This window comes from Mesoplodon mirus (genome assembly GCF_964341445.2).
Source record: "Mesoplodon mirus genome assembly, chromosome: 3".
NCBI lineage: Eukaryota > Metazoa > Chordata > Mammalia > Artiodactyla > Ziphiidae > Mesoplodon > Mesoplodon mirus.
The window spans coordinates 135,908,586-136,052,764 of NC_138978.1; the positions used below are offsets into that span (position 1 = coordinate 135,908,586).

Consider the following 144,179-nt stretch of genomic DNA (forward strand, 5'->3'; position numbering starts at 1 on the left):
AAAATACTTTTCAGTAACCATAGCCATTCTAGTGAAGAGTGGAAATTCTGGAAAACAGAAAGGACAAGATGGTGAAACCCAAAATACATCAAACTCTGATGATACTAACATCCATATTAGCAAATCAGTCCCTATAGAGTAATTTCAGATGCTTATCAAAGAATGGAGTTATTTAATATCACAAATTTTATTTAAAATAGGATATTAAATATTAGAATTGTTCAAATGAGCCTGTAATTATTGAATTAAAGTCTAACTTCAAAAGTCACAAGCAATCAGAGTATTTCTATAGCTAGTTCTCACATTTTTTTCTTTTTTCCCCGTTAATGGTAACTTTTACATTTTATTTTTCACTGAACTCTCTGTCTCCCCTGTTGGAAGCCACTGACTCTGTCCTATCTCTTCTCCTGCAAGTACAATTTGGTCTAAAAATGCCTCGAGTATTTGTTGATGTAAAGTCAACTTTACTGAAATTTCTTCTTAATATGAAGTAAATGAAATTTGGAAAAAAGTACCCTGGATTTAGGTTTTCTTTGTCTTCACACTGAGCTGTGTAATATTAATTGGGATGCCTTACCTGTCAAATTTTACTCCGTCATAAAATGGGAATTAAAACAGCCATTCCACAAGCTCACTGTAATATTAAATATATATGTCAAATGTTTTTGTACGATAAAACAATTTTTGCCTACAACAGACTCCTATTTGCCATTGTGTTATTTGATTTTAAATGACTTTGACTAACCGAGTGGACAGCAATTGCTTATTTAAACCTGAGTAATAATCCTAAGACTTAAATATTGTGCTTTCCTATTTAGGAGTGAATGATGAAGAACCACACTAGTTTATCAGGATTCAATTCACAGGGTTCATTTACCTTACAGTTTTAAAATTGCAGCCTTTTCGCCATACTGAACACCAAATAGGAAATGTTCTTAAATAAATTATTTAGATCTCTAAAGAAGTTTCATGTCAATTCTTAGAATATTTGTAAAAGAAAAGAACCGACTATCTGAACTGAATTGTTCACCTCCTGATATGTCTTTATGAATAGGTTAAATCTTCATTTTTAACCTTCTTAGAGATATCTTTACCTCCGTTTAATATTAAATAGATGTAAGATGTATTATTCCTACAATTTTAGCATGGTTACAGTTTTTAAAACAAAACTATAATTCTCTGGTCTGGAAACATGAATAAATTGTGAAAACACTTCTTTTACATGACCATAGTTACATTCAAGAAGTTAGCTTTATATATATATTTTTTAAATTTTTGCTTCATTCATCATAATTGTTTTAACAAATAATATTATTGACAAATATCTATTTCCTATAAGGTGACTACAGGTTGCAGTATTAGCTGACCTAATAGCATTTTGAACTCAGAGAGTTGTCCCATATTATTCTAGATCAAGTGAAATCATATTTCTAAGTATCCACACACCACTCCTAGATGAAAAGCACATTATCACAGTTCTATCTACGAGTGAACAGGATTCTGTTCCTACTGTTTGGAATAGACCTCCTGCAGTTAATGATTCTACACAGGCATTAATCACATCCTCTATCAAGTAGCCTAATGATGCTGAGGAGGTGGAATCATTATGATGCTAAATTATATTTTGCCTGACAGGGAATGAAAATTCTCTTTTAGTAATTATTAAAGACATTGGTAATAAGAACAAGAAAATGACATGTCAGAAGTATTATTTTAATTTTTCTTTAGAGAAAAAGAAATTATTTACAAAAAGCGAGCTGTCCTTTTCATCACTTTTCCCTTATTTCTTGTCAAGTTATTACATTGTCTATGTTACCAAAGTTACCTGTCCTGTTTGAAATATGTTGGAGTATTATACTTTTCTTACACTAAGCATCACTTGTAAAACTTAACTGGGTCATATCCTCGTAACAAAGGAATATTTTACTGTTTTATATATGTGAAAGGCTTTCAGAGCTACAAAGCCCTGTATAACTCGTCTGGAACTCACTGCCAATTTTAAATTTTACCTCACAAGTAACTGAAGGCTGGTTATAAAAAAAATAACAACCAAGAGAAATAAATTAACTAAAATAGTCTTCAGAAGAATGTTATTCAGAAGAGGATGAATACTGCAGATTAAGAGTTCTGGGAGATAATTATAAGTGGGAATTAGCAATAGGTTGTCTTTGCTTTAAAGTGAAAGAATAGTAAAGCTTCTATTTTAAAATCCAATTAATTATGGGAGGATGGTAGAGTTTTATGTCTTCCTTTTTTTCCCCTACATCCAATATACAATCATTTACCAACCCTTGTTAATCTTACTGCTTTTCATCCTTCAAATCATCCACATAGTCCTCTCCACCAAAACAAGAACAACGCAGTTTATCTCTATCATCTCTGATCTTTATTCATTCATCCTCCTCCTAGTGACATGTCCACCTTCATCCGTGCTCTCTTTCCGATGTCCTTCCATTCTCCAAAGATATCTTCTGAAACACAGGACTCATCTTGCCACTCTCCTGATTAGAAATTCAACATGACAGTTAATTTTATATGTCAGCCTTCTAGGATATAGTGCTCAACTGTTTAGTCAAACAATAATCTAGATCTTGCTGTGAATGTCTACTTAAAGATGTGTTTAACATCTAAATCAGGAGACTTTGAGTAAAGCAGTTTATCCTCCATAGCCTGGGTGGGATTCATCCCATCAGTTGAAGGCAAAGACAGATTTCCTGAAGAAAAGCAATTCTCAAGACTTTAATATAGAAAACTTGCCTGCAATCACAGGATTAAAAAGAACAACTTCTCTTTGAAAAAGAACTTTTCCAATTTCTTAAATCTATGTTTTAAATGGCAAAAGAACCACATGTTCATTGTAATAAGTCTGAAAATATAGACTATATATATATATATGTAAAATACAAATAGCATCCCCATCTCCTACAACAAAGTTATACATGTTAGTAATGTGTTCTGCAGGGTTCCATACCTTTCCTCTAGTATATTTTCAATGTTGCACTCTGTAATTAGATTTGTGATTGTCCAGATTGTGACTGGTAGATCATTTCCAGATCATTTGCTACATTTTTACAGCAATCAATACTCGCAGAATTAGTACTTGTACAGTAGTATTCGTGATAGTCGAAATATTTCTAAGATGATAATTTTCTAAGAGGATGGTGTTGATAAGTAGTAGCAATAATCACAGGTCCATAGGTCCTAGTGAGCAGAAATTTTCTGATGCCAACAGCAATCATCCAAGACTGTGGCTAAGTATGTCATGTGGTGCCTTTTTGCAACTAGAAACTGAACCGGCAGATGATCCAGAAGAATACTTGGAATCTTTTCTATATAATAAATGATAATTTCTTGAAAAGCCCTGTCATTCTCTTCTGAAATGGAGTAATACAATTTTTGAAAATTATTAACTCAAGAAAATACTTTGGACACTCAATAAATTATCCATTTAGCCAAGTGATTTTTGAAACTCTATCACAAATGAGAAGGTTTGGACTACTAGAGAAATCAAAGATGAGATTTAGAATAAAATATATATTAGATGCTCAATAAATGAATTTTGATGTCATGAATAAATGTATATGGACCAGAATAATGAGTAAAGACTTTAGCTATCATGTCATCAAAATCATAACTTTTATTTTGAAGGTATAAGCAAGAAACGAATACTTGCTAGCTTAAAAAAAATCAGAGATGGAGGCAAAATGGGAAACGCATTAGTTAGGGTTTAGTTTCGTGATATATATCAAAATAAAAATGACTGTTGGGTTGAATTTTTACCAAGTATATTAATTTCTAAGGTGGCTGTAACAAAATGCCACAAATGACAGAAATTGTATTCCCTCATGGTCTGGAGCCTAGAAGTCTGAAATCAAGGTGTCAGCAGAGCCATGCTTCTTCCGAAGGCTCTAGGGACAATCTGTTCTATGCCTCTCTCCCAGCTTCTGGTTGTTGCTGACAATTCTTGGCATTTCTATCTGTATCACTCCAGTCACTGCCTCTGACATCACACGGCCTATTTGCCTCTGTTTGTGTCTGTATCTCTGTGTTCGAATTTCCCTCTTCTTATAAAGACACCAGCCATTAGACTTAGGGCCCATGCTAATTCAGTATGACCTCATCTTAACTAATCACATCTGCAAAGACCCTTGCAAACAAGGTCACATTCACAGATCCTGCACGGACATGAATTTTGGGGGCACACTGTTCAGTGCAGCACCCCAAGTCTACCTTGTAAATAGACAGTGGTTTTCAACTGGACTCTATTACCAAAGTTCCTTTTAGGAGCATTTTGTTGTCAATAACGTTTCTTTACAACATAAACTAGGTATATTTTAAAACTGTTGAAACTCTTTTTCTGTTTCTTATGTTTAAATGCTTTCCTCTGTTAATTCAAGTGAGGTTTATTCATCACAAGTAAATCGAAGACATATTATTTGTTAATTTTAAGTTACTAGTTATATAAGGATTATGTGTGTGTGTGTGTGTGTGTGTGTGTGTGTGATTTCTTTTCTTTTTAGTGTCTTTATGGTAACTCTTAGACAATAACTCATGTCCTCCTTTCTTTGTAAGTAGATAATTTTGTTCAAATTGCAGCCTCATTTTCCCCCAAAGCTTTTTAATACTACATCATCTTCAGATGATTTGAGTATTTTTCTTCTTTTATATTGATCCATCTTTAAAATAATGTGCTTTTCAGAGTGCTGGAAACCATGACTTCTACCGCAGCCCTACATTTTCTATGACTGATAATGGATGTGCAGTTGGGAATAACTTTTTAAAAAGATTTGAAGCTACTGTCTCTTATTATTATTGCTTTTTTTCTCATTCTATTTCTAGAGAGAGGAAGCTGGAGTGTGTTAACGCAAACTTATTTTTACTGATTTTAGTAAGATGACAGAAGTAATACTTAGAGAGTCTCATAGTCTTGTCTGTGGCATTTTTAACAAAATGTTCAATAGTAATACATTAATTTCTTTTGGAAAATGTAAAGGCTTTTAAATGTCTAACTGATCTTAAACTAAAATTCTTACTTCATTATTACTGTATGAAAATAAAAGACCCTTTTTCATTTTAGGTATTTTTCTGTATACCCAGTAGTTATTTTAATTTTTTAAAATGTCTTAAAATGCATGTCTTTTTATGGCTTGATAGCTTATTTCCCTTTAGTGCTGAACAATATTCCATTGTTTAGATATACCACAGTTTATTTATCTAGTCACCTACTGAAGGACATCTTGGCTGCTTTCAAATTTTAGCTATTATGAATAAAGTTACTATAAACATCTGTGTGCAGGTTTTTGTGTGGACATACATTTTCATCTCTTTTGGATAAATACCAAGCAGTGCAATTGCAGGATTTAATGGTAAGAATATGTTTAGTGTTGTCAGAAACAACAATTTTGCAAAATTTTTAATTTTAATGAAGTCCATGGATTGTGCCTTTGGTGCTGTATCTAAAAAGTCATCGCCATAACCAAGGTCATCTTGGTTTTCTCCTATTCATATTCTAGAAGTTTAATGGTTTTGCATTTCATATTTAGGTCTATGATCTACTTTGGGTTGTTTCGTTAAGGGTGTAAGTTTTGTGTCTATATTCATTTTCTTGCATGAGAATGTCCAGTTGCTGCAATATCATTTGTTGAATAGATACACTACTGTTTCAAGTGGAGAGAAATTATTTTAGTTATAAATATAATTGTAAGCATTCACTGTTTATTTGTGATTTGGTAAAAATATTTCTCTTAACTAGTTGGGAAACACAGGGTCTAACTATGCCACTCATGGTGAAACCTTTCTACTTACCCTATTTTCCAGCTTCCGTGTTTATAATGAATTACATAATCTCCAATCTCCTAAGAATCTTTGTCTCTAAAATTCTTTGAACATGAAGTATCAGATTTGAATTGATTCATACAAGTACTTAGGAAGACTCAATTATTGGAAACTTAAAATATCCTTTAGCATAGTGTAGACACAACCTTAGAATCAGTGGGACATATTTTAGGGAAAAGTGAAGAAGCCCTCAGTGAAAAGATGGTTCATTTAGTTCTACTTCTGCCTTTTTCTTGCATTTTCCTATTGTATTTCGGTTTATTCCCCTCTGTCAATATTCTAATTTGAAAATTATCTTAGCAATGGTGAAATACAAATCACCACTGTTTTTATTACTTACAAGGACTATTTGAGACATCTATGTAAAATATTCAGGTAATTAACATAGAATTTTGAGGCTCATAAAAAATCACTACACTCAACAGAACTTCCTGACATCACATAATAGATTGATTTTTAATGTAGTGTAATGTTTAGTCTCAGTGAGTGAGATTTCTGACTATAATTAGCTTTGATGGCTCAGAAAAAATATTATCTATGGTGATTGATGATACTCTAGCTATGTATGTGAGAGTCAATAATTAAATTACATTCAGAACATAGAGGTATTTATGTCATTTTATTTGTGCTTCATGAATTTACTGTCCTTATCTCAGAATTCTTCAGTAATGTTTTGGCCACTCCAATTTTATTTCCATGGATTTATATAAAATTTTTACTTGCTATTAATTATTTGGAAAATTTCAAGTCTGAGGTGCAGTGCTGCTTTACATATACGTTTTTTGCTAGAATATTTCCAAATGACTATTCTGATTAAGGGCTATTTTACAAAACGTTTTCTATTGCAAACAATCTTGTTATTTTTTTTCCTCTGAGACCGTGATAATGTCAGTGCTAATTTAATAAACTAGTAACTTGATCCTTCTAATTTCCTTGATTCATGCTGTAGAAGCCTCTGCCTAATAGAGAAATCATACAATTTGTTATCTTGGTTGACTCTACATTCCAGATGCTGAAATAATGAGCTCAGGATATTTCAAATTTATCTGAAAACAGTTTATATAATCTCCCTTAGTTAAAGAAGCTACGAGCAGGATAGAATGATTAAATTATGATATTCCAAAATATAGATATGCTCCTGTCTTCTCCTTCCCAGATTTCTTTTCCTATGTCTCCTTTTCAATTCTAAGAAAAGGACACCACACAAATTTTGCATGACATGTAGAGTCCTCACTGAGCTGACCTCACAGGTGTTTCCATCGAATCCTAGAATATGTGTCAAGCTCATCTCACACTAGATCAACAACCTCCAACAGTCTATGTACTTTCACATTCTAATGCCCTTACTTATGCTTTGCTTTGTAGTCATAACAGGGTAATATGTGTTCTAGTTCCCCTTCTTCTCCAAGAAAATGGTAACACTGTACTTTTCTGCTCCATTTGAAGAGTGATGTGGAAATAGGATATAGCTTGACCAGTTAAACATGAGCAGAAGTCAATTGCAGGAAGGAGATGTAAGACCTAGTGAATTAATATTTATACCCTCTCCCTGTGCCATAAGGATCTTAGATGCATGGGTGTGAAGATGAGTCTCCATCAGCGTAAATCCTAAGTGTCTACAACGGGCAGAGCTTCTGCATCAGTCAGCCTTCTGGCAGGAAAGAAAATTCAACTCACTGGGTTCAAAGAAGATAATGTAATGAAGGTACGACTTGGAGAAGCGGGGCCAGGGTTAAGGGGAATCACCATAGATGTCAAGGCCCCCAGAGGTAAGGGGGGGAAAAGAACATTCCAAGTAGAGGAGGTAGCAGGTACAAATGAAAGGGAGAGGGGGCACTGAGCATGGGTTTTCAGCACTAAAGCAAATTAAAAAACTACAGAGATTGAGCGTGAGATAATCATGAAATGAGAAAGAAAAGTAATACTAATACTATGGTAAATTCATGTCTAATTGAGTGAAAGCCACTGCTCAAAGTATTTGATCTGTGTTAGCTTATTCGAGTTTTTAAATGATTATATGAAGTAGGTACAAGTAATAACTTCTCTGAGAACTGAGGCTCAGAGAAGGAAACATCTTGTATAGTTCAGCCGGTTAAAGTGTGAAGGTGTTTAGGTTTGAACCCAGGCAGTGTAGCTCCACAACTCTTGTCTATAACAACTACACTACACCCGCTCACACAGCTGGGTGAAAGATCGTGCAAGACTTGTGTGGCAAATGAAGGATTTCTTTTTCCCTTCCTCCTAAGAGAAATAGGAATCCACTGTAGGGTTTTAAAGGATAACCTGAACATATGTGATTTCTAAAATGGCTATTCTTTTTGTAGTGTGGAGAACTGGATGGAGAGCAAAAGGTACACGTTAGTGAAACTATTTAGATAGAATCAGTATTAGTCTAAGCAAGAAATGGTGGTTTTTGGCTTAGAGTGAAAGTGGTACTGATGTTGAAAAATATGAATGCCTTTGAGACAGATTTAGAGAGTAAACTTGAAAGATCCCAATGTGAATTATATACAGAAGAGAGGATTAAGGACAAGCATTAAGGACAATGCCTATGTTACTGTCTTATTCAACTGGATTTACTATGGGGTTGTTCATTAAAATGAAAATAGTGAAGAAAAAAAACAGCAAAAGAGAGAGATGAGTTTGGTTTAGGACTGGCTGACTTGGAGTTGGCTTTTATTTATCCATATGTAGATACTGATTAAGCAACTTTTGGTGATGTCTGATTCTCACTAGGGCTACTAATTTGGAGCCTATTTTTCTAGAGATGACATTCACAGCAATAAACGTGGATCAGATTACCAGGACAGAGAATGCAGAGTGAAAAAAAAATGGGGTCTCAGACCAGGTCTTAATTGCTCCGACATGTAACAGCTCAGGAGAAGAGGTAGGATTTTAGCGAAGAAGAGGTAGATCCCCAGCAAAGAAGAATATGAGAAAACACTATAAATAGTGCTGAGAAGAGTACAAAGATGAACATAACCAGATACTTAGGATAGAAAGCAGGATGAAGAGCTGTCAGTGAAACCAAGAAGAGATTGTTTGAAAAGAAAGGCCACAGTGTTGAAAGTTGCTAACAGTTCAAGCAGTTAGAAAAATAAACGAATGGCTCTTGGTGTCAGATATGACCTTAAAAACCAGTTATTCCAAATTTATTGTTGTTAGTGGGATCCAAAGAAATTGAGGAATATGAAATATGTATTTTATGCCATGTTATACATAGTGGCCATCATTATTTTCTCATTTAATTATCTAAAACAGTTAAAGTGCTTATATAATCACATCAGGAGGCATATATTGTCCTTTATTAGGAAAAATTATCCACAATTTGCAAATAAGACAAAGGGAATGTGGTATGTCCTTTCAATGTCATGCAGGGGCATTGCTTAAAAGAATCACCCAAAGATTATGTAATTCTCCAGGAAAATGTACTTGAGTTAGATTTAGCTCTTTACTATTTGATTAGTGCCCAGACACCACTGTAAAGCCACGTCTTAGTTTACAGGTTTCTCACCAGCAAAAAAGAAAAGAAAAAAAAAACAACATAAACCCAAATTTATGATTTTATTGCCCCAGAGAATTTTAATTAGTGTCATGTCTTTCATGGTATTATTTTTGTTATTTCTTATTCCACTATTTATAAATGCCTTAAAGTGTTCTTTGAACCAGCTCTACTATCTCTCTGCCCCCCCAATAATGAAATAATTTTTAGTTACATTTATATTTGTATAAGTAAGATAATTTTTAAATTATACTTTCGCATAATCAATTGGTTTACTAGATTAAATCACTGTTTTACTGTAGCAAATAGCCCAGTGGTAGCCTGAAAATTATTGGTTCACTACAGATTATGTGATGAAATATCAAAAAAAGCTTACCTGAGGGCTTCCCTGGTGGCGCAGTGGTTGGGAGTCCACCTGCCGATGCAGGGGACACGGGTTCGTGCCCCAGTCCGGGAAGATCCCACATGCCGCAGAGCGGCTGGTCCCGTGAGCCATGGCCGCTGAGCCTGTGCGTCCGGAGCCTGTGCTCCGCAACGGGAGAGGCCACAGCAGTGAGAGGCCCGCGTACAGCAAAAAAAATAAATAAAAAAATAAAACAACTTACCTGAAAATATTTTTCTAGAAGTTACACTTTATTATGCATAGTAGGATAACAAAATCGAACTATTTCCTTCTCAGACTGAGACGGCAGCACACTAAATGCCAGTTGTTCCCACATCCCAAGTTGAATTGTGATTCGACTATTTGAAACGGAGTAAAAAGCAAACTTTTTTTTTTAAATCTAAAGCTTCTCAACTACATAGAGACAACAAAAGTGTCAGGATTTAGAGATTAAGAGAAGATTTTAAGGGAGAGTTCTTGAAGTGCTGTGAGTCCCAATCGCAGTCCTCAAGGAAACAAAGTGGAAGGTACTTCCCTCTTCATATAATGTGAAAAAATAACAAGTTTAAGAAGACCACTCAGATAGCTTACTATGGCCCCCCCTTGAGCTTGAGGCGCACAGTGTATTCTTGTCTGACTCATATCCTCCTAAGGAACAAAAGACTGGATAGCTAGGTGGTATTAGGTCAGATCAAGGACAGAGGTGTCTGAGTTGAAATCAGCCTTCTGACAGTTTCTTCACGCTGCCACTCTGGAGGCTAGAGGCTTCCAATGATTAGAGCAACATGAGCGCTGTAAATATCCTCTCTCAAAATCGCACAACCAGGTGAGATGTTACAGTGAAAGCAAGGCTTAGACCAAATTCTATCACTCGTAGAAAAATGAATTGGCAAATAGACCCCAGACAGTCCTGAGCTGTACTGTTGCAGCCATATTCAGTCCTATATCCCATAAGTTCATCGCTATTCAGTTCTACATTTAGTACCTTTTCCTCTAGTACGATGACAGATTCCTTCATATCATGGTGGCACCGAAGGAATAAACACCTGGGCTAAAACCCCCACTTGGGAAAATGTTACACCTTGAGTTCTCTAGAACTTGTCCAAAGGCCAAGTATCTGTACAAATTTGCTAGTCAATAAACATATCTCAACCACTACCCGTTTAGCAAATACGTACATATTTGTAAATTCCCTTAGGCTGTTTAACAAGTCCTCTATTGCAGATTGAGGCAATGATAGTTCAATCGTTTTTAGTTGAAATCTACCTCTTTATGATTTTTCCAGGGGTTCCTTATTTCTCTCAGTAGAAATCGAAAGTTCCTAATTTTCAAATGCTGACTCGCTACCCTTAGGGTGAATATTCCTGATTAAAGTATTTCAAGTGTCAACCAAATACCTAGAGGGTATAATACAAATATGTATTCCCTAAATGTCACACATGTGATGATGAGTTATTTTTAAATAAATTACTGACATTATAAGACCTAAATTTCTATAGGGTTTCCTGGCAATGGATTGGGTAGGCTGTTTGCATAGGACAAGATATAGGCAATGGCTAAAACTAACCATCCGGAATAGAGTTGCTCTTGGTAACCCTAAAGGGAACCACGTGTGAGAAATTCCCAGTGATGGGGCAGTGGGCTCGGAAGAACCCACGCACCATAAGAGAAAGTGTCAGCTTTAAGCATCTACCAGGCACACACAACATTATTAATCTAGTAAGAGCTTTCATGCCACACTCCAACAACTAGTGTGGATTGAAAACTTCTCTCTTGATGGGGGATGGGTGGAATTTCAACTTTAAATGAAATTCATAATGTTGAAATTAATACAGTGGATTGAACAAAATAATTATTGAACTGAGACTGTGTGTGGAGCTGGAAGTTACTGGTGGATTCTTGTTACCTGAAAGTGACCATGGCAGGTATGGGATGTGCACTGCTTTTCACCCAAGGAAGCAAAGGCAAAACAAGTCTCACAGCACAGGGGGAATGGACAGTGGAGGATAAAAATAAGGCTCCTTTATATATCCTCTCAGTGAGTCCCATTCTTCAGTATAATGATCCCTGTCATTCAGATGATTCAGAGTGAGGCACCTTTGAAATAAACTTATTTTTTTATCACTCAGTCTTTTATAGCATAACCATAATGAGTTAAAGGGAGATTCTCTTCCTGTAAGAGTGAGAAAAGGAAAGAAAGATAAAGTAAGTGAGGGAAACTGAAGACACCATCCTGCCTCGTATGTTTTAGGACATTTTATCTGCAGTTGTTCAAAATTTCAGATTTAAGATGATGTATCAACTTGTTGGCTGAATAATGTCATTCAATAAGCCTGCCCCTAGCTACCTATTGCATGTAGGTTTTCTCTGGGCTATAATTCCTCTCTCATAATCTCTAAAATGACCATTCTAAGTGCTTTTGGCTTAAAAGACTATATTCCAGAAAAAATATAATTGGAGAAAGGATTGCAGATGGGGTAGGAATTTGAATAATGTTATAATTTCTATATATTTAATTACCTTTTCTTTTTGCATCAGCTCCAATCTTCCACTATTTAACATCATTATGTTCACTTATCATGTACATTTCTGTGCAAATTATCAAATGTGCCAATCAAATTATGGGGAAAAAATTGTCAACTAATTTTAGAGTAAAATAAATGATTTATAAAATATTATACTTAACGTATGATCCTTGATAAATTAACATTAGTTTTTACTATCCTCAGTGATTCTTTTGTTCACATAACATAGAACTACCTAGAGTGACCTGATTCTGCCATGGAACTAAGAGAATCATTAGATTTTAGAGGATGAATGATGGCTGTAGGGAGACACAGTTGACTGGCTAAGCTGCTCAGATGTTCACACTACCTCCCAATAGGTGAAAAATTGTGCCCTGGAGTTATCACGTCAGAGCTGCCTAATGCCATCCTGACGCTGTCATAAACCAGTGTCATCAATGATCAAGTTTCCCTCAGTTAAGTATAAAACCCCCAGCTCCCCTCCATAAGCTTACTGAGTCTCACTGTACTCTCTCGCTTTGATATCTGTGATGAATTTAAAACCTTATAATCAGTAGAAAAGTGTGGTTTTGGTTGAGTGAAACAAGTTATAACTAGAGCTGAGTATAAATGCTGTTATACTCAGGATAGCTATCAGTAATACATGAACTATAAATGCACACATGTTTCCTTTGAGATCAACTCAAGGAAGAAAGGAAAAATGTAAATAACCAGATGATGTAATCTCCAAACAGTGCATCCTCAATTAAAATGAATATAGTACATAGCTTACCTTCAGTATAAAAGGATAATCAAGTTCCCTTAAGGAAGACTGCATGTCAACAAAAGCAAAAATTAAAATTGCAAACAGAATGAGCTTTCTCATGAATTTGTAAGATATAAAGGGAATGTGTGTGTGAGTGTGTGGTTGAGAAATATTAAAGGAAAAAGAAGAATCTGTGACCTTCTTGTTTTCCTTTCTAAAAAGAATATATTCAGAAAGTTCTGAAGGTTCTGCACTTTAAAAATAGATTGATAGAAAGAACTAGTAATACTCCCAGTTATAGGAAATGTAATTTTTAGGAACTTCCCAGCAGGAACATAATAAGTAGGCGAAAACTTGCAAAAAATACAGAGAGTCAGTCTTGAGGATTAGTAATCATGTGATTTTTCCATGAAGACTTTGAGCTGCTGAAATGAGAAGGTTTGTATTTGTTGTAAATAAAACAAGTAAGTACTTATATTAAAACTTGAGAGAAAAATCACTTTTTCTTACAGCCTAGTAAGTTGCAATCAATAGTCTGCTTGCCTAATTGAAATATTTTTACCAATTTATCTGCAATTACCAAAGAAATATCATGTAGAGGTAATTACGTGCTGTTCTCACTTTTTGAAAAATATGTTTTATCAAATAGTGCTTGTATGTATCAATTGACCCTGCACAAATTCAAAGGGAATCTGGAGAAACTACTGAGGGAAATGCATTGTACTTTGCAGCTCCATTTCAAAGTTATAGAGAGTTAAGGATCCAGCTGCTAGTTATAAAACAGTTATGTGCATCTATTTGTCTGACATTTATTATTTTAGCAATATTTCTGTGTAGAAGCAATATCTCTATATTTAAAAGATACATTATTTTACTTTTATTAACTAAGGTCTTTACTCCTTTTTTTTGGTTAATTATAAGCCTTGTCCTTTAGATCCATATAGTTTCATAGTTTATTGGCAAGCACAGAAGACAACATTATTATGGGTAATATTTATTGAGCATTTGCCAGGTGCTATGTGAAGGACTTTACATGAACTAGCTTATTTAATCTACAAAACAAATCTTGGAAGTAGATATTTTGTTATCATCTTAGTTTTTCCAATGAAAAGAAATAAGGCACAGAGAGGTTAAGGCATGCTGTTGGTTGCAGAGCAGGCTGGGAGCAGAGCTAGACTTTGAAGTTAGTAGTTTTCTCTGAAGCCTGAGGCCTGACCACAGTGTCATGTTTCCTCTGTTACAAAATACTCAGCCAAATAAAAGGAGAAGAATGTTTCTTATCAACAGTCAGCCTTTCAGGCAAAATCACCAGCGGCTTACAAAAGATGATATTATTTAACATAAATATGTAAAAATTACTACAAAGCAAAATGTTTCAAGTACCTTAGGAAAAAAAAAAAGGACAAGAGTATAAATAAAAAATTTCTGTAGATGTACCATATACTGAGATAATGCCGAAAGCTCACTAATGGTGTGCTCATAAAGCATTGTTTTAAAACACAATGCATGGAGAACTTAACACATTAGGAGGTTATTGTTCCTTGGACTTGATGGCTGAGGGTAGGGCGGGAGGGTGACTTTATCCACAGGCAAACCATTGTTTTCCAAAGACTACAGAATTATTTGTTTCCATGTTATGGCATATAATTATTTTTAAACAAAAATACTCTATTTTTAATCCTGTGTTTGAAAAATGTTGGCACATTTTAGGACTTGAATGCTTTGCAAACATTGGAGAAGTAAGTGTGAGAGCACCTCTCTGTGGTGGGAAGTTATTACTGTTTTAAAAAGAGAAAAACGTTTTTAAAAAAGACTTTTTCAGGAGCTGACAATTATTTTGTGTCTTTTCCAAGCCGTTTGTCTTTCTCCTGACTGCAAAGTTATCCCTCTTTTTCTCTGTTAAGTATTGCTAGCAAATAAGTAACATTTAGGGTGTTATGCTACTTCTGACTTTCAAAGAAAAAGGCACAGCATAATTCTGGATCTTTAGGAAAGTTAAGGATAAGTTAATGACATCATATTTCTTTCTTCTATATTTCTAAGAAAGAATGTATTAATATTCATTTCCAGAATACAAAGGGAATATTTCAGTATAGGTCCCCCAGAAGAAGCAGAACTACTAAGAAATGAGGCCCATCTGTCTGTCTTCTCTCCCTGACTTCATGTCCTGTGGACTCCAAGCTCCAGGATCAGACACAGGCAACAGTCTGACCTAGACAATTGTGTAAGGCTGAATTCTTAGGACTGTGTCTGATCCTGGAGCTTGGGGGTCACAAAGTAGGCCGCGAGGGAGAGAATATGGATGTAAAGTAAAGTAGCAACAGTCCGGAACCCATACACCAAAAAAAAAAAAAAAAAAAAAAAAGCTAGAGGCCACGAAAACAGAATGAAACCTATGTGAGCCCTTATTGCCTCTGACCTTGACTGTGTAGTTTTCCTGCAGAAGTCAAGCCCCTTCCTCATGGAACTAAATACCCACACTGGTCCCAGAGTAGAAGAAGCTGAAGGAAGGCCCAGTGGAAGGTGGGCAATGGCAGACCTGGCCACTGTCTCTCACCAATGAGATGAGCCAGCAGACCAGTGAGGACATAAGATGACTGCTGCTTCATTTCCCCTCCAGTCCCCTGTAGGAAACTCTGCTATATCCCACCCTAACCAGAGACATACAGAAAAGGAATGCTGGAAAGTGTGGTAAGGCCTAGCCAAGTGGCCACATCAAAAGGCCACCATAGCTCACCCCTTGTCAACCCATGCAAATCTCCTTAAACTGTATTGCTCTCCAAATATTGAAAACAGCCAAGTCGTGCTTCCACCTAACATGGTACAAATATCCCAGGTCCAACTGAAAACAGATGAATCCCTTCCTCAGAAGGGATACAAAGTCCCTTTTTTGTCTTTGCATGCTAGTCATTTTCTATTAATTCGTTCATACTCTCTCATTGATATCCTGCAGCTTAAATACAGAGATATAGTTATGTGGCAGTGGGTCCATTCTCATGGAATTAATTAGTCTAACCATGGTTTTCCTTACAGAGCCACAGATGTAATGGTGGAATGGTCTAAGGGAGACTCAGTTATGGTGCCAGCTAGATGGCAATACCTTTCAGGGCTGAGGTGATATCTCCAGAGTGTTCTGTATGATCACCATTCCTTCACATATAGTGCTATATCTCCCAGAGTCAGAGTTCCTGGGTCAGGGAATCAAGGGAGGAAAATGGGAGAGGCTCCTCCACTATCACTGCAAGTGATCCACTAGCAAAATATTTGCTTCTCATCTCCATGATGTTAAGTCCAGTGAGATCTTAGTACCAAGGAAAATAATGCTTCTGCCAGGGAACCTGACAGTACTTTCATTGAAATAGAAGTTGAGAGTTTGACCTAGCCAGATGGGACTTCTGAATTAACAGGCAAAGACTGGGGTTTCTGCACTAGTTGGAGAGATCCTTCTATCAAGATGAAATTGGGTTGCTACCAAATAATGTGGGTAAAGGAGGGTCTGTATGGAATGCAGAAGATCCTCCAGGGTGCCTTTTAATACTTTCATTTCCTATGATTAAAGTCAGTGGAAAACTATCATAATTCAGGTTGGGCTGCTATGGTCCAGTTCCTTCAGGAATAAAGGTTTGGGTAAGTTTAGCAGGCAAGAATCTATGACCAACAGGAGTGCTTGCTGAGGGTATAGGGTGTACAGGATGGTAGTGGAAGAAGCTTGTTATACATACCAGCTATGATCATGTGATCAGCTGGAGAAACACAGGCTGTAATAGTTATGAGTACTTCTTCCTTATTTTGATATGAATATGTTTGTGTGTATGTGTGTGTGATAAATCTCCCCCCTCCCACATACACACATCACATCACACATTTTTTTTCTTTTTGTTCTCCTCTTTCTCATACTCTAATCATGTAAAATAAGATATGTTAATAATATCTAACTCTATATAACACAAAGAGCTATAAATGAGAATCCATAAAAAGTAGTATTTTATTGGCAAATATAAATGATGAAGAAAATTGAATGTTGACGATTTAGCCTATAAAAGAGAAAGCTAAAGGAACTATGTTTTGAAGAAGATGTAAAATTTCTTCTAAAGTGAATCTAAAAGAAAAAAAAGGAAATAGAAAGGAGGAAGGAAACTCGGTCCAAGCGGGGGAGGGGAGGACAAGGGGCGAGGGGGACGCCACCCAAGTGGTCTGGGGTTCGAACCCAGATAGGCGAAACGCGCCGGGAATCGGCTGGGGAAACTCGGGCAAACCTTTTTGGGGAATCACCGCTCCGACACCCCACCGCCCAGGCGCTGCAACGGAGGGTGAGCGGAGGCTGGGGGAGCTCAAACTTGCGAGAGCTGGAGGCGGCGGCGGGCGGGCGGCTGGCTGTCGCCCGAGCGCTGCGCCTGCGGGGGGAGGGGAGGCGGCTGCTGGGAGGGAGGGAGGGAGGCCGGGCGGGCGGGCGGGCGAGAGGGCGGAGGGAGGGGGAGGAGGAAGAGGAGGGAACCAGGGAGGGGGGACGCGTTGGGATCGCGGCGTGCGGCGGCAGACGGAGCCTGGGCTCCCAGCGGCGAGGGGAGGCAGGGCTACGCTCCTTGCTGAACGCGGACCGAACTCGGCGGCAGCGGGGAAGACGCGCCGGAGCCCAGACCGCGACCGAGAGCGGGAGCGAGGCGGCAGCGGCGGCGGAGGGGGAGCCCGCGAGCTGCCGGGCGGGGAGCCCAAGCCGCGCTGTCGCCGCGCAGGGAAGACTTGGCCAACACACTCACACACACATACACACCCAGCCCGAGCGGGCGCTCGCGGCTAATCGTCAGCATGGCGCTGGGGGAGGATCGCGCGGGGCTGTCGCCACCTGCCCGGAGGCTTTGAGCCCGCCCCCGCCCCCACCCGGCCCAGAGCCCACCCCTCGGCGTGGCCGACCCCGAGGGCAGCCGGCTGGCAGCAGACGGCGAGGGAGGCGAGCGAGCGCGGCGCCGCGAGCGGGTTGCGGGCAGCGGGGGACGGCAAACTTTGCTGTTCGCCGCGCTTCCCCGGCCCGGCCCCTTCTCCCATCGCCAACGTCGCCACCCCACTTTCCTCCAACCCCGCACACCTCTCCCCACCCACCCCACCACCCGTCGCTCCTCCTCGCCGCCTCGACTCTGCTCCGGGGAAAACTTCAAAGCGCCGGATCGCAGGCTCCCTGCTTACTCCCCGGCTGGGGATTTCAGGTCAGTGTCCGGAACACCTTTCCCCGCGGAGGCCGCGCGGGCTGGCGGGCGTGCGTGCGGCGGGCTGCAGTCGGCCCCCTCCCTCGGGGCCCAGACTAGCGGCGGGTGGCTCCTCTGACTCTCTGGCGTACCCCTCGAAGCTTGTGCCTCGCGCTTCACTTTGGCTGCTTTGCTCGCTTTCGTTTTTATTTCCTAGCTGTAAGTTATTAAAAATGCAGCCAACCTAAGCGGCCCGGCGTGGGCTTCGGGGAGGGAGGGGCGCGGCGGGGGTGGGGGGCTGCCGCCCCCCTGGGGGCTGAGAGGAGAGCAGGGAGTTCGCGGATTGGAAGTTTGCAGGCAGTGTGTGTCTGTGTGCGCGGGAGCGCGGTCGTCGCTGAGTGCCGCGAGTCGGGCGGGGGGGGGGCGGGGGGGTGAGCTGGGCTGGAAGCTGGGAAGCTCGGCTCGGCATTAGCTTGCTAGCAGGAAGGGGAGGGCGGCGGGTTCCCGTCTGCTTTCTTTTTCGACTCGGGAAAGAACTGTAAAAACCTCCAGCCGCCGCTGCCTCGTCTCACCTCTCCGGGGGCAGCTCGTTCTTGCTCGTGGAACGACGGCGTGTGCGTGCGCGAGGGTGTGTGTGGCGGGCGCCCCGGGCCGAGCCGAGCTCGAGCTGCCGCCGCTGCCGCGCGACTCGGGAGGGGAGTCCCGGTTTTCTGGGTTTTTTTTGGCTTTTTTTGGATTGCTCCAAAGCGTGAATCACATGGATTTAAAAAAAATACTAGGAAATCGAGCAGAGCGAGGGGTTCCGACTCGGCCCGCCCGCCAGCCAGCCAGTCAGGTCAGACGCTTTGTTTTGTAAATGTTCTTTAAAAATTTTAATGTGCCACCCTGGTCCACCCGCACCGTCCCCGCGACGTCGTGGGGTTGGTTTTAAGTTTAAGATCTACCCCCAGGGGTGGGGGTAGATCGTGCGGGGGCGGGGGCGGGGGCGGCGGCGGGCGGGGGGGCGAGACCTGGGTCCTCCTCTGGGTAGCGTGGAGTCTGGTGGAAAGCCCTGTAGGGCGTGTGCGAGTCTGCGGCCGGAGGAAGTTGGTCCCACTCGGAGGGCGTGCGGCGCAGAGGCTGAGGGCGAAGAGGAACTTGCGCACCCGGGCGCGATCCTCGGCCGAGGCGGGGAGAGCGAGGCGCCGCTGCGCCGCGGGGCCCGCGCTCGGAGCAGGCGGGCGGCTGCGCTGCAGAGCCTCCGCCAACTAGGGGGCTCGGGGCGGCGGCGACGTGCTCCTGCTGTTGACCAAGCAAGCCCCGGGGCGCCGTGTGCGGAGTAGGCTTCCCTACTTCCCGAGTAGGCTTCCCGACGGGCTTCCCGCCGCCTGCACTCTCGAGTGGGCACGTCCCCGGGTCCCTGAGACGGCTGAGCCTGGCCGCGTGTAGGCCGAAGCCGGGGCGAGGCTTAATTTGCAGTTAATGAATCTTTTCCAGAAAGTCCGCGATCTCCAGCTAGAGGCTGTGAGTGCCCGCGCGCGAGGGCGCGCGCCGCCGGCGTCTAAAGGGTTGGGGGGTTGCGGGGATGGAAGAGCGAAGGAGGGGGGACGGTTATGTGTATTTAAAAACAAACCTTAAAAAAAGAAACCAGCGCGCTTCAAATAGGTATTCGTACAGCCTCTTGTGTCTAGAGTAGACAGCTCAGGGTTTTAGCTGGGTTTTTTTGTTTGTTTGTTTCTTTTTTGAGAGAAGGCCAGAGGAGGGGTAGTGGTATTTGATTCTAGGGGTAGTCTCTGGAGAAAAATCCTTAAAATGACTTGGGAATAAAAACGAGGAGGAAATGGCCCACCCCAGAAGGTGGTGGGTGGTGAACGCAGACAGACTTGGGTATTTGTAGCCATCTGACACTTCCTGTGGCACTGGAAACGGACACCGCGGGCCGAAATCAATCCTTACGAGGTGTTGGATTCGGTTTGGCCAACAAAATTGCTTGTGTGGAAGTCATTTTAATTGTCGGCCTCCGAGACTCCTGTACGTGGACACTTGGAAAATACATTTGCTTCTCGACCCTTCCCACTCCACCCCCGACCTGTTATCTGGTCTGGGCTTTGCAGTGTTGGTTCCCGTGTTTATTTTGGGCATGATTTCACCGCGAGGAGGAAGCGGGGAGATGGCGGTGATTAATATGCCGTCCAGGTTTAACCCGAGGCTGGCCTTTAGTGTGCGGGTTTACGCCGCCACTCACCGGGATTGCCTGGGGTAGTGGCGGGGGGCGCGCGGGGTTCGGGCGCCAGGCGCTCCGCGGGCAGGTCGGGGTTAGGGCTCGGACGGCCCCAGCGCTGTCCTTTGAGGCGCTGTCACCAGTAGGTGACTGAGAGTTAATTAGGAAGTGTTCTCCGGATCAATGGGCCGCACAGCTCATTAGCGATTCTCTCCAGCCCTTTGCAGGGCCGGCCGGGCCTGTGCCTCCCACAGAGGCCGGGGCCCCGCGGCCCGGGCTGCGGAGAGCGCCTCTGGGAAGTGGGGAGGGATGGGCGGCGAGGGGCGACCGGGAGGCGAGTGTAACTTGGCCGGGCGGCGCGTTGCGTGCGGCGCCTCGAGGCCCGCGCAGCCCGCTCTTTCTTCCTGCTCTCGGTCGCCTCGACTGTCTTTAACTCGCTCCCGCTCGCGTCGCTGCCTGGCTGCTCCTCCCCGCCTCCCTCGCCTATCTCTTGTTCTCTAAGCACGACGCCTGTGCTCCCCGCCCAGTTTGGGATTAGACAAGATAAAAATAGGACTGCCCAGCGCACAGAGCTGTGACTGTGCCCCGGCAGCCGGGCTGGCGGGAGCGCTGTGGGCCGGACCCGCTGTGCGCTCGGGGCAGCCCGAGCCCGTAGAGTCCCACCCCGACCCTGCAGGCGCGGTCACGCTCCAGCGTTCTGTCCACCGGGAACCGTGCGGGCAGGGGGACCTGGGTAGGGTCTCCGCGCTCTCGCGGGTGTTGTTGGTGTGCCTGTGATAGATGGGTCTAGACAGGCATGCAGGCTCCCTCCCGGCTGAAGGACGGGAAGGGGCGGGGCGGGCCGCGGAGGCGGCGGCAGACTCCCGTGAGCGAGCGAGCCTTCGGGCCCAGCGACCAGGGTGGAGGGAAGGCTGCGAGGGTTTCTCTTAACCCTTTAAAGACGATAGGGAGAGTGGGGGTGGGGAGTGTAGTAGAAATTCCTGGAGGCAAAGTAGCTCCCTGGGGAGAGGAGGCGGGAGTCTGGGCTTGGGGTTTTCCTTTCTCTTCTGTGTATGCAGTCTCACATCCTGGTACATTGGGCTCGATTCTTCGACGAACCAAACGCAGCTGCTAGGTGATCTAATTTGACCCGATACTTCTCAATGGGGAAGGTGTGAACACACACAGTGGGCACCCTCACTTAAGGAACTGAGTTGGGGAGATGCAGAGGTTAGACCTTACCGTTCCCAGCGGCCCAGTATGTGAAGGTCTGCTCAGAGCTTTAGTCAGTGGGGCCTCTGACCGAGAGTGTTGCCTACCAAAGACCCAAGCCTGAAATGCCTGGCCAGTGCGTACAGGTATGCGTCGGAGAGAGCAAAGGGGTCCTTGAGTTGTCTATGTAAATAAAAACACTTTTAACCATGAACTTGTGGAGAGTTCAAATAAGATATGTGCAGGGAGGCAGCCTCCAAACAGGAGTTGGACAGTGATGTGTACAAGATCGATCATTTGTATACACATCCGTGGGGTCAACATTGAATGGGTCTAAAAATTGAATACAACTCCGCAGGCATTGGTCTCGTTCTTTCCCTGAGGTAGAAGTTGTTGGGTGGGTTACCCTATAGAGAAATGAATCATTAGTCACACTCCTCTCTCCTTCCCCCTCCTCTTCCTTTTAGGGTTTGGAGTCTTAGGGGATCCTCTAGTTACATTAAACTGCAAACCCATATTGGTCTGGGAACGAGCCCCATTATAGACAAAGCAAGAATGTAAGTCGTGGGGAGGTGTACGTGTTAGACAGGAATGCACAGATTAAGATGTGCGCCTGAATGACATGTGCTGAGACAAATCAAGACACTTGGGCTCTGGTGCCCACATGGAACAAGAGATACAGAAGAGAGAAAGAACTGGCCGCGAGGAATGTAAACATGGGTATGCAAATACTGAGACCTAGAGCGAGATTCTAGGAGAAAATCCCAGACTTTGTTGAGCTGGAAACTGGAGCAGAATTTCTGTAAGTTCGTTCGAGAGACAAAAGCCCATTTAAAGGTGTGAAGAGGGTCACTTGGAAACACAAAAAGCATTCACGTGCATACATCCATGCTTAGATACACAGGCTGAATGACAAAAACCCCTCCATGCCTGATGAAGATTTTCCTGCCCGGTGAGACAGAGCAGGGCACGGAAGTGTGGGCCACACAACCACATTCGCACACTCATTCACTGGGAAATACTGTGTCTTCGGCTAGAGGGAAACTGAGGGCGACGGTGCCTAGCTAAGGGTGGATGGCCCTTGGTTACTAAGATTGCTTCTGGTTATAGTTTCTTCCCACCTAGAGTGGGGAAGAGAGTATGTCTTGAGCAGGTAGGAGGATTTCTGAAAGATTTTTGAGTTCTGGACCCTGAGAGGATGGATGGTGGAGGAAAAAGAGGAGTAGCTTTGCATTCTGGGTCGGAAGCAAGGGATGTTGCGCTCCTCTAAGCCCTGTTTGCTAAGGTGGCGCAGGGCCTAGTGAACTGAGAGAGACTGAACCGAAAGAAGTGCGAAGCTCGGCCTCTGGGCGGAATCAAGGGGAGGTATGCTTTCTTTCCCTTTTTTTCCCCCTTGAGGAGACCGCGCGGGGACGGCCAGCGTAGGGAGGATTAGCAGGCGCCTCTGTGACCCCAGACGCGGGCGTAAACTCGGCTTGGGTTTGGTTTGCCCGCGGCGTCGATTTGCCGCGGCCCCTCTTTGTCTGAGCCCAGCCGGGAATTCCAGCTTTTATTGGGAAGACCGCACTCGGCTGGAGCCCGCGCTGGGTCGGGCACGACAGCCGGGCCCGCGGGGCTGGGCAGGAGGCTCGCCGGCCTCCGAGCCGCCCAAACCCCAGGATGGTCCTCGGGAGTGCCCAGCAGCCCCGGCAATGCCACCTCGGTGGTTTCCTCGAGGGCGGCGGGCCCGGCAGACCCAGCCCGGCGGGGCGGGGGGCCTCACTTGGGCCGCCGTACCGCCCCTCTCCCCCTGGCCCCACCGCTCCCCCCGCCAGCCCGAGGCCCAAAGGAGCTCTGAAGGCCCTTTGTTAAGCTCCAGGGTCACACCCGTGCCCCGGGGGCCGCGCGGGGGCGGGAGGACCTTCTCCTGGCTGGAGGCCTCCAGCCCTCGGCTCACACGGTTCGGGCCTGGAGGGGCCTCGCCCAGTCAGGAGGCCCGGCCCGACCGGGCTGCCTCGCCCGAGTGTACGGCCGGCAGGATTCCGTCTGTTTGCAAGGCTGGCTGCGCTGCCGGGGCCTAGATGGTGGCGCTGGCTTGAGAAGCAGCCGGGGCAGGAGTGGAAGGTCTTCTCAGGCCACCCCCGTGGCAGCCAAGCCGCCTGTGCCCCGAGCACTTGGCCGTGGACGTCTCCCAACCTCCAGCCCGGCCCGACGGCTTTCGCTGGTTGCCCCCCATGTGTTCCTCCGGAAGGGATAGCTGACTTTCTGTTGGATGGGAATTAACCAACGAACTTTTCCCCCCGCAACGTTTCTGTAGAAGGCCCCCTTTCCCAGCGCAGGCTCATTTCCGCCGGCCCCTAGTCGAGGGTGTTGGAAATGGGGGGGGGGGCGTCCCCGCACTTTGTTATTTCTTAGAACCATGTCTCCCCGGCCAGCCATCGCCCCTCAGCACCCATGGGCTCCGGCGCCCCGTGATTAGACTAGCGGGGAAGTCCGCTAGGAGAAGATCCTCACAGCATAAAATAGAATTTGATCTAAAAGACAGTTTCCAGTATAATCTCATTATGCATCACAGACTCCCGGTGTTATTTTGTGGAAGGCGGACAATGATCAATTTATATTGACCCGGGGCTGGGTGAGCTTTTAGATGGTAATTGCCAAATTGATGTGCATGCAAAAAGGAGACCTGCTAAAATTAAAGACCGGAAGCTAAATGAAACTAAATTTCTTGTCTAGGTGCAAACCAGAGGAACTACTCGGGGGAAGAGGGTGAGTCAGGTCAGGGTGCCAGGGGCAAGAGCAGGTGAGAGGCCCAAGAGCTCCGGGAGGTCACAGATTTGGGAGCGATCTTTGCCCTGGTGATTTCAAAACGTGAGGAGGGGGCTTGTATAGGGTATGGGGACCCAGCAGGGAAAAGTTATAAACAGGCACTATTGCATTGAAGGCACTGGGATCTTTTAATGCTAGTAGTAACTGCGAGGGGGGAGGAGAGGTTTATAGGGTTATAGGGGTCTTCCTGCACCATTTCCGGCACCCCCCATTTCTATTGTTCTACCCGAGCGCTCATAACCGTGCCAAGGGCACCCAAATTCTTGCATCTGAAGAGTTAAATTTTTTTTTTAAAGACAGGTCTTAAACTTCCCCCGCCCCCCCTGCCCCCGCGTCTGGTCTTTCGAAGAGAGCGAGAGTAGGGGGCGGTTCTGCATGCCGCTGCGGGCAGGCCTGGACCTTTGGAGGCTGCGGGAGTTCCTCCCCGGACGCAGCAGCAGCCCCGGACTCGGCCGGACGCCGATCGCTTTGGGAAGCGGCTCGCTCCAGGTGGCCCAAGTGGCGGGGGCGGGGGAGGGTCTGCCGGGGCCAGGGACTCACGGTGCCCGGGGGCGGGGGTCACCTCCCTGGAGGTTGGAAGGGCCTGCACGGAGGGTGTGGAGGCGGGAAGGCGGGGGCTGGAAATCCTGTCCCAATCGGCGGTGATGGCCAAGGCCGGAAAGTTTAAAAAAGAGAGAAAGCCACTGGCTGCGAGCCAGGGGCTGCCGGGCTGCCGGGCCGCCGGGGCGTGTTTGGCTGACTAGAGGGGTGAGGACCCGGCTCCGCCATCGCCTCGGTCCCTCCCGCTGCGGAGGCCCTGGCCTGCCCCAGGCGCTCCTGGAGCCATTTCACACATCCGGAGCCTCGGCCACTGGAGGAGCCACCCGCCCGGGGCCGGGAAGCCGCAGGGGCGGCTGAGTGTCCGGCGCTCCTGCCCGTTCCCCTTCCCCTTCCCACCGAGCTGAGCTGGAGACGGCCCTCGGTCGTGGAGCCTGTGGCGTCTGTGGCATCGGGTGTGGATGGTTCCCGGAGCTTCTGAAAGCCCGGGGCAGAGCAGGAAATTGAAGATGGGGTGGGGAGGGGATGTTGAGCGCTGACCCTGCGCTGCTGGGATGAGAAGTTGGGGAGAGGAGAGATAACCCCAACCTCCGGCTTGTCTCGGGACTTGGCTTTTTGTGGGGACCCCCAGGAGTCCAGGAGGGTCCAGCATCTTGCAAGCCGCTTCCCCCTCAGTTGCCTCCCCAGCCCACTTTGGTTCCTGAGTTTTTCATTAAAGTCCTAGGAAAGGTAGATGTAGGCAGTCTTTCCAAAGGGCTTTTGCTCTGTCTAGATAATTTGATTTATTGCTTTATGTGGCAAGCCTTCTTCTAGTTCCAGGTGTCAGCACTTTTTATAGAGACCTAAGAGTAGCACCCACCTCCCACTGCCTGTTCTGGGCTCCTGGAGGAGGGGAAAGTGGAGCCTTGTTGGGAACCCCTGGCCTCACACCAGGGTGTTCCAGTGTAGGGAGATGGGTAGGATGTTGGCAGAAATTTCGAAAGCCTTCACATGGACCAAGAGATTTCTGGGTGTAGGAGAAACTAGGGTGCGGGCTCCTTGTGGACCGAATTTCATACGTGTTAAGTGCTATCCTTTTACTCTGTATTGGAGTACAAGGGCTAAGGAAGGCTTCCGAACTTCTTGGGGATTCTGGATGGCACAATTTGACCAATAATTGGCTCCTCTCCTCAACTCCAGGACTGAGTTTGACCGTGGCCCATTTTTACTAGCTGTGTGACCTTGGGGGCAGGTTATTTATGGCCTCTGAGCCTCAGTAAGTTTCTTCATTTGTAAGACTGGGAATAATTTTCCACCTTTAGGATCAAAGAATACTTGGCACATAGTAGGCCTGGAGGATTAGTAATTGCTTTGAATGACTGGTCAGATTCCTATAGGTTGCTTCTCCGTTCCCTGCTGCCCCTGAGATGCCAGCCGCCCCCCCCCCAACCAAGACCTGCGTAGGCCAGTGTCTGGGGACCAAACTGCAGGTTAAGCTCCCCTCCAAGGGTATTCCTGAGGCTATTCCTCCAGGTCTGCCTCCGTGGGTTCCTCTTTCCCTTTGTTACAGTTCTTTGCATTCTGGGCTTTAAAGGAATCCATATGAAAAGGCTGGGATTTTTTTTTCTCCCCCTAAGTGGGATCATTTATATGGTTAGGAATTGATTCCAGAACCGGTATCTAGGTGCTCTTTGGCAAGTCCTCCCGTCATTCTTTCGGGGAGAGGGAACAGCAGCGGCTGGAGGGGAGAGACCTGGTGGGTCTGGCCCGCTGCAGAGGCCGGAGGTGCTGTGGTTTGTCTGATAGGGATTAAGTCTGGATGTTATGAGGTCTCAGTGTGGTTTTCAATAAAAGTCTGTCAGGGATTGCTTCTTTTCTATCGATATGTATTTTAAAAAATTACTAGCATGAGAAGAAAACCAGACCTGTATGGATCCAGGCCGGTAGTAAGCTACTGTGATCAGGTTTCCTACTAGACTCCCAGAGGGGAAGTCAGCATTTGATTGAAGCTACACTTGGTTCTTGACTCTCTGGGGATGCCTGCTCTGAAATAGGAGCCCTCCCTTTCTCTCCTCCCCGCAACCCCCCTTTTCCCTTCTTCCCCTAAAAGCCTTTGTGCTGAAAGAGCTTCAGTAGGCATGAGTCCCTGGTACCTCTCTAAAGAATGCCTTTCAGCCTTTGCTGACATTGTTTTGTGAACAGTGGGTTTTACCAGGCCAGCAGTTTTCCCCCATCTTAGCTCACTATTTTAGAGGTTCGAGTATGCCCAGGATGCGCCCAACTGCAGTGCTTTCCAGTGTGTGTAGCCAGGGCCTTGCCTGTAATCTGAAGACACCTTAACCTTTGCCCTAGGTGCCCCCCCCCCGGGGGTGGGGGTGGTGAAGGTGGGGAGAGCAAGGACAGGGGATCGTTGTTGAGTGTCTGTTTGTTTTCTCCAGCCACAGAGGCAGAAGGGTGGAGTGGGGTGAGGCTGAGAGTACGTTCCAGCCTTGGGTCTGATTTAAAACTTGGTTTAATTGGAGAAACTCTTAGGCATTTAACAGTTCTGTACAAATGCAAACTTGAAATAGCTCTAGGCCTACGTCAATTAGGAAAGAATAAATGAAGTACAGAGATGTCCAAACTATGTAAATCCTAGAGTTGTCTGCCCTCCCATAAACACATGACAAGTGCCAAGGCATTTCCAGTCAAAACACCCATGGAACCAGCAGCCTCCATCCTTTGTATTTATTATTTTATTAACAGCATTTTACACAGCATTTAACAAGCACAGCCTGCCTGCTTTCCACCACGGCTCTCAGCAGACTGAGGGGTGGAAAACAGATGGGGGTGGCGAGGAGTGGTCTCTAGAAGAGACTTCTAAGCTGGAGAGATCTCTTCAGATGGGCAAGGAAAAGGAACATTTGGGGTTCCTTTCTCCTGGCCCCAAAGGGAAGACAAAAGTAATGCTTTGGAGGAAGAAATCCCCTCTCCCTTCTCCGGAGGAAAGTTGTGCAGATGTGGTCTGTCTAGTCTCCACTTGGATTCCAGAAGGTGTGAAGCAGGGTCTGCTTTCCCAACACTCTGCCCATCAGTTATTGGTGCTTTTCAAAGAATAAGTGTATGTCTGCTATCAGTATTCTATATCCTGGTGGAAAGTTTATAACGAAAACTAATGCCTTTCTTAAGTCATAAAATGAGCCTTGTATGATTATTTAATTAAAATCTATTTAAGGACCGATTAGGCATGTAATTTGCGCTAATAATGACGATTATGGAAATGTTCGACTTAACCAAAAATCATTAAAAGGAGACATTTTGGTCAGTGGGGCGACCAGGAAGGATTCAGGGAGTTGGACGGTTTTCCGAAACACACGAGGCTTTGGGCTGCAGAAAGTGCCGGGCTGCCTAGCCTCTGGGACCACGGTAGAGAGGGCTGCAGGACCCCAGGCCTGGCCGGGGCAGGCCGACCCACACTTTGCTGAGCAGAGAAACCGACCCTGGGAGTCTGAACAACCTTTATTCCCAGCTGAGGAAATGGGGGAGGGGGCCTGGGAGGAGGAAACTCTGGGAGAGCTGATGAACCGCACAGAACTCTGCGCGAAATGGCTGTGTTCTCTTGCTTTAACAATCAGCAGCGACACACGCATTGCTGCCTCGGCTAGCCTTGGCTGGAGCCTGGAGGGGTGGGGGGAGGGCGGTCTCTTGTTCCGGAGAAACCTGCCAGCTGCTGGGCTTGGTGCGAAGGCAGACACAATGCTGCTGTTGTTGGTTTGATCTCTAACTGGATTGTTAGTCTGGCCTTAACTGTGTGGTAAGGGGGGAGTGTGAAGGCTGTTTACAGCGAGTGCAAATAATGTGACAGCTGTTGGCGCACGAGCAGCGCTGTGCCTCCTCGGCGCTCACACAGAGCGCGCACCGTGCAGGCCCGCGGAGAGCTGCAGAGGTGGCCGCCCCTTGCTGGCCCGGGAGCCCTCGGATGCGTTGCGAGAGAGCCCTCGGCGGCGGCACCCGCCCCCCGCGACACGCATCTTTCTGGCTCCTGGGATCGTGGTGGACGTGCGCGCTGGTTGGTGTGTTGTGGTTTAGGGAACTTGTTAGGCAGAGGTGGCAGGAGAAGGCCTGCGGGGTCATGAGTGTCAACTGTCTGGAGGGGTTTGGCCGGGATCTGTTGACCTGGGGCCTCAGTGGCTTGTGACCGGGTTGTTAAGATTTGGGAAAATAACTTTCCGCCCTAAAGCAAGCCTGTTGGAAAGAATGTATTATTAACTGAAGGCTTTCTGGAAATTGCAGAGGCTCTGAAGGCCGTTGTTCTTCCTCTGAAATGGCCCTGTTATTCAGACAAGTTCAAGAGACGGGCGGCCGCTGTGTTCTATGCCCTCGGCCCTGTTTCCTGGATTGGAAACACAAGTGGGTAGGTTCAGGACCCGAAGGGGGGGTGAATGGGGGTGGGGAGGGGTGCAAGTCGGCTTTTGATCACCCGCCTCCCTTTGCCTTCCCGGTTTTTAAGAGCGCGCTTGCCTTTCAGCTGCAGGACCAACGGTGCTGTCTTGAGGTCTGCCCACAGCGCCACCCACTCTGTGACTTAATCAACTAAATGCCCAGAGCCCGGCCTTCTCTTGAGTTCCTGGTCCTCTGCCAGGCACTGCGGGGAGGCGCCAGGGTGGGAGGGAGAACAGTTGGTGGGTGGCAGCAATACCCCGCTGGGCCGGTCCAAGCTGGCGGGCTCAGGATGGTCCTCAGGTTGGTCCAGAAGATGGGCCTGCCCCAGGGCTGTCCTGGGGCAAGCTGGGTGTAAACACCACTCCCCCCAACCTCAAGGTTGAAGGCTTCCGCAGCCCTGGCCCCCGGGCTTTGGAGGATCATTTAGAGCTGACTTAACTCTATATCGTGCCCTTCTGTGTGACTTCGGCCCCTGAGTGTACAGCTTGCAGGATATCTGCAAATTATGGGTCCACCTCCGCCCCACCCTGCCCCCAGGTCTACTCTCTGGGTTATAATGTGGACTTCTACATCTAGTTGGGTTCCCTAGAGGGGAGCTGGGAGATGCTTCTGGAATGATACATGAACTTCGGTGCCAGTTCTATAAACTCGTCTCTTTTTATGACGTGTGCCATTTTCTGTAGGAATGTTGCTTGCAAAACGAGTTTCGCCTTGGAGGAAAGGCGGAAAGATAGACAAGCCTGCAACGCCAAAGCGCTGGCAGTCTTTCCCTCCTTCCAGCTCTCTTAAAGCAGCCGGGCTGCATTTCCAGGATTAGACTCGTGCTTGTGAAGAGGGACTCTGGTTGGCTTTTTTTTCCCCCCGAAGCAAATGCAAATCAGAGAAAAATAATTTTCTTTCAACGATATGCAACGTATTGGTCACTTGTTATCGTGCTCCGAGGCAGGCCTCATTTGCGCGTCTGCCAGCTCGCTCACATCTGCTCGGCGCTGTTTGGGGCATTTTAACCTTGGTGGTGTCGTGTCTGGTCCCACGGATCAAGGAGGAGTAATTAAGCTCTGAACAGCTAGAAGAATTCACGGGCCCCCACGTCTACCGCAGTTTTCCCACAGCTTTGTTTGGGGTGTTCCGGGTTCCAAGATGAACAGACGTGGGGTTCCTATTGTTCCTCGTAAAGAAAGTGGGAGCCCCTGTCCTCCTCTGACCCTCATCCCCAGCCTTCCCAGGACTCCCAGGCTGCACACAATCAGCAGGGAAGCCGGGTGCAGATCACAGGACCCTGTGTTTTATGCATCTTTTATTCGTAAAAAGTTCCTTTGTGCTTCCTGTGTGTACTAATGATAGCTGTCGTTAATAGCTTTCTGGTATAGCTTGTTCCTTGTGGGGGGAGGAGTTTGCAGTGAGTTCACTTTATTTCTACAAAGCCCTGATGGAGGCTGCAGTGCAGTGACACCCCCTCTAGAGTCGTGGTCTATGGATCGTTTATTCTGGATTTGTTTCCAGGTTGTGTAGACTCCAAGTGGGATCCCAGCCTGTAGGGACCAGACCCGGGCGGGTGTGGAGGGTGGGTGGGCGGGGAGGAGTGGAGTCAGGTCGATTAATTGCATTCAACCTCGGTTTCCTGTCCTGGGCTGCTGCCTCCTGTTGAGGGACACCAGCTTCCAAATGGGGCCCCCTCTTGCATACACGCGTGGTTGTGTGTGGCACAACCGTGAAAGAAAGCGAAAGGAACAAAAAGCCGAGGCCTGGCGTCGGGGGCGGGGGCGGGTTGGCGGGGGGAAGGGGAAGTGTCTGAGGTTGGTCCAAGAGCTGACGGGGGGCCACGGCTCTGCTTTTGGGAAAGGGGGTGTGTGGCGGGCAGCCCCGGTTTGGCAGCGGCTCTCCCGGTCGATCCTTGCTGGTGCCTCCTCCCCAAGCCCCCGAGCCCCCTTTTACAGTTGGCTACACCTGGCTTGCATCTTTGAATCGGGGAAGGTGGGGGAGGCGTCCACGGAGAGAACACTCCAGACTGGCCGAAGGGAGCGCAGGACGATGGGCCGGAGCGGTCTCCAGTCAGTGCCCACTCCCCTGGGGCGCGCCGCCGCACATCCTGGGTTCTCCGTGCGCCCACCCAAAGTTGCTTTTTGTCAGAGATTCGGCGGCAGGCGCCTGGGAAGGGGGATCCCAGAGGAGCGCGCGGGCGGGGTGAGCTGGGGTCGGGGGCTGGCCGAGAGAGCCGGGGGTCCTGGAAGGTCGGGCGGGGGGTGCGTGTGCGGGGTCGGCCCCGCGCGCGCGGACCTGGCGTAGGAGGGGCGAGGAGCCTGCGGCAGCGCGGGTGTGTGTGATGGGAGAGAAAATCCCTTTGTTGCCGACCGATCCGTGCTCGGGGCTGAGGCGGGGGAGGGGGCGAGGGGACGCCCCTCCCCCACTCGCCGCCGCCGCTGCGGGCCAAGTTCACTCCCGACTGACCCGAGTGGCTCGCGGCGCTATCCTGGCGCCCTGGGAGGAGGCAGGGAAGGTTCTGGTTGCTCAAAAGGTCAGGGCCAGCCACGTGAGTTTCCCGTCCCCCACCCCGTCACACCCGCACTCCTGCTCCGCAGCTCTGTTACTAATGCAAAACTTGGGTCGTGAGTGGGGACGCCTCTGGAGGCGGCGACAGCCATGACTTGGAGTGTGCCAAGAGACAGAGCCTGGGCAGGCTGGATCACTCCTCCCACCCCCCACCCCCCCCAGCACCCATGCCCGGCTGCAGGACCCAGTCGGGCGACCTCCTTCAGCCACACCCCAGGAAGCCTGCGACCCTCCCCCCGACGTGGGGGCATCCTTGGGGTTCCCCTCTCCCCAGTGCTACACATACTGGGGAAAACATCCCAGGAGGACTTGCCCCAACGCTGCACACCCTGGACCGCTTTTTCTCATCTCCCACCTCCTCGCGGCCCCCAGTGCTAAAATAGGAACTTCTTCATCCCTCCCTTCCTTGACGCCAGTAGAGAAGTGCCTGTGTGTGACTCAGTCTGCGCTTGGAGCAGTCCCAGGAAGGGCTCCCGTGCCATCAGTTTTGGGCTTCCATGAAAGCCACACACTCTGCAGAAGGTCACCTCTCCCTGGCCCCCTCTGTGTCCCTGCCTCAGCCTTCCCTCTGCCGCAAGGAAACTATGTAGCCATTCTGGGGTTTGTTTGTTACGTAGAATGTTTAGTGGAGTCAGATGCTGTTTAATGGGTTAGATGTGGCCTGCACCAGCTATTGCCAGGCAGAACTCAAGTCCATAGTGCAGTTTAATCCTCTGGAAAACACGGTGCCAAAGATTTACAGATGAGGGGGCCAAAGTTGAAGAGGTCCGGCCACCTGCCCAGAGACACACCGTGGATGAGAGTGGGAGCCGGGAGGCTGTGGTGACTGCGCGCGCGCGCGCGCGCGCGCGCGTGTCCTCCACAGAGAACCAGCCATGCCCGTGCAGTGAGAGACACCCCTTCCCCGAAGAGGTCCCCAGCCTACGGAGGACCGTGGCACATGGCATGCTGGCTGGGAGCCCTGCCGTCTGCCCGGCCTTCTGAGCCGGAAGCTCCCCAAAACCCGTCCAGGTCTTCTTGGTCACTAACTGGATAAGTGCCTGATGCGGCATGGGGTGCCTAGAGAGTGAGGCCCTAGGAAGGGGCACCGTTAGTATTGGAGTGGAGTTGGGATGGTTTGGTGGCGCTGCTTCCCATTCCGTCGCTGTCACTTGACAAGCGTGCTGTGCAGACTTGAACCAATCCATCAGCGCCTCAAGGGCGGAGGCAGTGGAAAGTGGCCCGGTGCCAGGAGGAGCTGGGGTGGAGAGAAAGGAGAGGTGGCAGGAGTGGCCTGGTGCTGCCTTCCTCCCTGCGCTCACGCCAGCCTCTCACTGCCACTGCTCCTTCCTTTGCAATCTGTTTGTTGCCTGCCAAGGGAAGTCGCCTTTAAAGAAAAAAAAACAAACGTTCTCTCCTTCTCCTCATTCCATAATGGTGTCTTCATGGCAGGAATCGGCAGAACGGTGGTGGGTGCAGCTGGGGACCCGTGTGCCCCCTCGTGTCTTTTCACAGAGGGCCAAGGTGCCCTCACTCAGGGATGCCGAGGTTGGGGGGACAGCTCCTAATCTTGGTCCCTCTGACCTCTTTCTGCCAATCAGGCTCTTCTCCCCAGCGTCCAGGCCAAGCTCGGATGCTAATCATAACTCTTGGCTCCCGGACCAGATGACTGCACAAGTCTGTCGAGGGAGACTCAGGCTCTCCTGTGCTTGGCCCTAGGGCCAGACCGAAAGCCGGAGACCACGCGGCGAGTCTGCGTTTTGCAAGCCGGGTCTCTCCCAGAACTGGGTGTTCAGCGGGCAGCCACCACAATTCCTGGTCTGTTCTTCAGAAACCAGACCCTCCTCCATCTCCCCGGCTGACCCCTTCTCTTGGCCACCTTCCCTCTTCATCCCTATCCCACATCCTTGCCCCCTTCTCTCCACTGCTGGAAAAAAGGGTTATAACCCAGAGCCAAGGTGTAGCTTAGCAGCTCCCACTGGAAACAGGTTGGTGCTTGTAAAGTGCTTTTCATGACTGACTTCACACATCTTGGCACTTCCAGAAGCATCACCCACCTGTGGAAGAAAAGGGGGGGGTCGTTGAGAAATAGGGGCAGATGAGCCTCTTATATACAGCAGCAAAGCGCCTGCTCTGTCTGTCATCTAAATCACGTCATTTGCCCCCTGCAGCGTGACCCACAGCCAAGGGTGAGGGAAGTCACTTTTGAAGAACTTTTCCTTGGAGGTTAAAAAAAAAAGAAGAAGAAGAAAGTAAGAAAGACCCCCAACTATTTCAATAGCCGCTTCTAGAAGAGGAATGGGGTGAGTGTGGCGGTGTCTCTGACCCTATCTCTGTGTCCCTTGTGCCCAAGATCCCCTTAGTTAGTTCTACATCCCAGAGAGATGGGGGGTGGGCCCGTTTCTCAGTGATGGTGGGGTGTACGCAGTACGGCCTTTGCCCAGGATGAGGGTGTTCCTGCCCAGGATTTGGGCTGTCGCTCTGGAGAAGGGCCTCACGCCAGGCAGGGCCCCCGGCTCCTTGGCCCTTTCCGCTCAGGTCCATCTTTGGCCTGGAACCTGAAGAGTTAACAGTCTTTAGCTCGTTGCAATGAAATTATGGCTGGCAGTGGCGCCGCTGTTTGTTCAACAGACCTCCAGTTTTAAACAGTTCACAAAAAGTTCATGGGGCAGCTAAAGATTATAAGTGTGTGTGTGGGTGTGTGTGGGTGTGTGTGTGTGGGTGTGTGTAGTCAGCAGGATCCAGTACTGAGCCTTGCCCCTCCTCCTCTTGTTTCTTCACGGCCAGCCCCCCGCCCCGCCCCCACTCCCGTGACACTGGACCACGCTCGGGGCCTCAACCCTCCATCTGACCCTGTGCACGTAAGAACACTTCATCCTGGCACTGGGTGTTATTTCTCTGTGCGGCGTTAATATTGAAAACCCCACCAGACAAGACCTGGAAGGGCGGGGAGAGGCTTTGAAAGCACCCCGTGGTCCCAGGTGTCTCTAAACTGCATTCCCCTGTCATGCTAAGTCCAGGCCGCCCTTTCTAAAGAAAAGCCCTTTCAAGGGAAGGGGGCTGCTGGCCCTTTTTGAGGGGAGGGGAGAGGGCTCAGTAGGATGATTGTGGCAGCGGCCTTTCTGTTTCCTCAGTCAGGTGCTCAGAGGTCCTTGTCCCAAGGTGACAACTAAAGGAGACATGTAAGAGGCAGCTTGTGTAAGTTTTGAAGACTGGAGCACCAGAAGATTGGGGCTTCGAGGGCACACATGCTTCGTCCCTCATCCTTTTCTTGAGGGTTTGGTGGAGTGACCCTTTGGCTTCTGGTATAATGTCCAAATTTCATCATGACACCCAGCCAGGGGGTGGCATGGTGTGGTCCTCCCGCTGCAGCCACGGCCAGGACACTTGCACCGAGGAATGTTGCTCCTCCACCTTGTAGATGAGGCTTCCCTGGACATCTTCCTTTTGGTCTTCCTTTTGTTAGAAGGGGCTGCAGGGGTTAGGGAGGGGACACTTTGTTGACGTGCCTTCTGGTCGGCCCTGCACTAGTGGTGGCCTGCCCCCACCTTGATTTGTATGTTCGAAACACGGAAGAACAGCCCGTGAGCCCCCCACAGGACCTTCCTTGATGCCCAAGTCCATCTGAGTCCACCTTTTCGGGGCACTGTGGCCAGCCACTGGAAATGCCCCAGTCTGTCTGAAGAAAGGGACGCTTCCTAAAGAAATAGCTTCTCTAGAATCCCACCAGGCCGGACACAACTGGGAGATCCCTGCCTCTCCTCCAGCTTCATCGTTGAGCTCTAACTCCGCGCCGTGTGTCTGCGGCGTGGGGCTCTTGATGAACAGACGGTGTTCTCTTCTGTATAGGGGCCGACGGGGATGCTGGTGGACAAAAGCCTGTGTTAGGACAAAGAAATGCAGAGGGATAGCCTGGCTGGCTTTGGGATTCATAACATATCTTTGGGCTCATAACATATCTAACAAGATATAGCAATCTTTTTTGATTTTTTTGAAGTTTAAACAAATAGTGTACTCTGCATGAATTTTGTCTTTGAAATGAATCATTCTACTGTGGGATTTATGATGCTATAGAACTAGTTTACGAAGAAAGTGTAGTAGGCTTCACATATCTCCATATCTTATATTGATGGCATTTAAATTCTAATACCAAACTGTTATTGTTTCATAAACTAGGAGAAAATTGCGCTGATAACAAGCAGGAGAAGCTGGCAGAACCAATAGATTTTCTACTCTTTCTTTCTATTGTTTGTAAGCCTAGTTACCCTAGTTGACCAGTTAATGACAACACATAATGAAATTTTCCTGGCTGCTAATTAATTAGCTCTAATTTCACTAGTTTTGTTACTGGTAAGGCTTCCACTAATTCTATGTGTGAATGTCTTCTTACCCTACTCATCCTATTTTCCTCTCTGAGCTTCCTCATATGTAGAGAACCCATTTAATTGACTTAAGAGTCAGAAGAGACTTACAATCAGAGAAAAAGCAAAAAAGAATGACTATAATGCCAACTAGTATAACTATTAATTAGAACTTATGTTTTGAGGATTTTCAGACAGAAGAGGGGTAGAAATGATAATAGTTTAGTTTTAGGAAGGCTGTAGTACACAAATAGAACCCCAAATCACACCACAGATAATTTTCCAGGAATTTAATATATCTGATATACACTCAATTTGTGCCCATGAATGGTGAGCAACTGAAAGTAAAGGAGAATCACATAGTTACATTTCCGGACAAATCAGGTTATCAGAATGATGCAATAATGACAGTTTACCTCAGTCACTTCTTAGGCTTTCTTATTTACTATGCTAAATGTTAAATGAGATTCCTGAGTAAAAGCATTACAATGACTTCAGCATTGTGGGACATGAAACACAGTGAGAACTCAGAGCAGGGAAGGAAATAAGTCAGGTAAGCAGGAAAAAGAATTGAAAGAGCTGAAAGATGTATTACTTGGCTGTCAGGTGTTAGGAGAGTTTATTTGTGCTTTTTCTTAATCTTCATAACGCTCTTGTCAGAATGGTAGTAACATACCCATGTTTTTAGATGAGCGACCTTTAACTGTAGGTTGCACTTGATTGTCTGCCAGGTTTTCAAGTCTGTGATGGGGACAGTAATGTCAGAAATTTCAATCCCAGTCAAATCAAGAGCTGGTAGAAACACCATTAAGGAAGTGCATAGTTTTGACCCAAATTTAACCACATTAAAATGTTGTCCTTTCTTCTCCAGGATGATAGTCTGTATTTCAAGAAGAATTCTAATTCTTGCCCCATAACAATTTCTCTGAGTTCTTTGTGCCAACTAAAGCCTTTGATTGATTTTCGTATTAGCAAAGCCCTGGAATTCTATGCAAAATGTTATGAATAGTTATCTACCTATCTAATTATATTTAGCAAAAGGATGCAGAGCCGTTATCAGATTCTCAAAACTCAATCAGATTATCTAAGAGTTTACATTAAATGAGGTAATGAATGCCCTTTCTGGATCCAAACATTATAATATTTTTAATCCTTACCGTGGTCCCTGAAATGTCTATTATCTCTAATTATCGGTAAGGGAACTGAGGCGTCGTAAAGTCTTAAGTAAGTGAGAGGTCTGGAATTCAAATCCAGGTCAGTTTCAGTCTTGAACACCACTAATTCTATAGCCTACACTGCATTCTATACTCTTACTGTAGATAATCAATATATGTTCATTTATTTCCTCTACCCCAGTTGGGGACAAAGAACATGGGTGTGTGAAAGAAAGTACAGATCAGTTTTAATGTAAATGATATAATAATAATGCTAGTCAGCAGTTACGGAATATTGATATTGTGCTAGGAGTTGAGCATTAAGTACTTTACAGGCATTCTTTTATTTAAAATCTCATATATATAATACCTACCTTAGGAAGTAGGTAATATAAATGTGCCAAGGTGATTGAAATAACGTGGTCATGTACAGGCAATGAAACTGGGAAAGAGTTTTCTGGGCTGATGGTTGAATTTTGGCCAAGACATTAAGGGGAGAAGGGATGAGCACTGGTGGGGAGACTGAAAACTTATTCATCGTAGGGAGAAAGCACTGGTGAAAGCATTGTGCTGCTTGCTTAAGAACTGTTACCCTCATAACCCCAAAACTGAGGTTTTGCTGAAAGCTGAAGGCAGATTTCTTGCAGTGTGAAAAAGAATTTACTGATATCTCTTCATCTCTTCACGTTTGAACACGACTGTTTTGCAGATTGGTTGAAATGACTCAAGTTCTCTTTCAGATCTGGACTAAATGTCTGTATCACAGCATTAGGGCCCGTGGAGCAGCATTTGCAAGCCCATACTCCCCTCCCCCCTTTTTAGTGTCTTGCGCTCCGGAAAAGCAGACAACAGCAACAGCAACATCTTATTTCCTTTTATCTATAGTTATTATTCATCTTGTCAGGAAACCCATTTGATATATTTATGCCAAAATATAAATGAGATTTCTCCAGTTTTATTGAGATTGAATTGATATATAATATTGTATCTGTCCAAGTTGTACAATGTGATGATTGATATATATATATAGTGTGAAATGACGACCACGATAAGTTTAGTTAACCTTAATTCACATAATTACAAATTTTATTTTTGTGATGAGAACTTTCAAGATCTACTCTCTTAGCAACTTTCGAACATAAAATACGGTATTGTTAACTGCAGTGACCAAGCTGTACATGACATCACCGTTACTCACTTATCTTATAACTAGAAGTTTTTACCTTTTGATCATCTTCACTCATTTTCCTCACCTCCAACCCCCAGCTCTGGCAACCATCATTCCATCCTTTCTATCATGAGTTCAGTATTTTAGATTTCACATATGAGATCCTAAAGTATTTATCTTTCTCTGTCTGACATTTCATGTAGCTTAATGCCCCCCAAATCCACCCATGTGGTCACAAGTAGCCAGATTTCCTTCTTTATCATGGCTGAATAATAGTAGGTTGTATGCACCCCATTTTCTTCATCCATTTATCCACAAAAAAACAGTGAGGTTGTTTCCATGTCTTGGCTACTGTATTGGGTTGGCCAGAAAGTTCACACAGTTAATGAATACACTGTTCAATAAAACTTGGTGAAAATGAAAAATGTGTCTTTTATTTTTACTTAAAATAAATCTTTGATAAAGCCAGCTAGGCATCCCTTTGAGTAATGACTTATATCACACTGAAATATTTTAAACATATGAACAGTAATAGCTTAAATGACAAATGTTACTAATATTGACACAATTGATCAAGGAGAATATGTTAGAATATGTTAAAATGCAGATGGACAGTGAAAGAACAAATATAACTTTTAACTAAATATTGTCTTGATATTTAGACCATTGGTTAAGAACATGATAACAGGTTTCATCCATTTCAAGAAAGCAGAATATTTGCAGATCACTTAACATTTACTAGGTATGTTAGTCTGGAAGGATATATTTCATTTACATGTGTCATTTAATTTAACCACATCCCTCTGTAATAGATAGTGTTATCCCTATTTGCAGATAGGAAACAGGCTCAGAAAGATTAAGAATGTTACCTAATTCTAGTAAGTAGCCAAACCTAAACTGATCTAATTCCGGGGCAAAGCTCCTTCTGACACATCAGTGTGGGTCTTTATCTCTTTGAGAATTGTTGAACATTAAAAACCTTCTTCCAGGTAAATGCATAAAGAAACAACATGAGCAATGATATAACAATACAAGTCTCACTAAATAATTAGTGTGTTTGGCCTTGCTTTTGCTGATAGATCTTTTGCAAAATTGCTTTTCTCTGAGATAGTGGACTTCAAATATTTTCTTTGAAGACTTTCCTAAATTATACCTATCAGAAAGCTACTTTTCTTTAAGGCTAAAGAAAAATGAAAGCTTACTTAACTACACTTAGGTGCCACGGTCATACTATGGACTCTATACCTGCCAGGATTCACGCTAAGATAGGGTGGCTCCGCAAACTGTCCATAGTACTGTGATTTCTTTCTGATACTTTGAAGTAGAAATAATTTAATAACTATTCACAAAAGAGAGAAACACTGTTTCTTGGTCCTCAGTATCATACTGCTGTAGGCTAATTCTTTCTCTCTTCTGTTGCCCCTTAGTATAGAGAGTGTGTTTTGGGGACCCTCCTTCACGATCTTCTCCAGTCCAAGAGCATCTTACATAAATCCAGGACTTCTCAAGCAGCCAGTTTTGCCAGATGGTCTTAGGGTTGGTTGGACCCATATATGTATAATCCTGAACTTCTCAAGTAAGGTCCTTATAGAGCATAATGGCTAAGAGAATTGGTGCTGATACCAGACCTGAGTCCAAATACTGCCTATGCCCCTAACTAGCTGTGTAACCTTGGAGAAATAACTTAAGCCCCTTAAAGGGATTAGATTTCTCACCCGGAAAATGGTATAATAAATGCATCTACCCCATATGGTTAGTGTGTAAATTAATGTAACTTGAGATAGTGCATGTTAAGCATTAGCACAGTGCCTGTCTCTTGTTAGTCATACCTGCTTTTATTATTAATTATTCTCTTTATATTCCCAGTTTCAGCTAGGTGCCTAACATATAATAGTTGTTCAGCAAATATTTACTGGATTGAACTAGCTCTGAAATTTAAGCATTGGGTCAACAGCAAAGTAGTCACCCCACCATCATTTCTCCCACAGAAAGGGAGAATAGATGGAAGCCAGCCATCATACTTTCTTTTCTTATTCTAAACTTCCCATCCAGGCCCAGCAATAAAATAATCTTCCTGAACCCCAACAATTTCGAGAATTTTTCAAATCACACTATTTGAAAATAGTTGGGTTTCCCTAATCTAATATGTCCCCAGACCCCAAGGTCACCAAGCTTATATTAATGAAGTCTAGTTAAGATAAATGATTACAGTTAGTAAACCAACTGCTTATGAGCTCATTGGGCTTTTTAAAATTTACTATCTGCACTTCATAGAGACACAAGTAGTTTGCTTTTGTAGGACACTCCACAGTCAAAGTAGTCTTTTAAAAAGCACAAATCAGATGCTATTATCGCACTGCTTCTAATGTCTAAAGGCTGTCTATTGTAAAGAGATGAAAATTTCAACTACTTAGCCAGGTTCACAGGGACCATGTGCTCTGGTCACTTACTACATGTTTCCCTGACCTTCATGGGGTTCGAGGCACAGTTGTCTTTTTCAGTCCCTCAGATGCAACAAGCTCTAGTTCTTGCTCTCCCAGCTTTAGATTGGCTAATCCTTCTACCCAGACCAATTTCCCTCTGATCACTAAGGTCTCGGTTCAAACGCCACCACTACTATCTTGACCAAAGAGACCTGCCTCCTCACTGCCTCTCCATCCCACTGTCCAGTCGTATTTCTGTCGCTGTACAAAATGTATTTACATGTTGACTCTGTCTTCCTCCACCACTGGACACTTGCTTAAGAGCAAGGACTTTGTAATTTTTTGCTCACCACTGAATCTTCCAAGGCTTGCAGCAGACACTGGCACATAGAAGGTGTGTAGGAAACGTGCGTCTAATAAATTAATAAATATGTGAATGGAAGAAAACTGTAAAACACTAACACAAGAATATTCTTCTTTCAAAAGAATAATGAAAAATAATTTCATTCAATAAGAGTCAATCTTAGTTACTGATACATGACTTAGTAGTTCCCATTCAATTAAAAATGTTCCATTTTTTTCCTGATACTTCACAAGTCATTAATTAAATGTTGCTCGCTTTTAAGGCCAATCTGTGAGACATTATTTAACTTGTCTACTCTAAAGTTCCGGCATTAACTCAGGCGGGGCTTCACCAAGTACTGATCATGTGACCTTGGCCTCTCATTGCCTCAGTTTTCTCATTTGTAACGTGGGTATAATAATAGGCTTATTTCATAGGCTTATGAGGAGGAAAACCTCATATATATATATGTGTGTGTGTGTATATATATGTATTTAAACAGTGTCTTAGAATAGTGTCTGGCACATGGTAAGCTTTATAGAGTATTGACTGCTGCTCCTAGTACTGTTATTATGAGAACTAACTGTTGAGAATAATCCTTCATATACTGGTTTATTCCACTGAAGATAAAGGAAACTAATAGAATATTAGAAATCAGATTAAATACAGAAAGCCAGTAAAATATACCAAGACAGAAGATGATGAGAGTGTAAAAGCATAGAAGAAAAAAAACGGTTTTAGTTTTTCTTATTCTTTTTCTTTTTTAAAGAAGGAAAGAGCCTAGAATTAGGACAAAAACTATTCATTGGCTATACTGACATGGAGGTCGCTGGTGACCGTCATAAGTAAAATTTCAGGAGAGTGGGCAAAGAGCTTACGGTGAGAGAAGTCAGATGGATGTAAATTATAGAGTAAATGGGACGTGAGGACAGGGAAACAATATATGAAGATAACAATTTTGAAAAGTTCAGACAGGAATTGGCTAAAGAAGATATGCAGGGATTAGGGGAGGAGGGAGGCTTTCATGTTACACGTATAGTTTTTAACATTTTAAGTTGGAGTTACTAGTCTAGAATGAGGTTGAATTTTGGCAAGAATCATTCGTAAGGAGTAGCTGGGTTGTAGAAAACGCAGTGCTGTGAAGTACTTGAGAAGATGAGGGAAAACGAAATGCTGTCTGTAGTGCACATGGCCTTTTAACTTTCACTCCTGTAGTAAAAGGGAATACAAAGAGCAACGCAAATGCTAATGAATTAATGGATTTGGCAGTGGACTATTTACTGACTTCTGAGTTCTTAATGAGCTATGAAGCACCTCACCAGCTCAGAGTGAAGGAAGTAGAGAGGATGGAGGGACATTTGAGGAGGGCAGGTAAAGCTTCTCAAAAAATAGTCCTTAAGGAGAATTAGAAAGAACGTACTGTAAGTCACAGCAATATTTCCAGTCTTGAAAATCCATTTGAAGCTGGTGATTATTAATTTATTGGAATACCAATTTGCCCTGCCACATGATTTTTCTCCAGCCACCTGGATATAAGTTACACAGAGTCAGAAAAGAGTGAGAGATAACAATCGAGGGAAAATACAATTAGTATTTTTTTTTACCTTTTTCCACTTCCCCGCTCCAACTCTGGGGAGCCTTCACAGACATGACTGCCCTCCCAGCCTCCAGCAGCACTCTGTTATCAAAGAATTCAAAGAAATGGAACATAGGTTTCCAACTTACTAATTTAGCAAAATCAAAAATTATATATAATGTCTTCTGTTGGCAAAGATTTTTGCAATATAATTTGGTTCCATCTTTAGACAAGTAATTTGGCAATGTCTAGCAAGATAAAAATGTTAATAGGTTTTTACACATTAATTCTAATTCTGGAAGCTTATGGCAACAAATAATTTATAATCCAGAAAATTATTATATAAAGATGCTCATTGTCATGTCATTTGTAATAACAAAAAATTGGAAACACCTTTAATTGTTAACAATAGGAAAATAGTTAAGGAAATTATATCCACTTAGTAGAAAGCTACACAGTTACTATATTATAATTACAGGATGATGGAGCAAAATAGAATAATGCTTAATAAAGAAAGAATGAAGAAAGCTGACCTAAAATTGTGTCTTCCTTATGACAGTAATTATGTAAACATATAAATATTTATTAAAACTTAAAACCAAAATAAGGTTTTAAAAGCTCTGTACCAGTAATGGGGATTTTATGTTTGTTTCAAAATATTTTTTAACATAACTCTTATAATTTTGTTTTTTCTACTCCTTTTCTTAAGAATTTCTGATTATTACCTCATTTTTCATTTCATAGTTTCAAATAAAGTCAGCAATTTTATCATCAGGGGAGATTAGACTCATTTGACAGTTCATAATTCCAAGTTATTTTGTATAAAAAGACCATATACACTTGTAGGTACTTTCAAAAAATAAGATTTTTAGAATTTTTTTTTTTTTTTGCTTAGTCTTTCCTAGTATGGAGATTAAGCAAACTACCTAAAATTGCCAGCCATTCTTTTTTCGTTTTTCTCATTTTATTCACAGAAATGATAACAAATGAGTCTGCAGTTGCCTCTGCCAATTTCTTAAATCCTCTATTATCCACATTATAAAATCATACTAATATGAATGATTCCAGTATTTTCAGAGCTCTTTAGTTATTATACTTTAGCATTCTGTATGAAGTATCTTATGTAAGTGTAAAATTTAGACTCAACTTCTGGAAGCTTTTGATTTCTTGGTTCAAAAGTGAGAGATCCTTAGTTCAGCCATATGATTAACAATTACTTGTATAGTAGGAATCTCCTAAATTATTGTTTTATGGATACCTGGCAGTTTTCTTGCCATTTCTCAGAAGTTCTCTATTAAACACATTCTCTCTCTCTCTCTCTCTCTCTCTCTCTCTCTCTCGCTCTCTCTCTCTCTCTCTCATACACACACACACACACACACACATTGTGATTAAAAGCACAGACTTTGGCATTATGAAGTCTAAGGTTCAATTTCCAGTTCTGTAGTTTCTGGGCCACCTCACTTTAGGCAAGTAACCTAATATCTCTTAACCTTGTTATTTTCATCTGTAAAATGGAGATTACAATTATATCAGACAATCCTCAAAACATCCGTAATGATTTTAGAGTTTCCGAGTCAGGTACAAGCAGGCACTCAGTAAATGGCTAGTGCTTTTATTACTTTATTATTATTTAGGTCTTGATTTTCCTTGAGTCTGTGAGTCCCCATAATGAAATGTAATTTCCAGTAGATTGAGTAACACCTGTGTTCACCAAAAATTGTAACTGAGTTCATTACTTTCTGTGCAACCCAGATTAGTTTTCTGCCTTTTTTTCTGTGCTGTATGTAGGTGTTCAATAGATTTATTTAATAAATGAGTGAATGCATGCGTGCGTAGATGAATTTTTAAATGTTTCTTTTTGAGAAGGTAGAACAGATGTGACACAGTTGAACAGATAAGAAAATAGTCCATGGAAAAAATAGCAAAGTCACGTATGTGCCCAGGGCCAGCCTAAGGAGAGCTACTTTTTTTTTTTAAGGGGAAATGTGTTGAATAGCTTATTTTAATTATTTTTAAAAGTTAAGTACAGGGACTTCCCTGGCGGTCCAGTGGTTAAGACTTCGCCTTCCAATGCAGTGGGTGTGGGTTCAATCTCTAGTCGGGGAGCTATGGTCCCACATGCCTCACAGCCAAAAAACCAAAACATAAAACAGAAGCAGTATTGTAACAAATTCAATAAAGACTTTAAAAAGTGGTCCACATCAAAAAAAAAAGTTAAGTACAAAAATTTGCTGATGATTAACATATTTAGCACCAATAAAATAATGTGAGATTAGCTGTACTAAAACAGAATGTTGAGCTACATTCACATTAAGTGACATTATATAGTCTAAATTTGTGGAAAACTTCTGAAATGGCTGATAAAAAGGAAGATGGTGAGTGATCTTTGAGCAGAAAAAGACAGAAAGAGAAATGGCCTTTTCTACATCCTATTGTGCCTCTAAGTAAAATGCTTGGTAATCTAGCTACGAAGCTATATGTCATTTGGCTTTAGGCACCTACTGTGATTTACCTTGTGAAGATCAGATTTTGCCATGGATAGGATCTGTAAATGTATCACACATTCCAGTACCATTGGCAACCACAGCTACCAAAAACTCCAATTTAAATTGATGAACCTAATATCAGATGATAGTATCATTTCCTTGTGGGTGTTTTGGGAAAAGGTGGGTAGGAAATGTATAAGAGTGAATACTTTATTAACTGAAAAAACAATTCATCATTTTGAAAACATAAAATACATTAAAGTTGTTATAGCATCAGGCATTAATATTTCACTGTACTTTAGTCATTGCCTACAATCAACATTTTCTGCCCTTTGAAAGAGAATCATGCTTGTGGTATGCATTAATCATATAAAAGATTAAACACTGAAAAGAAATTCAGCCTTTAAAGACAACTTGCTTTGATTTATTCAGTGGGTTCTTCCAAAAAGTTAATACCAAGAATTATTGCTTGTTGAATTGGAGTTACAAATTCTTTCAGAGTTACTTAGTATTTTCTGTAATATCAGTATCAAGGAAGGTAAAGCAAATTTACATATTTATTAGGAAATACAGGCACATAATCATAAAACAAGAAAACACAGCCGTTTTTATAGACTTTACTTTTTAGAAGTGTTTTAATTTTACAGAAAAATTGAGAAGATAGTGTAAAGTGTTTCCATATACACTAGACCCATTTCCCTCTATGATGATCCACTTACATTAGTATGTTACGTTGTTACAATCAATTAACAAATATTGATACATTATCATTTACTATAGCCCATACATTAGTCCAGTTCCTTAGTTTTTACCTAATGTCCTTTTTCTATTCCAGGATTTCATCCAAAGCATCACATTACATTTAGTTGCCGTGTTTCCTTAGGCTCCTCTTGGGTTTGATAGCTTCTCAGATTTTCCTTGGATGACCTTGACAATTTTGAGTACTTAGGTTTTTGTGGGATGCCTACTACTAGAATTTGTTTGATGCATTTTTCATGATAATATTGGGATTATGTGTTTTGGGGAGGAAGACCACAGAGTAGAAGGGTTATTTTGTCAGATCACATCAAGTGTACAAAGTATCAATATGCATTATGAATGCTGAGGTGGACCTTGATCACCAGACTGAGGTAGTGTTTTTCAGGTTTCTCCATAGTAAGATTACTGTTTTCCCTTTTTCATACTGTACTTTTTTGGAAGGAAGTCAATATGCTCAGCCCACAACTAAGGAATAGGGAGTTATGCTTAAGATGGAGTACTACATAAACTATTTGGAATTCCTTTGCACTGGAGATTTATCTATTCTCCTGCGTTTATGTATCCAATTATTTATTTATATCAGAAGAACTCATGGATTTTTATTTTATACTTTGGGTTATAATCGAATTCTACTTTAGTTACTTTGTTCCTCAAATTGCTCTAGTCCTGACCCTTGTGAACTCTTTTCAGTTGGCTCCTGTGCCACTCTGAGGTATCCCCATCCTATATATTTTTTTGGAACTTCCTTGCTTTCTGACACTATAAGATGGTCTTGCATATAAATCTTGTATATTTACTGCCCCAGTCCTAGAATCAGCTATTTCTTCAAGGATAACTAGGTCTTTTTAGTGGAGAACGGTATTAGACAGCAGGATCTGGGTGTGGGGTGCGCTAATTGCTGCTCAGATGTCATTGCTTCTAGATCTTCTCAGCTGACAGAGCAAAGAGATAATATGTGTGTACATTACCCATGTATATGCACATATCTGTAAGTATCTCTCTACATGACCCTGTGTATTAAGGTAATATGAAGCAATATTAAGCTAAACATGAATGTATATTGATGTTTCCAACTTTAATCTGTTACCACATAGATCATCTTAGCCTCATCTCTTGCTTATCTTTAAATTTCAACTCCAGCAAAACACTTGGCTTTTAGAAGTATGAAAATCAAATTGTAGCAACTTTGGGAAGCCACATCATCTAGCAAAATAATTCTTAAAGTGAAAGGTGTATATCATCAAATTTTAATTTACAGTCAGCAGTACTTTTTAACATCAAAAGGCCTCCAGACCTCTGCTTCCAAGAAGATGAAGTAGCCCATTTCTCCCAGGTTCTCCCACTTAAAACTAAAACCCTGAACATAACAACAAACAAACATAGGAAGACGCTGAAAGGTGGAAATGAGAAGGCAGACTTAACTAAGGACTTTGGGACTTGAGGAATGACATGGTGATGAGTCCCCTGTATTTCCTGTTGCTTCCCATACATCCTGGAGAGGGTATTACAGGACCCCCAATCAATAACCACCAACAGAACAACAGACAAAAAAGCTTCAAAAAAACCCCTACAAAACCCTGTTCCCCCTAGCCAAAGTATGAGGAAAGGGGTTGCTAAAGACAGAAGACCATTTGGGCAATAATATACACACCACTCGAGCCAAGTGCCAGTGGAATATACACACTACTCGAGCCAAGTGCCAGTGGAATATTGCACCCATCCCCTATGTCCTGTTGTTTCAGTTGGGCCAAGGTAGGATTTGATCTTCCACACCACCCCACTCCTGCCCTCCAGAAGAGCCAGCGCTCTGATTCCCCACCAGGGTTGTTTCAGTGTGGTCCAGTGGTGAGCTGAGCCTCCAACCCTTTCCATGAGCAAACAGACTTTAAAAGGTGGTGCCTGACAGGCTAGTTAACACTGGGCTGCCCTCACACAGTCGTGGGGTCCACTGGTGGGACTTAGCCTCCATCTCTCCCTGACATCAATAAGAATAGGGTGTTACAGATTGGAGGGAGTAGGCACCCCACTAACCCCCAACACATGATGTCAGTGAGACCCACTGGGGTGCTGAATCCCCATAACCATCCTGAGGCAGTAAGACAGAATGAGACGGCACAAGCAGGGCTAGTTGGCACTTCTCTTCCTCTTACCCTGGTGTCAGTGGGGCCAGCAGGTAGCTGACCCTCTACCCACACCCGGCATCAACAAGAAGGAATGAAGCGGGAGGAAGGACAGCAAACACTTCACTTCTCCCCTCCCCTGGTGTCAAGAAATCTACTGTGGAGATGAACTTCCACTCCTACTAAAAGGCAACACAATGATATTAATGTTCCCACTTTTGGGGGGAAGGTGTCAGAAGGGCCATAGGCTAGCTGAACTTCTCCTTGATCTGTCTGCAGTGAGACAATGTAAGTGCCCACTTTGGCTGGGGTATTGTCAGTAGGGCCCAATGGAAATCTGTACGTCACTCCCCAGTCCTCATACTACACCTCAAATAGGATGACTTCCTTCTAAAAAGTAATAACAAAATTAAATGGGATACAGAGTCATATAATAACTCACAATGTTTAGAATACAATTGAAAAATACTCATGACACCAAGAACCAGGAAATCACAGAATAAATGAGAAAAGACAATAAACATACACCAACACTGAGATAAAACATCTATTGATATGATCAGACAAGGATTTTAAATAAGCTGTCACTTAAATGCTTCAGTTAGCAATTATGCGTTCCTTGACAGAAATGGGAAAAATAGAAAATGTAAACAAAAAACTAGAAGTTATAACAATAAAAACAAATGAGAACAGTAGAACTGAAAAATACAACAATGAAAAGTCTTTGCTCAAGAGTAGAGTGGAGATTACAAAGCATAGAATCATGAACTTAGAAGAGATCAGTACAATGTACCATATGTACAGAGAAAAATAGACTGAGGGGTAAAGATGGGAGAAAGAACAGGATCTCAAGAACGTGTAAACAGTAACAAAAGCACTAACATTAATATCATCAAAGTTCCAGAATGAAAAAAGAGAGCAAGTAGGACTGACAAAGTATTCAAAGAAATCATGACTAAAAAGTTCCCAGTTTTTTAGAAGACATAAACACAAATTCAAGAATCTGAACAAACCCAAAGAGGAAAAACGCAAAGATATCCTTGCCAAGACGCATCATAATTAAACTTCTGAAAAGTAGAGACAAAAAAAATCTCGCAAGTGGACAGGCAAAAACAATGCATCACTTATTGAGAAACACCAATTCCAATGACAGCATATTTCTTGTCTAAAACTCTGGAGTCAGAAGCATTGACATAACATTTTTCAAGTGCTAACAGAAAAGAACACTCAGCCACAAATTCACACTTTTATCTCCACTTTCTTGTTTGACTTACATTAATGGAGTACTAACTCATCTTTCTATATCCGGGACTGCCGTCACCCTTCTCCAAAAATCTAGTCACAGTATTTCCAGAGTGATCGTTCTGAAAATGAAACAAATGTTTCTTATAAAAATACCTGATTGTGTTATGAAACTTGTCTCTCTTCTAAGTTACCAGTTAAAATCCTTCAGTGGATTCCCATCTTTCTTGGAGTAAAATCTCACATCCAAACTCTCTTTGTCCTTTTGGGCTGCTGTAAGATTATATTGCAGGTTGGGTGGCTCATAAACAACAGGCATTTTTTTCTCACAGTTCTGGAGGCTGCAAGTGCAAGAATAGGGTGCCAGTATGGTCAGATGAGGGCCCTCTTTTGAGTTCCAGACTTCTCATTGCAACCTCACATGGCAGAAGAGCTTCAGGAGCTCTGCGAGTCTCTTTTGTAAGAGCACTAATACCGTAATCATTTCCCAAAGGCCCCACCTACTAATACTATCACCTCCGGAAATTAAGATTTCAACGTATAAATTTGGAGGGGAACACAAAGACTAGACCATAGCACTTACTATACATACATGGACCATTCAAGGTCTGGCTTCTAGCACCCTCTCCATTGTCTTCTTTTCTTACACTGCAGTGAGCATTTCTTTCTTTTTTTTTTTTTTTTTGCGGTACGCAGGCCTCTCCCTGTTGTGGCCTCTCCCGTTGCGGAGCACAGGCTCCGGATGCGCAGGCTCAGCAGCCATGGCTCACAGGCCCAGCCGCTCTGTGGCATGTGGGATCTTCCCAGACCGGGGCACGAACCCGTGTCCCCTGCATCGGCAGGCGGACTCTCAACCACTGCACCACCAGGGAAGCCCCAGTGAGCATTTCTTATACTGATTATGAATGGAACTCCTTTCTGGACTGATCCTTAACCATTCATTTTCTGGCAAACATGAATTTATCTTCTCTTTTCCTCAAAAATTCACCCTTCCTTCATGTTACATATCCATTTCAATTGCCTTCTACAGGAAGCCCTACTGATATCCCCCATATACTACTCTCCACAGCATGCATTAAGGTCTTACCGTGTCTTCCTATAGCATTCTGTAATAATTTTTACGGTAACTATGGATTTTCTTGTTTGAGTGTCACAATACATTGAATTCTAGGTGGCACGATAATGATTTTAGTAACAATAACACTGGTGCCTAGTTTAACCCATGGCATACTTTAGGTGTTCAATAAATGTTTATTGAATGAGGGAATGAATGAATGAATGAATGGTCAATTTGAAATCTTAATCATGTTACTTTTCAAAAATCTGTTAAAAGATACCCACAGTTTTCCAGAAGATTAGGGACTTAGGATCTTCAACTTGATTTAATAGAAGAATTTTTACTCATACATCATGTTTAAATACCGCAAAGTAAAACCATTAACCCAGGAATTTAAGGTTATCCATTTGGACTTGCAAGCCAATAATTAATATATTCTGCCCCAACTGTATTAGATGGTTTCATTGATCCACTCATATCTCCCCAGCACTCATCATTCCAGTATATGCTGATAGAATCATGCTACCACCTGCAATTATCCACCTTAGGGCAGGCCAGAAGTGTACAGGACTTAATGTATCTGGGTGTAGCTTTCAACCAAGGACAGAGGGGACTGGAAGATAAATACTTCAAGTTTCTCACCGATTCTTGGGATAACTCTGAGACATGTTCTGTAGAGTTTCACAGAACTCCCCTGAAGTACTGGCAGCAGTTCCCTACAGGAGTAATTTATTCAGCAATGCACCTCTTTTGGCTTCCTTCCATGCCTCCATTCTCAATTCCCACTCCACTTCTGAGTTTTCTGGAAGCACCTCCCAGATGAACAGTTTGCATTCAAATTATTGCCTCAGGTTCTGCTTCTAGGGGAATTCAATTTATAGCCTCCTACCAATCCGGTGCTCCTTACAGAGCCATCACTGGTACAAGTACCAAGGCATGGCACATTTGTATCACTCCTCCTAAATCCTAATATTTTTAAACAGATAGGAAAGAGCATGACCTTGAAGAGAAAAATAATTTATATGAGAATAGCCAATGGATAAAGGGAAGGAGAGACAGTGCCATTTGTTTTCCATTAATGATAGTGTGAAATTTATGGGCAGATGGTCTAACAGGTGTGACTATAATTTGAGGAGCCTGCTCCCTTGGTTACAGAAGACTGCTATTGTTATTATTATGGAGGCACAACCTCATGACTTTATTGCTTCACTTGATGTAGCCTTTTCCTTTACCCTTAAATCTTTCTACATCACTGAATTGCAGCCAATAGCTTTATTTTCTCCCTATGGCTCCATCACAAAAAAGACACACATGTGCACACACACACACACACACACACACAGAGTTTTGTGTATGCCAGTGCTTGAAAAGACAAGCTCATGGTGCATGTATGCAATGGATATTGTACATTACAGGTCTCTGTGAAATAGTCTTCTGCAGGTTCCTATGTTTATTTTATGAATAATTAACTTTAGTAAAGTTAATTTCCTGAAGATCTTGATAAAGACTGAAGAAAGGAAGTAAATTTTAAAGAAAAAGACTTAGAAACTTGCCCTTTTTGCCCTCTCTTTGTATCTTAATGAACAAAGGATAACTGGGCCTTTTTTGAAGTCTTTGCTTGAGTTGAAGACACAAAATGCAACCTGTACTCTTATAATATGTTTAGTTCATGAGTACACAAACTTAGAAACCGTGAATTTCCCTGAAGTTATTATACCATTTAGAAGATGTTTGCTTGGACGTTTACTTAAAACCAAACAATTGAGGTCTATATGTCCAAATAATTTCCTTTCTCTCTTGCTGTCTCCATTTCAGTTTCCTGAGTTTCTGGGAAGGCCTTGTTTCCCCAAAGGAACGATTTCTGGTAGAAGTCTGAAGGTCTGACCCAAGAAAAATAATCCAGTATAGCCAATGAATTGAGGACAAGAAGGTTTCCAATCAGGTAGGAACATTTAATCTCATACATTACAATCACCTTAAGTAAGGTGTGCTGATAGCTGGATATGATTTAACTTCTTGGAAAAAGATGCATATATAACCTACCTCACAAGGAAGTTGGTCTCAATTCCCTTAGAGGTTGTGGTGTTTATCAGAGAGTGCCTTGGGGGAAGACGAATACAATAACAGTATGATGCTTTTTTTTTTTCATTTTTAGCTCATTGTTGCCACGTACACTTGGTGATCTTGGTGCCTGTGGTTTAATCCCAGGAGGTTAGACATGTGGAACAGCACATTAACCCTTTTTAGTATTTTCTCCCAAGACAAATCATTTTTATAGGTTGTCTCCATGGTCTTCTAGTTGCTTATCAAAATTAAGCATCAAGTCTTCTAAGTGAGCAAAGCCCCAGTCAGTGTGAGGAAATCAGCTTAGTTCTTATTGGGGCACATCTTCTTGGTCTTGGCACAAAGTGAGTTCACATAGGGAGTTAGAAGGAGGAGAATGGGGCATGCAAAAGGGGAGTTCTCTGTTCTCATTTACCTATGCATGTTGAAACTCCACTAACAGTTTTATTTTCATTAGCAATTTGTGATAAAAACTTAGGGTAAAGGGAATAATGAAGCTGTCCCATTATATGGCAGGACAAAAGATAGTAGTGACATCAAAATCAGGGCCTATCCATCTCATTTGCAGTTATCTACTCAGTGTTTAGCATGGCATTTGACCCCTCATCAGTATTCAATAAGAAGATGCGTGTTGAATGACTTAGGGATGAATTAATGAATGAAGAAAGTTAATATGGTAGAAAATGTGTTTTATCCTTGTATTTTCGTGTGTTGACTTCTATATTCCAAGACCCAGAACTGTAAGTGACACATAGAATATAATCAATAAAATTTTGTTGAAAGAATGAATGAGTCCCCACAATTCTAAGAATAATTTTAAGACCAACACAGACCCCATATCTGCCAAGGTCTATGACAGAAGTATCCAGAGATGAAAGCCTGGATCTCAGCTAGTGGTAGAGCTGACAGAATTTATCTAGTTTTAATAATTTACATCTCATCCCATTACATCTAGGCATAGTACCTACGTGAGCCATACAATTAAATGTTGACTGAAAAAAAAATGCACAACCGGAAAGTTGAGAATTATGTTTTATTTGGAGGACATACTTAGGACTTAAATCAGGAGACAGCCTCTCAGATAGCTCTGAGGGACCCTTCTGAAAAGGTAAGGGAGGGCACAGGATATTTAGGGGTTGTTGCAAAAAAAACCCCAGGTAGTTGGAACATCAAAAGATTACTGTTAATTAAAGAAACTAAGTTAAGTTAATAAATTTAGCACTTTCCTATATATGGTGAGATGCAGGAATCTGGTCTCATGGAAATCTTTCCCTTGATATGCACTTTAATTATCTAGGGCCAGTATCCTGTTTTCTCCATCCTGAATCCCCTCAGGGTGCTGATGGCTTGATGGCTGTAACATCCTTTGTTACTGATACCGCAGGCTACATTCTTTGTCCACGTAAATGACTTGAATATGGATAGTAAATCTGTGGATTTGCAAAACGTAATTCTTGGAGCATTTTTAGAAAGGCAAAGTTAAGGGCAATTTCAGAATCACTAGCAGCTAAAATTGCTGTTTATACTTTTCCACCGGTAGGTAGTAATCTGCTGTTGCTATCTTCAGTATTCCCAAGGGATAACAAAAGCCATTTAATTCAAGAAAGAAATGTAAAATTTAGCACAATGCAACTTCCACAAAACCAAACACACAAACACACACCCAACTCTCGCAGATATGAAGTAATAATCTAAAATAGAATCCTGGAACTAATTGCAAAAAAAGAGCAAATGTACTCATATTGGATAATTTTATTCTTTTATTAATGTTTGATATATATACATATATGTATTTATTAATAAAATTCAGAGTTGCTATATGGAGAAATAGCTCTGTACCAATATTGTCTTTGTATGTGTTTATCAATAATGTATGACATTGCCTCCTATGCTCCTTTTCCTTTATTCTCTTGCAGGCAGTAGATGTAGTTATCGGTTGTTTTTAAAATTTCTAGGCAGCCAAAGGACTAGTATCACTTAAATAAAGAAGGCAAATTGTCCCAAAGTAGGAACAATTTTCCTTCATTATGGAACATAAAGTCCTCATATGAAGGGGGAAGAATTTCATAGCTAAAAGCTTTCAACTACAGAAGATTTATGAGTAACTATGTATGTTGTTTCAAAGTGGACTCTCTATAATTAATGTCTAAGGGTTATCTTTGGTATACAATGGATTTTGATTTTTAAAATATTATTAGATAATATACAAAAGAATATATTTAATTGTATGTAAGTTATGATAAATAATAAAAACTCCTGAAACACACCACCGAAACTAAGAACTAGAATCAAAACTGCTGAGTCTTCTCTCTGTTCTCTACCCTGATCCCACCTTCCTGCTTTCACCCAAGAAATCACTCTGATCTTGGCTTTATGTTCAACATCCACATAATTTTTATCTGATTTTGCTTATTATTGAGATTTATAAAATTGATATCATACTTTAGTCTTCTGTGCTTGCTTTTTTTACTCAACATTATATTTCTAAGGTTCACCCACTTTACTTTAACTAGTGTTCATTCATTTGTACTACTGTATAATATTTTATTGTATAAATACAAGAAAATGTCTTTATTATTCTATTAATGATATTTGGGTTGTTTTGGGCCTATTACGGACAGTACTTCCATGAACATTTATTTTAATGTTTCCTGGTAGACATGTGCAAGATTTAACATAAGTAAAAGAGTAGACATACTAAGAGTAGAATTGCTGAGTTGTAGGGAATTCAAATATTCAACTTTAAAAAATAACGTCAAAATGTTTTCCAAAGTTATGGAATCAATTTTCATCCCTTTTGCTCTATAGCTTCACCAGTTAGAATGGCCATTCTAGTCTTTTGTTCCTTGTATTAGTCTGCTCAGGTTGTCCTAGCAAAATACCTCAGATTCAGTGGGTTAAAAAACGAGATTTATCTTCTCACAGTTCTGGAGGCTGGAAGTCCAGGATCAAGATGTTGGCAGTTTTGGGTCCTCCTGAGGCCTCTTTCCTTGACTTGCAGGTGACCACTGCTTTCTTGCTATGTCCTCACATGGCCTTTTCTCTGTGTGTATACATCCCTCGTATCTCTTCCTCTTCTTACAAGGACACCAGTCATATCAGTTAGGGCCCCACCATTATGACCTCATTTAACCATAATTATGTTTTTAAAGTCCCTGTCTCCAAACAGCCACATTGGGAGATGGGGCATCAACATACGAATTTTAGGGAACACAATTCAGTCCATAACAATTTTAATTTGTATTTCCCTAATTACTGATAGGTTGAGAATCCTTTCATTTGTTTAATAGTTGCCTATGTTTCCTATTCTATGAAAGTCCAGAGAATATCTTTTGTCCATTTTTCTACTGTTTATCTTTTTCTTACTTATTTCTATTGTTTTTTAAATACAAGCAAATAATCCTTGGTCAGCTATATATGACACAAATAAGTTACTTCATGCCTTCTCACTTTTTCAATGTTGTCTTGTGATAAATAGCGGCTCTCAATTTTAATGAAATCAAATTTATCTTTTAGCTTAGTGTCTTTTTGTTCTACTTAAAATGTCCTTCCCTAGTTTAATGCTACCCAGATATAGTATATTTTCTTCTGAAAGTTCTAGTGTATCTTTGTTTTATATTCAAGCCATTAATTCACTTACAATCGACTTGTCTGTATTATCCAATTTCTTTGTTTTCTTATGAATAATTAAGTTTTCCAGGACCATTTTGGAATGAATGGATTTTTTAGGTGTGTCTGAGCTGTTCTTGACCATTCACATAAATTTCAGAATTGGCAATCCTGTAAAACCTCTATTAAGTATTTTTATTGTAATTGTATTGACTATATAAATTAAGTTGGGGAAAATTTACATCATTATGATGAGTCTTTTCTCTCCATAAACAAGATGTACCTCTCCATTTATTTAAGACTTCTTTAATATCTTTCAATAAGGTTTTATTTTCTCCATAAATGTCTTGCACATTTTTATTTAGATTTATTCCTAGGTAGTTTTTTTTTTCCATTTTAAATAATTTTTAAGCTCTCTCTTTGTTCCTGGATTATAGAAATCCAATAGACTTTTGCATCTTGAGCTTATATCTAGCCATCTTGCTAATATTGTTTTTTAGTAAGAGAGAGGATTTTCTTAGCAAAGAGGAATAAATGTAAAATTAAATAAAAATGTTATGGGTCAGCTCTGGTCAATAGAACTTTCCATGATAATGGAAATGTTCTTAGTGCTGTCAAAAACTATAGCCATTAGTCACATATGTTTTTAAATTTTTAAATGTAAGTTCAATAAAATTAAAATTTAAGTTCCTAAGTCAAACTTGCCCACATTTCAAGTATTTAATAGCCACTTGTGACTAATGGACACTATACTGGACATTGTATCTCTAGACTATTAGACTGTGAAGCCATGGTGTCCCGGGATTTTATCTTTGTCAATGGCATAGTGAGATCTTTCATGTGACAGTTATTCTGTTATTAAAAAGAGAAGTTACTTAACCTAGTCATCCCTAACTTTTTGAAATAATCCAACATAGCTTTCACCATCCATGAATTTCTTGAATCATATTTATGTTTCTAAGCTATTTCTTGTGTCAAGTGTTCACTTTGTAGCAAGTTCATTGTCCTAAAATGGCACAAGAGGTTCCCTTATTCCTGATAAGCTGTGATTGGATGAAGAAGACCTTGTTACCCTGCCTATCTGGTTTTTATTATAATCAGATGTTAATCTGTATCAGTCTCCATATTCAAAATTCACCATCAAAATTATATGTTATTCACATGATGGTTGTCTTTATTTCATTTAGCTAGTATCATGACCTTATAAATGCAGTTTTGGTCATTTTCTCCTAAAATATCATATTTATCCATGTGGAAATACATCTCCTACTTCTTTGCCCCCTTTAAACTCTTCCTGTAATTTAATCCTCATGAGCTTTATTTCCCCTAATTTTAATTACTTAATATTTTGTAAACCATTTAAGAGATCACTGGTATGCTCTTTTTTTCAATCATCTATACATTTAAACAGTGTGTTGCAATAAGAAATAGTACTGGTAATCAGAAGACTAGAGTCCTAGTTTTACCCATAAAAATGAACTATATGTGCATTTAAATAAGGCTTGTATAAGTTTTATTCTGATTCTAAAATTGTTATGATTATTTAGAAAATTATGTTTGAAATATGACATTATTCAAAACCAATAGAGGTTTGAAATCTATTAAAAATCTACAAAGAATTCAACTATTTCACCTTTTTCCCTGATTTGATATTCAACTGTAATCCTTCATCTTTCACTTACAGCATGCTGTAGCTGCTGTTGACACAAAGACAAAATATAATGTCTAAATATTGTGTACTTGTTTTTTAAATGAAGACTTTTGTTTAAAATTGTCTTTTACATAAATTCTTGATTCCCTTTTCACAACTTTTCCATTCCCCATGCTACTGCAATCAATCACTCATGGTAGAAAATTATTCTCTTTTCTGTTTGCTAAAGCTCTTTTTAAAATACCAAGTTTCAAATGATCATCAATTCAAGAAACTTTGGAAAATGAACTTCATAATTTCCAGAATGAATATTTTGTTTCACTGGCTACCAGGACACCATCCTCTCCTAGATTTCTCCCCTCCTCACTCAGCATTCCTTGGAAGTCTCCCTTGGTGATGCCTCCCATCCCTCAAAGTCTGTTAGAATGCCCTAAGGCTCATTCCTGGCCCCCTTCACTCTCCATCTACCTTAACTACTCATGAGTTTTAATCTAGTCCCATTACTTTAATGGGAAGATGACTTATGACTCCCCAATTCATACTTCTAGCCCTAACCACTCACCTAACCTCCAGACTCCTAATTCCAATTTCCCACTAAATATCTCCAATCTATGCATAATAGACATTTCAAACTTAGCAAATAAAACTAAATATTTTGCTTTGATCCATCCATTGCACTCCAGTTTTTCCTGGCTCCATAACTCATCCAGTTGCTCAGGCCAAAAATGTTAGATTCATCCTTAAACTCTCACTTTCCCACAATTCCTATGTCCAGTCCATCAGAAATTCTTGCCAGTCTAACTTGAAAATACATCCTGAATCCACCTACCTCTCACCTTACTCTTGCCATCTTTACTTACTCCAAGCCATCATTGCTTGCCTCATCTAATGCAATAGGCAGCCTCTTCCACAACCTCCTTGCTTCTTCCCCTCTTGCCCCAATCCTTATAGTCTATAACCAATACAATAGCCAGAATAATCACAAAAAAAACATGAATCATATCACATTATTTCCCAAAACCTGTTCCCATAACTTTAGAATAAAAATTAAACTTTTTACCTGTCCTACATGCTTTATTCAGTATTTCTTCTGCCCTACTCTCCAAGCTCGTTTACTACTACTATTCTCTCACACACACATCCAGATTTTCTTTCTGCAGTGGCTTTCCCAACATCAGGGCCTTTGCACTTGGTGTTCCCTAAAACCTGGAAGATTTTAAAAATCTGTAAGATTCCTCCAAGCAAGATCTTAGAAGGTATTTACATTTCATTTTGTAGAGACATTTGGTAGAAGACATTTTTGCAGAAGATAGATACATTTTACTTTGGCGGCTATTCACACATCTGGCAATTTCCAAGTTGGTTAAATAACAAATGTGAATTGATGAAGCTAAAATAAAATAACTGTAGTTGGTGAGACCTATGTGTTTTAAACTGTGAACTTTGAGGAATTGTAGACATGCAAACTACACCATGGTTTCAGTGTTAATGTGTGAGAATTAGCTAAGGTATTTTCCAAATACTCATTACTCTCTAAAGAGCTTCTGAGCAGGAAATCAGAACAGGGCCTGTGGACCTGAATTTTATCTAGTACCACAGTTGATTCTGTTGCAGATGGTTTTCAGTCAGCCCTTTGAGAGACACCAAGCTGGGGTATTTGCCCAGATATGATTAGCAAAGGTCATGCAAGTCACCAATGAGATACAATGGAGAATCAACAAATGACTGAAAAGAGTGACAAAAGAAGAAGAGGATCCAGTAGGACCAGTAGAGACGCTATCCCAAGCACTCTTGGCTAGAAGTTTTACAAATCCATTCATATAAATGGACTGATAGTTAACAGCCAAATGGCACTGCATATTTTTTTAAGTTGCTGAGTATTAAAGTGTATGGCTAAGCATCATAAGTTTTGTTAAATTATATTTTGGTTGCTATAAAATTAGGTGTACATTGTGTGTCATAGATGTAGGGATATAGATGTGTAAATATATGTCGTTGTTTCAGTTCTTCAGCTGATACTTCATAATGTCTTTGTAACTTCTAAATGAAGGACCTCTTCAAATATTGTTTAGAAAAAAAAGATACCTGTTCATCCCTGTCCACCTCCCTTCATCCCCTTCCTTGTCCCTTCCCTCCTTTTTTTTATATCTTTATTGGAGTATAACTGCTTTTTAGTGTTGTGATCCCTTCCCTTCTTGAACAAATTAGTCCATAAAGTGAGGTAAAATAACCCTTTGTCAGCATGGGGGAGGTGGGCATTCAAGGAGCCACATGACTTGGCATTGGGTCTCAGAGTCTGAGAAAGGGGAGAGGATGTCTGCATAAGGGAGCCTGGAGTTGACTGCTGAAGTCTGATTCGTGTGAAAGGGCATCCACATGAGGAAGTGGCCTTGGCAACCACTCTGTACAGATAGTCATAACCCGTGCCAGGTGGAGAAAATGTGTGGATGGGAAAGTGGCAGCTACAAGAATTTACTTAAATACAGGAAGATTGATCAAATAAGTAAGGATATTAACAATATGGTAATCAGTGTTATTTTAATATCTGTGGAGGGAGTTAAAATATGAAAAGGGCAAAAACTGGAATGAAAGGGTGTTGAAAGGGAATGGAGGATGTATTTTCAATATAGAGACATTATAAGAATAAACATAGACAATATGTATGCATATGTTTATGAATGTGTTTGTGAATATATGTAAGTGGTTATGAATATATGTTTTCATATGTGTGTATGTATATATGTACATAAATCCCCTAGCCCTGCCTATTGAGAATACCTGGGACCACTACTTCCCAAGAGCAATGAATACACCTAGTGTCCAGATCTTGGTTTCTAAATACAGCTCTCCAACTGAAGGAATTAAAGCTCTTTGGAGAAATGGCTGATTCTAGAACCACTATAGGGAAAATAGAAGATGACTCTAGAACATATTATTGTTTCAAGAAGTAAGGGATCAGCCATAAAAAGAAATGAAATTGAGTTATTTGTAGTGAGGTGGATGGACCTAGAGTCTGTCATACAGAGTGACATCAGAAAGAGAAAGACAAATAGCGTATGCTAACACATATATATGGAATCTAAAAAAAAAAAAATGTCATGAAGAACCGAGGGGTAAAACAGGAATAAAGACACAGACCTACTAGAGAATGGCCTTGAGGATATGGGGAGGGGGAAGGGTAAGCTGTGACAAAGCGAGAGAGAGGCATGGACCTATATACCCTACCAAACGTAAAATAGATAGCTAGTGGGAAGCAGCTGCATAGCACAGGGAGATCAGCTTGGTGCTTTGTGACCGACCACCTAGAGGGGTGGGGTAAGGAGGGTGGGAGGGAAGGAGATGCAAGAGGGAGGAGATATGAGGATGTATGTATATGTATAGCTGATTCACTTTGTTATAAAGCAGAAACTAACACCCCATTGTAAAGCAATTATACTCCAATAAAGATGTTTAAAAAAAAAAAGAAGGGAGATATCACAGAATAATTGGGAAACATCAAAGGATATAGAAGCCAAACTGAAGGGGTTTCCACTGGACAAATCTTGAACAATCTAAGCCTCAAAATTAATAATGGTAGAAACATATTATAGTCAATTGAATAAAATAGGAGTCTATGAGTTCATACTGATTTAAATAATTAAATTGAATAAATTATGTTTGATGAGGAACAGGATATTTACATAATTACAAAGTGCCTTACCACAAAAATTATTAATAATGGAGAAAAAAATAACTTTACAATGGAGAAGACTGGGTGATACACCTTAATCAAATGAGTAAAATAATATTCCAGTAAGGTTACAAGTTAAAAGTTTGCCGAAATTGTTTGATAGGAAGCAGTGAGAAGAACAGAGCTTCACCACTGTGTTATTCCTGCCAACTACACATATCCTGAATAATCATGAGACAAATACAAACAGCTAAATCCTACAAAGTAACTGATCCATATTCTTTAAAATTTTCTAGTTCATGAAATTCAAGGGAAGCCTGAGAAAATTTTCCAGATTAAAAAACTAAAGAGACAGGACAGCTAAATGCAACATGTGACACTGGGCTGATCCTTTTATTATGAAGGACATGATGGGGATAATTGACAAAACTTGAAAGGGGTCTGAGGATTAGTAGCTCTGTGGTCATGTGTCAGTGTTAATTTCCTGATTTTCATGATTATATTTGGATATATGTTTGTAGGAAATACTAGAGGATTTGGGGGAGACATTGCATTGTGTTGGCAACTACTCTCAAATGGTTTGGGAAATAAATTATTTTTATTGTCATTTCAATCTTTCTTTAATTTTCGAGATTGTTAAAAGAAGGCAAAGAAAGAGGAGAAGAGCCCTGAGTCAGGTAACCCTCCTTTTCCTGGCGACTCCCATAGTTAAAAGCTCAGTTTACAACGGTGGTCAGTTTTTCAGTCTATTTGTGCTAATTTCTGTTACTAACAACCTAGCATCTTATTTTCTATTTGAGGTTTTTGGATTTTTCCTAATTATGCTTTTGCTTTTTATTCTATCAAATGTCTATGAACTTGATAAAGTCCTCGGTATTAAAACAAAATCAGTAAGATTCATAAAAATAAAAATAAGTTCTTGGAGAAATTTATAAATTTCTACCTGCATTCAAATTGGAGTAAGTTGGCAAGAAATTTATAAGGGGAAAATACTATAAGGAGCACTCCCATTCAGAAACTCAAAATGGTTGCACGTGTTTATCCTGTAAGAGGTCTGTGATGAAACAGCAGGATGAAGGCTATATGTCCAAACTTAAATGCAATCTTTTAAATCACCTTTCATGTCAGGCCATGTGAGAACTGGGCAATTCAATAAGTAAATTAGAACAATTCTTTCAATAATTTCTTAGGTCAACACTTAGAATAATGGAAAACTTATCTTTAACTCCAAGAAATCTGGACAGTTATTAAAGCAAATGTGTTGTCCTACTGGCCTACACCTGGTTATAAACAGCAGTACGACTTCAGAAAACCCTGGACACTGAGTGGACCTTCTAAATATAGCTTTTTCTTTCTATAAAGGTGTTTTACAAGAATGCTATCTTTTGTGAAAATGTGGCCTTTATAAAGGGTACACTAAGGTGTGTGACTTTTAGACCTAGAAAAGATTTGAAATATTTTCTTAGCCTGGGAATCCAAATTTTAGAGGCATAGAAACAGAAACGCAATGAAATTAAATATTTTGCCCACCATCAAATGGCAAACAAGTAATAACGACAGAACTCAAGCCTCTGTCTTCTAAATCCATTGAATGCAGCATAAATAGATTGCAATAACTGCTGATTTTCATTGTCCTCAACACTACATTTCTTCTGTGCCTTATCCCTGTTCTTTTAAGAGGGATGACAACATTATCTGCAAACTTTATAACTATTTTTTTTTAATTTTGCTGTTTTGTAACTCACTTTTGAAAAATTCTGTTTCTATGTTGAAAATGTGTAAGGACATTTACCTTCCTTCTTGAAACAACTTTGCCTGCATTTATCACATTTTATTGTTGAACTGTTATGTAGCAATAAGTACAAAAGCGTGTCTAGTAGAGGAGATAATGCCAGAGGCAACAAGGTGTGTGTATGGGGGGGCGGGGTTAGAGTTGACATACCTTGAGATGAGGAGAGAGGGAAGAGAATAGAAATTTTATTTATTTGAAAAAATATGATGGCAAGTTAGACAATGTTTGGCTAAACTTAATACAATATAGCTTTCCTTAACTTAAATTCCGGGTTAACTTCCACTGTTTACATTGCCACAGACTAGGGAATAAACAAAGCAAAAAGATTTTTGGTACTACCGTTTTGTGTTAATTTCATAAAGATTTCTACAAGACTTTTTAAAAATAAATTGAAAAACAAAAGTCTTGTCTTTAGCTTATTTTCCCTGCATGCTTGCACTTTAGTAAGTTGATAAATGACATTTAAACTCAATAGTTATGATTAATTCTGTCCCACCATTTTTAAAAGCCCTGGGGATTGTGTGCGCGTTCATGCGCGCACTTTTACAACCAGTAAAATAAAGTTCTTGATCAAAAAATTATTATTTAGACTATTGAATAAAATCAGATATGATAGAGGGGCCAGCTGTTGGTAGGCTTAAAAGTCACCCTAGGTGATTAATTCATGCAGCAGTGTTGCAGGTCTCTCTTTAGATGAAGCATTTAGAAGTATAACCAAGCATGGCTCTAGTTTCATATCTGAAACCTGTTTTATTTAGTTATTCGGCAAGTGCTTGCTCCATGTGTTTTTATAGTCTTTGGTTGTGCTATAAAAATGTCAAAATTATGAACTAACAGATATGCAAAAGTGAAATCCTAGAAGATAGGATAAACATGAAGTCCTCTAATTATCACTCAAATAAGTTTGGTTGACACAGAACTGGGAATCAGATAAAGACATTAATAATTCATAATGCTGAAATTAAAATCTTCTAGTTACAGTACAAAAGAAATCCTAATTTGTACCACAAGGTAATGAATTCAGTACTTTTCATTTGTTAAATATTTGCTTATTACCCTGCACTGTGCATATAACACTGTTCCAAAATTTGGAGGGCAAACAGGAAAAACAGAAACTCTACCTTCAAGTTGTGTATACTGCAGTCAGTGAAATTTCTCTACTTTGAGATCTTTTAATTCCTCAGCTCATTGTAGCATTTTCTTCAGATGAATTGTTTTTTATTTGTTAAAACCAATGTTTAGCACTTGAAATAGTTTCTTCAATGTTCCTGATAGTGAAATAGAGTCAGCATGCTAATTTCCAATACTAATTATAGAGTTGATAGGAGAAATGCTCAAGATTGATAGTAAAGTGATTTCGATAATCTACAAAATGTCTTGAGGTTTCCCAGATAACAACTTGTCTCCCAGACAAAAATGCACTTATTATTTATATTCCAAGCTTATACAAATTTTTGTACTTTAATCATATAGCGATTTGACAACATCTTTTCATTCACATTTTAAGATATTTTGTTCAGTAGATTATCTCATTTTGAAACTATTGATTTATATATACATACTATGTAACTATTAGTATATATTTCTCAATGACTAGATTAGTGCTTTCTTAACTACTTAAATTTGTTTAATTCATATTGTTGTTCTTCAGCATTTCTTTTACTCACTGGAGCCTATCCTACTGACTTCAAAAAGCCTGAAAAATCTGAAAATCCCATTTAAAGTAACTGTATGGAAAATCTTTAAAATAACATACAATAATGGTAGAGAAGAAGAGTATTTAACATTGTGTTGAGATCATTCCATTAATAAAGAGATTAATCAATAATTCTAACAGTCAGACATATAATAAAAATGAAAAACAATCATAATACTGAGCAATGACATTTTCAATAAAGGGAGATATTAAATATTGTATAGGAAACTAGTATCTGCAAAGCAGATAAGTTGGCAATGATTATACATATATTTAAAATATGTTGAAACAGTCATAGACAGTTTTTCTTTTTGGCTGAAAAGAGGCATATTGCAGTGTTTAAGCACTACTTTAACTGGAATAGATATTTAGACACTATACAGAAAACACATGATTGCAGAAGAGCAGATATTAGCAGGTGTGTGAACGTGTATGTCTTTAATTAATGCATTTTCATTCATTCAAAAAGGAGAAGAATGCCAAATTTACTTTAAAGGTGGCATTGTGATATGTTAAAGTTCCATTCTTAGACTTTTGCTGCTGTTGCTGTTCCTTTAGTATTCACCAAAGAGTACCGTCCTGTCACTTATCCAAGTTAGAAATCTAGAAGCAATCCTAGGATTCTCATTATAGGGTCCCCTACCTTCATGCTCCCCGCTCAATAAGTAACAAATTCTTGGCTCTCCTATATAGGAAAGCTCTCTCCAATGTACGCCTGCTCTGTAACTCTCTGGGTCCAGCATCTCTGCCTCAGCCTCCCATTCAAGTCACTTCTAGTTCATTCTGTGCAGGGCCATTTTTAAACCTTCCTCAGTCCTAGGCAATTGCCCTTTTAGAAGCTTTACCCTAAATGTTATCAAATGCATTAATATGTGCCCAAGTCACATATCCAATATAATTTATAGATAACTATATGAAAGCTGAGTAACATTGCTGTTGTAGTAATATTAGTTGAAAAAATTAATTACACAAGTTTTGATCTCAATTTTGCAGATTTTTTTTTTCATACCCTGGAGCCATTTTTTTCAGGTGTCAAACAATTTTCTAAGTCCTTCTCAAACTCCTAGTCCCTAGTGAGTGTGCTTTTACTGTCACAGGGTTGAACAGCTCAGACAGCAAGATGTCTGAAGATGAAGACCATCACATGGATGAGTAAATCAGATACGTGGAAGATGGAATGCAAAGTGTTTGTAGAAAAAAATATACAAATCAAGGAAGAAATTGCAGTGTCAATTAATATGATGTATATCAGATGATAGTATTAAAAAGCCAGGTTAAAATAAAATAACTTAATAGTGTACATATTTGTCAGATTGTTCACTAGTGATATACTGCTCAGTGTAAGGTGAGAACCACAGATATTATCTTCTGGAAAAAAACCCTTTAAGCCCTAACAGATTCAGTTTATAAATTTCCTCTCTAATAAATGAGGAATAAAATAATTTACAATAAATTAATTATTTCCTCTTCTGAAGGTACTAATACTACAAATTCAGTCAGAAGATGGATCAAGTTTTTCGTACATTTCTCTCATTTCACATTTTTTAAATAAATGAGACTATATTTTGTCTAATGACTACCAGAACAACTATCTGGAAACTGTGCCTTCATTATATGTGAGACAGTATTTTAGGAGATATAGATGTATATTTAGATGGAGATATAAATACATAGCACATATACACAATATTTAATAAGACACAGGAAATGTGGGATAGCTCCAGACTGCTACACCCTATGTTCTGAGCTGCTCCGAAATGCAGTTCCTTTTTTTTTTTTCTTAACATCTTTATTGGAGTATAATTGCTTTACAATAGTGTGTTAGTTTCTGCTTTATAACAAAGTGAATCAGTTATACATATACACGTTCCCATATCACTTCCCTCTTGCGTCTCCCTCCCTCCCACCCTCCCTATCCCACCCCTCTAGGTGGTCACAAAGCACCCAGCTGATCTCCCTGTGCTATGTGGCTGCTTCCCACTAGCTATCTGTTCTAATGGGAGTTCTCTGGGCACAAAGAGCAGTATTTTCTGTAATGAGATTAGAAGAAAGGATTTGCTAATAATTGCTTCCATAGCAACTAAAAATCTTGGAATCCCACCTTTCAGCATTTTGAAAATCTTAAAGGGGATGTTGTCAGTAACAGAAAAATTGAAGAATGATAATGTATTCAAATTACTCATTCTTTAAATTCATCTGCCCATTCGCCTTTTAAATTGATTCATGCTTCTCAGAAAATAAAATATGCTAATCCATATATCATTTTTCCACTGCGTAGAGCAACTATATCTAAAAAAAATACTATTTTACTTTCCTTTACTATATTCCTCCACAACTTGTGTTGTATTTTCACATCTTCTTTTCATTCTGCTAGTGAGATATATATACATATATGTATATATACATATATGTATATATACACATAATATTTAGATTTTAGATATTTGCATTATGCAGGGCAATCCATAAGATGGATAGATGCTTAATATTAATACCATTGAATACAATTTTCATAATTTTATACTTTAATTATTTTTGAAAGGGTAAAGCAAGGGTAAAGCAAATTCGAAATGAAAAAAGGTGACCAAGCTGGCATTTTTCATTTCAGACTTTATATTTGGACTACTCAGTGGGACAGATTATAATAACAGAATTTTGCTTTTGCAGGGAGGTCAATCTTTGCTTCTGCATTGCCTCATCTCTTTTAATCCCATCCAGTTTATTTTTCATCTCAGAAACTATATTTTTCATCTCTAGGAACTCAATTTGGGTTATTTTTATATCCTCTATATGTCTATTTAAGATGTTGATGCTTTCCTTTAACCTTTTTGAACCTATGAAAATTAGTTATAATAACTGTTTGAATGTCTTTGTTTACTGATTGTACCATTTTTCAGTGTCTTTTCATTAATTAATTTTTCTCCTTGTTATGGGTTATATTTTCCTTTGTCTTTGCATCCCTGGTAATTCTAGATTGCATGTCAGATATTGTGAATTTTACTTTACTGGTTGCAGGGCGTTTTTGTATTTTTTTAAATATTTGTAACTTTGCTCAAAGAGGTAGTTAAGAAATAGTTTGATCATTTGGAGGCTTCCTTGTAAGCCTTATTAGGCTGCAACTGAAACAATTTAGTCTAGGGCTAATTTGGTCCCACTACTAAGGCTATACCCATTGAATACTCTGTGTATTGAATACTCTACTTGATGCTGCATGTATTAAATTATATCAAAACATATTTGTATAATCTTAAAGCAATAAATGCAACACATAAAAATATAAAAAAAATTTTAAAATTAACTTTTATTAAATAAAACAAAAATGTTTTCTTCTAGTAACTGTAGTATTTTAACATATTTAAATACTGTATCCCTATGAAATTCATTTTGTTAATAAATATGAAAAGAGAATCCACCTTTATTTTTTACAGGTGACCAGGGACTTGTTCAAACACCAACATTTAACTGTATTACATAAAACATTATGCCACTGGTTTTTATGGGTTTTCATTATAATTAACAGCTTTATACAACCGTTGTCTTGTGCTGTTTGTTGTTCAATGTCTAAAATTATTGTTTAATATATATATATTTTTACTTTTAGCAGTTTAAGCCAGGAGAGTAAATCCAGTTCCTATTACTCCATCCTGTCCAGAAGCACAGGTCTTAAGTGAAATTGAATACCAAAGAAACAGTTCCAAATTTTACAACGGATCTATCACTGGTTGTTAGCATATCTTCCCACACCCAAGACACCAAGATAACTTCTACTCACTGTTAAAGCTTTATGATGAGCAAAACTTCCACCACTGTGCTTCCTTAGCATGTGAGTATATTTTTAGTTTACTGGTTATATATATTCTCTAATTATCCATTATTTTGTCCTTCTTTTTGATTAGATATCGATATCCACATTTTCTTTTCTAATAGCTCACAGAAATTTCTCTCATTAACAACACCAATAGAAATCACAATAAAAATCGCCTTGGGGGACCAAATTTATATCACATTACCAAGTTTTTATTTTGCTCCCATAAAACTTCTGCAAAATACAACCACTATCTATCATCAGTATCATTAGAACAAAAACAAGGCATTCTAATCTCAAAAGCAAAATATTTTATTTAACTTAATAAGTTTCACATTATAAAAATTTTCTCATAGCATCATCCTTAATTCCTCAGTATTCACTAATATTGGGGGATTTTTCTTTCAGTTATTTGAGACTAAGGATGATTTTATTCATCTCTACAGCCTGGTACATATATGTACAGTGTTTGTCAAAAGGTGGATATTCAAAAAAAATCTTGACTAAATTATGGTAATTCATGTGATCAGTTCTGCAGTTCTTAAAACTTTAAATTACTTGTTAATTCTAAGAGAAAGTCAGATAATTTTTAGAAGGATTTCCAAACCATGCTAAAGTGTCAGCCTTCATTTCCTTGTCTGAGGGAAACAGGATAGAAATAGATGGTTTTAAAGTTCTCCAAGCTTCTGTGTCCTTTATACATCCACAATTTTAATCCTTATCATTTTCAAGATTTGCTAAATTATTTGAGGTGATCCATTCTCTTATTAAAGTTACATATTTTATGGCACATACTGAGCATATTAACAAATAACTTACTGATAAATGACAATGCCCATAACACCAGGTTAATCTGATTTCCATGAAATGAGCTGTAACTTCAAGAATATTAATTCATCTAATAAGGGTGATGATTTACATAATGTTGCCTAAAATATTTCTCTTGATTATTTAAGAGAGTTTTCCTAGGGGTAAATAGCTGGGAAGTCAATAGAAAAAAAATACAACCATGATTAATTTAATTCCAGTCTAAAGGACTCCATATATAATGTATTTGAGAAAACCAAGTCACTATTATAGATTCAGATAAATGGCTGTATATATGAGATATTTTTAATGTAACCCAAATTATAAGAAATAGTTTTTTGGTATAGAAGCAACCACTCTTTTACCTAAAGGAAAATATAAAATCTGAGTTCATTGTAAATTTGCCTCATTGCCCTCTGTTAGTTTGTGCCTGCCCCATCCTTAGGGGCCCAGTTAAGGACTATTGTATCATCCATACATCAGAAGAGAATGTCTGTGTTCTATGTTGATAGTCAGTCTAAACAAATATTTATACAGTTGAGATCAGAGATATAAAATGTCAGTTCCAAATCCACCCATGATGGCACATATATCAGACAGATGACAAAGGTTATAAAGGCCTGTGAAATACTTGAATCGTATTTTGCAACCCTTGAAAGAATTCAAGTCGGAGATTAGCAGAAACCAGGCTCAGTTCTGTCCATAATCCCCTTTATCTGTCTTCTAGCCAACAAAATGAAAACCTGAAGCCAAGCTGACAAATAGAGTGTGAAGGGCCTTCTACTGCATTTAAGAAAAAACTGAGACTTGCTATAGGTAAAAATTATCTTTTCTATTACTATTATTGTTGATGTTGTTGTTATTCATAGAAATAATGAAAAAAAACCTAAATAACATTATTCTGCTGGATTCTTTACTATATGTAACACAATAAATTAACTCGCTTCATATTACACTGGGCATATAACATGAAAACATGTGCAGAGAACAGAAATCAGTATCTGTAAAGACAAATTCCCCTGTGATAGAGAAATCTATTATTTTAAGTCCAGACAATTAGATCTATTAAAGTGTAAGAGTGTTTCAGTACAGTCTTGCTAAAAGTAAAGCTTAAAAGTAAATCGAAAAAAAAACTGGAAAACTGATGCCAGTTAGATACAAAATATAAGATTATGCTATGTATATGGGACAGGATAGAACTCTGAATGAGGTCACATGTAGGGAAAGCAATATTAGTGACAAATCAACTAATGTCCTTATTGAGCATAGACATTCCAAGAAGGGTGAAGAGTACTGTATAGATGTAAGACTCATAATATTCAAGTTAGTTGTAAAAGAAACAAGGTAAATGCTTTCAGTCAATACGATAGGCTGAACAGATATTGAGAATCCTTTCTTCCAATCTGAACACACAGTTTGTTATACTTGTGTTTTCTTTTATATGTTGCTTTTACATGTAGCAACATATAAAAAGCAAATGAACAAGCTTACAAAAAAGGGGGGGGGATCCCCAGTCTCAGGATTTAAGGGGAAAAAACAAATTCAACATTAGAATAGTGAGGAGGAGTTGAAACCAAGAAATTCAAGGGGGCCCTGGAAATAATAAGCCTTGTTTTTGAGGGCTGGCTTTAAATATTCGCTGTCTTATCAGAAAACAGGTAGATGCTGGAAAACAATAGAATAATATCTTCAAAGTACTGAGGACATATAGCTGTCCAAATTAAAATTCTACACCTCATTTTAAAAAACTACTCAAGAACAAGAAGTAAAGAAATTTTCATTCCTAGACAAAGAGGAATTACCACCCACAAACTGTAACAACAACAAATGACTAAAGCAGTGGCAGCAGCTGTTGGAATTGTCTGAAGGCATTAAAAAATATTCTGATGCCTAAAGCCAATACTTTGAGATTTTTTTTTTTAACCAAAGTGATCTAGGCGGTGTTTCAATAATGGGAGCTTTAAAAAGTTCTCACATAATTCTCATGTGTTTTAGGCAAGATTGGAGACCATTGTACAAAGAATGTTCTTCAGTAAGAAAGAAAATAAGCATAAAAAGAAGTAGGAAGGTGCACTGAACAGTGACCAGCAAAGAAATTTGTAATGTTGGAATGAATCTGAATAACGGTTGAGTGTAAAAAATAATAGCCAATGGGGGTATGTACAAAGTAAAACTAAAACACTAGATAATATACTGAAATACTGAAGATCAGATTTAAAATTTGAGGGGTCCATGAACCGCTTAGGAGGAAGATGAGATAATTAGTTTTAGACTTTTTAAAGTTAGAAATATATGTCAAATTTTTCAGAAAACACTAAAAATGAATACTTCATATATGATTCATAAAAAGGTAGACCATAAAAAGAGAATGAAAAATGTGTTTAAACGAAGTTAGTACTGGGAGGGATAAAACATAGAAAAATAAAGGAGAAATAGATCAATAATCACAATACATTTGATCACAGAGATAATAAAAATAAATTTAAAAATTCCAGTTTTTGCTGCTTACAAAAGACATATATAAACTATTTTTAAGATGCAATGCAATACTTCACTCGAAATAATTAATTATATACATGATAAATGATTTTCAAGATTACATATTTGGCATGATGACATGTATACAAATTTTTAAAACTCAAAGCAATCATGTATTTTTCATGGATTCATTTGCATATAGTAAAAACTTCAAGCATGGATTCAAAATATTTATATTAAATTCATGATACCAGTTATACCTAAGAAAAGGAAAAATGGGACTGAAATGAGAATAGAGAGGAGAGAAAAGAAATGTGTGTGTATCTGTGTGTTTGTGTGTGTGTGTGTGTGTGTGTGTGTGAACACATGTACAACAGTCAAATATGTGCTTCTTTCACAGCATGATTCACTGTATTCCATCACAATATTAATAAGATTTCATACGATATGGGCATCTCTGCAGAAATTAAAATTGTCACATGCTTATGTGTATTGGGCAATGAGCTCACCTTACTATTTCCATCCATTCTTCAATTAAAATCTAGAAATGTGAATGGGCTGTTAGAATTTAGTTAGTGAGCCAATTACCTTTACGGAACATGCTAGTTATGCATAGCTTTTCCTTGGCTTAATTATGTTTTAAAATAGCAGGCATTCATTTTACGTCTTTAATTGATGGCTATCACACACAATTAGTTTGAAATTTCTTATCAATATGCTTGAAATATATTTGGTTGAATCATTGGAGTAATCTTTTTTGAACTTACCCAAAAGTATGTGTTTAGCCTTCCTAAACACAGTGGCACATTTCCAAATACAAAGTAGTTGCATTAGAATTATTCCTAATATGAAGACATTCAATATTTGTGGAAACAAATTTTCTCTTGAAAACTTAGCTTCCAGATGGAAGAAAAATAGGGGTAGAAATGTATTTAAAGGCAAATTTGAAGATGAGAAATCAAAATTCACATTCCATAGTAAAAGAAAAAGGGTTAATAATTACAGAGAGAAAGGCAAATACAATGCAAAAATTATTGGAACATATTTTGCTCAATTACAAACAAACTTACATGGTAAGTTGTAGCTTCCATTATTGCACCAATTTGTAGCATATTTTAATATTTTCATTTTGAAATGAAAAATTTAAAAAGTCATCTATTGTTTTTATAGAAAGTATCTAGAGTGGTTGAAGTGAAATAACTTTCAGAAAATGTGTTAAAATGGGGCTACAAAAGACTTAGGAGGACATAAGCTTGGTTCTTATTATTGACAGTTTGCAAATCAGCCATGGGGATACACATTATTTCCAATTTAAAATGAATGATGATTCTATATATACATATATATGCATCTTATCATATTGATTATAAACCAAGTAAAATCTCATGAAATCTAAGTATGTTTGAAAAACTTAAACCTATTTTTATGTTTTTCCAAACACTAGAAAATGAAAGCAGTTTCTGTTGTTTGTCATTTTCTTTTGGACTCTCTTGGCTTCTGGAAAATGATTATGTCAAGATATTGGAGAAGTATTCATAGGAAGCAACAGAGGCCATGAGAATAGAGACCTACACTGCTTCCTCATTAGAAAAAATAAAATAAAGATTCCTGTCTATCCATTTCAAATTACACTCAGGGATGCTTATAATATAGAATTTGAAAGTTGAATACATACTAGTTGTCAAGTAGTCAGCCCCATTGATTACTCATGCATTCCCTCCTAAGTATGTTGTTCTTAGAATTCAGAGGGGTCCTTTAATCACACCCCCCATCTTGACCACTCACATCTCCAGATTTTCCTACTTCACGGCATATTGGTGTTTAATTTATTAAACAAATATTTGTTGAACAATTACTATGCATGCTAAGCAGTGGGGATCAAAGATGAATGAATATTCATTTGTCTTTAAGGAGACACAGTCTACTGGAGAGAGGCAGAACTGTGAACAGATGACTGCATAAAGAGGCAAAGTCAAGTCTTATTTATTCAGAGGAAGAAGTCCCCGTGATCAAGCAACAAGTAAAATCATTTCATTGTGCAAGACATGGATTTGTGATTGAAAATGCACAAGCATATTTATCTTATTATCCATCATAGATGATCACCTATTATAATCAGTGAGATTTCTTAATGGCACAGCATCTAGAGGAAGACGTCATGCATGAACCTGTCATATTCAGAAAGTAAGGAAGTGGCACAGTGGGAACAATTCAGGAAAGTAAATAAACATGACAGTAGATTTAAAATCTACTTTAACTGTTCTTACTATTATTAATCTATTTGGGCAAGTAGTAGTTTTCATTGATGTTAGCATTTTTTCATCCATGACTTGAAATCAGACATTAAATATTAATATTATAAAAAAATGTTACTAATTGAATTCATTCACAAATTTATAAAAATAGATCAGCACCAGAGACCTATTTATTGGAAACAAAGTAGGTAGAACAATTAAACTCATTTATAGTTCCTTCTCAACCAAAGTGGACAGAAGTTTTATATGTAGAGGTCAATCCTGGGCCAGAGGCTACTTAGTATTTTCATCAAGTCTAGGATGATAGAAAAGCATGTGGATTTAGTAATTTACAGTTCTCTTTAGTTGATAAGACTGATTAATACTTTGTCAAGATCAAAATTCAACATGACCATAATATGACCTTGACAAATTGGAGAAGTGGTTTAAAACAATGCAATTTAATAAGTCTAAGGGTCAGATGTGGGCTTTAAAGGGATTGGGAAGGAAATGGAAATTATAATAATGTAGGTGATACCATGCCAGTGAGAATGCATTTGTGTGTGTAATATAATATGTAACAAATAATATTGAGTATGACTTGAGTCAAGAATATAGCAATAGCTTTTATTTTTTTTCTCTCTCTCACCATGGCATAGTGCTTACTCACTCACAAATATTTCTAATACATTTCATCAAAATTTCATCATTAAATCCTGTATCCCTGCTGATAAAATTAAAAGTAATTCTAAGATATATAAATGAAGAGAAGGGTATAAAGGTACAAATAAGTGGGTGAATATTAATGAAATTACTTTGTATTGTGCTTTACAAATACGATTTATGCATTTATCTTGTTACTAACACATTCGTTCATTCATTCATTCATCAATCATTACATATTTATAGAACTTCTACTATGTCCCAGGCACTGCATTAGGTGCTGGTAATACAAGGTGTGGAAAAGCAAGCATTGTCCATATTTCTTAGAGCCTGCAGTCTAAAGAATAATTACTAATTGTAGTAAATATAGACAGGGTACTATGAGCCATGGAACAGGGAGCCTTTCTCACCTGGAAGGATGAGGAAAGGCATCCCTTGTGAAATGTCTTCTTAACTGATGTATGAGGGTAGGTAGCCTAAGGGGACAAGGGAGTAAAGGAGTAAGTATTTCTTGCAAAGGGGAAAGCAAGTATTAAGAATTTGAGCTTCAAAAAAGGAATGCTTCACGTTGATATTACAGTCTCAACAAATACAATTAAATTTCTGGTTGTTAATACATTGCATAAAAGTGGAGGAGTGGATTTCTGCCAAAATTAGGGCATATAGTTAGGATTAGAAGTGTGCTCTGTGATATCAGTGACTTTAACATTGCAGTGAGACTGGGAGGAAAAAACGTACAAAGAGGCTATCCTCTGGACCCAATGGCACTGATGTACATCAAGGCTTTTGCTGAAGTAGAAAATCTGCTATTGATATTGAGGTGCTCTTGAATGAAACAATGACTTCAAATAAGAGTTCCAAACTGAAACTCAGAAAGACCACCAATCTGACATGACTTAAATTTGAACTGCTTCTCAGATAGGCGATTTATACTTTGGGGTAAATGGAAACTGGGCTTGGTTTCACTAATGATATCAATGACATTTTGCTATTAAATTTGGTTTAATATTTTCATTTTACAAATCCCTAACTTCAAAAACTCTCTAAGGGAAAGTAAGGGGAAAAGGATAGGACTAACTTGTTTAGTTACATTACCTTGAATTTTAAATTTAAATTGAGCTGCGCTATCTCCACCAATGCTTGACTAGAAGCCTGCACAGTGAGTAGTTGTAATGGAGGAGATTGGCTCATTTTAATGGCCACATCTGATGGATCTCAAAGAAATTCAGGTAAAACAACTCTCTGCATAGTTCATAGTCAATTATTTATACTTGCAGAAAAATGCCAAAGCCTAGAAAACTTTAAATGGTGGATAATCAGCAACATTCACATTTTTCCTTGAGGTTTTCAGGATTGTACAAACACATTTAGGCTTTGAAAGACACGTTTTGGAACTTTACTGGAGGTATTCTAAGAAATACCTTCATGTTAAAACAATCTCCAAATATTTTAGGAATAACTAGTATCTCTCCGTAAATAATTCATGCCTTAATTAATTATTATCATTGTTAGAAATTAATACTGAAGTATTTCAGAAAAAGATGACATATTAAGAATGTGACACTGCTTCCATGTCATATAAGAGCATGAGGATATCTCTATTATGAAACTTACTGCATTTTGCTACAACATTTTTGTCTATCTTCTCTTCCAGATTACAAGCTTCTTAAAAAATAGACTGTGCACAGATCTAACTTTCTGGCCTACATTTGCAGCACTGGAGACTACTATTGAAATATTAATTCAAAGGATATTTTAGAAAACATTATAGACAGAACTCTATCATAAAAGAGCATATATAAATATAGCATATTTTCTGATGTTATTGAATCATCTTAAGTATTGGTTAATGCAAATTTCAATCTCTAAGGCACTTCTACAACATACCTGAAAAATGATCGTCATCTTGTACTTGAATGTCCTCACTGAGAAAGAAATTGCAACTCAAAATAAGTTTATTTCATTTTTAGGAAGCTCTAATTGTTAGAAAACTCACTCTTAAAATAAGTTAAAATCTCTATTCCTCAACTTCTATGCATTTTCCTGGTTTTTAAATTAGGGGCAACTTGATCTTTTTTGATTTTACAGCTCTAACATAGCTAAAGCTGGCGTTCAGGTCCTTTGCCCACTTACCTACTCTTCATAATTATTTTTATTAAAAGAAATATATTGTGGTATAATATAAAAAATATACTAACTTGAATGTACACTTTAATGAATTTTGACAAATGTAAATATTTTGTAACTCTGTTTCCATCAAGGTAGACAATTTTCCTATTACCCCCTTTTGCAGTTTTCCCTTTCCTCTTTGCAGTCACTCTCTACTCCATCTTTGATACAGGCAACTGCTGATATGTTTTCTGTCGCCATAGATTCATTTTTCCTTTTCTAGAAAGTCATATAAACAGAAACATAAAGTACATACTCTTGTGTGTCTAGCTTTTTTCTCAGCATAGTGTTTCTGAGATTCATCCTTGTTGCATTCCTCATAATTCTATCCTTCTACTGCTGTATGATATGACATTGTATGGATATACCACAACTGGTTCACCCATATAAATCTTGTTGGAGATTTTCTGATGATGGCCATTCTGACCGGTGTGAGGTGATACCTCAATGTAGTTTTGATTTGCATTTCTCTAATGATTAGTGATGTTGAGCATCCTTTCATGTGTTTGTTGGCAGTCTGTATATCTTCTTTGGAGAAATGTCTATTTAGGTCTTTTGCCCATTTTTAGATTGGGTTGTTTGTTTCTTTGATATTGAGCTGCATGAGCTGCTTCTAAATTTGGGAGATAAATCCTTTGTCAGTTGCTTCATTTGCAAATATTTTCTCCCATTCTGAGGGTTGTCTTTTCGTCTTGTTTATGGTTTCCTTTGCTGTGCAAAAAAAGCTTTTAAGTTTCATTAGGTCCCATTTGTTTATTTTTGTTTTTATTTCCATTTCTCTAGGAGGTGGGTCAAAAAGGATCTTGCTGTGATTTATGTCATAGAGTGTTCTGCCTATGTTTTCCTCTAGGAGTTTGATAGTGTCTGGCTTTACATTTAGGGCTTTAATCCATTTTGAGTTTATTTTTGTGTATGGTGTCAGGGAGTGTTCTAATTTCATACTTTTACATGTACCTGTCCAGTTTTCCCAGCACCACTTATGGAAGAGGCTGTCTTTTCTCCACTGTATATTCTTGCCTCCTTTATCAAAGATAAGGTGACCATATGTGTGTGGGGTTATCTCTGGGCTTTCTATCCTGTTCCATTGATCTATATTTCTGTTTTTGTGCCAGTACCATATAAGTGCTGGAGAGGGTGTGGAGAAAAGGGAACCCTACTGCACTGTTGGTGGGAATGTAAATTGATACAGCCACCATGGAGAACTGTATGGAGGTTCCTTGAAAAACTAAAAATAGAACTACCATACGACCCCGCAATCCCAGTACTGGGCCTATACCCTGAGAAAACCATAATTCAAAAAGAGTCATGTACCAAAATGTTCACTGCAGCTCTATTTACAATAGCTAGGACATGGAAGCAACATAAGTGTCCATCATCGGATGAATGGATAAAGAAGATGTGGCACATATATACAATGGAATATTACTTAGCCATAAAAAGAAACGAAATTGATGTATTTGTAGTGAGGTGGATGGACCTAGAGTCTGTCATACAGAGTGAAGTAAGTCAGAAAGAGAAAAACAAATACCGTATGCTAACATATATATGGAATCTAAGAAGAAAAAAAAAAAGGTCATGAAGAACCTAGGGGTAAGATGGGAATAAAGACACAGACCTACTAGAGAATGGACTTGAGGATATGGGGAGGGGGAAGAGGAAGCTGTGACAAACTGAGAGAGTGGCATGGACATATATACACTACCAAACGTAAAATAGATAGCTAGTGGGAAGCAGCCGCAGAGCACAGGGAAATCAGCTCGGTGCTTTGTGACCACCTAGAGGGGTGGGATAGGGAGGGTGGGAGGGAGGGAGATGCAAGAGGGAAGAGATATGGGAACATATGTATATGTATAACTGATTCACTTTGTTATAAAGCAGAAACTAACACACCACTGTAAAGCAATTATACTCCAATAAAGATGTTTAAAAAAAATCTTGGATATTTTGGTCATATCCAGTTTTACCTATTATGAATAATGGTGTTACACATTTTTGTGAACAAATTTGTGCGACATAAGACTTCATATCTCTTGGATAAGTATGAACTATTAGGTAATTGCTTGGTCATATGTAAATGTATATTTAACTTTAAAGCTTTCATGCTACAAGTCCATTAACAATGTATTCATGTTTCTCTAGGTCCACACCAAAACTTGATATTAACAGTTTTTTAAATTTTAGACATTATAGTGGTATGTAGTGGTATCTCATTATAATTTATACATCTTTGATGGAGCAATCTCTAAATATATATAAATTATATATACTTAATATATATGTTGTATACAATATATGTAAATATTTTAATTAATTTTTATTGGAGTATAGTTGATTTACAATGTTGTGTTAGTTTCTGCTGTACAGCAAAGTGAGTCTGTTATACATATACATATATCCACTCTTTTAGTTTCTGTTCCCATATAGATCATTACAGAGTACTGAATAGAGTTCCCTGTGCTATACAGTAGGTTCTTATTAGTTATCTATTTTATATGTAATAGTGTGTATACATATAAAAAATATAATTAGGCACTTAAAAATAAAAGGAAGACATGCAAATAGCCAATAGGCATATATTCATAGATACATATACTTTACATTTATATATATAACATATCCATAAATATATTTTTGCCATTTTCTCCCATTGGATTGTCTTTTTATTTTTGAAGTGTAAAAATTCTTTAATCTGTATATAAGTTCTTTGCCAGATATTGATATTGCAAACATTTTCCAAGTTTGATCTTTCCTGTTGATTTTCTTAATTTTGATTTTTATTCAGCAGAAATTTCCCTTTCCTCTGTGGTTGTCACTGCCTTGTCAGGGTTGGGTTCTGACCCCTAGTCGTTGGAGTAGAGGCCGTCAGATCTGTTTCTTAGCTGTGTTTCTGATCTGCGGTGTGAGGTCGGGAGGACTGGAGCACTCCCACTGGGATAGAAGCCTTTGAGTATTCCTCCTCTGGAGGTGTTCACCTGTGGGTATGCTCTGTTTTGTCTCCTTTCGCCCATTGTGTGGGCTTACAAAGTACACGGCTGTTGGTACTGCTCTCAGTCCCACCTTAACCATGGTTATGCCGGCAACTGGCCCTGGTGACTCAGGCCTCATTTTTACTAGGCCACTGGCCCAGATCCACTGAGGTCAGGTCCCAGGACTGCAGTAATTATGTACCTGGACCCACTATGTGAGATATGGAGGCAGCTCAGACTCTGGCCTGGCCAAACCCCAGCATGTATGTGCCCACAAAACCCACAGCTGCTAAAGCCTGACCTGTCTCAGCTGCAGGAGCACTTGTCCATTGGGATGTTCCCAGGTGCTGAATTTAGGAAACCATCAGAGGAAGTGTAATGCCATGATTTGCACAGCCATGAGGAGAGATTTCAGCTCTTCTTCCTTAGTTGCATGTTCCCTGGAACTCAGCTGTGGTTTCAGCCCCATCTCTGCATGTGGGCCACCCACTGGTGTCTGCTCCCAAGGCTGCTGGAGCACACGAGCTTGTCAGGCAGGAGGATGTAGAAGCGGCAATCAGGGCAGGCAGGCTGCCCAGGTGAGAGGGTGCTGGGTGGCTATGGGATGTACGAGCCTGTCAGGCAGGAGGGAGTCAAGGTGGCAAGCTGGGCAAATGGGCCACCCAAGCAGGAGAGTGCTGAGGTGATGATGGCTGGGGGCATGTGAGCCACTCTGGCAGGAGCCCTTCCTAGTGCCTGTGGAGGCAGGGGCCGGTGTGTGAGGAGAGAGGCTGCAATGGGGGCCCCGCCCTTTGTGCATCACTCAGCAGTGGCACTTTGCTTCTATGCTGGTCTGGGCTTCCTCCAGGAGCATTCCTTGTTGTGGAGCTCCTCACTCCTATCCCCTTGAGCTGTCTCCTCACAGCCAACATCATTCCCCTTCCTGGGTCTGCTCTTCAAACCCCACATTCCAACACTCAGCCCCCGTGTGCACCAGTGGTCACCAGTGGCTGGGGCATGCAGAGCTGTGGCCAGACCATCTGTGTAGGCCTCACTCTCTCCTGCCTGCCACAGACTGGCTGCTGCACTGTTCTCTGAGCCACCAAATTTCTCCTTCTGCCCCAGCTTCTCTCCCCGCTGCTTCCCCAGATGCGGGAACCTCTTCTCACCTTCAGCTCCGCTCCCCCGCCCAGGGTCACAGGTCACGTCCCACTTCATCTGCTCTTCCTTTTCCCTTCTTCTTTCTTTCGTCCTACCTGGTTACGTGGGGATCTTTCTTGTCCTTTCAGGTGCCTGAGGTCCTCTGCTAGTGTTTATCAGGCGCTCTGGGAGAATCGTTCCATTTGTAGGTGTATTCTTGATGCATTTGTGGGGAGATATGAACTCCACATCTTCCTACTCCTCCGTCTTCTTGACTGACTAATCAGCAGTTTGAGTTTTAAAAGGCCACTTTTTCCCCTTTTTTAACCTTGGTTTCAGGTTCTACCTAATTTAGCTAATTAGGCTCAGTCTCAGGTCATTGTGGTCTGTATTTACATTTCTGATTTGTACCGATTTGCAAGACAAAGACAGTTGCTTTTAATTCCCCAAAGAACTGGCCTGTCACCTAAATAATATTGAAAGAGTGATTTGCCCAACTACGTTTTCTTTAATTTGCTTTTCTGTAACAGTGAGAAGATTTCCAACTAGACTGAAATTTCAGAATTCTATAGTCTAGAACTTTATGGTTTAATTTATCATACCTTCAAAACGTGCATAAGGCATTCAACAAAGACCCTCTTTCTGAGTGCACAGATTAGACCCAGAGTAAAGTCTCCATTATTTATTTTTATTATCCCTTAAATATTAGCTGTTAGTTTTTACTTTATATTTTATAGGCTCAGGTAATCCCACTGGTTTCCTTTAGTATGTTTAATTAATATTTCCTTCATATGCCGTCTTATAATATCAAGCAGGGGAAGAATTCCCCAGTGAAACATGTCTATCCCACACAATATAATTAGGCAAAAGAGAGGTAATTATCTTATACAATGCCCATTTAAACATACCAATTTTTATAAAGACTCTGGGGTCCCCAGAGAGTGGTTGATCAAGCCAAGGGACTCAGGCACTTTTGTCAATCTTTTAACTTGATTAATTGGTCTAACTTTTGCCCCAAGTAATTGTTGGTCAGGTATCTCAGTGTAATTTTACGTGTATAAAATTTATATGTAATAAAATATACGTATTTTAAACTGGGGTAAATAGGGCAGACTTGTTTGGGTCTGGCCCTTTAATGTTGATGACAAGTAGGAGATCCCTTTGGCCCATCCAATCTTAGGTAGTATTGTATCCAATCTTTGATTTATCTCATTAATGTCTGTTTTATTTATCCCACTTTAAAATAACCATCTAAAGATTTCTTATTCATTTAGGAGAAGTCCCTTTAAAATTTTCACCTTGTTGGGAAAAAGTTTTTAGACTTTTCCTTCAGTTTTTTTCCCTGTTACTTAACCTAATTAACAATAATTATTCTAATGTTTTTATTAGCATCTGTAAGACCCATTTAGGGGAAGCAGAGACCACAAATAAGGTTTCCCAAACCAATTTTTTGGGTTTGTTTGAAACTAAAGGAGTTTTTAGGTTAACCATTATATGTCTAATTTCCCACATTTCCCCCCCATAGGAGCCAATGAAACAGCTGTTTATAATGAGAGCTCTCTAAAAATTTACCAATTTAGAAGTTTCTCCAATTTGAAGGATCCATGATCTGCCCATAAATGAGGTATACCTTAATAGTGACTCAAACCAATAAGACGCAAGAGGCTTCCCCACAAAAGAGTGTAAAGGATGCTGTCTAAATAAGATCCAGAAAGTTTACTCCCAAAAGTAGTTTAAGAAAGTAATGGTCTTTGTTGTACAGGCTGACACAATGAAGGTTAGGATGGCAAAAAGCCCCCGAGAGTTGTACAGTCAGACAAAAGCCTGCTCAGAATCCCAGTCTATTTGACTGGCTGCCAAATGTACACCATATAAGTACTTTTGGATGGTAGTGACCAAGTTCTCAAAACACACACACACACACACACACACTGAAAAATATCAGAACACTTACATTTCAAAGACACAGGAAGAGAAATGCAAGTTTCCCCTAGAAAGCCTTTTGTTTTTTTGAAGTCAGAATTCTGAAAAGATGTTTTTATCAAGCCAGCTTTTTCTAACTTAACTGCATATGCAATAAAAGAGTCCTATCTTAGTCATTTTTAGGGCAAGATTTTCTTTAAGTCCCAAGTAAGTAAGCACTTGTAAATGTAAATTTTGTATGTACATAAACCTGGCCAGGATATCCGTTGGAGGCTGGAAATCTGTTGTTCCTTTTTCTTTTGTATTGAAAGCTAAGTTCCCCATTCTGAGTTCAATTTGTGAAGATCACTTTTATTTTGACAAACTCTATTAAAGTAGCCAATTCAAGGAAGACAGGTTAGTCTTCCACCTAATTACCCAGTCCAACTTTTACTCAGTGTCTTTCACCTGAGCAAAGTCTCCCCAGTCTTTCAACTGAGGATAAACCACACAGTGTCTAAACTGAGCAAGATCTTCCCAGTGTCTTTTAAGTGAGGCTAACCCACTTGAGCAAAAGTCTTCCCAGTGTTTTTCTACTGAGGATAAGCTCTCAGTGTTTAAACTGAGTAAAAATCTTCCCAGTGTCTTTCACTGAGGATGACCCAGGTACTTCTTCTTGAAACCAAGTTTCAAGGATAACCTACTACTCAAGAGAAGAGTTTAACACCACTGAATAAAACTTAGGATCATCAACCAAAACTGGAGATCCAAGAACCAGGAGATACTCACCCAAATTCGTCTGGACACTCTGAGAAAGCGGACAGGCCCAAGAAGCCTCTGCTGGTGCCAGGACTCTGGATCCTCATAGAGTTCAGGCAAAGAAGAAAAGTCTGCTCTGGGCCCCTTCATTGGTTGCCAAGACTGCTGACTGAAAAATATGCACAACCCAAAAGGAGAATTATGTTTTATTTGGCAGATTTTCTGAGGACTTAAGCCCAGAACACAGCCTGTCAGATCACTCTGAGGAACTGCTCAGAAGACCTAAGGGAGGAGTCAACAAAAACCAGGTAGTCAGAACATCAAAAGATTACTATTAATTAAAGAAAACTAGACATCTCAAGTTAAGGACTTTAGCACTTTTCTATGTATGAGAAGATGAAAGAATCTGGGCTCCGTGAAATCATTCCTTTGATATGCACCTTAACTCTAGAATCAGTGCCCTGTTTTTCTCCATCCCGAATCCCCTCAAGGTGCACAGTTGAGGGTTCCTGCTTTGACGTCTGACTTGACGACTGCAACATCCTTTGTCTACTGATATGGCAGGGAACATTTTTCATCCACAGGTAAGAAATTGAGGAGAAAATTAACATAATTCAAGATATAAAACCATTACAATATTAAAAATTCCCAAATGTCAAACAAACATAAGTACCCTTGACCTGTAAAATGGAAGATGCCAAAGAAGGGAAAAAAAGAAACAATAAAGAAAATGTAGAAAATAAAGCATAAAATAAGATGACAGAAATCAATAACAGTAGAACAATAATTAAATAAATCAAGGTAAATGTTATCATAAGATTTTTAAATTTCAAAAAAAACCCATCAAACAAAACATATTGAAAATAAAGTAATAGAGAAAATTTAGAGAGCAAATATGAATGCAAAGAAGACCTGTTAGGTAGTTAGTCAGACATTAGCAGCAAGGAGGTGACAGTGGTGAGAAAGACAAGAAGAAGAAATTGAGTCACACCCAGCCATCTGGGAACTCTCCCTTGAATCCACCCAGAATGGGAGAAACTATGGTCGGGTGGTGGGCAGCTTATCCTGATAAAGAGAGGCACAGTAACACAAGGGGACTTCTCCAGGCTGTGCATGCCCAGACCAGACAGGCGTATAACCTGTAGTAAATCCAAACTCATTATACCATAATTACAATAAATTACATGTGGTTTTGCCCCTCCCCCCACCCAGTAGGCATTTCTTGGGGATTCAAGGATGAGAGCATGCACAGCAGAAAACTTGTTACATAGCTCAGGACTGTCAATCAAATAATGATCCTTGTCACTCACCCCCACCTCTCTGCAAAATGCTCCTTAAAAGCGCTCGTAAGCCATTATAGGAATGCTGCTTTCAATTTGCAGGAACAGTACACCCATCCCCCCCCCCACCCCGAGAGTGTACCTTTGCTTCGATATACTTTGCTTTGCTTTGGGCTTGCTTCACTTCGCTGAAATAGCCTGTTCTCAGAAACAGCCTGCTCTTTCTCTCTCCTTCTCTCTCTCCCTCTCTGAGAGTGTACCTATGCTTAAATAAACTTTGCTTTGTGCTTAAGCTTAACATGGTAGTTTGCGATCCTTTGCTTACTATCATGGAACCAAGGTAGCTGGTCCAGGCCTTCCACTGACCTCCTCGGTTGAAGCTATTTTGTTACAAACATGTCCACATGGTGAGAGACCTAAGTCTAAATTTTGATAAAAGGTTGAATTAAGGTGAGAATATCATATGGGAGGAAAAGACTGTAGGAAAAATAGTAGATGTAGGAGATATGTTTGTGAAAGTGCACATTCATAGCAATATAGCCAAATAAACTCACATGCCCACGTTCCCACTAAAACTGTATAAAATTATGACCAACAAGCAGAGAATACACATTATTTTAAAGCCCTCATGGGGCATTAAGACATATTTACCATGTGAATCCTTCAGTGAATCTTGTGTTACTGCTAAGGGATAGAAAATGGTGTCATAAGGGAATTTTGTGTAAGACTCAAAGCTCCCTTTCTATATGGTTCAGGCTGGACTTGAAGCTTCAGGGGCCTGAGAGGATGGGGCTGGAAAGGCAAGGCACACTCAGAAAAGAGAATACATACATAACACACTAGGAATATCTGAAGAGGCTGCTCAAGACCTGGCTCAGCCCCAAGGGTTTGACCCCTAGTCCTACTCTTCACCCTACAGCCCTTTAGGGTCAGGACCTTGGCTCACCCTAACCCATTCCTAGCTTCCGGGTATAGCATGAGTGCACATGTCTGAATGTTAATGTTCTCTCAAAATTTACATGTTGAAATCCTACCTCTTACAGATAGGAGGCGGGGCCATGCAAAAGTGCTTATGAGCTTTCATGAATGGGATTAGTGCCTTATAAAAGAGACTCCAGAGATAGCTCTAGCCTCCTCCCATCATATGAGGATACAGAGAGAAGGCTCCAGCTGTGAACCAGGAAGAGAGCTCTCACTACGAGGTGGCCATACTGGTGACTTGATCTTGGGCTTCCCAGCCTCCAGAACTGTGATAATAAATGTCTGTTGTTTTTAATCTACCCAGTCTATGGTATATTGTTATAGCAGCCCTAATGGATTAAGACCACATATTTCAAAATTTATCTGGAGAGTGGGGACTGTCTTATCGTTGCAAACTAAGAAGTTGGGTTGAGACAACATATGAAAGATTTTCTTTAAGTAGAAAGTTATGGATTATTGGATTTGAAAGTAGTAGATTGGTTAAGGAAAATGAGTACGTGTGTGTGTGCGTGTTTGCAGTGTGTCCCAAGTTTTTGTGCAGTTTAAAGATTTACTAACTCCAGAATTATAAACACTACAAACTTACAAAAACATCATTTGAAGGTGTAACTGTTACCAGATGCAAGTCTGTGTGCCTGATGCACAGTGAGGCTAAATACTGAAACATCAGAGTTTGGAGCAGAGAAGGGTTTACACAGTGCCATGCAAGAAGACACGTGGCTCATGCCCAGGAAAAACCCCAAACTCCCTGAAGGCTTTCAGCAAAGCCTTTTTAAAGGCAAGGTGAGGGAGGGGCATGGCTAATTGTTGCAAATATCTTGGTGTTGGATCCTTTGTTCTAGCAGCTGGCCAGATGGGTCAGATCCTGGTCAGGTCACGTGTTCCTGTAAACCTCCAACAAAACAATTATTATTCTCTGTTCTGCAACTTTTTATCTCCATGAATGGGCTCTTAAAAGTCAGAGCCTTAGCAATAGGCTATCCTGTATATTTCAGGCTATAGGCAACATTGTTTTCCAAAAAGTGCAGAGCCAGCCTGGGTCACAGGGATGGACAGAGTTAGCTCCGGCAACAAAGCATAAAGATTAAAGTAAAAAAGATCTAATGTGGAGTCAGATTTGTTCTTCCCTATTACATAACTATTTATCATTCTTTCATACTTATGAATTTTGAAAAATAAATTATTTTAATTTTTGTGTGTAGTTCCCTCTGATAGAAAATGAGGCAAAACATACACTATTCAAAATTCACAAAACTAAATAAGTGTAAACGAAATTCAAGTTCTATCCCTGGGTTTACACAAGACACAAACATGATGTGGGAAAGTTGGAGCTGAGGACAAAGGAAATCCTGAGTAAAAATGTCTGTGAAACAGCCAGTCTTCCAGGGTCAGCTTAAGATGTTCAAGAGTTATCAAATTGGTGGGCCTCAAGTAAAGGTCTCTAATGGATGAAGGAACCAGGTTCCAGATGCAATGAACAGAAAATTGGCTAAGGTCTCTCTGACAGGATGAGAGTAGTTGGAAGGAGGGATCTGGAAGCCCCAGGAGGGTGCAGGTGTCTGTGGGTCTGGATGGGAAGGCGGGGCAGTGATTCAGCCTATTTCTCTTATTGCCCCTCCCCCACACTCAGGAGCCCTTTGTGACAAGGCCACAGCTCTGTGATGCAGGCCTGGGGTTCTGCCATCAAGTGAACTCCCAGTGCTCTGTTGCCTGAGGGCAGCAATGCAATTCAGAAGATGGAGAATCTCTTTTCTTCGAAAAGCATTGTTGCTATGTGGCTGAGATGCAGCCCAACTTCCTGGGTGATTAATATCATCCTTGGGTTCCTGTGTGGACTGGTGCTCTTCCTAATGTTACTCCCCTGCTTCCAGAGTAATCCATTCTTAGCACCACCTAGGAAACATAGAAACATCAGGAAGGTAAGAAACCTTTGGCTTAATCCCAGCAGAGATTATCTCTTTTTTTCTTATTCTTATTTCCACTTTTCTAAACCACCTAGAGAGACTCCTGAGATGGGAACTCTCAGAAAAGTATAGAACATCATCCTTCTAGGGAAAAGCCAGGCCAGAGAGGGGTTAGAGTGGGCATGAGGATTTCTAGCCTGAGATCTTAGACCAGGAGTTCAGGTATGGTAGAGGGCTCCAGGGCAAGTCCCAAATGCCGTGACTAATAATGGTCAAGGACTGGATTACTAAGAGTTCAATCTCTGCAGGAAGGCTGACCCCTGAGCCCTGGTTCACCAGCCACCTACCCACAGCGGGTGTCACAAGTGAGACCTTCCTCTGTGTTGGGGCTGAGCCCCTGAGAGCCTGAGAGAAGAGGCTGGAGTGGAGGTCTGGCCTTGGGAAGCAGAATCCTATCTGACAAAGCTCACGTGAGCATTTAGGTCTGAGAATGTGTGTGTTTCTTGATCAGAGGAACAGTGACAGAAGAAATCTATGGTGATTAAAACTTAAAAAATCCTTCTTGGGCTTCCCTGGTGGTGCAGTGGTTGAGAGTCCCCCTGCCAATGCAGGGGACGCGGGTTCGTGCCCCGGTCCGGGAAGATCCCACGTGCCACGGAGCGGCTGGGCCTGTGAGCCATGGCCGCTGGGCCTGTGCGTCCGGAGCCTGTGCTCCACAACGGGAGAGGCCACAGCAGTGAGAGGCCCGCGTACCGCAAAAAAAAAACCCCAAAAACAAAAAAAAAACCTTCTTTGCACTCTTCAAAGAAGAAAAACTGAAAATATTGTTATCCACTTTAAAAATAAGTAAAAGGGGAAAAAAACCCACAGAGTTTTAGTTAAATGTAGAAAGTCATGTTGTTCATGAACACAGCTTGCCTAGATAGAGGACAGTGAGAGTTGGGTGTTCGCCCCTCATTTTTTCTTATCTCTCAGCATCAAGTAGAGCTGAAGGGGAGGAGCAGGAGTAGGAAGAAAAGTGGATCTTTGAAAGGTAGGCCTTTGCCATTCAGCCCTGCGCGCCCCCGAGAGTTAGCTTCCATCTCTCCTAGTCCTGAGGGCCCAGCTTCATGGTCTCTGAGGATGCCAGTGGCAGAGCTTATTCCTCAGGAAACAGAGCCTGAGCCTAATTAACGTGGAAGCACTTTGCAAAGGACAAACCCTTTTCAAGTGAGATTTACCATCACTGTCAGGGACATGTGGCCTTGGACACTGATACTTGGGCTCCAGAGTCTAATCCTCCAAAGACTTCCCTTAAAGGGCCATTGCACTCAGCCTCCTGAAAGACTCTTAGGCCTCTGCCTTCACCACCATGACCCAGTCTCCTGATTTCCAGCTTGCAGAGATTGCCTGGAAGAACTGGAGGGGACTCACAACCTGGTTTCACTTCGGCAAAGGTAAAGAATCTTTCCCCTTCTCTCCTGGGTCGTCCTTCCTCCCAGAGCCTATAATGTGACCCCAGCCATGGGAGGGCGTGGCTAAGGCCCTAGAGTGAGGGAGAGCAGGAGCTTTATGAAGTCAGTGTGGGGGCAGAGGAGGGTTCTTGGGCTGCAGGTCCCCAGCCCTGCCTGTCCTGTCCAGCCATCCTGGCCCCATCTGCTCTCCTACAGCTGCCTGGGGAGGCTTCCTGGCAAGGACAACTTTCATCAGCTCTCATGTCAAGACCCTCCTGGTGAGGCGTGCAAAGCAGTGCCTGCTGGAGCCTGTGGAAGATACTGCTTGAAGGGTTGGGAACCCTGCATGAACACCTCCTGTAGGGTTTCCTTCCTTGATCCAGACACTCGAGAGGTGCTGGAAGCACATATTATAAGGTTTGGGGTAAAGCACAGGTGGACCCTACCCCTCAAGGTCCTCAAGGCCATAAATGTCTTTAAGTTGAAAAAGTTCCAACCCTCCACCGTTCTGCAGTTTGCCTCTTCCCCTGAAGCTACCTGTGTGTCTGGGTCCCACTCAACAGTCCAGTTTGCTGAGTTCCTGGAGAAACCTCCTCAGGCTCATTCAGGAGAGAAGATGATAACAGAAGAGTCAGTTCCTACCCTGAAGAGGCCTCTCCTTGTCCCCTCAACTGTGTGTAAGGAAATCCAGAGTGCCCTGGGAGCGATTCCATCTGGTGACTACCATGAGCCCTCAAAGGCTTCTCTGACTGGACAGGAGGGCAGGCCACCTTCTCAGTCCCTCACACTCAGCCTTGTGGGCAGAACCTGGAAGAGTGAGACTGTGGAATGGGTCAAGAGGGACAGCCTAGAGCCAGGTCCAAGTTCAGCAATGGTCAGGAATGAGCCAAGAGAGGAGAGTGGTGGTCAGGCCTCAGGAGACCCCTGCCATAGGGTAACAGTGATGGAGGTGAACTTAGGATCCCAGTCTTTGAGAGGTGAAGAGGCCAGGGAGGCTGTGGAGGCCAAGCAGTCTCCTGCTCTTCAACCACAGTCTCGTGTTATCTTGGAAACCAAAGTGTTGACAAAATCCCAAACCACAAATGTACATATGAGGAGTTTAGAGGTGCCAGGGGCCAGTAAAAGTTTCCTACTACCTAGAATGTCTGTTTTCCAACATCCAGGTGAGCCATGCCTTAATATGGAGGTTGCTAGTGAGTTTAACTCCAAAGTAAAGGTACAGTCAGACAACCAGCTTCAGGACTTTCCCAAACACAGGTTCCTTGCTGCAGACAACTTGGCTTCTCAGGTGCCTCAGTGCCATCCCCAGAGAGTCCTCACCAGAGACAGGTTAGCTTCCCAGGAGCCAAGTGGCCTTATGGAAGCCCAAAGGAGCAACCTAGGGCAGCAGGAGCCCAAAACTTCAAAACTCCAAGACTCATGGAAGAGCCAGAGCAAGATGATTGCCCCTACTTACAAAAGGGAGGACTGTAGGAGGCATAAACCAGGAGAGCATGAAGAAAGGTTTAAAGAATTAGGGACCTCTCAAGCTGGAAGTATGAGCCGCCCTGCCCAGGTCAGGGGAATAACAGGCTCTACTGGGAGCAGATGTCTCCAGCGCATGCCAGAGAAGAAACATAGCCCTCCAGAAAGCCTCTTCAGAAAAAGGATGATGCTATTTTTAAAGTGGATTTTCCCCAAGAAAAAAGTCAATGGTCGAGATGTTCTGCAAAAAAAAAAAGCCCATATCAGCCACTGCCCAGAGTCACGGATCAGTCAAAAGCAGATCAATCTTGAAGAGTGAGACTGCTGAGGGTCAGGCACGCATGGCAGCTGTTGGACAGATCCTAGAAGAAAAAAGAGCAATTCACCATGGACTTCATGCCACAAAGTTAAATGAACACAAACTGGAATTCCAAGTCCCAGTATGTAGGTGTTTCTGCTACCATAGGCTTACCTCCTACCCAGAGCAAGGGAGAATGATGGGTTATACAGCCTGCAGTCATAAAGCCACCTCCAAGGGCCAGAGTTGTTCTATGAGGGAAAGGAAAGTCAGACACCAACATAGCTTGAAAAGTGTAAGGTTCGAAGATGAGCAGCTGGGCCTAAGGTGCCTCCCATCCTTGCCCCCCAAGAAGGGTTTGTTTCCAGTTAGTACCTGCCAGTATGGGCCAAGGATTCCAGGTGCCCCAGCCCGCCATCTACACTGTCCAAGTCATTGTCATCTTTGGGAAGGTGTCTTGCCTGGTCGACAGTAAAATCCTTCTTTAGTCTTCCCTTTAGTAGGAAAACATGTCTCCAAGTAAAAATTCAGTCCATGTAGAGAAAATGATTTTCTCATTAGCACATCCAAGGTATTTAATGTTCCCCAATACATGTCTATATATATATATATATATATATTTTTTTTTTCCTAATAAAAGCAGAGTGTAATGGCTGCTGTCTGTGCTGTGCACTTTGTCTTCTAGAAGGGAGGGGCATGGAGGGAGGTTGACGGTAGCATCACAAGCTTGCTCCTTGTCTCGTGTCCCTTCATTGCACCTTATAATACTGTCATTACACAAACCAAAATTACTCTAACAATGAGACGGGAAAAACCTATGAAACCCACACCCAAGGATCTGGTTCAACCAGTCTTTCTCCTCCTTCTATGCTACTTTGAACTTTATGCAACTGTAGTGGATAGGTTTACACGATAGGGCCGGAGATTCCAATTCAGGCTCCAGGAAGTGTCAGAGCCAAGTGGATGGAAGTTTGGGGGGAATAGAGTATGGGCTCTGAGTTCAGAAACAGGAGAAAGCTTGCCCCGGATCTCTTGGTAGGGAATATACAACATCTGCTCTTAAGAGTTCCTTCTCTCTCTGATGAAGGCTGGGATTGAGATACGCCCTATGAACCCCTTTTAGCTTAGCCATAATAAAATGTACAGCATCACCCTCCCCCACCTCTGTTTTTCCTATACTTTAGAGCAGCAGCAAGGATGGCATTTCCAGCTCTGTGTGTGTAGGTGGGGGGAGTATCAGGGAGGCTGCTGAGGGCTGTGTTGAGTCCAGTCCCATATAAATGAATGGCTATGTTCATGGGTCACCTACCTTCCACTCTATGTTAACCCCAGAGAAGGAGTTTTGGATGAATGGAATAGGGGTGTGACTGTGGGTAGTAACTATCTGATGGTCAAACACTGTGAATTTAGGGTGGGATGTAGGTGTAGAAAAAATCACTGGATCCAAGGAAGGAGGCAAAGTGGTACCAGATTCCCATAAATGTGCAGTTCTGAAAGAGCAGCCCCCTGACATACAACCACCATCTAAAGGTCTAAAGGGGAGGAAAAGTTAAGGGTCCAGTAGCTCATCATGGCCCCACCCCAGGGTCTCTACCCTATTCCAACTCTAAGATCGCAGACCTAGAGAAACCGCCGTTAGGTCAAAACAGAAAGTCAAACTTATAGAAGTAAAGCAAATCAGGGAAGGTTAATCTCTTAATACTATATTTAAGCTTACACATCATCACCTCTTGACTTTTAGGAAGGATAACTTAACAATAGGTGTAAAAGCCAGGACTAGGGAACTTGGGATGTGACTCCTAGCCTGGTGACCTTCACATAAACACATGGCCCAAGGACTGCTCCAGGGGAGAGGTGGGGACTGGCTTGTGATTGTGTAGTAAGCCTTGCCTGTCTCCCAGTCCTTGATCACCCCAGAGCCTGGCAGGTGAAGAAGCAATCAGACAGGATTTGTGGTGGTGTGGAGGTGACCTGTGCAAAGTGGATGGGGCAGGGTGCAATCCAGGAGTGTTCCACTGATCTGCTTCTGGCACAGCTTTTCTTGTCTCCTGACCTCCATCCATATGGAAAAGCAGGGAGATGAGGAAGAATTTCTCTAGAGTGATTTGGTGCTTTCTGCCATGTGCAGGGCGCATGGTGGACACAGCTCCAGGTGGTGTCTTTCTCAGTGTGGAGATTTCTGTTCCAGCTGATGCCCCTGATCCAGATGACAACAGAAATGGACCCCATCCCCCATCCCTGTCAGGCCCCTCAACATGTGGAAATGCTGTGACCTGGGGTGGAGGGGGCAGAGTGAGCACAGGACTGCTCACACCCCTGGTTTCTCCCTGGAGCCAGGCCCTACCTCTGGGCCCCAATTCCCAAGGCAGCCTCCAGAATGGGCACAGCAGTGAGAGTGGAGCCAGGACTTGTGGGAGGGGTCGGTACCCAGAGGAAAGAGTTGACAGGGCTGGGACCTGAGCCTGGCTGCTGCTGGGTCCTCTCAGGGGCACCCAGAAGTGAGTTCTGGGAATATGGGGAAGCTGGATTTGGACCCCCTGGCTCCTGCTGGGAGAGTGCCACAGACAGGTGATGCTGATGGAACAGCAAGAAAACAGAAAGAAGCAAGTCCCTTTGCCCTTCTCTTGCTGCTCTGTCTTCCATAAGGTACAGTAAGACAAGAAATTGAGAGACCAAAAGAAAAAAAGAAATGGAGAGACCCAGAGACAATACACAAAGACTTCACAGACACACCTCTCAAGAGAGACTTCTCATGCAAACACCTTTCTCAGAGATCACATACTGAGACCTCACACAGGGACCTCATGTTGCTTCACAGACCCTCAGACAGAAACCTAGCACAGATTTAACAGATTTCCCAGAGATACCTTCCAAAGGGACCTCATACAGAGACTTCACACAGAGATCTCACCCAGAGACAACACACAGAGACTTGGCACAAAGACCTCACAGAGACCTCACATCTATTCTTCAGTATCCATTGACAGGTCTTTCTTAGTGAATATGAAACCACTTAGCAAACTGGCAGCATGATAAATATATTATCAGTTGTGCCCCTCTGAGATCCACCAGACACTCACTGTCAGCATTACTCTAAATGGGGAAATGTTTGAGAAGTTTTGTTCTTTTGTAATGTCACTGCCTCTGAACAAAAGAATTATACATTCCAAATGTAGATTTGCAAATTTCATTGTTAGGTGTTCATTAGCTTGAAAATCACAAATTACATTTTTTTATTTTTATTTATTTTAGAAGAATGAAGAAAATAATGTTTATTTCTTAGAAATGCATGTAGTACTCTATTTTTTTAATTTTAAAAATTTTTATTGGAGTATAGTTGATTTACAAATTTGTGTTAGTTTCAGGTGTACAGCAAAGTGAGCCAGTTATACATATACATATGTCCACTTTTTTTAAAGATTCTTTTCCCATATAGGCCATTACAGAGTATTGAGTAGAGTTCCCCGTGCTATACAGTAGGTTATTATTATCTATTTTATATATAGTAGTGTGTATATGTCAATCCCAATCTCCCAATTTATCCTTCCCCCCTTATCTCCTGGTAACCATAAGTTTTCATTTGTACCCTTTTTTTTAGGAGAATCACAAATTTTAAGCACAACTAAAACACTGTCAGTCTCCAGTGAGGGAAAATATTTGTCCAGTTTTAGTTATCATCCAGTCAAATGGTATCTGGCACATTTTTTACTTTATTGAGGACAAAACTTAAACTTGAGATGGCTTACTTGTTTCCTTTGGAAACATAAGAAAAACCTGCAACAAAGGTACTCTAGGAATGAAATAAACCAAGAAAGAAGCATCCGGACTCACATTCACTTCCCAGAGGGCTGTGTAACTAGCACATTATTTTGCACATAATAGCTTGCATCAGGTTTGTGGGGTTTGCTTTATTTTTTTTAACAGGCCAATAATCATGTGGGGATTTTTCACAAGTCAAATTTATGGTTTTAAATTTTACATTCTGGCAAAATTATGCTTCTGAATATTATTTTATTTCTTAAAATGTGGTAATGCCCTAAAATGATATTACACAATCATAACGTTCAGCTAACATACTTAAAAAGATGGGCTATTAAGGCTTCATTCTTAAATAATTCTATGAAATGCACATTTTCTAAGACATGCAGTTAGGATCCATTTTATATTCATTATAGGGTTAACACATTGCTTTAAAAATTTTTGAAAGATTATAAAATATATGACTTAGCCTATGCTTGACATTATACATGTTACCTCATAAAATTACTGAGGGAAGGATATCTTAATATCTGAATTGAAGGTAGTCTACATTTAATCTACATTTGGCTCATAACAATGAATAATGAAAGGCTTTCATTTATTATATATCTCACACTTTCCAAAGGGTACATTTCTAAAAGACTACTGATTTCTCACTGCTAATAAGCAACCTATTGTCCTTGCCTTGGTAAAATCTATTTTAATGACAGCTGGTTGTCTCCCAGATTATCCATTGGTATTACAGCATCACGGTCTTTTAAGAGGAGCAGGGCTGACACGAGGACTCTTTGGGCTTATTTCTACAAGAAATTTAGTTTTTCTATTCTCCTAATTAAAAAATGTATAAGTATTAATTTTTCACTTTACTCCCTTATGTCGTTGAATCAGAAAACAATGGACTATGGTCATGTATGTCATCTAATACTCTATCAGATCACTTTTTTTTAATAGTGCAGCTTACTCAGGTAACTTTACTGATCAGAACAAAATGGAATCAATTAGGAAAAAGTTCATACAGGAAAATATCCTTTTCAAAGTTGACTATTTTAACACAGTTAAATAAGCGATTATTTTTTAATCCTTTGAGTTAAAATTGTTCAGGGTGGCCAAGAAAGTCTGGAAACATGAAAAATGTCCATAAAAGCACTTTATTACTATAATACGTTGAATGTGTTGCTCCTCATTATTAATTCACAGTTCATTAAGCTGGGCAAAATTACAATGAGCAATGTGCATTAAAGCAAAATTCCCATCAATCATTTTCCATCTGTCATACATTGTGTCAGATGATTTGTGTGTCTAATTTTCATGGAAAAACTTGTACTTTTACTCCAGAATAAGAAATCAAGGGGGATCAATCTATTAAAAAGATATTAATATTCCCAGACTCTGTGGCCTTCAGTATTTTCTTTTTAAGAAGATTCACCTACTGCAAATCTTATAAATATTTTTACCATTTAATATGCCCAGACAAAATGGATACAAAAATTAGATAAAAGAGAAAACAACAAAAACAGATCCCCTTTGTTTTCAAAACATTTGATGTTTACATCAAAATATTTTGTTGAAAATGAAGTGATTTTTAATCTATAGTTAAAAGACACTATAATGATATTTAGAACATATTACAGATCTGGATTTTTACAAATAGATTTTTATTTAAAACAGGTCTCACACTGATATCAATAAACCAGGCACTCTAGAACAAAATGTGGAGAGATGGCAATTATGCGATGACTTCTTAATACTCCAAGGGAAAAAGAGTTTTTCCAAAGTAGTCCATCTACAATATTAACCCTTAATATCTACTCCCCTTGATAGGTTTCAATATTATTTTCTGTTTTATACACATTTACTTTATAATTAACTCCTACAGGAGGACATTTCTGGAAATGTTCCCAGATATCTACAGCCACACTTTCTGTCATAATCACACCATGGAAAAAGTAGGGAACATCCAGATCCTGATGATCCAGGGGTTTCATAATTACCCCTTTGAGGTCAGTCAGAATCAGAATCATTCCCAGAACAGGGTCGGTCTTTACATTTGTGCCCCTAGACATGCAGATTGTAACACTACCCACCCAAAGGCAAGTTGTCTTCCTTACTCAGGTTTGCAGGGGAACCACTCACTGTGGTAGCTAGAAGAGTCCGTTGCCCCCACCCCGGACCTGCATTCTGTACTCTCCACAGACACATCGTACTACAAATATACAAGTGGTGCTGATGAAACTTCCAGAAAGCTATAAAATAATGCATGCCAGGCACGGTAGATGAGGATTTAGAAAATGCTAACATCTTCTCTAGGAAATAAAGGTGACATACCTATGTGGCTTTAAGCATTTTTGTGCATTAGCTGGCCCCCTGGATCTGGGAAACAGCATCTGATTTTAAAGTTTCTCAGCCTCATTCTCTGCAGTGAAATCTGAAGCTCTTCCTTCCTTCTCTGAGTCCTGAAGCTGGAATTGATAGTCTGCTCTCTGTGATTTCTCTCTACCATTTGTTTCCAATGACCACTTCAACTCAGATATCTCTCAATTCAGGGATCACTCCTAAACTTCAGGAGGAAGGTCACTGCCCTTTTTATTCCCGCCACAATTTTATGCTAGTGACCCTTTACAGTGTCAATAAACTTATTTTGTAGAATGTGCCCCCTGGACTCCACCTGCTCAATCTGTTTTTTGGGCAAATCATTTGTTACTTAGCTAAACAAATTTTATAAAATCATATTTCATAAAATTGTATTTTATAAAATGTTATTTTCTTATTTTATAAAATTGGTAAATCTAGGGATTTAGGCTTAATTATTATTTTTAAAAATGTTGGTATTCATTTTGACAATTTTTCTCTTTTTACATATATCAGAAAATATGTTAAGAACTCAACTGTGAAGATACCACAATTTTTATTTTTTTTCACTTTTCGTACTTAACTTTTATAACAAACCTTTATTATTGCACAGGAAACATGAAAGTTTGTTCCTTGGAAAACATCAGTCTTAAGAACGTACTAAGTTAAAGCTTAGCATGTTAGATCTGCGAGTAGCCTTGCCTTTTTTTTTTTTTTGCGGTACGTGGGCCTCTCACTGTTGTGGCCTCTCCCGTTGCAGAGCACAGGCTCCGGACGCGCAGGCTCAGCGGCCGTGGCTCATTGGCCCAGCCGCTCCGCGGCATGTGGGATCTTCCCAGACCGGGGCATGAACCCGTGTCCCCTGCATCGGCAGGCGGACTCTCAACCACTGTCCCACCAGGGAAGCCCAACCTTGTCTTTTTTTTAATGTTTTTTCTGAATTGTTAAAAAAAAAAAAAAAAAGCCTTAAGAGCTTAGGAACAGAAGCAAATTGAGAATTAAAATCCAAATCATTCAAATGAAGTTTGTCAGAACAGTTTGTGTGTGGAGAGGACAGCTTCTAGGCACTTCAGAGAAACCAGCAGGACAGAATTGAGAATATCCAGCACCTTACAGGGCTTCTCACAGAAATGCTTTAATGCAAAGAGGTGACTAGATTTCACAGGGAGACCAGGGAGAGGATGCAGAGATAATTAAATCACATTCAAGCACCTGTTTACCTGGGAGGTAAGTTCCTTCATATTGTGGTCAGATGCTGTTTAGGGGGACACTGGTGCAGGGCAGGTGTTGGGAGGATGAACTCTTTTCTGAGTGATTTTGCAAGTGTGAAAATTCATCCAACAGAGATGTTAGAAAATTTTGCTCCTAGTAGCGAGCGTCCAACATGATATTTTGGGACAGAAATATGTATTTGAAGAATTTTTCACAAAAGAGCAGTGATGGGAGGAAAAGATACATATGGGCCTGGCTAGTAATATTCTTCCTTCACAATTTTCTTGTGGGTCCCTGAGGCCTGCTGCGACTGCTTGGAGACCTGGTCCCCAAGCAATGGCCCTCTTTGTCATACTCAGGGTAACCCAGGAAGTTGCTTGTCTGAAGCAGAAAAGGTTCTCCCTTCCACTCATGTCCTCTTGCTGATCAGATGAACACATGGCATCATCTACAGCTGAGAGGTGTTTGTTAACTAGCTTTGTTTCATAGGACACAACTCATATATACTCTACAGTAATGTTTATCCCTGTCTTTTATAATCTCAAGGTAAGAAGTAATCAGTGTTAAAATCATTCTACTGGAATAACAAAGCACATGATTTTTTTTCCCTAATAGTGATTGTATTTGTTTGCTAGGGCTGCCATAACAAAATACCACACTGGCTACTAGGTGGCTTAAACAACAAAAATATATTTTCTCATAGTTCTAGAGGCTAGAAGTCCAAGATCAAAGTATCAAGTTTAGTTTCCTTGAGGTCTCTCTCCTTTGATGGCTACCTTCTCGCTGTGTCCTCACATGGTTGCCCCTCAGTCTGTGCATGTCTGTGTTCTAAAATTCCCCCCTTATAAAGATACAAGTCATATTGGATTAGAGTCCATCCATATGATCATTTTACCTTAATTTTCTCTTCCAAAGCAGTATTTCCAAGTAGAAGTTAAGCTTACTGTACAAGCAATCAGGTATTTAATAAGAGGCATTGCTATGGAGACAAAAAAACAATGGTTAATAATTGAGGCAAATTTCGGATCAGTTTTTGAGTTCTGAGGGTAGACAGTTGAGAAGATCTCTAAATGTCAGGGTTAAAGCATCTTTTGTAGTTTGAATGTCCATCAGATGTTCAGGTAAACTTTCTGAGTGGTCCATATAGCAACAGGAACGAAGAAGATTGTCTAAACATGAGCTGCTGTGGAGATTTCTCTGAAGTTTATATTAAGGTATCTACCTTCAGTATGCAGGACTTCAGAAAAAAAAGCAGTTTTAGTTGCAATGGTTCCAAGTCAAAAGGGTGGGAGAAAATTTGGAAACACTAGTTTGGAGAGTTGTAGTCAGGTAGTGGAGGAAACTAGAAAAATTCAGGATACAGTACAGTTTTCAGGTAATTAACAAAACTTCAAGGAAAATTAATAGCACTAGAATCTAATATCCACAATACGTATTTTGGTTTCTATTGAAAGATAATTTTTCCCTCTAAAATCACCGTCATTTCTATCAAAGATAGCCAAATTAAGACAAATTTGTTTGCAAAATAAGTCTAGATTCAATAAACTTGGTCTTATTTATATAAGTATAGCAAGGATTGTGACTGACCATATAGGCTTGTTTTTTATTTTTATTTTTTGCTTTTATTAAGAGAATTTATTGCCTCTCTCTCCTCCCAATAGCTCAAACACGAAGAAGCAACATCAGAGGAAGACAGACAGACAAATGGCTCTTTGAGTTTGTCCTTCTTGGCATTGGTGAAGGAAGAGGCAGCTTTCTCAAAGTTTTTATCTGCTTAATTGGATGTAGTGGAGAAAGGGAACAAGGAAAGTCAGAGGATAAGTGAACAGGCTCTGCACCTACCAAGGATGTGTTATCCTCCTAATCGTCCCAGTAGGAATATTCCATTCATGTTCTTTGATCTGATCCTTGCATTGGAAGACACTTCTTTTTTTAATCTCTTTTTTAAATTTAATTTTTATTTTATATTGAAGTATAGTTGATTTACAATGTTGAATTAGTTTCAGGTGTACAGCAAAATGATTCAGTTATACATATACATATATCCATTCTTTTTCAGATTCTTTTGCCATATAGGTTATTACAGAATATTGAGTAGAGTTCCCTTTGCTATACAGTAGGGTCTTGTGGATTATCTATTTTATATGTAGTAGTGTGTATATGTGAATCCAAACTCCTAATTTATCCCTCCCCATACCTTTTCCCTTTAGTAACCATAAGTTTGTTTTTTAAGTCTGTGAGTCTGTTTCTCTTTTGTAATTAAGTTCATTTGTATCATTTGTTTAGATTCCACAGATAAGTGATATCATATGATATTTGTCTTTCTCTGAATTACTTCACTTAGTATGATAATCTCTACATCAATTCATGTTACTGCAAATGGCATTATTTCATTCATTTTTATGGCTGAGTAATATTCCATTGTATATATGTTCCACATCTTCTTTATCCATTCATCTGTCAATGGACATTTAAATTGCTTTCATATCCTGGTTATTGTGAATAGTGCTGCACTGAACACTGGGGTGCATGTATCTTTTGGAAGTATAATTTTCTCCAGATACATGCCTAAGAGTAGGATTGCTGGATCATATGGTAGTTCTATTTTTAGTTTTTTAAGGAATCCCATAATATTCTCCATAGTGGTTGAATCAATTTACATTCCCACCAACAGTGTAGGAGGACTCCTTTTCTCCACACCCTCTCCAACATTTTTGTAGTCTACAGTTTGTAGACTTTTTGATGATGGTTACTCTGACTGGTGTGAGGTGATACCTCATTGTAGTTTTGATTTGCATTTCTCTAATAATTAGTGATGTTGAGCAGATTTTCATGTGCTTTTTGCCCATCAGTATGTCTTCTTTGGAGAAATGTCTGTTTAGATCTTCTGTCCATTTTTTGATTGGGTTGTTTGCTTTTTTGATATTGAGCTGCATAAGCTATTTGTATACTTTGGAGATTATTCCATTGTCAGTCCCATCATTTGCAAATATTTTCTCCCATTCTGTAGGTTGTCTTTTTGTTTTGTTTATGGTTTCCTTTGCTGGGCAAAAGCTTTTAAGTTTTATTAGGTCCCATTTGTTTATTTTAGTTTTTGTTTTCTTTCCTCTAGGAGGTGGATCCAAAAAGATATTGCTGCTGTGAAAGAGTGTTCTGCCTGGATTTTCCTCTAAGAGTTTTATAATATCCCATCTTACATTTAGGTCTTTAATGTATTTTGAGTTTATTTTTGTCTGTGGTGTTAGAAAATTGTTCTAATTTCATTTTTTTTTACATGTAGCTGTCCAGTTTTCCCAGCACCACTTATTGAAGAGACTGTCTTTTCTACATTGTATATTCCTGCCTCCTTTGTCATAGATTAATTGACCATAGTTGTGTGGGTTTACTTCTGGGCTTTCTATTCTGTTCCATTGATCTATATTTCTGTTTTTGTGCAAGTACCATACTGATTACTGTAGCTTTGTAATATAGTCTGAAGACAGTGAGCCTGATTCCTCCAGCTCCATTTTGCTTTCATAGTATGCTTTGGCTATTTGGGGGTTTGTGTTTCTATACACATTTTAAATTTTTCTGTTCTAGTTCTGTGAAAAATGCCATTGGTGGTGGCTTCCCTGGCGGTCCGGTGGTTGGGACTTCACCTTCCAATGAGGAGGATGCAGCTTCGATCCCTGGTCAGGGAGTTGGGATCCCACATGCCATGCAACCAAAAAACAAACAAACAAACAAACAAACAAAAACCAAAAATCAAAGCATAAAACAGAAGCAATATTGTAACAAATTCAATAAAGACTTTAAAAATGGTCCACATGAAAAAAAGTCTAAAAAAAAAAAATTCCACTGGTAATTTAACAAGGATTGCGTTGAATCTGTAGATTGCCTTAAGTAGTATAGTCATTTTGACAGTATTGATTCTTCCAATCCAAGCACATGGTATATCTCTCCATCTGTTTGTGTCACTTTCGATTTCTTTCATCAGCATCTTAGAGTTTTCAGAGTACAGGTCTTTTGTCTCCTTAGGTAGATTTATTCATAGGTATTTTTTTCTTTTTGATGTGATGGTAAATGGGATTCCTTCCATAATTTCTCTTTCTGATCTTTTGTTTTTAGTGTATAGGAATGAAAGAGATTTCTGTGTATTAATTTTGTATTCTGTGACTTTACTGAATTCATTGATGTGGTGTATCACACTGATTGATATGTGGATATTGAAAAATCCTTGCATCCTTGGGATAAATCCCACTTGATCATGGTGTCTGATCCTTTTAATGTGTTGTTGGATTCACTTTGCTAGTATTTTGTAAATGATTTTTGAGTCTATGTTCATCAGTGATATTGACTTCTTTTTCTTTTTTTGTAGTACCTTTGTTTGGTTTTGGTATCAGGGTGATTATGGCCTCATAGGATGAGTTTGGGAATGTTTCTTCTTCTGAAATTTTATGGAATAGTTTCAGAAGAACAGGTGTTTAGTGTTCTCTAAATGCTTGAGAGAATTCACCTGTGAAGCCATCTGATCTTGGACTTCTGTTTGTTGGGAGTTTCTTTTTTTTAAATAAATTTTTTTAAATTAATTAATTAATTTATTTTATTTTTGGCTGCGTTGGGTGTTTGTTGTTGTATGTAGGCTTTCTTTTTTTAGTTGTGGCAAGCGGGGGCTACTCTTCATTGCGGTGCATGGGCTTCTCATTGCGGTGGCTTCTCTTGTTGCAGAGCATGGGATCTAGGCACGTGAGCTTCAGTAGTTGTGGCATGCAGGCTCAGCAGCTGTGGTTCGTGGGCTCTAGAGAGCAGGCTTAGTAGTTGTGACCCATGGGCTTAGTTGCTCTGTGACATGTGGGATCTTCCTGGACCAGGGTTCAAACCCATGTCCCCTGCCTTGGCAGGTGGTTTCTTAACAACTGCGCCACCAGGGATGCCCTGTTGGAGTTTCTTAATCACAGTTTCAATTTCAGTACTTGTGATTTGTCTGTTCATATTTTCTATTTCTTCCTGGTTCAGTCTTCGAAGGTTGTACCTTTCTAAGAATTTGTCCATTTCTTCTAGGTTGTGCATTTTACAGGCATATAGTTTCTTGTAGTAGTCTCTTATGAGCTTTTGTATTTCTGTGGTGTCCATTGTAACTTCTTTTTTATTTCTAATTTTATTGATTTGAGCTCTCCCCATTTTTTTCTTGATGATGCTGGCTAATGGTTTATCAATTTTATCTTTTCAAAGAACCAGCTACTAGTTTCATTGATCTTTCCTACTGTTTTCTTTGTCTCTCATTTATTTCTGCTCTGATCTATATGATTTCTTTCCTTCTACTAAATTTGGGTTTTGTTTGTTCTCCTTTCTCTAGTTGCTTTACTTATAAGGTTAGGTTGTTTATTTGAGATTTTTCTTGTTTCCTGAGGTAAGATTTTATCACTATAAACTTCCCTTTTAGAAATGCTTCTGCTGCATCCCATAGGTTTTGGATCTTCGTGTTTTTGTTTTCATTTGTAGGTATATTTTTAATTTTTGCTTTGATTTCTTCAGTGATACATTGGTTGCTTATAGCATATTGTTTAGCCTCCATGTATTTGTGTTTTTTACAGTTTTTTTCTCGTAGTTGATTTCTAATCTCATAGCATTGTGTTTGGAACAGGTGCTTCATATGATTTCAATTTTCTTAAATTTACCAAGGCTCACTTTGTGGCCCAGTGTGTGATCTATCCTGGAGAATGTTTCGTGTGCACTTGAGAAGAATGTGTATTCTGCTGCTTTCAGATGGAATGCTCTATAAATATCAATTAAGTTCTTCTGGTCTAATGTGTCATTCAAGGCCTGTGTTTTCATATTGATTTTCTGTCTGGATGATCCGTCCATTGATGAAAGTGGGGTGTTAACATCCCCCAATACTATTGTGTTACTGTCAATTTCTCCTTTTATGGCTATTAGCATTAGCCTTATATATTGAGGCGTTCCTGTGTTGGGTGAATATATATTTACAATTGTTGTATCTTCTTCTTGGATTGATTCCTTGATCATTATGCAGTGTCCTTCTTGGTCCTTGTTACAGTCTTTATTTTAGAGTCTATTTTGTCTGATATGACTATTGCTACTCTGGCTTTCCTTTGATTTCCATTTGTATGGAATACCTTTCTTTTACCCTCCCACTTTCAGTCTGTGTGGGTGTCTAGATCTAAAGTGAGTTTCTAGTAGGCAACATATATATGGTTCTTGCTTTTGTATCTATTCAGCCAGTCTATGTCTTTTGGTTGGAGCATTTAGTCTATTTACTTTTAATGTAATTATCAATATGTATGTTCTTATTGTCATTTTGTTCATTGTTTTGGGTTTGTTTTTGTAGCTCTTTTTTCTTCCCTTCCTCTTTTGTTCTCTTCCCTTGTGGTTTGATGACCATCTTTAGTGTTGCATTTGGGTTGCTTTTTCTTTGTGTATCTATTGTAGATATCTGGTTTGCATTTCCCATGAGGTTTTGATATAGCAGAGTGTATATATATATATATATATATATATATATATATATACACGAAAAGTTGTTTTAAGTTGCTGGTCTCTTAATTTCAAATGCATTTCCAATATCCTGCATTTGTACTCTCCTCTTCTCATGATTGCTTGTTTTGATATCATATTTGTGAGTAGATGATTTCCTACCTTTACTGTATGTTTGTCTTTAATGGTGAGCTTTCCCATTCATAATTTTCTTTTTTTTCTAGTTGTGGCATTTTCTTTTTCATCTAGAGAAGTTCCTTTAGCATTTGTTGTAAAGCTGGTTTGATGGTGCTGAATTCTCTTAGCTTTTGTTTGTCTATAAAGCTTTTGATTTCTCTGTCAGGTCTGAATAAGAGCCTTGCTGGGTAGAGTATTTTTGGTCGTAGGTTTTTGCCTTTCATCACTGTAAATATAGTGGGCCACTCCCTTCTGGCCTGCAGAGTTTCTGCTGAAAAAATCAGCTGATAACCTTACTGGGGTTTCCTTGTATGTTATTTGTTGTTTTTCTCTTGTTGCTTTTAATGTTTTCTTTGTCTTTAATTTTTGTCAATCTGATTCATGTGTGTTGGCATGTTCCTCTTTGGGTTTGTCCTGTATTTGACTCTCTGTGCTTCCTGGACTTGAGTGACTGTTCCTTTTCCATGTTAGGGAAGTTTATGGCTATTATCTCTTCAAATATTTTTTCAGCCCCTCTGTCTCTCTCTTCTCCTTCTGGGACCTCTATAATGTGAATGTTGGCACATTTAATGTTGTCCCAGAGGTCTCTTAGACTGTCCTCATTTGTTTTCTTTTTTTTTCTTTATTCGGTTCCAAAGCAGTGATTTTCACCAATCTGTCTACCAGCTCACTTATTTATTCTTCTGCCTCATTTATTCTGCTATTGATTACTTGTAGGGTATTTTTCATTTCAGTTTTGTTTATCTCTGTTTTTTAAAACTTCTAGCCCTTTGTTAAAAATTTCATCTATGTTCTTGGTCTGTGCCTCCATTCTTTTTCCAGTTACTTGTATCATCTTTACTATCATTACTCTGAATTCTTTTTCTGGAAGATTGCCTGTCTCCACTCCACTTAGTTGTTCTTCTGGAGTTTGATGATGTTCCTTCATCTGGAACACATTTCTCTGCCTTCCGTGTTTGTAGCCTCCTTTCCTCAGGCTGCAGGATCATGGCTCCTCTCACTTCTGGTGCCTGCCCCCTGATGGGTGAGGTTGGTTCAGGAGCTTGTGCAGTCTTCCTGGTGGTAGGGACTGGTGCCTGCCCACTGGTGGGTGGAGCTGGGTCTTCTCCCTCTTGTGGGCAGGGCTGTGTCACGTGGTGTTTAGAGGCGGCTGTGGGATCAGAATAACTTTAGGCAGCCTGTCTGCTCATGGGAGGGTCTGTGTTCCCACCCTGTTGGTTGTTTGCCCTGAGGCATCCCAGAACTGGAGACTGCAGGCTATTGGGTGGGGCCAGGTCTCAGTGCCCAAATGGTGACCTCCAGGAGAGCTCACAACAAAAAATATTCCCTGGGTCCTCTGCCACCAGTGTCCTTGCCCCCACAGTGAGCCACAGCCAACTTCTTCCTCCCCAGGAGACCCTCCAAGACCCTCAGGTAGGTCTGACCCAGGCTTTTACAGAGTTACTGCTTTGCCCTGGGTCCCAGTACACATGAAACCTTGTGTGCACCCTCCGAAAGTGGAGTCTCTGTTTCCCCCAATCCTGTGGAGCTCCTGCCCTCAAGTCCCACTGGCCTTCAAGATCAAATGCTCTGGGATCTCCTCCTCTCATTGCCATGTCCCCAGGCTGAGGAGCCTCACGTGGGTCTCAGAACTCTCACTCCTGTGGGAGAACCTCTGTGATATGATGATTATTTTCCACTTTCTGGGTCGCCCACCCAGTAGGTATGAGATTTGATTATATCACGAAAGCACCCCTCCTACCATCTAGTTGTAGCTTCTTCTTTGTCTTTGGATGTAGAATGTCTTTCTTTTTTGTATGTTCAAGTCTTTTTTGTTTATGGTTGTTCAGCAGTTAGTTGTGATTTGGGTGGTTTCATGAGAGGAGGTGAGCTCACGTCCTTCTACTCTGCCATCTTTGTCTCTACCCTCTCTCCTGAATGTCACTGTGAGGAGTTCTGGCTTCTTAAAGTCCAATTTTGATTGAAATTCATGAAGGACTTCAGGCTTTACCTCTGGTCAACCACTATCTATGCAGAATATCTCCAGGGTTAGAGGGAAATCTCCCATATAGGCTCTTTTAAATCTGCTTTGCTGGAACTTTTTATAAGGAATCTCCAGATTAAACTTTTAATAGTCCCTTGAGGCTAAGAAGCCAAGCCAATCATTTGACATCCATAGATTTGGGGGAATTTTTCTCCTCAATGTCCCCCAAATATTCTGAGATTCTTGCATTTGCCAGGAAGTGACCTTCCTTACTCAGCTAGTAAGGCTGCTGGGAACTCTGTAAGCAAGGTACCACACTATTTTCCCAAGGGGCTTTATTGGCTCCATGAAGTCAACCTTAGTTTCTTAAAGCTGTTTGGTCAAATCTAAGTTTATGTATATCTCTCTGAAATATGACATTCTAGGCAAAACTTTAGTAATATAATCAATGTTTGCAATTATGTGCTATTATAAGGAGAACAGATTCTTATTGAAATTATGCAAATAACTATATTGCCAAGAAAATAAGAATGTTCACTGAAAGCCTCTGAATTCTGGAGGAATCGGGTAGGGAGAAAAAGACAAATGATTCAATTTTGCTTACAAGGGTATAATTTACCAAATTGCTCTAAGCTTATGAGAGAAAAACAGGGCTTCCCTTGTGGCGCACTGGTGGAGAGTCCGCCTGCCGATGAAGGGGACACGGGTTTGTGCCCCGGTCCAGGAAGATCCCACATGCCGCGGAGCGGCTAGGCCCGTGAGCCATGGCCGCTGAGCCTGCGTGTCCGGAGCCTGTGCTCCACAACAGGAGAGGCCACAACAGTGAGAGGCCCACATACCGCAAAAAAAAAAAAAAAAAAAAAAAGAGAAAAACAAATTTTCCTAAATTTGGAGAAACAAAACTTATAAAAAAGAACCAGCAATGTTTCAAATTTAAAAATCATAGGGCTTCCCTGGTGGTGCAGTGGTTGAGAGTCTGCCTGCTGATGCAGGGGACACGGGTTTGTGCCCTGGTCCGGGAAGATCCCACATGCCGCGGAGTGGCTGGGCCCGTGAGCCATGGCCGCTGAGCCTGCTCGTCCGGAGCCTATGCTCCACAACAGGAGAGGCCACAACAGTGAGAGGCCCGTGTACCACGAAAAAGAAATCATAAAATGGGGCTTTCCTGGTGGCACAGTGGTTAAGAATCTGTCTGCCAGTGCAGGGGACATGGGTTCGAGCCATGGTCCAGGAAGATCCCACAAGCCCCAGAGCAACTAAGCCCACACGCCACAACTACTGAGCCTGTGTTCTAGAGCCCATGAGCCACAACTACTGAAGTCCACAAGACACAACTACTGAAGCCCATGCACGTAGAGCCCACGCTCCACAACATGAGAAGGCCACGCACCACAATGAAGAGTAGCTGCCATTCGCCGCAACTAGAGAAAGCCCATACACAGCAACAAAGACCCAACGCAACCAAAGATAAATAAAATAAATAAATTTATTTTTAAAATCATAAAACATTATAACCATCTTCTTCAGTTTACTTAGTCCCATGTAATTAATTCTTGTTTTGTTTGATCTTTTGTTAGAAGTTTTATGAAACCATCAATTTCTCCATTAGGGTTTTGTAAATTCTTACTCAGTTCAGTGTAATGATTTGAAATTCATCAGAAACTTGTGCTCTAGAATACTTGTTAGATCCTTTTCCAAGAATTTCTCTGAACATGAAACACATTTTCAGGAAGCTTTTGTAAAAGCATCTGAGTGAAACCATTGTCTAAGTAATAAAAGACAAATATCCATTACTAAAAATTTGATTCATTCTAATGGAATTGACAAGAAAATTTATCTGTGACACAAAACATTTAAGATAATAACTAGAATTATGACTGATAACATTATACTAGGACATATCCAATTTTAGGAATTTCATATACTTTCTAGAACATTTATATTAATAACATTCACCCTTATGATATAACCTAGAGTTTATGATCATTTATTTAGCAATGCTTCCCATGTAAGTAACATACCAAATAAGCCTAATGAGTTTCATAGCTCTCTTTTCTAATAAGATAAAACAAATATTTTAAGGTGTTCCAGGGGGCCTCTGGAAAACCTGAACGTTATTTCCAGGTCAATAAGACTTCATTTAGAATTTGATTTGGGGGAAAATCTACTTTTTCAAAAATAAAAATGTTTTAAAACACTTTGTCAAATACGATCATATGTCACTGTGAATTAATATTTAGTTATCAATTTAATCAAAGTGACAAAGATTCACATGTAAATACAGATAGTTAAATAGTTGTACAAAGACTTAGCTCTTTTAATATTGAAAGCACTCAGTTTTTCTTCAAAATTATCAAAGACTCATAAAGACAAAATGAACAATATTTGTTTTGCTAGACAGATTACATTAAATGTAAAAAAAAGTCTTTGTTTACAATTTCTCATTAAGAGCAGACTAATAATTAAGAAAATTTTGCAAAAAGAGAGAAAAAACAAATTTTAATTTTCTACCAGCTTACATTGGATATTAAAACTCAATCACTTTATTAAATTCATTCCAATCTTAGACCTGACTACACATAAAATTCCTTTCTAAAGATTCCTTTTTAACAAACCTCTTACAACTTTCTATGTCCATTTTGGTTCGTCCCTTGTTCTCTTTCCCATTTAGAAGTAACTGGCTTTAGGACAAAAATCACTTAACAAAGTTTTTACATTAACAAAAACATCTCCATACCTTACACTTTTTCTTACCCCAAAACACATTCTAATTTCCTTATAATTCCTAGTAGTTTTAACCACATATATTATTTACAATTCTTAATCCTTTGAAGCTTTAATTTTTTTGTAAAGATAAAGTTAAAATTATTAACTGTGTAAGTATTTTGTGGCTTGGCAAACTTATAAATACATTTCATAATTTCTAGAAACATATTCTACTTCATAGTACAAGCTTTTAATGAAGCACAAGACATGTTTACTAATAGAACCAAACATATTTAGTGTGTAATAAGAGGTCAAAAGTAGGTAAACTTAGACTCGTTCAGCAATTAATATTTCAGTATTTTGTCTTAGTTGGAAATGATCTAGACATTCAATTCATTTAATTTAACTTAGCAAAACTCTAAGGGTACAATTTATCAAAGACATTTAGAAAACTATTTAAGTTGACATGGCAAAAACAATTATTGCTAAAAAAAGTTTACCTAAAAGAATTCTTATCTTATGTCTATTTAATTAATTTGTTCTTAACAATCACTCAGATTACTCAAGACAATTTCATAAGATGTTAAAGTAGTGTTAGCCATCATCTTAAATTATTATTATTATTACTTTTTTCTGAGAAATTTTGTAAAAGAGATAACATGAGCTTATTTGACTTTTAGTAAAACTACATAGAATAAAGCTATTATACTTAATGCTGATAACTCTTAAGATATGTCTGTATTAATTAAACCTAAACCTGAACTAGATTTTACTTACCAAAAATTATCTTAGATCATGTGAATTTGAAAAATATTTGTATTTGTTTTTGTTATATTTTTGAGAATTTTTATATTGCTTGTTGGAATAAATTAAGTTTACTCACTCAGATAGCTACAGTCTTTTATTATTTATGGAGAAGACTTTTAAGTCTTCTTGCCCTTTAAGTGTACTTGCCCTTGATAAACAATTTTAAGGAGACTGTGATTTAGAGTTTGAGCAAGAGAGGGTTTTTGTTTAAAAAAAAACCTCTTTCTTTTTTTTCTTTAAATTTTAGTTTCAGGTTCTAACAATTGAGCTAATCTGGGCTCAGTCTCAGCCAATGTGGCTGTGTTTACATTTCAAAGACATGGTAAGATTTATAACTTTAAGGGACAGAGGGAAAAAAATGTAAATTTTCTTCTATGAGTTTTGGAGTGTATTTTTCTATTATCATAAGTCTCAGGGTAATTATTATTTAAAAAACTTTTTCTTCTTAAGTACAGGACAATTTTGTTCCAATTATCCTTAACTTTTATAATATCTACAAGAATTTGAGAGGAATAGGTTTCAGGGCTGGTGAAGATAAATGGGCCTTGACTCGTTCCTAAGTTGCATTTCTGGTTTTGTAGAGATTTGGAAGACAAAGATAATTGTTTCTATTAGCTCTTGAATATTGGCTTCCAACTGATCTTTTCCTAATTATTTGTAGGAGGGCCTAAGGAATTGCTGAGGAGATGGGGCAATTTTTAAAATTTTTCTTAAAAAGGGGAATTCATGTTGGATCTTTAAGTCTAATTTCTGTTATTTCATCTTAATAACGATTCCCTAAGGCTAGCTGTTATACATTATTTTTCCTTTCAATTTGATCCTTCCATAAATATCAATATGACAGCTGTTTATGATGAGAGCTCTCAAAAAGGCAATCTTTTAAATACAGCAAATTTAAAGGATCCATCATCTGGCCATTGAGGAGTAAGACCTTACATTAATTTCAAATAGTGACTCAAATCAGTAAGCCTTTTTATGGAACGACCCAGAGGTAACTTTTCAGGCTTAGAATAAATCCTTACCATGGATAAAATAAGCAGACTTTCAGATGGAGAGGGCACAGATGATATAGCCCCTATAATGTGAAAATTCATTTCCAAGGATAATCTAAGAAAGCAAAGGCCTTCATTGCACAGGCAGTAAGGGTGGTATAATGCAAACGGTGTCCCTGGTCTCTCCTGGGAATTTGAGACACCTCTGATCCCAAACCTACTAATCTGTGACATCAGGCATATGCTACTGGAATGGGACTTTTCCAACACTAACAAGGCAATGAAGGTTGAAACAACAAAGGCCCCTTATGGACTGGGTCCCCTTAGGACAAACTCCTCTGACAGCTGGCACAACAAGACTAGAGTGTGCTGTTTGTGACTTTGTGTCTCAGAACCCCAGTCAATTCAACGGGTTACCAGATGCACCCCAGTAAATACACCATCCAGATGGTGGAGACCAGAGATAATATTCTCACTGGACAAAAAGCCAAACTCTCAGGACATAGAAAAATACAGAAGGAAAAATCTCATCCAGTTTTTATACAGAGGACTGACAGCAAAGTTTGTCTTAATAGGCACTGGACTGGAGAGAACTGTTAACTCACCAGTCTGTGAGGCTGTCTCAGACAGCAGGCTTATAGGGCCTATGCCTGTCTTCTGCCCTATGGTTCTTTCTTCTTATGAAACATGACTCAGGAGACAGAGACAAAGAAAAACAGTGACTGTCTCTGGGAGGAAAGGATTAAGAAAAACTGAGACGAGATTACTCATTTCCAAATACCAGATTTTCTATGTCACAAGGATCTTGCTCCATAAGTCTTTTCTTCTGCTAATCTAAATTTAGAGATAGAGAAAAGGAGACTCTTAAGCACTTTCCCTCCCACCAGATCTTAAAGGCCTGGGAAGTTGAGGAGATAAGAAATTTTACCTTCTGCTGGCCTTTGTCATGTGTCCTAGGATCTCTCAGCTGCAGCAGTCTTGTGGTGGGAAGCAGGGTTTAGCCAGCCTCTTGGTTGTCTTGTCAGCTGTTGAGGAGGAAGAAATGTCCCTGCCAACCTTCTTGAGTTAAAGAAGTAAAAAGGTTTATACAGTCTTCTTGACCCTGCATTCCCTATCTCTGGTGCTAATGATGTCTTTCTACCTCCTGGTACAGGGAGGGCACCATTCACATGAGATATTAATTTCCTGCTTTCATGGAGACAGATAGGAAGGTCAGTGTGTTTCTCTTGCATCAGTCATTTCTTCAGTAACTTTAATTCAAAGTAATATTCCACTGAGGCATACTTTGGAGCATCCTGCCCTGGGCACCAACAAAGTCAAATGGTTTAGAGAGAAAGCAAGTCCCTATGTCAGCAGTGACCTGTGCTCATGGTGATTGTTATTCCATCTCCACAATACCATTGGGCTGGGTGCTCAAGAAACAGAGCTGTGAAAACATAGCTCCTGTCTCTTATAATTTATAGTACCAATGTTTCAAAGAAAAAGTTTTATTTAGTGCTTCCTTTGTGTTAGACAATAATACTGGTATATTTTCAAGATATACAAATAATAGAAAGAGACATCTATGGTACTTGAATTGTAGTGAGACATTAAAAATTTCCCCCCCCCAAAATCTTTTTCTTTATACTTATAAGAAAAAAAAATGTAGATTCATTTTGGATAAGATAAAGAAAATTTATGAAGTGATAAATCTAACCTGAGAAAGTAGAAAAGAACACAGTACACAGGCTCTGAGCATTCTACTCACAGAAAATATTGTCCTGTTCTTTTGCAATATGGACTTGTTCCCCTGTCCCTATGTCTGTCTCTTCCCCTCTCTGTTTCTGCCCCTCTTCTCTCTCTCCCTCACACATACACACATTCACTCCCCTACAAAAAAACCCATTGACTAAATGCTAATTGGCAGGCACTGTGCTCAAACTGAGGCTACAGTGGTGAGTTAAAAAAAGAGGTAACTTTTCCATCCTCATCAAACTTATATTCCAAGATGGAGAAAGTGAATACTAACCAAAGAGTCACACAACCATAATATTGCAACCACAACTAACAACCATAACCACTGAGTTAAGCTAAGCAAGCCACTATTGTCAGCTTTCTCTCAACCCTCAGTAGAGTGTGTTCCACTTAAAGGCCTTGAGTAAGTCAATATTCTGTTGAGAAAATCCAGGAAATTTCTCAGTCTTCCACATCTGAAATTATACAGTTTGGAATGTCAGGAACAAGAGTGAGGGGAAAGATCATTCAGAACTGCAACTAACCAGTTTCTCTCTTTCTGACTGCTGCAATAACCTCCTAGTCTATCCTGTGTTTACTCCCATTCCTCTGGCCTGTTCACAGAGCTGCCAAAGTGGTCCCTTAAAATTTAAGCCTGATTGTGCCACTCTATACTCAAAATCATCCAGTGAATTCAATTTAATTACAATAAATCCAAAGTTTGCACCAAGGCCTCAAAGTCCTTTTTGATCTGTTCTCCCCTTCTCCCATGTCTCTCTTGGCCTCATTCCTACCACTCTCCCCCTTGTTTTCTGTAATCCAGCCAAACTTACTTCTTCTCCAGCTTTTACTAAAACACTACTTAGTAGACAAACAATTTAATTTAAATTGGGCAAAAAATTTAATAAGACACTTAACCAAAGAAGATACATGAATGGTAAATAAGCAACTTTTTTAAATGTTCAGCATTATTAGTCATCAAAGAAAAATTAAAACCACAATGCAAATAACTTCACATCTACTAGAATGACTAAAATTAAAAAGATTGATAGCATCAAATGTTAGTAAGGATGGAGAACAACCAGAAGTCCCATACATTCCTGAAGAAAATGTGAAATGATGTACTATTTTCGAAAACAGTTTAGCATTAATACAACCCCCTAATTTCACCCCCTAGGAATTTAAATGAGAAAAATATGTCCACACAAAATTTGTACATGAACGTTCATAGAAACAACTTTATTCATGATTGTGAAACTGAGTAGAATCCTGTGGGGCCTTCCCAGTGACAGACTCCCAGTGTTCCCTGCTTCTTGTTTGTAGAAAAAAGCTTTAGTCTCCTAGGCCTCCCTTGATTTCCAAAGAGCAGTTAATGATTATAGAACTGACAAAACTCAGAAACAAAGGAAAAGCAGTCAAGCAAGAAAAGTAACAATAGATTGAAAAACAGTGTTATCTATATCCCTTTCTCCTCAAGGGATATAGATAACAGTCTGACACATATCCTTGATGTGGTGCTCCAAGGACAATGGTGCTTCAAGGACAAAGGACAACCCTCTCTGAAAAAGTGTCAGCGTTACACCCCTTATCAGACCCTTAATTGCCCTCCCCACCATGTTGTGATGGTTATGAAATTCCTGAGCCCAGCTGGGCCATGAGACCTGTCCCAAATAAGAAAAGGCATCTTCCCTGTCCCACTGCCACCCTACAGAAGGAAAGTATATGTGCCTCCACCAATTAGTAAACGAAATTTTCCCCTTGGACCATTCTTTTGTTTTCTGGCTATAAAAACTGATCAATAGCACATGTTTGGGGTCGACTCCCCCAGACTACTAGGAAGTCAGCCTGCTGTTCTGGCAGAGACACTTTCCTCCAATAAATTCTATCTTCTTTACATTCTGCCTTGTGTCTGGAAATTCTTTTCCAACCCACGTTTGGACCACGACACTTGAGCGTTTTTTGTAGACACTAAGGCTCTCCACCTGATGGAGGATTTGACTACATGCTGATCACAAGCATGTAGGTCCCAGACTGGTTGGAACAAGAAGGCTGATGATTAAGTTTCCCAAAACATCACCCTGTCACCTCTCCACCAACTAATCAAAAGAATGTCCATGAACTGATAATTCACCCTGAGACCCTCACTCCTAATGTTGCCTTTAGAAACACTTGCCCAAAAGTCTTCAGGGAGTTTGGGTCTTTTGAGCATTAGCTGCTTGTTATCCTTGCTTGGCATCCTGCAAATAAAACCCTTCACCACAACTGGTATCAGTAGATTGGCTTTGCTCTGTATTGGGTGAGTGAATCTGTGTTTGGTTTGGCAATAATTTTGGCAACCATGAAGGGGCCACCATCCCTAATGGGCATCTCAACCATAGCACACTGGCCCCTGACCAGTGGCAGCTCATGGATACTACTCAGCAGCTGCTTGAGCACCTTTGTCTCAGAGATGGCCCTGAACACTTGCCACTGACCAGGCATCATTGGCCCATGGCACTTTTCATTTCTGTGGTAAAGGGAAAAAGACACATGCTTTGCTGGTTGAGATTTCTCTAGTAAGTAGTGGAACTTGTGTGTGATAATACCAGGGTATTCATTCTCTTAGCCATTTGGGTCTGTCAGTGGCTAAACATTTTTGGGATTTTCCCTTTTGGGCTGAGGAGTTTGCAACACTGAGAGACTATATTTGTTTGTTTGTTTGAGATTTTAAGATTACCAGCCATAAACAACTGAGAATGGGTAATCAGAGCTCTGTTTCATCTTATATTCCCTACGGTGTATTTTGCAGAATTGGGAAATTCTTAGCTCTTCATTTCATGGGCTCATACCCATGAAAAGGAGAAGGTGATATTTTTCTAAAATCATGTGGTCACAGTATTCTTTAGGCTCTGGAGAATAATGACCCAGATGGGGCACTTTTTGACATTCTAAAACTTGTTTTTGCATATGAAAAAGCTGGCTTGTTAAAAGTATCTCTTCACTATTCTGACCAGAAGGAAACGAATCTTACTAGGAGGAACTTACATTTTTCTCCCTGTGCCGTTGAAATGTAAATGTTCTACCCTGGGCTCTAATGTACTCTCACTCACTCTTGTCTATACCATCGCCAATTCCTGAGACTGAGGGGGGAAAAAAGGGGAGAAGAGTCCTTTTTAAACTCAGGCAGGAAAACTGTGAGATCTCTGTTTGTCTGGATGTATGTATGTCCATGTGTACATTATAAATATGTCTCTTTTCCTTTGGATGGTATTATCAAAGTTAGTTTGTAAATGAGCTCTATTTAATTGACTTAAAGGAAATTAAGCACTTATAGAAATTCTCAGAAATATAAAAGAAACTAACTTGAATGAATTTCAGATTCATGTGATCTGAAAAATATTCAATATTAAATGTGGGATAATGGCTGACTTGGTCTAATGTCTCATAAAGTTTTCTTGAGTAATCTAAACATAATTTTTGAGAACAAGTGAATAAAACAGAGGTAAATGAGACAGGAGTTTTTAGGTGAACTCTGGGAATAATTATGTTTTAGGAATGTCTACTTAAAAATAGCTTTTCTGGAAGTTTTAGTAACTTGAAATTTTAGAGTTTAACTAAGTTAAGCTAAATGATGAGAATTCATTGAATATCGAGGTCTTTTCCAAATAAAATAATATACTGAAATATTAATTACTAAACATTGGCTTCCTTTTACAGAGAAAGTAAAGATATTTAAGACTATTAATAAATATGTTTGCTGTCACACTGAGACATTTTCCGTAAGAAAGCACATATTTTTAGAAATTATAAATAGCATTTATTTATAAATTTGCCAATCTACAGAATGCTAATGTAAAGAACAGCTCATAATTGCTTACTTCTTAATTTTCACTAGGAATTTAGGTTTTTAAGACTTGAGAATTCTAATTAAATATGTAATTAAAGCTACTAGAAATAATGAGAACATTTTAGTATACAGGGTATTAGGATGTGTGTTTTCATTAAAAGAAGGTATGAAGAATAGAAATTTATTTTGTTAAAGAAAAAGGAAGTAATTTTGTCTTAATGCTGGTTATTTCTAAATAGGAAATAAAATAAAGGGCAAGTTAATATGAATATAGAAAGTTGTAGATTTCTGGGGAAAAAGTAATCTTTAGAAAGAAATTCTATGTGTTGTCAGGACTTACTAAGATTAGAATGAATTTAATTGAGTAAATGAATTTTAAGATTAAAAGTAAAGTGGTACAAAAACTTGAAATTTTTTTCTCTCTCTGTTAAGAGAAAAAAGTTTTCTTGGAATACTGATTTGCTTTTGATTACAGATTGTAAATTTTCTTTACCTTTTAAATAATCTGTTATAACTTTCTGTATTTGCTTTTAAAATCTTTCATTGTCACTTTGGTTAAATGGATAAGCATTGTTTCACAGTGATCTGTAATCCTATTTGACCAAGTGTTTTGAAACTTTTTAACATTTTGGATAAACTTCTCAAGGATAGAATCCTAATTAAAGTTAGTTTGACCTCTAGATAGCTTTGGGATGTTTCAGAGGACCCCTAAGTCATCTCAAAGAGAGATATTAAACTAATTAGGATTATTTGGTATGTTATAGGAGGCACTGTCAATTGATTAGAGATAAATGTATCTCCAACCTTCTTAGGTTATACACTTAGATTATACTAAATATCATTAATATAGATATTCTTATAAGTTATATGAAATTAAATAAAATTTCTAAAATTTGAATATGTCAAATTTGTATGTTACAGCAGTAAACAAATTTTTTTTGTCAATTGCATTTTAACCAGATCTTTAACTGTGTCTTTTTAAATCTTTTTATCATTCATAGATGCTTTTGCAAAAATGCTTCATCTTCAGGAAGATTCATACTAAAGACTTTCTGACAAGTGCAGGTTTCTGATAACTTTCAAATCATACTGTTGAATTGGGTAAGAAATTAAAGAATTCTAATGGAAATCCCAGTGGTTTCATAAAGGTTAAGGCTGCAAACTGTAAACAGCTCAAATGTTCATCATCAAGTGAATGAGTAATTCACGTCCGCAGTAAAGGGCAATGAAATATTAATATACATAACATGGATGAATCTCAAAACATGCTGAGTGAAAGAAAACAGGAACCAAATACACACTGTTAGATTCTATTTATGTAAATTTGAGAATGGGAAAACTACAGTCACTGAAAGCAAATCATCATATCACTTTTGTAGGAAGGTGAGGATTGACCACAAAGGAGCCTAAGGAAACTTTCTGGGTAATGGAAATTTTCTGTATCATGACTGTGGTAGTGATTACACAACTGTATATATTTGTCAAAATTTATCTAACTGTGCTATACACTTAACATGAGTACTATTAGTTGTATGTAAATTGTACCCCAATAGGGGTGATTAAAAAGAAATATATATTATGTATGACATATAAATAAATGTTTACATATATTACATATATATCATGACAATAGAATAAAATATGTTCTTAGTGATTAAATTGCCATTTAGCCAACATCCAGAATGCCAAACATCCTTATTTTTTTCTTGTTTTTCCTTTCTCTAACCTTTCAAAAAGCATCATTTTTAATAGTCACATCAACATTGCTGATTAGGTTTGCAGTAATTTGAAAACACAGAAGACATTCCTTTTAAAAATATACACAAAAGCTTCTTTCATCTGCTCTCTAGATCTTTTTATTCTTATGCCACATTCTTTACACCAGTTGATTAATTGAGTTAGGCACTCATTTACTTTTCCACAAATCTTTGTTGTGCTTCTGCTAGTTCTACATTAGGGACTATTAAGGAGGAAAACCACTGACACAAAATGGTTTCATTTGTGCTAAAGCCCATGATACCACGCATATATTTAATACTTAACCTACTTGCAATTTCGACCTTCACCAGAAATGTTATCTTAATTCTGAAATCTGGAATTTTCTGGTCAGCACCAATGTGGTAATCTGTCACAGGGGCCCTCTCCATCTCCCCCAACCCAAGAAGAAGAGGCAATCTGCATGATAAAACTCAAGGCTTCCCTTCCCTACAAAGAGAAGATAGTACTGGTCCCAAATAACTTTTTTTCTTTTGCTAATGACTTTCTTGCCCACCCTCCTTTCTATAAAAACCTTCCATTCTGTATAACTTCTATTCACTAGATGGGATGCTGCCCAATTCATAAAGCATCAAATAAGTCCAATCAGATTTTCAAGTTGACTCAGTTGAATTTTGTTTTTTAACAAGACATGACCTTAAACAAGATAAACATTGCCCCTGTTTTCATCTCAGGTGGCCTCAGCCTGCAGCTGCTTGAAGCAGGATTTTGGTTCCTGACCAGAGATTGAAGTCAGGCCGGGGCAGTGAAAGCACTAAATCCTAGCCACTAGACCACTAGGAACTAGTGGCCAGTGACAAGGTCCTGGCCTGTCTGCTGTGTAGAAATGAATTTCCACAGAGATGGAAAGTAGTGAAACAAGTAAAGTGTTCATTAGGAGGACAAAGAATACATGTGGATAGACACATGGGCGGGCTCAGAGAGAGAGTTGCGCTCGCATGGTAGTTTGAATCATTTTTATGGGGAATTTCTTCCAGGTTTCCTTTGACCAATCATCTTGCTTTGCCTGGTTCTGAGTTCATATTTGGTATACCTCAGGGTCCTCCCGTGTTCATGTGCATCTCTTAGCCAAGATGGATTCTAGTGAAGAGGCCTATGGGTAGTTGACATCACTTACTATGGGGTGGTGCCCTCTCCCTTTTTGACCTCCAAGGAACCCTTCTGCACATGTGTAGCTGGGAAGGTCTCCTTGACTTGAGAATGAGGAATATCTAGTCTTTTATCTCTTATCTGGGCAGGGCACAGCCTCCTTTCTCGATTGTCCTGTTATTGATATTTTGGAGTTTCTGTCCAGAGGGAATGAACTCCTGCTGCTTACCCTGGGGCCCATCTATCTCCTGCCTCACTTTCACAAAACTCACAATCTGCTGGGAGAGACAGTCAGAATATGAGCACACACACAAATAATTTTAAAGCCCGATAGATTTGAAGTCAATAGAAAAGACATTGAAAAAGAAATGGGCCTCCTTTTGATAAGGAAGCCAGAGGTTTCTCTGTAACTTCTTTTGAGAACAATAAGCCATGTCTTTTCCTTCTTCTACATTTTCTCTCCCCACTGCTGACCCCAACAAAATGCTGAAGACAGAATTTGCACTCAACAGATTACTTTTTAAGTTGATGTAAAAGTATAAAGTATATTTATGTGCATTAAAGTATGGAAGGGCATACATTTGGAGCATAAAAGCTCAGTACCTGCTGGAAATATCACATAATTGATGAATATAACACTAATTATATAATAGGGAAATTAAAAAGAAATTTCAGGCTGTGTAGAGACTAAATTAAGAGAACAATAACATATATAATAGTTGAATATTTTGGCATTTGAAATTGGAATTTAAAAAATAGATGAGAGGAAGAAATAGGAGTCTTAATAAGTGAAGGACAGAGGGGGGATAGGTAGCTTATTTAGCTTATTTCTGCCTTTTTAGTTACAGAAAATATCAATTTTGAAACCAGATATGGTTGCAATGTATTAGTTCTGCACAAAGTGCTAGGATGAGTTTCCCCACACCCACAGTTTGGGGATAGTGCTTTACTCATAACTCATCTTTCATGCATTTGCCTAAATTCTTGTGGAATACAGTTGGACTTGCAGCTCATAAATATGACCTTTGGATGTGTTTTAAACACTACTGAACTCCATTTTAATTCTATGTATTAAAGCCTCTGGGCTCTATTTACTCTTTCATTATATAACATTCATTTATCTTATGAAAAATGCTGTGATTCACTGTTGGTCTAGCATTTTTTTTTTCACTTATTTGGATGATTTTTAGAATCCAAACTGTATTGTTATTTATCTTGGAAAACAGAAACACTTTCGGGAGTCAATTCTCTGAGTCTCAAACCCCTCACCTGACAGCCTCTTGTGGTGCTGGGCCCTGGAGGGAGGAGACAGCAGGATCTGCAGGTGGAGAGGCCTAGAGAGCTGAGGGTATTATGTGTCTGGTTTATCGCCAAGATTAGTCAAGCCCCAAATTATAGTGTTGAGGGAGAAATTTTTCACGTAGTGAGGTATGGGGAAGTCATTTAGGCTTATACATGGTTCAGTCTAAACTTTGTGTGAACTGAAAGAGCCTGTCAAACACACACAGCACATCTGCTTTAACCATTAAGGAAAAGAAATGCCTGATTCAAAAATAAGGAGAAATGACTCCCTTCTTACGATGCCCATGTTAACACCCTCTCGAAGACGAGCTTCCTTTCCCAGGTACCAGGATCCTACTGTCTCACTATACATGTCCTCAATCTGTCTCTTTTGAAATCTTTAAGGAATAGACCCCTGTCATGTTTGATATATGTTCTTTGTTCTGATAAAGTATAAGACTACCATGCTTCAGCGGAGAAGTTCCTTAGAGGCTTTTGAGGGGCTGCCTCCTAGATTATAGCCCTCAGCTTGGCTCAAATAAAACTGTTTTCTGTTCCTATTATAAATTCTTTATTATTTCCCTCCACAGTGTGTTACTCCTTATGAAGTCCAGCTGTTCTAGGCTGACACCAAGCCACCCTGAAGAAGCCATTGTGTCTTCATTGCCTCTTTCTTACATCTGGGTCCTTGAAGGTTGCTGAGATCATACTTGCTTGTCTGTGTCCATGGAACCCAGGGCAGAGCCCAGGTCCTCCCACCAGGGCCCTGGATTCTGGTACCAAACCCAGGAGAAGGTGTGCTCTAGTTATATCAGCCTCACCTGGCACCAAGGCCAAGATCGTCATGTGTTTTTTCCCAGACTTCTTCTGTGGGAAAGGGTTTTGTGATGTCTTGTTTTCCCTAGTTCACCCTAGAGAGATGCAAGGAGGAAGTCTGACGCAGACTTTCCAGCTTACAAACATCTGAGGGCTGTGTCTCAGGTCAGGATCAAAGTTCCCTTTTCCATGGGCATTCAAGTCAGTGAGGCAGCCTGACTTGAGGGCCAGGACTCTGCCTCTGTAGTCCTGGAGTTGATGGCTGAAGGCTGGGCACAGGGGCGCTGCAGTTCTGCCCAAGGGGAATTAAAGGCCAGAAAGCCCTGGTTTCTGCAGGAGTCTGATAATCTCCTGGAATATATGCCAGTTAACATATAATTTCTTTATCCTATTTATTCATTATTGTTATTTCTCATTGTACTTTGGGACTCAATTTTTTATTGTTATAGAAATCCAATGTTTTCAAAGATTCTCCCTCAAGGATTCTACTGTTAACATTTTTCATTAAGAGAAATGCCTGTCTATTCCAATCTTTTTTCCCCCCATTATTTACTGTGTCTTTTCTAGGTCTTGTCCTTGTCTCCTGGGCCACAGTCAGTAATGTCTCCACTTATGTATTCTGAGTGTGTGATCATTTGGTCCAAGGGATTCTGCTGAATGAAGTATAAATTCTGATATCTTTCTCTTGCAAACTTTCAAAAACTACAAATAAAATGAAGATATGGGCAATATAAAATGAAAATATGATTTTCCATTCTTATTAATATCTATCTCTATATTTCAATAGAATTCAATTATCGGCCCCTGATGACTATATTTTTCAAAAGAATTCCCTAAATAATTATCAGTAATTCACTACTCCAATGTAATGTAGAAGATATTCTTAGTGTATTCTTCAAATTCATGTTGATGGAATGCTCAAGTTCCCTATAACAAATTGAGCTCCTATATTCCCTCTGAATAATAAAACTAAGATATGTTTGCTAAAGATTGTTGAAAAACAACATTTTAGCTTGACATGGACAGTACAAGTATAGTATCACTAAGGGTGAAAATTTAGTATATGTCCTGTGGACTACCAATTTCATGTTCCACAATCACAATCTAACCATTTAAATACAGAATTATTTCCTAATTCTCTGTTATATAAATCTCATTATAAATAACAAGCATTTTGAAAGCTTTAAATTTTTAACTATAGCGAATTAATTTGTACCTTTCTTTCCTATCAACAAAAATTGACTTTCATGGTTAACTCAATTAAAAAATAAAACAGCACAATAGGAAAGAAGTAAAATATCTCCATTGCCTACAATATATAATAATATATATAAATATGCTGATGAAAAAAACGTGGGTCTGCTCTCCCATGTGCAGTAAAGCAAATCTACTGACACCAGGTTATGGCAAAGGAAAGTGCGGCGTTTACTGCAGGTGCCAGGCAGGGAGTTCAGGTCAGCTAGTGCTCAAAACCCCTGAACTCCCTTTCCTGATGGGTTTCATGAAAGCATTTTTAAATACCAGGTGAGAGAGGGGAATCACAGGGTATGTGATCAGCTCCTGCACCGTTCTTTGATTGGTTGATGTGAGGTAACAGAGCAGTGTCACAGTGGTTAACATTATCAATCCTCAGGCTCCAGTAAAAGATCTCCTACTTAAAACAGTTTTAAAACTTAATAAAAATAAACATTAACTGAGTAGAGGGCAGGTGTCCTCAACTTCAGAACAGTGTAAAGTCAGCAAATATCACAGCTGGTGCACCCCGTGAAGAGACTGATCTTGACTGGTTGCAATTTTTAAGAAAACACATTTGGGTAAAATTAACTCTGCACTTAAAAAAATTGAGTCACAGGTTTTAGGTTTTCTAAATGCTCTAAAAGTACTTCTTTTTCCTTTCCAAGAAGGGACTTTCAACCTCCCCCAAAGTAAAAGGGCAGTGCCTCTTGTATTGCTTTCTCTCACTGAACACACCGAAGAAAAATTGCATCATGTTGGTGTCTATCTGAATAATGTGCTCAGGGCTCTCCCTGAGTCATTGCATGGTTCTCATTTGCACGTGGGAGCCAATGGGTCTAAGTGCAGGCCACCACAAGATGTGCCACTATGGCATGTGGATTATTTTGAGCTGAAAACAATCAAGTCCCAAAAGACTCAGGAAGAGCCTTTGAACTTCCCCCCTATTCCCTAAAATAATTTAAGACAGGAGGCCTGTCCCAGGAAGAAGCTATCACTAGAGATAAATGTAGTATAATACTAGGTGTGGTAGAACAGGAGGAACATTGAAAAGCCCATTTGATCAAAATCCTCTCTGTGGGGCTTCCCTGGTGGCGCAGTGGTTGAGAGTCCGCCTGCCGATGCAGGGGACACGGGTTCGTGCCCCGGTCTGGGAAGATCCCACATGCCGTGGAGCGGCTGGGCCCGTGAGCCATGGCCGCTGGGCCTGCGCGTCCGGAGTCTGTGCTCTGCAATGGGAGAGGCCACAACAGTGAGAGGCCCGCGTACCACAAAAAAAAATAAAAAAATAAAAATAAAAAATCCTCTCTGTGTCTCATTGTCTTTGGATGGCTCAGCAAACATTTGTTTACCAAACATTAACTCTTTTTAACTTCCTGTGAATTACCTTACTTCCCCTTGAAATTTCAGACCCATACCTCCTTCTGATGCGGAAATTTGGCCTCTGTGCACTGGTATGGAATCGAATTCGGAGGCAGAGTTTGGGTGAAGTAGAAAAGAATAGGTTTATTGCATTGCCAGGCAAAGAGGGACACAGCAGGCTAATGCCCTCAAAACTGTGTGTCCCAACCTGGGGGGATTTGGTGAGTTTTATAGCAATGGTTCAAGGTCAGGGTTGCTGATAAGGATTATGGTGTGTTCAGGGCCTGCAATCCTTTAATCTGGCCTCAGGTGGTCTCCTGATGAGCTTCTATGCTTCTCAAGGTTATCAAACTGTGACCTTCTCTCTAGAATGAAGGATGCTTCATCAAGTAGTTAACATCTTCCATTTGTTGGGGGTTTTAGTTCTGTAGAAGAGCTCAAAGTTATTGTTATATGTTTCCCTTGAGGCAGAACCAGGATCTTGTCCCAAAGCTGCACTATTGTTTCTTGACAGTTCCTCCCTTGTCTCTGCAGCCCCTCCCTTCCCTGATTAGCAACTACTTGACCCTACCCTTTGGAATTCAGGGAAGGTTGTGGAGGCTGAAGCCTAGTCCCTGCAAACAAGAAATGGGGGACACAGAAAGACTTTAGTGCCCAGGAGCCCCACAATGTCCTGCTCAGTTTCACTTCTCTTTAGTCAAGAATATATATATGTCACCTTGTCTTGCTGTCTTTGGAATTCTTCATACTTATGTGAATTCCCCATGTGCACATAATAATTTAATTTTCTCTTGTTAATCTGCCTTATGTCATTTTCATTGCCAGCCAAAGAGCTAATGTTACCCAAAAACCTGGGTTTGCCTCTTGGTGGGTGTCAAGCTGAAAGGCACATCAAAAACAAAGATTGGGAGAAGAAAGGATTTATTACTTGCAGCAAGTAAAGAGAACACCGGGGGCCTTTACCAAAGCAGTGTCTTCCTGAACAGCAAAATTGGGGAATTTTTAAGCTAAGGGTATATGCATATTCATGAAGGGGTTTGGGTGGTCCACAGAGTCCAAGCTTTAGTGGACTGAAGTCATGAGGGTCAGAAAAGATCAATATCATCATTCCTTATGTTCCCAGTTGATCAGGCTAATCTTTACCATTGAAAGAGAACTGGGAGTCTTTACAATTATCTTTGTTATTGTTACTTCTTTTACCTGAAAACAGTCCTTTGATTCGGCATTATTTTGTTCCCTTAAGATCATTAATTTCTGAGACCCTTTCAACGGCAAGCATCCTGGCCAGGCTTAGATGGCAAAATGGCTTAGGCCAAAAATGACTCCTAGATATACATATTACTAAACTTTTGTTTTATTTTCTCCTGTTAATCAGTCTCATGTCAATTTAATTCTTAGACCAGCTAAAAGTGTTACCTGAAACACTTCTTTTGTTGAGCCAAAAGACACAACCAAGCCAAAGGGCAGGAGAAGGAAGGGTTTATTACTTGCAGCAAGTAAGGAGAACACCAGGGATTTTCCCAAAACAGTGTCTCCTTGAACAGCCAAATTGGGAAAGTTTTAAACTGTCAACTGAAAAAAAAAAAAGCACAAACCGAGAGTTGTGAGTTAAGTTTTATTTGGGGCAAAATGAGGACTATTGCCAAGGAAACAGCCTCTCAGATAGCTCTGAGGAACTGCTCGAAAGAGTTAAGGGGAAGGTCACAGTATGTATGTGATTTTGGTGAAGGGGGACACATGTAATCAGGGACACATTTTGGCAGAAATTTGCTGCTAGTCACGAAATGGTGGCTGCTAGTCACAAGGAGCAGATGTCTCCATTAATGATTTTAGTGCTTTTCTAGATATGAGAAGATAAAAGAAACTGGGCTCATAAAATCTTCTGAAGGGCTTCCCTGGTGGCGCGGTGGTTGGGAGTCCAACTGCCGATGCAGGGGACACGGGTTCGTGCCCCAGTCCGGGAGGATCCCACATGCCGTGGAGCGGCTGGGCCCGTGAGCCATGGCCGCTGAGCCTGTGCGTCCAGAGCCTGTGCTCCACAACGGGAGAGGCCACAAGAGTGAGAGGCCCGCGTACCGCAAAAAAAAAAAAAAAAAAAAAAAAAAAAAGATCCTAAGTCCCTAATCTTCTGGAAAACTGTGGGTATCTTTTAACAGATTTTTGTAAAGTAACATGATTAAGATTTCAAATTGACCATTCATTCATTCATTCACTCCTTCAACAAACATTTATTGAACACCTAAAGTAAGCCATGGGTTAAACTAGGCACCAGTGTTACTGTTACTAAAATCATTATCGTGCCACCTAGAAGTCAATATATTGTGACACTCAAATAAGAAAATCCATAGTTACCATAAAAATTATTACAGAATGCTCTAGGAAGACACGGTAAGACCTTAATGCATTCTGTGGAGAGTAGTATATGGGGGATATCAGTAGGGCTTCCTGTAGAAGGCAATTGAAATGGATATGTAACATGAAGGAAGGGTGAATTTTTGAGGAAAAGAAGATAAATTCATGTTTGCCAGAAAATGAATGGTTAAGGATCAGTCCAGAAAGGAGTTCCATTCATAATCAGTATAAGAAATGCTCACTGGGGCTTCCCTGGTGGCGCAGTGGTTGAGAGTCCGCCTGCCGATGCAGGGGACACGGGTTTGTGCCCCGGTCTGGGAAGATCCCACATGCCACAGAGCGGCTGGGCCTGTGAGCCATGGCTGCTGAGCCTGCGCATCCGGAGCCTGTGCTCCGCAACGGGAGAGGCCACAACAGTGAGAGGCCTGCGTACCGCAAAAAAAAAAAAAAAAGAAAGAAATGCTCACTGCAGTGTAAGAAAAGAAGACAATGGAGAGGGTGGTAGAAGCCAGACCATGAATGGTCCATGTATGTATACTAAGTGCTATGGTCTAGTCTTTGTGTTCCCCTCCAAATTTATACGTTGAAATCTTAATTTCCGGAGGTGATAGTATTAGTAGGTGGGGACTTTGGGAAATGATTATGGTATTAGTGCTCTTACAAAAGAGACTCCACAGAGCTCCTGAAGCTCTTCTGCCATGTGAGGTTACAATGAGAAGTCTGGAACTCAAAAGAGGGCCCTCATCTGACCATACTGGCACCCTATTCTTGCACTTGCAGCCTCCAGACCTGTGAGAAAAAAATGCCTGTTGTTTATGAGCCACCCAACCTGCAATATAATCTTACAGCAGCCCAAAAGGACAAAGAGAGTTTGGATGTGAGATTTTACTCCAAGAAAGATGGGAATCCACTGAAGGATTTTAACTGGTAACTTAGAAGAGAGACAAGTTTCATAACACAATCAGGTATTTTTATAAGAAACATTTGTTTCATTTTCAGAACGATCACTCTGGAAATACTGTGACTAGATTTTTGGAGAAGGGTGACGGCAGTCCCGGATATAGAAAGATGAGTTAGTACTCCATTAATGTAAGTCAAACAAGAAAGTGGAGATAAAAAGTGTGAATTTGTGGCTGAGCGTTCTTTTCTCTTAGCACTTGAAAAATGTTATGTCAATGCTTCTGACTCCAGAGTTTTAGACAAGAAATATGCTGTCATTGGAATTGGTGTTTCTCAATAAGTGATGCATTGTTTCTGCCTGTCCACTTGCGAGAATTTTTTTGTCTCTACTTTTCAGAAGTTTAATTATGACGCGTCTTGCCAAGGATATCTTTGCGTTTTTCCTCTTTGGGTTTGTTCAGATTCTTGAATTTGTGTTTATGTCTTCTAAAAAATTGGGAACTTTTTAGTCGTGATTTCTTTGAATACTTTGTCAGTCCTGCTTGTTCTCTTTTTTCATTCTGGAACTTTGATGATATGAATGTTAGTGCTTTTGTTACTGTTTACACGTTCTTGAGTCCCTGTTCTTTCTCCCATCTTTACCCCTCAGTCTACTTTCTCTGTACATTTGGTGGATTGTATTGATCTCTTCTAAATTCATGATTCTATGCTTTGTAATCTCCACTCTACTCTTGAGCTAAGTTTTTTGATTGTTGTATTTTTCAGTTCTACTGTTCTCATTTGTTTTTATTGTTATAACTTCTAGTTCTTTGTTTACATTTTCTATTTTTCCCATTTCTGTCAAGGAACACATAATTGCTAATTGAAGCATTTATGTGACAGCTTATTTAAAATCCTTGTCTGATCATTTCAATAGATGTTTATCTCAGTGTTGGTGTGTGTTTACTGTCTTTTCTCATTTATTCTGTGATTTCCTGGTTCTTGGTGTCATGAGTATTTTTCCATTGTATTCTAAACATTGTGAGTTATTATATGACTCTGTATCCCATTTAATTTTATTATTACTTTTTAGAAGGAAGTCATCCTATTTGAGGCATAGTATGAGGACTGGGGGGTTACGTACAGATTTCCATTGGGCCCTACTGACAATACCCCAGCAAAAGTGGGCACTTACATTGTCTCACTGCAGACAGATCAAGGAGAAGTTCAGCTAGCCTATGGCCCTTCTGACACCTTCCCCCCAAAGTGGAACATTAATATCATTGTGTTGCCTTTTAGTAGGAGTGGAAGTTCATCTCCCCAGTAGATTTCTTGACACCAGGGGAGGGGAGAAGTGAAGTGTTTGCTGTCCTTCCTCCCGCTTCATTCCTTCTTGTTGATGCCGGGTGTGGGTAGAGGGTCAGCTACCTGCTGGCCCCACTGACACCAGGGTAAGAGGAAGAGAAGTGCCAACTAGCCCTGCTTGTGCCATCTCATTCTGTCTTACTGCCTCAGGATGGTTATGGGGATTCAGCACCCCAGTGGGTCTCACTGACATCATGTGTTGGGGGTTAGTGGGGTGCCTACTCCCTCCAACCTGTAACATCCTATTCTTATTGATGTCAGGGAGAGATGGAGGCTAAGTCCCACCAGTGGACCCCACGACTGTGTGAGGGCAGCCCAGTGTTAACTAGCCTGTCAGGCACCACCTTTTAAAGTCTGTTTGCTAATGGAAAGGGGTGGAGCCTCAGCTCACCACTGGACCTCACTGAAACAACCCTGGTGGGGAATCAGAGCACTGGCTCTTCTGGAGGGCAGGAGTGGGGTGGTGTGGAAGATCAAATCCTACCTTGGCCCAAGTGATACAACAGGACATAGGGGATGGGTGCAATATTCCACTGGCACTTGGCTCGAGTAGTGTGTATATTATTGCCCAAATGGTCTTCTGTCTTTAGCAACCCCTCTCCTCATACTTTGGCTAGGGGGAACAGGGTTTTATGGGGGTTTTTTTGAAGTTTTTTTGTCTGTTGTTCTGTTGGTGGTTATTGATTGGGGGTCCTGTAATACCCTCTCCAGGATGTATGGGAAGCAACAGGAAACACAGGGGACTCATCACCATGTCATTCCTCAAGTCCCAAAGTCCTTAGTTAAGTCTGCCTTCTCATTTCCACCTTTCAGCGTCTTCCTATGTTTGTTTGTTGTTATGTTCAGGGTTTTAGTTTTAAGTGGGAGAACCTGGGAGAAATGGGCTACTTCATCTTCTTGGAAGCAGAGGTCTGGAGGTCTTTTGATGTTAAAAAGTACTGCTGACTGTAAATTAAAATTTGATGATACACACCTTGCCCTTTAAGAATTATTCTGCTAGATGATGTGGCTTCCCAAAGTTGCTACAATTTGATTTTCATACTTCTAGAAGCCATGTGTTTTGCTGGAGTTGAAATTTAAAGATAAGCAAGAGATGAGGCTAAGATGATCTATGTGGTAACAGATTAAAGTTGGAAATATCAATATACATTCATGTTTAGCTTAATATTGCTTCATATTACCTTAATACACAGGGTCATGTAGAGAGATACTTACAGATATGTGCATATACATGGGAAATGTACACACATATTATCTCTTTGCTCTGTCAGCTGAGAAGATCTAGAAGCAATGACATCTGAGCAGCAATTAGCACACCCCACACCCAGATCCTGCTGTCTAATACCGTTCTCCACTAAAAAGACCTAGTTATCCTTGAAGAAATAGCTGATTCTAGGACTGGGGCAGTAAATATACAAGATTTATATACAAGGCCATCCTACAGTGTCAGAAAGTAAGGAAGTTCCAAAAAAATATATAGGATGGGGATACCTCAGAGTGGGACAAGAGCCAACTGAAAAGAGTTCACAAGGGTCAGGACTAGAGCAATTTGAGGAACAAAGTAACTAAAGTAGAATTAGATTATAACCCAAAGTATAAAATAAAAATCCATGAGTTCTTCTGATATGAATAAATAATTGGATACATAAATGCAGGAGAATAGATAAATCTCCAGTGCAAGGGAATTCCAAATAGTTTATGTAGTACTCCATCTTAAGCATAACTCCCTATTCCTTAGTTGTGGGCTGAGCATATTGACTTCCTTCCAAACAAGTACAGTATGAAAAAGGGAAAACAGTAATCTTACTATGGAGAATCCTGAAAAACACTACCTCAGCCTGGTGATCAAGGTCCACCTCAGCATTCATAATGCATATTGATACTTTATACACTTGATGTGATCTGACAAAATAACCCTTCTACTCTGTGGTCTTCCTCCCCAAAACACATAATCCCAATATTATCATGAAAAATGCATCAAACAAATTCTAGTAGTGGGCATCCTACAAAAACCTAAGTACTCAAAATTGTCAAGGTCATCCACGGAAAATCTGAGAAGCTATCAAACCCAAGAGGAGCCGAAGGAAACACGGCAACTAAACGTAATGTGATGTTTTGGATGAAATCCTGGAATAGAAAAAGGACATTAGGTAAAAACTAAGGAACTGGACTAATGTATGAACTATAGTAAATGAAAATGTATCAATATTTGTTAATTGATTGTAACAATGTAACATACTAATATAAGTGGATCATCATAGAGGGAAATGGGTCTAGTGTATATGGAAACACTTTATACTATCTTTTCAATTTTTCTGTAAAATTAAAACACTTCTAAAAAATAAAGTCTATAAAAACGCTGTGTTTTCTTGTTTTATGATTATGTGCCTGTATTTCCTAATAAATATGTAAATTTGCTTTACCTTCCTTGATACTGATATTACAGAAAGTACTAAGTAACTCTGAAAGAATTTGTAACTCCAATTCAACAAGCAATAATTCTTGGTATTAACTTTTTGGAAGAACCCACTGAATAAATCAAAGCAAATTATCTTTAAAAGCTGAATTTCTTTTCAGTGCTTAATCTTTTATAGGATTAATGCATACCACAAGCATGATTCTGTTTCCAAGGGCAGAAAATGTTGATTGTAGGCAATGACTAAAGTACAGTGAAATATTAATGCCTGATGCTATAACAACTTTAATGTATTTTATGTTTTCAAAATGATGAATTGTTTTTTCAGTTAATAAAGTATTCACTTTTATACATTTCCTACCCACCTTTTCCCAAAACACCCACAAGGAAATGATACTATCATCTGATATTAGGTTCATCAATTTAAATTGGAGTTTTTGGTAGCTGTGGTTGCCAATGGTACTGGAATGTGTGACACTTTTACAAATCCTCTCCATGGCAAAAGCTGATCTTCACAAGGTAAATCACAGTAGGTGCCTAAAGCCAAATGACATATAGCTTTGTAGCTAGATTACCAAGCATTTTACTTAGAGGCGCAATAGGATGTAGAAAAGGCCATTTCTCTTTCTGTCTTTTTCTGCTCAAAGGTCACTCACCATCTTACTTTTTCTCAGCCATCTCAGAAGTTTTCCACAAATTTAGACTATATAATGTCACTTAATGTGAATGTAGCTCAACATTCTGTTTTAGTACAGCTAATCTCACATTATATTATTGGTGCTAAATATGTAAATCGTCAGCAAATTTTTGTACTTAACTTTTTTTCTTTGATGTGGACCACTTTTTAAAGTCTTTGTTGAATTTGTTACAATACTGCTTCTGTTTTATGTTTTGGTTTTTTGGCCGTGAGGCATGTGGGACCATAGCTCCCCGATTAGAGATTGAACCCACACCCCCTGCATTCAAGACGAAGTCTTAACCACTGGACCGCCAGGGAAGTCCCTGTATTTAACTTTTAAAAATAATTAAAATAAGCTATTCAACACATTTCCCCTTAAAAAAAAAAAAAAAGTAATTCTCCTTAGGCTGGCCCTGGGCACATACGTGACTTTGCCATTTTTTCCATGCACTATTTTCTTATCTGTTCTACTGTGTCACATCTGTTCTACCTTCTCAAAAAGAAGCATTTAAAAATTCATCTACGCACTCATGCATTCATACATATATTAAATAAACCTATTGAACACCTACATATGGCACAGAAAAGAAGGCAGAAAACTAATCTGGGTTTCACAGAAAGTAATGAACTCAGTTAAAATTTTTGGTGAAAACAGGTGTTACTCAATCAACTGGAAATTACATTTCATTATGGGGACTCACAGACTCAAGGAAAACCAAAACCTAAATAATAATAAAGTAATAAAAGCACTAGCCATTTACTGAGTGCCTGCTTGTACGTGACTCTGAAACTCTAAAATCATTATGGATGTTTTGAGGATTATCTGATATAATTGTAATCTCCATTTTACAGATGAAAATAACAAGGTTCAGAGACATTAGGTTACTTGCCTAAAGTGAGGTGGCCCAGAAACTAAAGAACTGGAAATTGAACCTTAGACTTCATAATGCCAAAGTCTGTGCTTTTAATCACAGTATGTGTGTGTGTGTGTGTGTGTGTGTGTGTGAGAGAGAGAGAGAGAGAGAGAGAGAGAGAGAGAGAGAGAGAATGTGTTTAATAGAGAACTTCTGAGAAATGGCAAGAAAACTACCAGGTATCCATAAAACAATAATTTAGGAGCTTCCTACTATACAAGTAATTGTTAATCATATGGCTGAACTAAGGATCTCTCACTTTTGAACTAAGAAATCAAAAGCTTCCAGAAGTTGAGTCTAAATTTTACACTTACATAAGATACTTCATACAGAATGCTGAAGTATAATAACTAAAGAGCTCTGAAAATATTGGAAACATTCATATTAGTATGGTTTCATATTGTGGATAATAGAGGATTTAAGAAATTGGCAGATGCAACTGCAGACTCATTTGTTATCATTCCTGTGAAGGGCAAGATAAATGAATAAAATGAGAAAAATGAAAAAAGAATGGCTAGCAATTTTAGGTAGTTTGCTTAATCTCCATACTAGGAAAGACTAAGCAAAAAAAAAAAAAAAAAAATTCTCGAAATTTTATTTTGAAAGCACCTACAAGTGTATATGGTCTTTTTATACCAAAAAACTTGGAATTATGAACTGTCAAATAAGTCTAATCTCCTCTGATGATAAAATTGCTGACTTTATTTGAAACTATGAAATGAAAAATGAGGTAATAATCAGAAATTCTTAAGCAAAGGAGTAGAAAAAACAAAATTATAAGAGTTATGTTAAAAAATATTTTGAAACAAACATAAAATCCCCATTACTGGTACAGAGCTTTTAAAACCTTATTTTGGTTTTAAGTGTTAATAAATATTTATATGTTTACATAATTACTGTCATAAGGAAGACACAATTTTAGGTCAGCTTTCTTCATTCTTTCTTTATTAAGCATTATTCTATTTTGCTCCATCACCTTGTAATTATAATATAGTAACTGTGTAGCTTTCTACTAAGTGGATATAATTTCCTTAACTGTTTTCCTACTGTTAACAATTAAAGGTGTTTCCAATTTTTTGTTATTACAAATGACATGACAATGAGCATCTTTATATAATAATTTTCTGGATTATAAATTATTTATTGGCATAAGCTTCCAGAATTAGAATTAATGTGTAAAAAGCTATTAACATTTTTATCTTGCTAGACATTGCCAAATTACTTGTCTAAAGATGGAACCAAATTATATTGCAAAAATCTTTGCCAACAGAAGACATTATATATAATTTTTGATTTTGCTAATAAATTAATAAGTTGGAAACCTATGTTCCATTTCTTTGAATTCTTTGAGGCTGGAGGCTGGGAGGGCAGCCATGTCCGTGAAGGCTCCCCAGAGTTGGAGCGGGGAAGTGGAAAAAGCTAAAAAAAATACTAATTGTATTTTCCCTCGATTGTTATCTCTCACTCTTTAATGCCTCTGTGTAACTTATATCCAGGTAGCTGGAGAAAAATCATGTGGCAGGGCAAATTGGTATTCCAATAAATTAATAATCACCAACTTCAAATGGATTTTCAAGACTGGAAATATTGCTCTGACTTACAGCACGTTCTTTCTAATTCTCCTTAAGGACTATATTCTGAGAAGCTTTACCTGCCCTCCTCAAATGTTCCTCCATCCTCTCTACTTCCTTCACTCTGAGCCGGTGAGGTGCTTCATGACTCATTAAGAACACAGAAGTCAGTAAATAGTCCACTGCCAAATCCATTAATTCATTAGCATTTGCGTTGCTCTTTGTATTCCCTTTTACTACAGGACTCAAAAGGCCATGTGCACTACAGACAGCATTTCATTTTCTCTCATCTTCTCAAGTACTTCACAGCACTGCGTTTTCTACAACCCAGCTACTCCTTAGGAATGATTCTTGCCAAAATTCAACCTCATTCTAGACTAGTAACTCCAACTTAAAATGTTAAAAACTATACGTGTAACATGAAAGCCTCCCTCCTCCCCTAATCCCTGCATATCTTCTTTAGCCAATTCATGTCTGAACTTTTCAAAATTGTTATCTTCATGTATTGTTTCCATGTCCTCACGTCGCATTTACTCTATAATTTACATCCATCTGACTTCTCTCACCGTAAGCTCTTTGCCCACTGTCCTGAAATTTTACTTATGACGGTCACCAGCGATCTCCATGTCAGTATAGCCAATGAATAGTTTTTGTCCTAATTCTAGGCTCTTTCCTTCTTTAAAAAAGAAAAAGAAAAAGAAAAACAAAAACGTTTTTTTTCTTCTATGCTTTTACACTCTCATCATCTTCTGTCTTGGTATATTTTACTGGCTTTCTGTGTTTAATCTGATTTCTAATATTCTGTTAGTTTCCTTTATCTTCAGTGGAATAAACCACTATATGAAGGATTATTCTCAACAGTTAGTTCTCATAATAACAGTACTAAGAGCAGCAGTCAATACTCTTTAATGCTTACCATGTGCCAGACACTATTCTAAGACACTGTTTAAATACATATATATATACACATACATATATATATATGAGGTTTTCCTCCTCATAGGCCTATGAAATAAGCCTATTATTATACCCATGTTACAAATGAGAAAACTGAGGCAATGAGAGGCCAAGGTCACATGATCAGTACTTGGTGAAGCCCCGCCTGAGTTAATGCCGGAAATTTAGAGTAGACAAGTTAAATAATGTCTCACAGATTAGCCTTAAAAGTGAGCAACATTTAATTAATGACTTGTGAAGTATCAGAAAAAAATGGAACATTTTAAATTGAATGGAAACTACTAAGTCATGTATCAGTAACTAAGATTGACTCTTATTGAATGAAATTATTTTTCATTATTCTTTTGAAAGAAGATTATTCTTGTGTTAGTGTTTCACAGTATTTTTTTATTCACATATTTAATCATTTATTAGACACATATTTCCTACACACCTTCTATGTGCCAGTGTCTCCTGCAAGCTTTGGAAGATTCAGTGGTGAGCAAAAAATTACAAAGTCCTTGCTCTTAAGCAAGTGTCCAGTGGTGGAGGAAGACAGAGTCAACATGTAAATACATTTTGTACAGCGACAGAAATACGACTGGACAATGGGATGGAGAGGCAGTGAGGAGGCAGGTCTCTTTGGTCAAGATAGTAGTGGTGGCGTTTGAACCGAGACCTTAGTGATCAGAGGGAAATTGGTCTGGGTAGAAGGATTAGCCAATCTAAAGCTGGGAGAGCAAGAACTAGAGCTTGTTGCATCTGAGGGACTGAAAAAGACAACTGTGCCTCGAACCCCATGAAGGTCAGGGAAACATGTAGTAAGTGACCAGAGCACATGGTCCCTGTGAACCTGGCTAAGTAGTTGAAATTTTCATCTCTTTACAATAGACAGCCTTTAGACATTAGAAGCAGTGCGATAATAGCATCTGATTTGTGCTTTTTAAAAGACTACTTTGACTGTGGAGTGTCCTACAACAGCAAACTACTGGTGTCTCTATGAAGTGCAGATAGTAAATTTTAAAAAGCCCAATGAGCTCATAAGCAGTTGGTTTACTAACTGTAATCATTTATCTTAACTAGACTTCATTAATATAAGCTTGGTGACCTTGGGGTCTGGGGACATATTAGATTAGGGAAACCCAACTATTTTCAAATAGTGTGATTTGAAAAATTCTCGAAATTGTTGGGGTTCAGGAAGATTATTTTATTGCTGGGGCTGGATGGGAAGTTTAGAATAAGAAAAGAAAGTATGATGGCTGGCTTCCATCTATTCTCCCTTTCTGTGGGAGAAATGATGGTGGGGTGACTACTTTGCTGTTGACCCAATGCTTAAATTTCAGAGCTAGTTCAATCCAGTAAATATTCGCTGAACAACTATTATATGTTAGGCACCTAGCTGAAACTGGGAATATAAAGAGAATAATTAATAATAAAAGCAGGTATGACTAACAAGAGACAGGCACTGTGCTAATGCTTAACATGCACTATCTCAAGTTACATTAATTTACACACTAACCATATGGGGTAGATGCATTTATTATACCATTTTCCGGGTGAGAAATCTAATCCGTTTAAGGGGCTTAAGTTATTTCTCCAAGGTTACACAGCTAGTTAGGGGCATAGGCAGTATTTGGACTCAGGTCTGGTATCAGCACCAATTCTCTTAGCCATTATGCTCTATAAGGACCTTACTTGAGAAGTTCAGGATTATACATATATGGGTACAACCAACCCTAAAACCATCTGGCAAAACTGGCTGCTTGAGAAGTCCTGGATTTATGTAAGATGCTCTTGGAATGGAGAAGATCGTGAAGGAGGGTCCCCAAAACACATTCTCTATACTAAGGGGCAACAGAAGAGAGAAAGAATTAGCCTACAGCAGTATGATATTGAGGACCAAGAAACAGTGTTTCTCTCTTTTGTGAATAGTTATTACATTATTTCTACTTCAAAATATCAGAAAGAAATCACAGCACTATGGACAGTTTGCGGAGCCACCCTATCTTAGCATGAATCCTGGCAGGTGTAGAGTTCATAGTATGACTCTGGCACCTAAGTGTAGTTAAGTAAGCTTTCATTTTTCTTTAGCCTTAAAGCAAAGTAGCTTTCTGATAGGTATAGTTTAGGAAAGTCTTCAAAGAAAATATTTAAATTCCACTATCTCAGAGAAAAGCAATTTTGCAAAAGATCTGTCAGCAAAAGCAAGGCCAAACACACTAATTATTTAGTGAGACTTGTATTGTTATATCATTGCTCATGTTGTTTCTTTATGCATTTACCTGGAAGAAGGCTTTTAATGTTCAACAATTCTCAAAGAGATAAAGACCCACACTGACCTGTCAGAAAGAGCTGTGCCCTGGAATTAGATCAGTTTAGGTTTGGCTACCTACTAAAACTAGGTAACATTCTTAATCTTTCTGAGCCTGTTTCCTATCTGCAAATAGGGATAACACTATTAAAGAGGGATGTGGTTAAATTAAATGACACATGTAAATGAAATATATCCTTCCAGACTGAGAACATACCTAGTAAATGTTAAGTGATCTGCAAATATTCTGCTTTCTTGAAATGGATGAAACCTGTTATGTTCTTAACCAATGGTCTAAATATCAAGACAATATTTAGTTAAAAGTTATATTTGTTCTTTCACTGTCCATCTGCATTTTAACATATTCTAACATATTCTCCTTGATCAATTGTGTCAATATTAGTAACATTTGTCATTTAAGCTATTACTGTTCATATGTTTAAAATATTTCAACATGATATAAGTCATTACTCAAAGGGATGCCTAGCTGGCTTTGTCAAAGATTTATTTTAAGTAAAAATAAAAGACACATTTTTCATTTTCACCAAGTTTTATTGAACAGTGTATTCATTAACTGTATGAACTTTCTGGCCAACCCAATACAGTAGCCAAGACATGGAAACAACCTCAGTGTTTTTTTGTGGATGAATGGATGAAGAAAATGGGGTGCATACAACCTACTATTATTCAGCCATGATAAAGAAAGAAATCTGGCTATTTGTGACCACATGGGTAGATTTGGGGGTCATTAAGCTAAATGAAATGTCAGACAGAGAAAGATAAATACTTTAGGATCTCACATGTGAAATCTAAAATACTGAACTCATGATAGAAAGGATGGAATGATGGTTGCCAGAGCTGGGGGTTGGAGGTGAGGAAAATGAGTGAAGATGATCAAAAGATAAAAACTTCTAGTTATAAGATAAGTGAGTAACGGTGATGTCATGTACAGCTTGGTCACTGAAGTTAACAATACCGTATTTTATGTTTGAAAGTTGCTAAGAGAGTAGATCTTGAAAGTTCTCATCACAAAAATAAAATTTGTAATTATGTGAATTAAGGTTAACTAAACTTATTGTGGTAATCATTTCACACTATATCTATATATATCAATCATCACATTGTACACCTTGGACAGATACAATATTATATATCAATTAAATCTCAATAAAACTGGAAAAATCTCATTTATATTTTAGCATAAATATATCAAATTGGGTTTCCTGACAAGATTAATAATAACTATAGATAAAAGGAAATAAGATATTGTTGTTGCTGTTGTTTGCTTTTCCAGAGTGCAAAACACTAAAAAGGGGGGAGGTGAGTATGGGCTTGCAAATGCTGCTCCATGGGCCCTAATGCTGTGATATAGACATTTAGTCCAGATCTGAAAGAGAACTTGAGTCATTTCAACAAATCTGCAAAACAGTCGTGTTCAAACGTGAAGAGATGAAGAGATATCAGTAAATTCTTTTTCACACTGCAAGAAATCTGCCTTCAGCTTTCAGCAAAACCTCAGTTTTGGGGTTATGAGGGTAACAGTTCTTAAGCAAGCAGTACAATGCTTCCACCAGTGCTTTCTCCCTACGATGAATAAGTTTTCAGTCTCCCCACCAGTGCTCATCCCTTCTCCCCTTAATGTCTTGGCCAAAATTCAACCATCAGCCCAGAAAACTCTTTCCCAGTTTCATTGCCTGTACATGACCACGTTATTTCAATCACCTTGGCACATTTATATTACCTACTTCCTAAGGTAGGTATTATACATATGAGATTTTAAATAAAAGAATGCCTGTAAAGTACTTAATGCTCAACTCCTAGAACAATATGAATATTCCGTAACTGCTGACTAGCATTCTTGTTATATCATTTACATTAAAACTAATCTGTACTTTCACACACCCATGTTCTTTGTCCCCAACTGGGGCAAAGGAAATAAATGAACATTTATTGATTATCTACAGTGAGAGTATAGAATGCAGTGTAGGCTATAGAATTAGTGGTGTTTGTAAGGTCGGATCTTAACAAAGGGCATCACGAAACAGAGGAAAGCTTCAAGTGAGCTTTATTAGGGGGTGCTCCCGGGCGAGGTTCACTGGTCCGAGAGAAAGGGGCCAGAGAAGTCGCACCCGGGCGAGGGTTGGGCAAGATTTTATAGGGGAAGAAGGGAAAGGGGTGTGGTGAATCTGGGGGGCGCAGGGTATTCCTTATTTGGTGGTCTCTTCGGGTATCCTGGCAATATCTGGTGCTGGTTACACCAGTCTTGGGACCGCTAGTCCCGCCCCTCGAAAGGCAGGAAGGCTGGGCCAGGTGGAAAGCCCCCAGGTCAGTTCCTGGAACTGGGTGGTCCGGAATGTCTCCAGGTCGGTTTCTGGAACTGGGTGGTCCGGAGAGTTTCGGTCTGATGCAACCTGTGAATCTGATTGCGTTCCCCTGCCTCGGGGCCAGTTGGCCTTACAGTGTTCAAGACTGAAACTGACCTGGATTTGAATTCCAGACCTCTCACTTACTTAGACTTTACTACGCCTCAGTTCCCTTACTGATAATTAGAGATAATAGACATTTCAGGGACCACGGTAAGGATTAAAAATATTATAATGTTTGGATCCAGAAAGGGCATTCATTACCTCATTTAATGTAAACTCTTAGATAATCTGATTGAGTTTTGAGAATCTGATAACGGCTCTGCATCCTTTTGCTAAAAATAATTAGATAGGTAGATAACTATTCATAGCATTTTGCATAGAATTCCAGGGCTTTGCTAATATGAAAATCAATCAAAGGCTTTAGTTGGCACAAAGAACTCAGAGAAATTGTTATGGGGCAAGAATTAGAATTCTTCTTGAAATACAGACTATCATCCTGGAGAAGAAAGGACAACATTTTAATGTGGTTAAATTTGGGTCAAAACTATGCACTTCCTTAATGGTGTTTCTACCAGCTCTTGATTTGACTGGGATTGAAATTTCTGACATTACTGTCCCCATCACAGACTTGAAAACCTGGCAGACAATCAAGTGCAACCTACAGTTAAAGGTCGCTCATCTAAAAACATGGGTATGTTACTACCATTCTGACAAGAGCGTTATGAAGATTAAGAAAAAGCACAAATAAACTCTCCTAACACCTGACAGCCAAGTAATACATCTTTCAGCTCTTTCAATTCTTTTTCCTGCTTACCTGACTTATTTCCTTCCCTGCTCTGAGTTCTCACTGTGTTTCATGTCCCACAATGCTGAAGTCATTGTAATGCTTTTACTCAGCAATCTCATTTAACATTTAGCATAGTAAATAAGAAAGCCTAAGAAGTGACTGAGGTAAACTGTCATTATTGCATCATTCTGATAACCTGATTTGTCCAGAAATGTAACTCTGTGATTCTCCTTTACTTCCAGTTGCTCACCATTCATGGGCACAAATTGAGTGTATATCAGATATATTAAATTCCTGGAAAATTATCTGTGGTGTGATTTGGGGTTCTATTTGTGTACTACAGCTTTCCTAAAACTAAACTATTATCATTTCTACCCCTCTTCTGTCTGAAAATCCTCAAAACATAAGTTCTAATTAATAGTTATACTAGTTGGCATTATAGTCGTTCTTTTTTGCTTTTTCTCTGATTATAAGTCTCTTCTGACTCTTAAGTCAATCAAATGGGTTCTCTACATATGAGGAAGCTCAGAGAGGAAAACAGGATGAGTAGGGTAAGAAGACATTCACACATAGAATTAGTGGAAGCCTTAGCAGTAACAAAGCTGGTGAAATTAGAGCTAATTAATTAGCAGTAAGGAAAATTTTGTCATGTGCTGTCATTAACTGATCAACTAGGGTAACTAGGCTTACAAACAATAGAAAGCAAAGACTGGAAAATCTTTTGTTTCTGCCAGCTTCTCCTGCTTGTTATCAGCGCAATTTTCTCCTAGTTTATGAAACAATAACAGTTTGGTATTAGAATTTAAATGCCATCAATATAAGATATGGAGATATGTGATGCCTACTACACTTTCTTCGTAAACTAGTATTATAGCATCATAAATTCCACAGTAGAATGATTTAGTTGAAAGACAAAATTCATGCAGTGTACACTATTTGTTTAAACTTCAAAAAAATCAAAAAGGATTGCTATATCTTGGCACACTCTTCTTTGTAGAATATGTTAGAGCCGGCCTTTTTTTGATTAAGAGCTACTGTTCTGTAAAGAACACTTTTTTCATATTCATAATCATCAGGCAAATCAAGGATCTGACTTCCTTAGAATCAAAGAACAGAACAGCTGATAAGAAAACTAAAATACCTTTTTTATTGATGTATAGATGATTTACGATATTATATTAGTTTCAGGTGTACAACATAGTGATTCAATATTGTTATAGATTATACTACATTTAATTATTATAAAATGATGGCTATATTTCCCTGTGCTGAACAATAAAATCCCTCTTTTGTTAAAAAAGTAGCAAATGATGGAATGTTAGAAAATTAATTTATTTCCCATGAATAATGATCAATAACTATGGGACACTGGCTCATGTAAGTTAAGAGGCTTCTTTTTCCATGTGATTCTGAATACAAAATGTATCCATATTCAGGACATGTTTTCAAAGTGAATTTTTTTTGCTACCTTAATAATCATAATGGGTAGTAAGATCAATTTGTTTTAACACTTATGTAGATAAGTGTTAAATATAAAATGATAAAACGTAGGGTCTTTTCACTTTCTAATTTTAACTCTGTATATGAGACAAGGAAAACTAACTGCTTTCTATCATACTGTAGTTTTTGCTCAACTCCTATGACCAAAATTCTTGAAAGAATTTTGTCCTTTCAGAACAAACCCCTTGCATACCAGGGCCATAAAAAAATCAATAGCCTTGAGAGACCTTTCAAGGAAATCATTGTTATTGATTCATCCCTCAAATAGGACCCAAGTTAGCAACAAAATGATGCTGAAGTTTATCGTTTCTTCTCAGTGAATTAATAACTCTGGAAGATTTAAATGTCTTTTCCTAGATGACAGAGGTGGCTTCTATACACATACACAATGGACACATACACACCAATAACATCCTGATATCCATTTTACATCTGTAATTCCACTCTGAATTCGCCCTGCCATGAACCAACTCAAATGCCACATTATTCAACTCCTTTCCCTTGCTGGATGGATTGGGTTCAGGAAACAGGGAGCAATTTTAATGTCCTCTTTAGTAAAAACCTACACCCTAGTTATGAACTAAGAAGAAATAGTTTTGGTTTCTATTTTCTGGTATCTTGAGCCTTTCATATGATTACATCTCTCCAACTATATAGCTTGCAGAATTAGTATTATGACTAGAGATGCGGAAAAGTTTTGATGCCTGAAAACGTCTTCTCATCTACTAACTGATGGTTGGCACTCAACTCTCATCCTTTTATCTCGGAATCTCATCCCTTTAGCTTAAATCTTTTTTTCCCATTAAAATTCAAATACTGTTTGTGCTTTAAGATCGTAGTCCTTTTTACCTCGGCCTGAATGATCCAAAAGCAAGTTTTGATGATGTGCAAGAGGGAAGAGAACTTGAGGGCATAAGTGTTCTGCAGAGGGTATTAGGGAATAGAGAAGACAGAGCAATAAATAGACTCACAGGGGAAACTCAGAAAGTGGAGCTTGATGAAACAAGCAAACATCACGGTTTTGCTAAGGTCTATTCTAATTAGTTGTTGTTCGTGTGTAAAAGTTTGCCTAAAAAGCATAACCTATGAGTGATTTGTGCCCCTGCATATCACGGATGTATAATAAAATTCAAACAGTGCAAGGAACACACAGATGATCACATGGCCTCAGCCATGCTCCATTTTGTAGTCTGCCCACTTTGAGCATCAGAAAATGGATTGTAGAAATCTGGTTCATCTTATTTTAAACTTCTCATTCCCCAAATTTGAAATAGTATTTATTTAAAAACCAGGCTCT

General features: G+C 39.8%; 3 long non-coding RNA genes across 3 annotated transcripts; 2 read left to right on the top strand and 1 right to left on the bottom strand.

Annotated features, from left to right (window-relative positions):
- Window positions 1-2,376: 2,376 nt before the first annotated feature.
- LOC309799863 lies at window positions 2,377-17,312 on the bottom strand. The gene is made up of 3 exons (XR_014293368.1): window positions 17,246-17,312; window positions 9,714-9,838; window positions 2,377-2,501 (listed from the first exon to the last, which is right to left on the bottom strand). It is a non-coding gene; the product is annotated as an uncharacterized lncRNA (long non-coding RNA).
- Window positions 17,214-68,624, top strand: LOC309799860. Its single transcript, XR_014293365.1, has 6 exons — window positions 17,214-17,299; window positions 34,007-34,138; window positions 34,567-34,696; window positions 34,970-35,033; window positions 52,343-52,469; window positions 68,611-68,624. It is a non-coding gene; the product is annotated as an uncharacterized lncRNA (long non-coding RNA).
- Window positions 68,625-78,992: 10,368 nt separating this feature from the next.
- Window positions 78,993-87,365, top strand: LOC309799866. The gene is made up of 2 exons (XR_014293371.1): window positions 78,993-84,495; window positions 86,235-87,365. It is a non-coding gene; the product is annotated as an uncharacterized lncRNA (long non-coding RNA).
- Window positions 87,366-144,179: the final 56,814 nt, after the last annotated feature.